Source organism: Loxodonta africana, unplaced genomic scaffold (assembly GCF_030014295.1).
Source record: "Loxodonta africana isolate mLoxAfr1 unplaced genomic scaffold, mLoxAfr1.hap2 scaffold_32, whole genome shotgun sequence".
In the NCBI taxonomy this organism is placed as follows: Eukaryota; Metazoa; Chordata; class Mammalia; order Proboscidea; family Elephantidae; genus Loxodonta; species Loxodonta africana.
Window position 1 is genome coordinate 2,734,009 of NW_026975036.1, and position 144,179 is coordinate 2,878,187.

Here is a 144,179-nt window from a genome sequence, read left to right on the forward strand (position 1 = left end):
CAACGCTGGAGTTTGCATGCATCAATTCTTTTTCTAGTAGTAGACAGAAATAGATACACATAATTACATATATAGTTAGATGGTGCCTTGCTCTCTGAAGAAAAATTTAAAAAGTAGGGTAAAGGACAAGATAGTAACTGGTTCAGGGATGAAGTCTCTCTATCATTTCTAGAAGCAGACTGCTCAAAGCAAATGAACTGGCTAAAGCCCTGAAATAAGAGATGAGTTAGTATCCAAAGAAGAAACCTCAGCAAAATATAGCTGTAATACAATGAAAGAGCCCAGTGATGTAATAGGAATTGAGGAGCACACAACAATGGAGGCCAGGTGGAGTTGGGCCTTGAGTTTAATTTTAAAAGCTTTCCATTCAACTCAGGTTTTTGTAAAATTGAATAGAACCGTAATAAAATCTAACATACTTTAAATGGATTATTCCATGTGCTTTATGGTACAAAGATGGGCACAGTAAGACAATTTAGATAGATATTACAAAAGTACAGGTGAGTAAGTATGATGACTTGAACCATCAAGTATGGAAAATAGCAAAAGTAGCAAAATCCTGAAGACAATGAGCAAATGCTGAACAATGCATTCTTTGAGAGAACAGTGGAGTCAGGGATGCTACTAAAGCTTTGGTTGAATAAAGGCATCATTTATTGATAGGATGAAGATTGAGCAGAAAAATATCTTGGAGAGCCTAATCAACCTTTAAACTTCAAGTACGTCAACTTTGAATACTTAACATATATCCTCATGGAGAGATTAACTTGGAAGTTGATATTCAACCATAGATTTCAGGGAAGAGATTCTATTTGGAGATATAAATTTGGTAGTTGTAAACATAGAGATAGAAATTAAACAATGACATAAACGATTTAGTCAAATGAGAAGTCTGTTTATTTAAATAAGGACACAGCACTGTTCATTTATTACAAAATGTCAGGTATCTGGTAGGGGCTGTTACTTATTTTTTAGTACTACTCTAGCTACTATTGGGCCTTTACATACCTACGTAAGTTTTAGAATTAGTTTGTCATTTTCTTTACAAATTTTGTTGTGATTTTTATTAGATTTGCATAGAATATATAAACAGTGTTGATGGAATTTAGTCTTCTTAACCATTAACTTTCTATATCTCAAGAATTATTGAGATTTACCTTCATGTCAATATTATAATTTTATCCGTGAAATCCTTGAGTGGATATGTGTGTTCATGAGTGTAGGAGTGTGTGCATGCATGTGTGTGTTCATATACACCCGTGTAAGTCTGTTCACAGATATACATCAACAAAATATAATCAATAAAATACCAAAAAAACACTGAATAGAAAATACCTAAACTAGAAAGCTACTGAGCCATTAAAATCCAAAGCAAATCACTGTCATGTAATTTTTATGTTACTTTTATCAAAATAGCAAGAAACTTGCAATTCTCATACTTTGTAATATATTGCAGACACAGGGCATAGTGAGGGTAAGGAGTTTCCAGGGGCAATCTCTATGTTCAGCCTTTCCCTATCCCAAATTTCAAGATGAATAGATGTTGATGAGTCAGCAGAAATGTCTTCCCCCTCTTGTCTGGCTTTCATATTTGTGGTGCCTAAAAGTATTCTGTACCTTGTCTGCTGCACCCTTGGACTTGGACCCTGGTGCATGTGCCCTCCTCTGCCCCCCTTTTGCAATGCTTCTGTTTAGACAATGGAGAATATAAAATAGAACAAAACCGTGTGATTAATAATAATCATATGAATTCTAGTTGCATGACCAAGAACAAGTTACTTAACCTCTCTGAGCCTCAACTTTGTCATCTGTACAATGGCAGTAACAACAGTAACAGATTCAATAGAAGTAATAGCTTTTGATGTTGTGAGGATTAACTAGTTGCCATCCAACTGATTTCATCTCATGGCAAACCCATACTCTGTAGGGCTTTCAATTGCTGTGACCTTTTGGAGGTAGATCACTAGGTCTTTCTTCTGAGGTGCATCTGGGCAGACTGAAGCCACAAATATTTTGGTTAACAGCAAAAAAAAAAAAAAAAAAAAAAAAAAAAAAATTTTTTTTTTTTTTTTAGTGCAACTAGGGACTCCCTGTGAAAGTTAAGTGACTTATTATAAACAAAATGTGTAGAACACTGCTTGGTATATTGTAGTTGCTACTTAATTGTTATCAGAAATTGTTATCAATATATCATGAATATTTATGGCATTATCACTGAAACATTTGATAAAAAGAACAAAAATATAAAGTTGGACAAGCCTCACTTATGCATATTATTTAATACCATAAATCAAATCCCAGAAAATGAATGCTGTCAGTAGATAAAAAAGATACTGCATTTTAAACGTATATTTGTAATTACAAAATTCCTAAGATGGCCCTACAATAGGACCAGTACAATAATCCATTCATTAAAAAATATTAAGTAAGTGCATATTGTTTGTCAACTGCTGTTTCAGGTCCCATAGAAACAGAAGTAAACCATCAGACAAATCTCTGCCCATCAGAAACTTACATTCCAATGTAGAAATACACAAAAAATGCGTATACAAATACAGATACAGTAAAATTCAAAGTAATGCTAATGCTTACAAAATGAGCAAGGCATTGAAGTAGAATGTTAATTTATAGGTTAAATTAGTTGGTCAGCAAAGTCCTTTCTTAAGAGTGATATCTGAGCAGAGATCTGAAAGAAAGGGGAGAGACAACCAACAGGAAAATATGCAAAAAAAAAAAAAAAACGCCAAAATGCTAGGAGAGAGAACCAACCCCAGTCCAAAGGCCTGGAGGCAATGAAACAAAACAAGGAGGATGCACAGCAGAAATCAAGGGAGAGAGGGGTGCTCTGTAGTGAGGTGAGAGATATGTCCAAAAGACTATCATGGCAGCCTAAAGGACTTGGATTTATTTAAAATCTTTGGAAAGATTTGATCAGAGAGACATGTCACCTAATTAATGTTTTAAGAACTTCCCCCTGGTTGTTGTCTGATTAGACTCTAGAGGGAAAAATTGAAGGTTGGGAGAGCAGTTAGGAGGCCCTTGCAGTGTCTGAGCAAGCTGTAGTGGCAGCCAGGCCCTGGGTGTTGGCAAGGGAGTAATTTAGAAGTGGGCAGATATGGAATCTATTCTGAAGATACAACCAACAGAAAGTGTTGTATATAAGATGTTAGAGAAAGAGAGAAGTCAATGATGACTCCAAATTAGAGAAAAATCCTGACATCACATAAGTGGGGGATAAACATTTTTGGTAAAAAATAATACAAATTCCCATAGAACACTAAATACAAACATACTAATTTTTTTTGATAGTCTAGAAGAGGCAGAAAAAAATCTGTAATATGATAAAATGCATACATATTTTAAATGGAAAATAAAACACTGTTAATGTTTTCCATCAATGTTAGAATCAAACATTAAGGATCAAATACTCAACATTTTTCTTGGAAATCGTAGACCTGGATATCATGGCAAACAACACTGGAACCAAAAATATCTTACCTTTGAAAAGCTAGCAAAAACGAACGGTAATTACGTATGATATAATCAACCTGAAACACTATTAGACTCAACTGAAAAATCATATGAACTAAAAAGAATGCTCAGAAAGTATAATTGGCACCCCATTAATATAGATAAAGTATAACCCTGAAGAGTTACAAATTTTATTTTCTCATAAATAAAAAATGCAACAAAATTTATACATTTCCTAAATCTAAATTATCAATTTAGATTTAGGAAATGTATTTTGTGATATTTATATAAAACATTTTTGCCTTGAACTCCACTTAAACTAAATGAAACCCATTGTTATTGAGTTGATTCCAACTTACAGCAACCCTATAAGAGAGATGTAACTGCTCAGTAGGATATTCTTGCTGTACTTCTTCCAAGACAGATTTTTTTTCTCCTTTTGGCAGTCCACGGTACATTAAATATTCTTCACTAAAACCATTATTCAAAGGCACCAACTCTTCTCTGGTCTTCCTTACTCCTTGTCCAGCTTTCACACAGGTGTAAGGCAGTTGAAAACACCATAGCTTGGATCAGGCACTCTGTAGTCCTTAAAGTGACGTCTTTGCTTTTTAACACTTTAAGGAAAGCTTTTGCAGCAGATTTGCCTAAAGTAACACGTCATTTGATTTCTTGAATGCTGCTTTGATTGTCACTCCAAGTAAAATGAAATCCTTGACAAGTTCAATATTTTCTCCTTTTATCTTGACGTTTCTTACTGGTCTGGTTGTGAGGATTTCTGTTTTCTTTATGTTGAGGTGTAATCTATAATGAAGGCTGTGGTTTTTGATCTTTATCACTAAGTGCTTCAAGTCCTCTTCACTTTCAGTAAGCATGGTCTTGTCATCTGCATATCACAGGTTGTTAATGAGTCTTCCTCTAATCCTGATGTCAAGTTCTTCTATACAGTCTGGCTTCTCAGGTTACTTGGTCAGCGTACAGATTGAATAAGTATGGTGAAAAGATACAAACCTGATGCACATCTTTCTTAACTTTAAACCATGAAGTATCCCCTTGTTCTGTTGGAACGATTGCCTCTTGATCTATGTCCAAGTTTCTCATGAGCAAAATTCAGTGCTCTAAATTCCCATTCTTTGCTATGTTATCCATAATTGGTTATGATCCACACAGTTGAATGTCTTTGCATAGTCAATAAAACACAGGTAAACATCTTTCTGGTATTCTCTGCTTTCAGCCAGGATCCATCTGACATCAGCAATGATATCCCTCATTCCATATCCTCTCCTGAATTCGTCTTGAACTTCTGGCAGTTCCCTGTTAATACACTGCTACAGCCACTTTTGAATGATCTTTAGCAAAATTTTGCTTGTATGTGATATTAATGATATTGTTCAAGAATTTCTGCATTTGATTGGACCTCCTTTCTTGGGTATAGGCGTATATATTGGCTCTCTTCCAGTTGGTTGGCCAGGTAGCTCTCTTCCAAATTTCTTGGCATAGACAAGTGAGCACTTCCAGTGCTGCATTTGTTTGTTCAAACATCTCAATTGGTATTCTGTCAGTTCCTGGACCCTTGTTTTTTGCCATTCCTTTCAGCATAGCATGGACTTCTTCCTGCAGTACCATTGGATCTTGATCATATGCTACATCCTGAAATGTTGAACATTGACCAATTAGTTTTGGTATAATGACTCTGTGTATTCCTTCCATCTTTCTCTCGATGTTTCCTGAGTTGTTCAATATTTTGCCCATAGAATCCTTCAATATTGCGACTTGCAGCTTGAATTTTTCTTCAGTTCTTTTGACTTGAGAAATACTGAGAGTTTTCTTCCCTTTTGATTTTCTACCTCCAGATCTTTGCACAGTTCATTATAATATTTTATTTTGTCTTTCAAGCTGCCCTTTGAATCTTCTGTTCAGCTCTTCTACTTCTTAATTTCTTCTATTCCCATTAGCTACCGGATATTTTAGAGCAAGTTTTGAAGTCTCTTTTGACATCCGTTTTGGTCTTTTCTTTCTTTCCTGTCTTTATGATACATATAAACCAAAACCTATTGTCATTGAGTCTATTTTGACAGAGTAGAACTGCCCCATAGGGTTTCCAAAGAGCACCTGGTGGATTCAAACTGCCGACCTTCTGACTGGCAGTCATAGCTCTTAACCACTATGCCACCAGGGTTTCCTATAGCACTCCTCAAATCAACATAAAAGTATAAAAATGAGCAAAATATATGTCAGGAGAGTCCAGTAGAAGATAAGAAGGCACTAATATATTCATGGAAATTTATCTAATTTCACTAAAAAAAAATTTAAATTAAAATGGCAGTTGGAATTCATCATTTTTCCAAATGGTTTAGCAGATATTGGAAGATTTAAAAATAGTAATGGTCCAAGGGAAAGCAGGTGCCCTCAACCATTGTTGCAAATATGGATTGTGAAACTTTGTGATGATATATTTGCAGTTTTCAATATTTATATTTATGCTAGAAATAATCCAAGTTAGGAATTCATAAAATGCACATAGACAATTTTACATACTTTTCTTCATTACATTTTATAAGAGGATTTTTTGAATCAAAAAAAAAAAAAAAAAGGAAAGAATTCCCATGACTGTGAATTTCCATCAGTCAGGCATGAGAACATAATGTCTACTTTGAAAGCATGAGGAAAACTTATATTCTAACCTAGAAAAATATCTATCAAATATAGCTAGACAAGAATGCATCAGATGCAGGCAGGGCCACGACAGTGGAGTAGTCAGATGCTTCTGATAGTCCTTCTTACAACAAAGACCTGAAAAAACAAGTAAACTGATTATATATATGACAAGCTAGGAGCCCTGAACATCAAAGGCAAAGTTAAGAAATTGGACTTAGCAACAGAGGGAGGGAGATATGGTTCAGAAGCAGCAAGAAGTTGCCGGACCTAACTCAGTGTGAACCAGCGCCCCTCATCCCTGATCTGCTGGTGTGACTGCAGAGGGGCTGGCAGTAGCTTTCTGTACACGGTTTCCCCAGCCACAGAGAGCCAGTGGCACAGAGTCTACTCACGCCTCCAGAATCAGAGAAGAACAGCGCTCTCTGCATAAGTGCTAGCATTTAATTCACTGCACAGATCATATACCTCCCCTTTCAAAGGAACTCTCCCCCATTTATCTGATCCCTCACCCCTCTGTCCCAGGCCCCCGAGCTGGCTTCAGTGACATTCGATTTCCCTGGGCCTGAGATAGGTCCTGGCACGCAACCAGAGCCATTGGAGAAGGAACAAATTAACAAAGAGGGAAAAAATAATCTGATGGCTCCTCTAAGCTGGAAACTCAGGGCAGAAGCAGCTCCTGTCCAGGCACTAGTGGTCCATAGACTTTGAATGGCTTTCACCCCTGCATAGAACTGTGTGGCCCATTTCAGGAGCTGGGTTCTTCTTACACTGCATGGGCGTGTGGCCTAAGGTCTGACTTTAACGGTTTCAGCTGTGCAGTGGCGAGGTGGGTTCTTGATGCTTGACACTGCTCTATTAAGCAGGGTCCTCAACTACCCACATCAGGGGCCTGAGGACTGGTGGCTCCACCTATGCCACCTAGCCACCCATATCAGGGATACAAGGATAAGTGGTGTCTCCCAGTCCTTACAGTTAAAAGTATCGGGTGTCAATGGTATGGCTGCAGAGCCCACCCGCTTGTGCACTCTAGAGAACAGGGACGTGTCTTCCTCACAAACGCTCAGGGAAAGGTTGTCAGCCCCCTACCTTGCTCAGAGTGTGACCACCTGATGCAACAAGAGACTTGTGCATACACCAATCGCCACTGCTCCTCAAAGACAGTAGGTGAGAGCCTACACCACACACTTGGTGACCAACTACCTGGAAATATGAGCTGAATCCTTACAAGAAAACTGAATGGACTTCTAGGCTCATATATCTGATAACAGCTCTAGCCATCTGGTGACAGGACATTAGAGCATCAAAGGCTCCATTAATCAAGCCAACTAATTTGAGCAGCCTATTAAGTATTTCAAAACAAAACAGAGCAAGAAGCTAGGACACAGTATGCAAACATACAGAGACAACAGTCAATATCAAATCACATAAAGAAGCAGACAATGATCATGTCAGCAAGCTTCCAAAGCAAAGAATTGAGGAATCTTCCAGATGAAGATATATTCCTAGAATTACCAGAGATAGAATACAAAATATTAATATACAGAACTCTTCAAGATATCAGGAAAGAAAAAAAATAAAAAAGAGATCAGGCAAAATGCAGAACAAGGCAAGGAACACACAGATAAAGCAGTTGAGGGAATTAAGAAGGTTATTCAAGAGAATAACGAAAAATTTAATAGGCTTCAAGAATCCTTAGAGAGACAGCAGTCAGAAACTCAGAAGATCAACAATAAAATTTCAGAATTAGACAACTCAGTAGAAAGTCAAAGGAGCAGAATTCAGGAAGGTGAAGTCAGAATGAGTGAGACTGAAAACAAAATACTTGGCACCAATATATTCAAAGAAAAATCAGATAAAAGAATTTTAAGAAATGAAAAAACCCTAAGAATCATGTGGGACTCTATCAAGAGAAATAGCCTACGAGTAATCAGAGTACCAGAACAGGGAGGAAAAACAGAAAATACACAGAAAATTGTTGAAAATTTGTTGGCAGAAAACCTCCCTGATATCATGAAAGATGAGATATCCATCCAAGATGCTCATCTAACCCCACAGAAGGTAGATCTCAAAAGAAAGATATCAAGACATATTATAGTCAATCTTGCCAAAACCAAAGATAAAAGAGAATTTTAAGAGCAGCTAGGGATAAACAAAAAGTCACCTGCGAAGGACAGTCAGTAAGACTAATCTTGGACTACTCAGCAGAAACCATGCAGGCAAGAAGACAATGGGAGGACATATATAAAGACTTGAAGGGAAAATAATTGCCAGCCAAGAATTATATATCCAGCAAAACTGTCTCAAATATGAAGGTGAATTATGGCATTTCCAGATAAACAGAAGTTGAGGGACATTGCCAAAACCAAACCAAAATTACAAGAAATTCTAAAGGAAATCCTCCAGTTAGAAACTCAATAACATCAGATAACAATCCACGACCAGAACAGAGAACAGGGAAACCAGATATCATCCAAGACAGAGAAATCACAAAACTAAATCAAAGTTAAAATGCTCAGAACAGGGAAACAGACATCAAGAAGTAAAAGATGACAACATTAACTCAAAAAAGAAGGACTAAAAGATATAGTCATAGATCTTTCATATGGAGTATGAAAATAGGGGTAAATATCAAGGTAATCACAAAGGAAAATAACAATCCTGCACATCAAAATAATAATAAAAAAAGAAAAACATGAAGACAGCAAAAACAAAAGCAAAAGCAATGGAAAAGAGGAAAAGACAATATATAAAGAAAAATTACTCAGCACAGAAAATTCAGTGGAAAAAAGAAACTGTCAACAACCCCAAAAAAGGCATCAAAATGACAGCACTAAACTCATACCTAGACATAATTACGCTGAATGTAAATGTACTAAATGCACCAATAAAGAGACAGAGAGTGGCAGAATGGATTAAAAAAAATGATCTGCCTATATGTTGCCTACAAGAGACACACCTTAGACATAAAGATACAAACAAACTAAAACTCAAAGGATGGAAAAGAGATACCAAACAAACAACAACCAAAAAAGAAGAGTGGCAATATTAATTTCTAACAAAATAGACTTTAAAGTCAACTCTACCACAAAGGATAAGGAAGGACCCTTTTGTGCACCCAATGACAGGGCTCCAAAATACATAAAATGAACTCTAAAAGCACTAAAAACAGAGATGGGCAGCTCTACAATAATAGTAGGAGGCTTCAACACACCACTTTTGGTGAAGGACAGAATATCCAGAAAGAAGCTAAATAAAGACAGTGAAAATCTAAATGCCACAATCAACCAACCTGATCTCATAGGCACATACAGAACACCCCACCCAACGGCAGACAAGCATATTTTCTTTTCCAGTGCACATGGAACGTTCTCCAGAATAGACCACATATTAGGTCATAAGCAAGTCTTAACAGAATCCAAGACATCAAAATATCTCGAAGCACCTTTTCTGACTGTAAAGGCATAAAAGTAGAAACCAATAACACAAAGCAAGTGAAAAAAAAATCGAACACACAGAAACTGAACAACATCTTGCTGAAATACTACTGGGTTATAGAAGAAATTAAGGATGGAATAAAGAAATTCGTAGAATCAAATGAGAATGAAAACACTTCCTACCAAGACCTGTGGGACACAGCAAAAGCAGTGCTCAGAGGTCAATTTATAGCAATAAATGCACATATCCAAAAGAAGAAAAGGCCAAAATCAAAGAATTATCCCTACAACTCAAAGAAATAGAAAGAAAGCAGCAAAAGAAGTCCTAGGGTACCAGTAGAAACAAAATAATAAAAATTAGAGCAGAATTAAATGAAATAGAAAAAAGAAAAACAATTGAAAGAGTTAACAAGACCAACAGCTGGTTCTATGAAAAGATCAACAAAATCGATAAACCATTGGCCAAATGAACAAAAGAAAAATAGGAGAGAAAGCAAATAACCCAAATAAGAAATGAGATCGGCAATATTACAACAGACCCAACTGAAATTAAAAGAATCATAACAGAATATTATGAAAAATTGTACTCCAACAAATTTGAAAACCTAGAAGAATTGGATAAATTTCTAGAAACACACTACCTACCTAATCTAACACAAACAGATATAGAACAACTAAATAAACCTATAACAAAAGAAGAAAAGATAATTAAAAATTCCCAATAAATAAAAGCCCTGGCCCTGATGACTTCACTGGAGAATTCTACCAAACTTTCAGAGAAGTGTTAACACCACTACTATTAAAGGTATTTCAGAACATACCAAAGGATGGAATACTCCCAATCTCATTCTAAAAAAAAAAGACACCACAAAAAAAAGAAAATTACAGACCAATATTCCTCATGAACTTAGACACAAAAACCCTCAGCAAAATTCTAGCCAACAACATATTGAAAAAGTAATTCACCATGACCAAGTAGGATTCATACTAGGTATGCTGAGATGGTTTAACATTTAAAAAACAATCAGTGTAATCCATCATATAAATAAAAGACAAGAACCACATGATCTTATGGATTAATGCAGAAAAGGCATTTGACAAAGTCCAACACCCATTCATGATAAAGACTCTCAGCAAAATAGGAATAGAAGGAAAATTCCTCCACATAATAAAGGGCATTTATGTAAAGCCAACAGCCAACAGCACCCTAAATAGAGCAAGTCTGAAATCATTCCCCTTGAGAACGGGAACCAGACAAGGATGCCCTTTATCATCACTTTTATTCAACATTGTTCTGGAGGTCCTAGCCGGAGCTATTAGTCTAGGGGGAAAAAAAAAAAAAGCATCCAAATTGGTAAGGAAGAAATAAACTATCTCTATTTGCAGATGATATGATTTTATACACAGAAAACCCTAAAGAATCCACAAGAAAACTACTGGAACTAATAGAAGATTTCAGCAAAGTATCGGGACACAAGATAAACATGCAAAAACCAGTTGGATTCCTCTATATGAGCAAAGAGAAAGTCAAAGAGGAAATCATGAAATGAATACCATTTACAATAGCCCCAAGAAGATTAAATACTTAGGAACAAATCTAACCAGAGACACAAAAGACCTATACAAAGAAAACTATGAGACACTGCTACAAGAAACCGAAAGAGACCTACATAAGTGAAAAAACATACCTTGTTCTTCAATGGGAAGACTCAAGATTGTGAAAATGTTTATTCTACTCCAAGCAATCTGTAGATAAATGCAAGCCTGATCCAAACTCCAATGGCATTTTTTAATGAGATGGAGAAACAAATCACCAAGTTCATATGGAAAGGGAATAGGCCGTAGATAAGTAAAACAGTACTGAAAAATTAGAACAAAGTGGGAGGCCTCACACTACCTGATTTTAGTGCATATCATAACACCAGGGTAGTCAAAACAGCCTGGTACTGGCACAACAGCAGGTACATAGACCAATGGAACAGAATTGAGAATTCAGACATAAATTCATCCATGTATGAGCAGCTTGTATTTAACAAAGGCCCAAAGTCCATTAAATGGAGAAAAGACAGTCTCTTTAACAAATGGTGCTGGAATAACTGGATATCCATCTGCAAAAAAATGAAACAAGACCCATACCTCTCACACCATGCAGAAAAACTAACTCAAAATGGATCAAAGACCTAAATATAAAATCTAAAATGATAAAGATCATGGAAGAAAAAATAAGAAGAACTCTAGTAGCCCTCAAACATAGCATAAACAGTATACAAAACATTGCCAACAATGCACAAACACTGGAAGGTAAAGTCGATAACTGGGAGCTTCTAAAAATGAAACACTTATCCTCATCCAAAGGAAGGCCTCACCAAAAGAGTAAAAAGACTACCTATAGACTGGGAAAAAAAATTTTGGCTACAACAAATCCGATCAGTGTCTAAATCTTTAAAATCTACAAGATACTGCCAAACTTCAACAACAAAAAGACAAATAAACCAACTAAAAAATGGGCAAAGGGTATGAACAGAAACTTCACCAAATAAGACGTTCAGGCGGCTAACAGCTACGTTAGGAAACGCTCATGATCAATAGCCTTTAGAGAAATGCAAATCAAAACTACAATCAGATACCATCTTACCACAACGAAGCTGGCTCTAATCTAAAAAACACAAAATAACAAATGTTGGAGAGGTTGTGGAGAGACTGGAACACTTATACACTGCTGGTGGGAATGTAAAATGGTACAACCACTTAGGAAATCGATTTGGCGTTTCCTTAAAAAGATAGGAGTACCATACGATCCAGCAATCCCACTCCTTGGAATATAGTGTAGAGAAATAAGAGCCCTACAAGAATAGATATATGCACACCCATGTTCACTGCAGCACTGTTACAATAGCAAAGAGATGGAAACAATCAAGGTGCCCACCAATGGATAAATGGATAAACAAATTATGGTATATTCACACAATGGAATAGGATGGAACAATAGAGAAAAACAATGAATCCATGAAACATCTCATAACATGTAGGAATCTGGAAGGCAGTATGCTGATTGAAATTAGTCAGTCGCAGGACAAATATTGCATGAGACCACTATTATAAGAACTCAGGAAAAGGTTTAAACACAGAAGAAAACATTCTATGATGATTATGAGAATGGGGAAGGAGGAAGAGGGATATTCACTAATTACGGAGTAGACAAGAATTATTTTAGGTGAAGGGAAGGACAACACACAATACAGGGGAAATCAGCACAACTGGATTAATCCAAAAGCTAAGCAGTTTCCTGAATACAACGAAACACTTTGAGGGACAGAGTAGCAAGGGTGGGGGTCTGGGGACCGTGGTTCAGGGGACATCTAGGTCAACTGACATAACAAATTGTGTTAAGAAAGTATTCCACATCCCACTTTGATGAGTGGTGTCTGGGGTCTTGAAAGTTAGCAAGCGGCCATATAAGATGTATCAATTGATCTCAATCCGCCTGGAGCAAAGGAGAATGAAGAACACCAAAGACTCAAGGAAATAACTAGATGGTGCCCGGTTACCACCAATGACTGCACTGAAAGGGAACACAACAGAGAATCTCTGATGGAGCAGGAGAAAAGTGGAATGCAGACCTCAAATTCTAGTAAAAGAGACCAGGCTAAACGGTCTGACTGAACACTGGAAGGACTCCAGAGGTCATGGCCCTTGGACTCTCTGTTAGCCCAAAACTAAAACCCTTCCGAAGCCACTTCTGCAGACAAAGATTAGACTGGACTATAAGACATAAAATGAAACTGGTGAGGATTGTGCTTCTTAGCTCAAGTAGACACATTGTGACTGTGTGGGTATGGCCTGTCTGGAGGCGAGATGAGAAGGCAGAGGGGGACAGGAACTGGATGAATGGACACAGGAAATACACAGGGGAGAAAGAAGGAGAGTGCTGTCACATTGTAGGGAGAGCAACTAGGATCACCTTAACCATGTCTGTGTAAGTTTTTTGTATGAGAAACTTACTCGAATTGTAAACTTTCACTTAAAGCACAATAAAAAGAATACTTAATATTAAAAAAAAGAATTGTTATCCATACACATTTGCTAAATATTTACTTCTGAAAACTTCCGTATACCATAACTTCCCCATTACCCTCACTCTGTTTATGATTTTTAAACTAAGCTCAAAAATTTCAAATTAGAACAATTTTATATCTTGCTATTATTATTTCACTTAAAGTAAATTTATTGCCAATCATAGCTTTTATAACAAAATATTAATTCTTTTTCCTTTGCAAATAATTCATTTGATTGGACTATATATATATACATTTTTTCTCAATGAGTCCATTTTTCAATTTCTTGTTTATAATTTCTTTTCTTATCCACTCCAAGCCTGGAAATACAATTTACAGAATGTAGTAGCAAGTTTTGATATAAGACCCTGGATTCACTTTGGGAACCCTGGTAACATAGCGGTTAAGAGCTACAGCTACAAACCAAAAGGTTAGCAGTTCAAATCCACCAGGTACTCCTTGGAAACCCTATGGAGCAGTTCTACTCTGTCGTGTAGGGTTGGTAGGAGTCAGAACCCACTCGATGGCAACGAGTTTTAGGGAACTTACTTTTTGCTACATAAAAAAAGAAAATATAGCCACCAATTTACATATTATTTAGGTCAACAGTTAGGTTATCAAACACTTATCATTTATTAGTCACTGTGCAGGTCATGGTGCCACGAATAGTGATGTTTATGGTCTCCAGATACCAAAAGAAAAATGAGTAGTGATGGTGAACATTTAGAAATTTATTTCATCTAATAAAAAGTAAATACTTTTTTTCTGATTTTGGTGCTCTACCCACTATCATCTGATGCCTATAGCCACGTTTTCTTAGCGTTAGAAATATTTGTTTGTTTTTCTGTGAAAGTAATTTACTAGTGAGAGCACCTTTCGTGAGGAAAGGGGTCATGTGCACCCTCTGAGGGAGGCTGAGGAATATACTCAGCATTGCATAATCCAGTATATCAGCTGATGCCTTATTGTTTTCCTTGGCAATTTTATTGCATACTCCCAGAAATAAAACAAATTAAGAGAACAGTTTATTGTGATACACTCAGTGACTATTTTTGAAAGCTGGAAGGATATATTTATTTTTACCTTTCAAATATTTTTGATATGAAAATAAAATGGCAGAAATCTTAATGAAAAGTATAATTTCTGGGATTATATCCTTCTCTTTGGGACTCCTAATTAATTCTATAAAACTTGAGAAGAACAAAAGAATTTATTTTGTATTCTCCTATGTAATTTCCATCTATCCTATATCAGTATTTTTGAAGATTGGGTTACTTCAGAGTTTATGTCTTATTTTGTTAGAAAAAATTTTAAAAACTACCAAATTATTTTAACATTGGTCTTTACCACTTATACACAAATCTAATTCCCCTTCAACACTGAAATTTTACCCTCTGTGTACTTAGCTACATTCCCAAATTTCTCACTGGAATGACAAGATTTTGTTAATTTTAGATGAGTGGAATCACAAACATGAATTCTTGTCTAGAATGTGGGCAATTAGTTATAATATTCTAGTTTATGCTGTAGTATAACACCAGTGATTTAAAAAAATCTCTGTCATAAAACCACAATAGTGGATTTCTGGATCACGCTGCATGTTATCTTGGGATTTGTCCTCCCTCAGGGACACAGGCTGATGATGCTTCCCTCATTGTGAAGCAACAGCAATTTATGGAAGATGTAAAACTCAAAACCCAGTGCCGTCGACTCAATTCTGACTCATAGCGACCCTATAGGACAGAGTAGAACTGCCCCATAGAGTTTCCGAGACATAAAGAACATGGAATTTCACTCACTGGCTCTTAATTCTTGCCATGGGTTACACATGTCACTTGCACTGATGTTTCACAGTCCACACCTAACTTCAAAGAAAAGGGAAGTGCAATCTAAACTTGAGCCAGGAAGGATGAAGATCAGATGACTAACCCACATTCCTAATCAAGTAGTTCACCCTTCTGGGTCCCAACTCCTCTCCAAAGGAGACAATCAAATGTCCCATTCAGTCATGGAATAAGCTCAAAGCCCAGGATCTCTTGGTGATAAGCAGTCACCAATAAGGTCCATCTTTTATCTGATGACCTGTGAATTATCTAAATTTCCCAGTTATCCAAATATCCAGCATGTCTTGGTTGGACAGGGACAGGATAACAGAAATAAACAGTGGTATTAGGAAAGAAAGAATGAGATATCCACAGGAATCGTGGGTCCCCAGAAATTCTGAAATTCCATTAGGCAGACATTTAAAGGCCCACTATATTTCTGATGAGGAATAGTCACTGATAAGGCCACTTTTCTGCCTCCTTGGAGTAGTTTTCACATTTCATTTTTTTGATAGCATTGCCCCTGGATCTTCTCTCTGAGATATGCTTTTTAAAAGATTCATATTGCCTTATCTGCCATGATGCAAAACCCAAAAAAACCCACTGCTGTTGAGTCGATTCTGACTCATAGCGACCCTATAGGACAGAGTACAACTGCCCCATAGAGTTTCCAAGGAGCGCCTGGTGGACTCGAACTGCCAACCTTTTGGTTAACAGCCATAGCACTTAACCACTACGCCACCAGGGTTTCCTATCTGCCTTGATAATTGTGGAATATACTCTTATGGTTGCTAAAGAGTTTTTTCAACTAACTTTCTGCCCATGGTGATTGGAGTCTGTGATAAAGAGACTATCATTTGACAAGTATTTACTGCCTTCTGCTGATCACATGAGGAGCACACTTCTTCACTCCATCACGCGTTAACCTAGTGATGTGATAAACTTTGCTGAATAGCATGTGGCTGAAAGTGTCTGTATACCACTTCCAAGCCTAGAGTTTCAGCGATATTATATTTTCATATTTCTCTATTGTTTCTTCCATCATCATGAGAAGAAAATGTCTCCAGTAGGTTGTCTCTTTCAAAAACTTATTTAAGTTTTCTAAGCCTAATTTCCTCATCTAAAAACCAGTTATCAGGAGAGAGATCACTAGCTATTTCAAAAGAGAGAACAGAATTCAGATAAGTACTTCAATAGGAGATGAAGGAATCAAGGAGCCAAACAAGGGAAGCTGAATCAACCTAGAGACTCCCATCAGTATGTTGCTCCCAACACCCTGGAAACCGTCAAACAGCAGGACAAGATGGCTTCCAGGATGCCATGGGTGGGGCCCTCATGCAGAACCCAGAACCAAGGTGAGGACCAGCAGACAATATTTGAAACCATGAAGAGAGTGGCTATTTATTCGAAGTGAAATCATGGCGAGCCACGGTTACTTCCAGGAACTATAGTTGAAGTGGGGAAAGAGAGAAGGAGAAATTTGCTGACTTATGTTCTATAGCCTTTCTAATCTTCCGACAGTCTTACATTGTGATTTCCTACAAGAAATATGCTGGCAAAGGATCTTGGGAAATGTAGTTCTCCTTGGTATAGAGTCAAATAAAGTCAGTGAAAATATCTGAAAACCAAGGAGCATTACAAAACATGCTGGCTAATATGAAAAAATAAAAACCAGTCATGTTGAGTCAATTACAACTCATAGCAACCGTATAGGGCAAAGCAGAACTGCCTTGTAGGGTTTTCAAGGAGCAGCTGGTGGATTTGAACTGCCAACCTTTTGATAAGTGTCAGCTTTTAACCACTGAACCACCAGGACTCCAAGCTAATAATCCAAAAAAAAATAGAGCCTGTCTTATATGGTGTGTGTGAGCATCTTCATATCTAGAGTTTTTTTTCTTAAAATCTGCTTTGTTTAATATTTTATAGCTAAACCACCTTTCCTTTTAATTAATATTTGTCTTATGTATCTTTTTGACCTTTTAAATTTCATATATTCTTTGTCTTTATATTTAAATATGCCTCCTTAAAATTTCACTCAAGTAAAATTTTGCTGAAGATAATTAAAAAATGGCTGCAGCAGTACATCAACAGGAAACTGCCAGAAATTCAAGACGATTCAGAAAAGGATGTGGAAACTAATGGGCCGCAACTACCACAGTCTCCACCAGACTGAGTCCAGCATAACTAGATGGTGCCCAGCTACCACCACCGACTGCTCTGACAAGGATCACAATAGAGGGTCCAGGACAGAACTGGAGAAAAATGCAGAACAAAACTATAACTTACAAAAAAAGACCATACTTACTGGTCTGACAGAGACTGGAGAAACCTCGAGAGTATGGACCCTAAGTGTCCTATTAAATCAGTACTGAAGTCACTCCTGAGGTTCACCCTTCAGCCAAAATTTAGACAGACCCGTAAAACAAATCAAGACTAAATGGGCACACCAACCCAGGGGCAAGGATGAGAAGGCTGGAGGGAACAGGAAAGCTGATAATGGGGAACCCAAGGTTGACATGGGTAGAATGTTGACATGGTGTAGGATTGGCAACCAATGTGACAAAACAATATGTGTATTTATTGCCTAATGAGATATTAATTTGCTCTGTAAATCTTCATCTAAAGCATAATTTAAAAAAGAGATAGAAAAATCAAAATATCCACCTGATAACATTTGGGAATTACTATTATTTCCATCATTGCTATCACATAATAACAATTATAACATGTTTATTGTTAATTATAATTACAACATTTATTGTGCACTGTCAGGAACAGTACCAAGTACTTTTCATACATTGCACGTTCCATGCACGTATTTACCCCATGAAGTAGGTGCTATTTTCACATCCAGAGTCCTGTGGATAGTAATGGGTAGGAATGTAAACCTAGGTTGAAATTCTTAACCACTGTTACATTAACTTCAGTTCTACTTCTGGCCACGGTGGTTCTGTTTTTGTATATTAATTGATTAAATGTATTGAGGAAGACTGAGACTATAAACCCAGAGAGATAAATTTGAATATGTAAGTATATAGCCAGTGGAAGGATCTCAAAGATAATGGAATCAGGGTATTATAATGAAGAAAGATCTGGATCATTGGGATGGCAGACCAAAGAGTAAGAAACACTAACTCTTCAGATGAACTATGTGAGCACTACCCAACTGGCACAATGGTAAGTTCCATCACGTGTCTTGTCAAAGAACATATGACATACTGAAGCCATATACAGCTGTATTTCTGTATGACTTGATTCTGATCCATTGGGCAGACAACCATGTATAATGACTCTGATCTACAAGAAACATGTGCTCTGTGTGCTAGGCTTTGGGTACACAGATATACGTTCCCTTCTTCTTCTTCTTTTTTTTAGAATAAGTTGTGGTTAAATAAATATTAAAATAAAAAAATCCTGATTTGAAAGAAAAAAATAAAGAAAATGACACGGAAGGAGGGATATAATTGCTGATGTCTGGTGGATCTTGGCTAAAAGCTGAGAATACCAGAAAGATGTTTATTGTTGTTGTTATTAGGTGCAGTGGAGTTGCTTCCAACTCATAGCAATCCTATGTACCACAGAAAGAAACACTGTCCGGTCCCATGCCATACTTACAATCGTTGTTATACTTGAGCCCATAGTTGCAGACACTGTGTCAATCCATCTCATTGAGGGTCTTCCTCTTTTAAAAGCTGACCCTGTACTTTACCAGGCATGATGTCCTTCTCCAGGGACTGATCTCTTCTGACAACATGGCCAAAGTATGTAAGATGCAGTATCACCATGCTGGCTTCTAAGGAGCATTCTGGCTGTACTACTCCCAAGACAGATTTGTTTGTTCTTTTGGTATATTAAATATTCTTTGCCAACACCACAATTCAAAGGCATCAATTCTTCTTCGGTCTTCCTTATTCATTGTCCAGCTTTCACATGCATGTGAGGCAATTGAAAATATCACTAATGCTTGGAACCTGAAATACACGAAGTATGAATCTAGGAAAATTGGAAATCTTCAAAAACGAAATGGAACACATAAGCATCGATATCCTAGGCATTAGTGAGCTGAAATGGACTGGTATTGGCCATTTTGAATTGGACAACACATAGCCTGCTACGCCAGAAATGACAACTTGAAGAGGAATGGTGTTACATTCATCGTCAAAAAGAACAATTCAGAGGCGGGGCCAAGATGGTGGACTAGGTGGACGCTACCACGGATCCCTCTTGCAACAAAGACTCAGAAAAACAAGTGAATCGATCACATACATAACAACCTACAAACTCTGAACAACAAACACAGACTTAGAGACAGAGAACGAACAAATACGGGCAGACAGCGATCGTTTTCAGAACCAGGAGCCAGCGTACCAGGCAGGTGACCTTCGGAGCCCGATCTGGGGCAGAGCCCAGGGGGGCAGACGGCACAGACAAGGGCCCCAGCCCTACCCCCCGAGCTCATCCCGGGAGGGAGCCTAGCCGGTTGGCACGGGCGGCGTAGTGGCGCAGCCAGTGGGAGAAGCACCCGGGAGGCAGTGACTGATCTTGGAGCGGGGAGAGCAGCGTCCCAGCCAGGGAGCCGTCCCACTGGGATTTTGGCTGGCGCGGGCTGGGCGTGAGCGCGGGGACCAGTTATATTTGTCAGAATTGACCCCGGGGGCGGGCCCAGCCGTTCGTGCGGGCGATGCCCACCCAGTTAGTGAAAGCGGAACGGCGCGCCGGAGGGAGAAGTCCCCGAGAGGAAGTGACTGGTCTTGGAGCGGGGAGAGCAGCGTCCCAACCGGGGAGCTGTCCTGCCGGGATTTTGGCGGGTGTGGGTGGAGCGTGAACACAGGGATCAGCTCTATATTCTAAGGTGCTACACTCCTAGATCTCTGATCCCTCCCCAGGCGGCTCCATTAACATCCAAATACCCTGAGCCAGAGGGAGAATTCAGATAGGGATCTGACTGCATTTTTTTTTAGCTGATTACCTGGAAAAACTAGTTTCCCAGTGATGGCTCGGAGACAGCAGTCCATATCAAACCACATAAAGAAACAGACCATGACAGCTTCTCCAACCCCCCAAACAAAAGAATCAAAATCTTTCCCAAATGAAGATACAATCCTGGAATTATCAGATACAGAATATAAAAAACTAATTTACAGAATGCTTAAAGACATCACAAATGAAATTAGGCTAACTGCAGAAAAAGCCAAGGAACACACTGATAAAACTGTTGAAGAACTCAAAAAGATTATTCAAGAACATAGTGGAAAAATTAATAAGTTGCAAGAATCCATAGAGAGACAGCATGTAGAAATCCAAAAGATTAACAATAAAATTACAGAATTAAACAATGCAATAGGAAGTCAGAGGAGCAGACTCGAGCTATTAGAATGTAGACCGGGACTTCTGGAGGACCAGGGAATCAACACCAACATAGCTGGAAAAAAATCAGAAAGAAGAATTTAGAAAAATGAAGAAACCCTAAGAATCATGTGGGACTCTTATCAAGAAGGATAACTTGCGAGTGATTGGAGTCCCAGAACAGGGAGGGGGGACAGAAAACAGAGAAAATAGTTGAAGAACTCCTGACACAAAACTTCCCTGACATCATGAAAGATGAAAGGATATCTATCCAAGATGCTCACCAAACCCCATTTAAGATTGATCCAAAAAGAAAAACACCAAGACATATTATCATCAAACTTGCCAAAACCGAAGACAAACAGAAAATTTTAAAAGCAGCCAGGGAGAAAAGAAAGGTTTCCTTCAAGGGAGAATCAATAAGAATAAGTTCAGACTACTCAGCAGAAACGATGCAGGCAAGAAGGGAACGGGACGACATATACAGAGCACTGAAGGAGAAAAACTGCCAACCAAGGACCATATATCCAGCAAAACTCTCTCTGAAATATGAAGGCGAAATTAAGATATTTACAGATAAACACAAGTTTAGAGAATTTGCAAAAACTAAACCAAGACTGCAAGAAATGCTAAAGGAGATTGTTTGGCCTGATGACCAATAATATCAGGTACAAGCACAATACAAGGTCACAAAACAGAACGTCCTGATATCAATGCAACTCAAATAGGGAAAGCACAAAAACAAACAAATTAAGATTAATTCTAAAAAATAAATAAATAAACAAAATAATACACATAACAGGGAATCATGGAAATCAATAGATAAACGATCACAATAATCAAAAAGAGGGACTAAATATAGGAGGCATTGAACGGCCAGATGGAGAGTGATACAAGGCGATATAGAACGACACAAGTTAGGTTTTTACTTAGAAAAATAGGGGTAAATAATAAGGTAACCACAAAAAGGAATATCAGTTCCATAACTCAAGAAAAAAGCCAAGAAAAACGTAACGACTCAACTAACATAAAGTTAAACATTATGAAAATGAGGATCTCACAATCTACTAAGAAAAACATCTCAGCACAAAAAAGTATGTGGAAAAATGAAATGGCCAACAACTCACATGAAAAGGCATCAAAATGACAGCACTAAAAACTTATTTATCTATAATTACGCTGAATGTAAATGGACTAAATGCACCAATAAAGAGACAGAGAGTCACGGACTGGATAAAGAAACACGATCCATCTATATGCTGCCTACAAGAGACACACCTTAGACTTAGAGACACAAACAAACTAAAACTCATAGGATGGAAAAAAAATATCAAGCAAATAATAAGCAAAAAAGAAGAGGAGTAGCAATATTAATTTCTGACAAAATAGACTTTAGACTTAAATCCGCCACAAAGGATAAAGAAGGACACTATATAATGATAAAAGGGACAATTGATCAGGAAGACATAACCATATTAAATATTTATGCACCCAATGACAGGGCTGCAAGATACATAAATCAAATTTTGACAGAATTGAAAAGTGAGATAGACACCTCCACATTTATAGTAGAAGACTTCAACACACCACTTTCGGAGAAGGACAACACATCCAGTAAGAAGCTCAATAGAGACACGGAAGACCTACTTACAACAATCAACCAACTTGACCTCATTGACTTATACAGAACTCTCCACCCAACTGCTGCAAAATATACTTTTTTTTCTAGTGCACATGGAACATTCTCTAGAATAGACCACATATTAGGTCATAAAACAAACCTTTGCAGAATCCAAAACATCGAAATATTACAAAGCATCTTCTCAGACCACAAGGCAATGAAGCTAGAAATCAATAACAGAAAAACTGGGGAAAAGAAATCAAATACTTGGAAAATGAACAATACCCTGCTGAAAAAAGACTGGGTTATAGAAGACATCAAGGAGGGAATAAGGAAATTCATAGAAAGCAACGAGAATGAAAATACTTCCTATCAAAAGCTCTGGGACACAGCAAAAGCAGTGCTCAGAGGCCAATTTATATCGATAAATGCACACATACAAAAAGAAGAAAGAGCCAAAATCAGAGAACTGTCCCTACAACTTGAACAAATAGAAAGTGAGCAACAAAAGAACCCATCAGGCACCAGAAGAAAACAAATAATAAAAATTAGAGCCGAACTAAATGAATTAGAGAACAGAAAAACAATTGAAAGAATTAACAAAGCCAAAAGCTGGTTCTTTGAAAAATTAACAAAATTGATAAACCATTGGCTAGACTCACTAAAGAAAAACAGGAAAGGAAACAAATAACCCGAATAAGAAACGAGAAGGACCACATCACAACAGAGCCAAATGAAATTAAAAGAATCATTTCAGATTACTACGAAAAATTGTACTCTAACAAATTTGAAAACCTAGAAGAAATGGATAAATTCTTGGAAAAATACTACCTACGTAAACTAACACATTCAGAAGTAGAACAACTAAATAGACCCATAACAAAAAAAGAGATTGAAACGGTAATCAAAAAACTTCCAGCAAAAAAAAGTCCTGGCCCAGACTGCTTCACTGCAGAGTTCTACCAAACCTTCAGAGAAGACTTTACACCACTACTACTGAAGGTATTTCAAAGCATAGAAAAACACGGAATTCTACCCAACTCATTCTATGTAGCTACTATCTCCCTGATACCAAAACCAGGTAAAGACATTACAAAAAAAGAAAATTATAGACCTATATCCCTCATGAACATAGATGCAAAAATCCTCAACAAAATTCTAGCCAATAGAATCCAACAACACATCAAAAAAATAATTCACCCTGATCAAGTGGGATTTATACCAGGTATGCAAGGCTGGTTTAATATCAGAAAAACCATTAATGTACTCGATCACATAAATAAAACAAAAGATAAAAACCACATGATCTTATCAATAGATGCACAAAACGCATTTGACAAAGTTCAACACCCATTTATGATAAAAACTCTTACCAAAATAGAAATTGAAGGAAAATTCCTCAACATAGTAAAGGGCATCTATGCAAAGCCAACAGCCAATATCACTCTAAATGGAGAGAACCTGAAAGCATTTCCCTTGAGAACGGGAACCAGACAAGGATGCCCTTTATCACCGCTCTTATTCAACATCGTACTTGAAGTCCTAGCCAGGGCAATTAGGCTAGACAAAGAAATAAAGGGTATCCAGATTGGCAAGGAGGAAGTAAAGCTATCACTATTTGCAGATGACATGATCGTATACATGGAAAACCCTAAGGAATCCTCCAGAAAACTACTGAAACTAATAGAAGAGTTTGGAAGAGTCTCAGGTTATAAAATAAACATACAAAAATCACTTGGATTCCTCTACATCAACAAAAAGAACATCGAAGAGGAAATCACCAAATCAATACCATTCACAGTAGCCCCCAAGAAGATAAAATACTTAGGAATAAATCTTACCAAGGATATAAAAGACCTATACAAAGAAAACTATAAAACTCTGCTACAAGAAATTCAAAATGACATACTTAAGTGGAAAAACATACCTTGCTCATGGATAGGAAGACTTAACATAGTAAAAATGTCTATTCTACCAAAAGCCATCTATACATGTAAAGCACTTCCAATCCAAATACCAATGTCATATTTTAAGGGGATAGAGAAACAAATCACCAATTTCATATGGAAGGGAAAGAAGCCCCAGATAAGCAAAGCATTACTGAAAAAGAAGAAGAAAGTGGGAGGCCTCACTCTACCTGATTTTAGAACCTATTATACAGCTACAGTAGTCAAAACAGCCTGGTACTGGTACAACAACAGGCACATAGACCAGTGGAACAGAATTGAGAACCCAGATATAAATCCATCCACATATGAGCAGCTGATATTTGACAAAGGACCAGTGTCAGTCAATTGGGGAAATGATAGTCTTTCTAACAAATGGTGCTGGCATAACTGGATATCCATTTGCAAAAGAATGAAACAGGACCCATACCTCACACCATGCACAAAAACTAACTCCAAGTGGATCAAGGACCTAAACATAAAGACTAAAACGATAAAGATCATGGAAGAAAAAATAGGGACAACCCTAGGAGCCCTAATACAGGGCATAAACAGAATACAAAACATTACCAAAAATGACGAAGAGAAACCAGATAATTGGGAGCTCCTAAAAATCAAACACCTATGCTCATCTAAAGACTTCACCAAAAGAGTAAAAAGACCACCTACAGACTGGGAAAGAATATTCAGCTATGACATCTCAGACCAGCGCCTGATCTCTAAAATCTACATGATTCTGTCAAAACTCAACCACAAAAAGACAAACAACCCAATCAAGAAGTGGGCAAAGGATATCAACACACATTTCACTAAAGAAGATATTCGGGCAGCCAATAGACACATGAGAAAATGCTCCCGATCATTAGCCGTTAGAGAAATGCAAATTAAAACTACGATGAGATTCCATCTCACACCAACTAGACTGGTATTAATCCAAAAAACACAAAATAATAAATGTTGGAGAGGCTGTGGAGAGATTGGAACTCTCATACACTGCTGGTGGGATTGTAAAATGGTACAACCACTTTGGAAATCCATCTGGCGTTATCTTAAACAGTTAGAAATAGAACTACCATACAACCCAGAAATCCCACTCCTGGGAATATACCCTAGAGATACAAGAGCCTTCACACAAACAGATATATGCACACCCATGTTTATTGCAGCTCTGTTTACAATAGCAAAAAGCTGGAAGCAACCAAGATGTCCGTCAATGGATGAATGGGTAAATAAATTGTGGTATATTCACACAATGGAATACTATGCATCGATAAAGAACAGTGACGAATCTCTGAAACATTTCATAACATGGAGGAATCTGGAAGGCATTATGCTGAGCGAAATGAGTCAGAGGAAAAAGGTCAAATATTGTATAAGACCTCTATTATAAGATCTTGAGAAATAGAAAAAACGGAGAACACATACTTTTGTGGTTACAAAGGGGGGAGGGAGGGAGAGGGTTTTTTATTGATCAATCAGTAGATATGAACTGCTTTGGGTGAAGGGAAAGACAACACACAATACAAGGAAGGTCAGCCTAATTGGCATGAGAAGGACTGGTCAGCGGGGGGGAGAGAGATGCTGATGAAGAGTGAGCCAATTAAATTAGGTGGACACTGCAGAGTGTGTTGGCAACTCTTGACTGGAGGGGGGATGGGAAGATAGAGAGAGAGGGAAGATGGCAAAATTGGCACGAAACGAGAGACTGAAAGGGTTGACTCAATAGGGGGAGAGCAAGTGGGAGAAGGGAGTAAGATGTATGTCAACCTACATGTGACAGACTGATTAGAATGGTAAATGTTCACTTGAAGCTTAATAAAAATTAATTAAAAAAAAAGAAAAAAGAATAATTCAAGGTCTATCCTGAAGTACAGTGCTGTCAGTGATAGGATAATATCCATAGGCGTATAAGGAAGACCAGTTAATATGACTATCATTCAAATTCACACAGTAACCACTAAGAACAAAGTTGAAGAAATTGAAGATTTTTTTCAGTTTCTGTAGTCTGAAATTGATTGAACATGCAATCAGGATGCACTGATAATTACTGGTGATTGGAATGTGAAAGTTGGAAACAAAGAAGAACAATTGGTAGTTGGAAAATACGGCCTTGGTGATAGAAACAATGCCGGAGATTGAATGATAGAGTTTTGCGAGACCAATGACTTCTTCATTGCAAATACCTTTTTTCACCAACATAAACGGCGACTATGCACATGGACCTCGCCAGATGGAATACACAGAAATCAAAACGACTACATCTACGGAAAGAGACAAAGGAAAAGCTCAATATCATCAGTCAAAACAAGGCCAGGGGCTGACTGTGGAACAGAAAGATTTTTATCTGTGTTAATTATTGACTATTCAAAGGCATTTGACTGAGTAGACCATAACAAATTTTGGATAACATTGCAAAGAGTGGGAATTCCAGGGCAGTTAATTTTGCTCATGTGGATTCTCTACATAGACCAAGAGGCAGTAATTGCAACACAACAATGGGACACTGCTTAGTTTGAAATCAGAAAAGATGTGCATCAGGATTGTATCCTTTCACCACACTTATTCAATCTGTATGCTGAGCAAGTGATCTGAGATGGACTATATGAAGAAGGCAGCATCAGGATTAGAGAAAAACTCATTAACAACCTGCAATATGCAGAACACACAGCCTTGCCTGTTGAAAGTGAAGAGGACTTGAAGCACTTGCTGATGAAGATCAAAGACTACAGCCTTCAGTATGAATTGCACCTCAAAATAAAGAAAACAAAAATCCTCACAACTGGACCAGTAACCAACATGATGATAAACGGAGAAAATACTGACGTCGTCAAGGACTTAATTTTACTTTGATCTACATTTAACTCCAATGGAAGCAGCAGTCAAAAAAATCAAAGGATGTATTGCATTTGGCAAATTGGCTGCAAAAGCCCTCTTTAAAGTGTTAAAAAGCAAAAATGTTGCTTTGAGGACTAAGGTGCACCTGACCCAAGCCATTGTATTTTCAGTTGCCTCTTATGCATGTGAAAGATGGACAATGAGTAAGGAAGACCAAAGAAGAATCGATGCCTTAGAATCACGGTGTTGGTGGAAAATATTGAATATAAAATGGACTGTCAAAAGAATAATCAAATTTGTCTTCGAAGAAGTACAGCGAGAATGCGCCTTAGAAGTGAAGATGGGACATATTATGAGGAGGAACCAGTCCCTGGAGAAGGACATCATGCTTGGTGAAGTAGAGGGTAAGCAAAAATGATGGATTCACACAGTGGCTGCAATAATGCGCTCAAACATAGAAATGATAGTTAGGTTGGGGCAAAATGGGGCAGTGTTTCATTATGATGCACATAGGGTCGCTCTGAGTAGGAACCGACATGAAGGAACCTAACAACAACAATTTAAAATACTAAAAGGTTTTCTCCAGTCTAGATTCTTTGCTTGGAACGTTTAGTCTATTTACATTTGCTGAAAAACTTATGTTTTTCAGCTTATTAGTGTTTTTATTTTAAATTAAAAAAAAAAACTTTATATTATTCAATGTACTGATTTTTAGTTACCTGTCTTCTCCGTGTGCCCCCTTCATCTCATTCTTGTCTTCTTTGGATTGATTATTTTTTGCTTTTCACAATTTCTTTGTATCATTTAAGACAATATGCACTTTACTTCTTTATGTTTAGTGATAATCTAGGACAATGTATCATACACTTAATCAAAAACTTATTTTATTACAACTTCATCTACTCCAACAATAAAAGGTATTATATATTTTAACTCGTATCTTCACAGCTATTGCTGTCTAACAAAACACCACAAAACTTGGCGGTTTAAAACAATAAGTTATTATCTCCCCAGGATTCTGGGTTGAGTGGGTTGGTTCTCTGCTGGAATGTCTATTTTGAAGTTGCAATCAGATACTGGCTGGAGTCATCTGAAAACCTGTTGGGCTGGATGTCCAAGAATACTTCTTCACTCCCATGTCTAGTGCCACAATGCTGCTCCGTGGGACCTCTCTCTCCAGCAGACAATTATGGGCTTTTTATGTGACCTACAAGTTCTTGACCGAGTTCTCAGCCACTCTACTTGGTGCCATTCACTGAGAAAGAATTTTCTGCAGATTTCCTGGACCTACTTGAGGAGCTGGGAGGTTAATTTCTAGCTAACTCAGACAGAATTGTGTTGTCCCTCACATTCCCTGGTTTATTCAGAGTTCTTCTGAATCCTCACCTTTAGGGGCCTTGTAGTTTATCTCCTGTTGTCCATGAAACACAGAGCCATGAAAGTTGATACAGCATTGTTTTTTTATTTGCTTTGACAAACATTCTGGTAAAGAAGCTATTTCCTTCTGCCTTATTGTTCTAATTACTGTTTTTATTTGTGTATGTGTGTGTCTGTGGTATATATATGCAGTTCTTTAATGCATGAAAGAAAAACTTAGATCTACATACCTATAATGTGTTTCCAAGTCTATCTATTCAACTAGCTCTGTGTGTTGGTTATGATACCTCATCTGCCATGTTTCCAGGTACTGAAGTCTCTGTCATGTTATTTTCACATTACTAACTTAAATTTAATCTTGATTATGTATATATTTTTAATTTTAGGAATGCTGTTTTTATAGACGGAATAGCTGTATATCAGAGAAGCTAACTTACCCAAGGTACATGTTCTTAGTTGACTGATCCCAGATGGCAACCCCTGGCCTTCTCACAGAAAAATCTAAGTGGTTTTTCCTCAACCACATTGTTTTTGATTTTTCACTTCTAGAACATCTTAAAACTTTAATCAAAGCCAAAGTGGTAAGACTTCTCTGTAATATAAAATAATTCTAAACAGATAATAATATTATTTTCAGAACAATGGTTCCAGATTATATGAAGTAGGGAAAGAGAATTATAACCCCTTTTATTCAAATGTAGTTGATACCTTTATTATGGGTTTTAGGTAACACATATATTCCCCTAAGCACTATTCCAGTGTGTGTGTGTGTGTGTGTGTGTGTGTATCCACAAAGCACAGCAGTTTAAAACAACAATTATTTATTTTGCAAATGAATTTGCAATTTCAGCAGGTTTCATCAGGGACAGCTCATCTCTACTCCACGCTTCATCAGTGGAAGTGGCTCAACTGGGAGCTGAAAGATACACTTGCATGATGTGCCACCAAGGACTGAAAAAAATGGCTTTGAATTTGGCTGGGCTCTCAGCTGGGGATGTGCACTAGAAGTCTTGGTTTCTCTCTTTGTCACAGCATGGGGATTATATAATTGCACCAACACTATTACTCTTAAGACATTTCTTAAAACAGGGAATGGGGCGGCATACAGTCACTTGCAATTCTAAAATTCTGGTAGAAATTGTTGCCAGCTCCTTAATTAAGATTCAGTGTGATTCTCTGGGAATTATTCTACATGATTTTTGCCTCTGCTTTCTGAGTCACCCTTGCTCTACCATAAGAAAACTGAGTAGTCACCTCAATCAGCTTACTCTTTAGACCAAACTAGTGATACCTCTGTCAGAAAAACATGCTTGCAAACATTGCGAGTTTTCCATGAATCTTACTGGAATTTACTCCATTAGACAAAACCCACAACTACCAACCTTGGGCTTCCTGTGACTCTGCTGCACTACAGTGCCCTAAAACATTTTAGTAGTCCTATTTATTTTTAACTAAAGAGAATTTACAAGACTCTCAAGATTTATAGAAGGTCTTTTGTCTGTTTGGATGTTTATTTAAGGTAAAAAAAATTAAATCGTCCTGAAGCCTTAATAAATGATTTTAGAATCACGACTTGTGTTGGATCTTTGGCCTGAAGCCCTTTCTTAATTTGAGACCTCTTCGCTGAAAGAAAGTTTTATTTTTGAATCCACTGTGTACTGACTCCTTTGTACACAATATATTTTTTTCTTCAGCTCATCTCTCTACTCTTAGGTTTTAACATAGGTCATGAAAAGCCAATTAGCATTTTTATATTCTGTCTGGAAGTTTCTTTAACAAATTTTCCCACAGCAACATTTTGCAAATATTTCTTGATGTCTTCTTACTTATTTTATGTTTGATGGTCACATTGGGTCCTTATTTCATTTGAATTTATTTTATCTTCATTATGTGATTTAGGATCTACATTTAGTTTTCAAAAGGTATTATCCCCATCAAAATTAATGATTTCTATTATTTATCAAAAAATACAAATTATACACTTATCATATGCTATTTAGAAACTCAGTCACTCATACTTATTGCCAGAGCCCTAATTTCAGAGCAAAAACACCACTGCAAATTATGACAGGAGGACGAATATAATTTTTAATTAATTTACCATATATAAAAAGTCATATAGGAACAATGCAGCCAGATTGGCAAAGAGCAAAATAACTTGATACAACACTAAAGAAGAATTTAAATGGGATGAACAAAATAGCAAAACAATATTTTAGAAACATAACCTGTATCCAGTTTTGTTGCTGCCCTTTTGGCGAATTATGCTCAGCATTGATATCACATAAAATATTTTTCCAGCCACCTCCTCAAGGCCCCCTTGACTTCTTTATTTCTCACAGTGTATATAAGAGGGTTCAAGACAGGTGTGAAGATGGTATAAAACACTGAGACCACCTTATCATGGTCCTCTGAATCGTTAGATTTGGGCCTCATGTAGATGAACATGATGGTGCCATAGAAGAGTCCCACAACCACCAGGTGAGAGGAGCAGGTCTTAAAGGCTTTTTTTCCCAGCTCCAGCTGACCGCATGCGGAGCACTGCAGCCAGGATAAGGCTGTATGAGGCCAAAACGAGAGACAAAGGGATCAAGAGCATCTGAATGCAGCAGACATACATGAAAAACTCAAAAATCGTGGTGTCGGCACAGGCAAGGCGTACCAGTGATGGTGCTTCACAAAAAAAGTGATTGATTTCCCATGAGTGACAGTAAGGGAAGCTCAAAGTGGCACCAGCCTGCATCAGCCCATCGATCCCTCCCAGGAGCCAGGAACCTGATGTCATGAGTAAACAGAGCTTCTGACTCATGAGAATGGGGTAGCGCAGTGGGTGACATATGGCCACATAGCAGTCATAGGACATGGCCATTAAGAGGAAGCATTCACTCCCTCCCAGAGTGAGAAGCAGGAAGATTTGGACTCCACAGCCAGTGGGAGAGATAGACCTAGTGTCCCTCAGGTAGTTGGCTGCCATTTTGGGAACGATGGTGGAGACCAGCATCATGTCCATGAAAGAAAGCTGGCTAAGCAGGAAGTGCATGGGCATGTGGAGTTGAGGGTCCACATGAATGAGAATGATCATAAGGGTGTTGCCCATCAGTGAGGTGATGAAGATCATAAGCACCATGGCAAACAGGAATAGGTGGATCTGTGTGTGGTTAAAGAGCCCTAGAAGAATGAAGTTTATTCCTGTAGTGCCGTTTGCATTGACCATGGCTCTACTGGTGCCTGAAAGATGTAAGAATGATGCAGAAGTGAGATTTGCTTAAAAGGAAGCTTGTACATATCTTTATGAAAACTTGATCAAATGACTTGGGAAATCTCAGACTTGGAGGGCTAATTACTACTTTAATCTTTCACTTACAAACAAGATTTTTGCCATAGCATACTACTATCCATCTCTACTATCCATCTCTGCTGTTACTATACATTATTTTTTATTCACACAAAATTAGATAACACATACATATACAGTAGTACAAATATACCTCTATTGTTTTTTAATAATTTGTCAGTATGCCACACGTAATTTACTCATGGTGTTAAGAAATATTACTTACGCAATCCGAGTTCTTTACACTTTGGGTATTTCTATATTGAAGGAAATTCAGATTTATGCACTTTAGTAGGTATTGAGGTGATATGACTATAGTTATTACTTTTGCATGTGTTTTAGATATTTGCTTAATGTATTCTCACATGATTTTCTTCAATATCAAGACAAATTAAAATTTCAAAAGTTTCAAAAAAAATTACAACCAATAAAACTAAGTTTGATGGGGAAAAAACAGAAGCAAAAATTCTCTATTCCACACTTACATGCAGCCTGTGCTCTAAACACACTAGGCTTTCAGCCGCCACAGATTCTACTGTACCCATCACCACATCATTTATATTATCATGACTTGCGTTCCGGATCATGGTGCCTACATCTCGTTAAGTTTAGAACCCCCTCAACAATTAAACTTTTATGTATTATGTTCTTAAACAATGCTGCTGGTTTTAATTTATATATCCATTCTAAGGGAGCCCTGGTGCCACAGTGGTTAAGCTTTCGGCAGCTAACCAAAAGGTTGGCAGTTCAAACTCACCACCCACTCCTTGGAAACTCAATGGGGCAGGTCTACTCTGTCCTATAGGGTCAGAATTGACTTGACAGCACAGGTGTTTTGGATTTACCCATTCAAAAAAAAGTTAATAATTTCATAAATGAACATAATTCATATTGCATGTAATTTTCATATAAATTTGGATATCAATAATCTTATACTTTTAAAAGTAGAAGACAAAAACTAATCCATTAATTATGACTTATCCAAATGATATTCTCATATAATGAACCTGAGGTCCAACATCTCCCACAGGTAAAATATACAGGTACTCATTCACTTTCAGAATAGTTCCTCTTTTCACTAGAACCTACAACTTCCATTTCTTTTATGTGTAAGTATTTTTGGTGGTAGAAATGGATGCACAAGTAAATGGATTCACCTATTATACTTAGGTAAGTGGTGTTTTTGCTCACAAATTCAAATTGTCAAAGAGAGCTGTGAATTCAGGATTACCAACAGTATTATGTTTGGACTTCATTCATAATCTGTGGTGTAGTAAATCCTTTTTTAGTTTTTCTGTAACTTATTTGGAAAACATTGCAAATTTTGTGAATGGTCTATGATCTTCACACCTTAAATACATATTAAAAATTTTTTGATTCTTAGTATATACCAACAATGACTTTCATATCATTAAAATATGTAGATGTTCCATTTTTCAAAATTTATATAAATATGCTATAATAGTGAGCATATCATTCTTTTATGCTTTGTTCCCTCAAATATATATATTTTGAGTGAAATATATATATATTCAGTTTAATATATCGTTAACTACTGCCAATTTTTATTACATCATATATATGCAATTTATATATATATAAATATAGATGTGTATATATATATAATGTTTATTTAAGAATACTTAGCTTCTTTCCAATCTTTTGTTAATATAACCCATATCCTTGTGCATGTGGCAATATTTTCTCAAGTAAATATTTTACTAGAATATTTTGGGCTTAAGATAATTGCATCTCCACCTTTTACACTCCAGTCAACTGTCAATTTGTGTGATAATTCCTCCACATATTTTACTGTTAGATGCGATAATTAACAGCAATCATATAAGTGTGAAAATAAATTTAAATTGCATGTCACTTAAGTTACATGGCAGAAACTGTTTTAATCTATTCATCGACCTCATGGATTTGTTCTGCAAACTGTTACTATCTCTTATTCATGGTTTCTAGTTTGGCTTTTTCTTAATAATTTAAAGAATTTCCCATGTATTTTGTAATTTATATATTTATATATATAATTTACATATCTTTATAACTTGTTATTTATATGCATTGTGAATATCTTCTCCAGTTGATTTTATATATTTGACATTTTTGTTATTTTGGACTGAAGTTTTGCATTTTATCTTACATATATTTGGGATACTTATATGATACTAATAATTTAATATTAATGTTCTGCATTTCATTAATAGGCTACCATTTTAAACAATTTCAATGTTATTTGGATCAAACAACTTGTTATTGGTATATATATAAGTTGTTTGAATCTATGATCATTGTTGATTTAATATTACGTTGTACTGTCTTTGCATGCATGAATATTTAACATATTAAACTCACAAAATGTATTGCTATAGTTCATCTTTTAATTTGTAGTCTCTGATTTTTTTTTTTTAAACAAAATAGGGATAATCAGTGTCCTTAAAGGCCATTAAAACATAGGTGTAAAGTAGTCTGTGTCTGTAGATTTTTTTTTTTTTAAATAATGTATTCACTTTCCTATTAGTTTCAGGTAAGCTGTGTTTTCCTATTACTTTTTAAATTCATATGACTTTCTATTTTTAAGGAAACATTTTCCTTTTCTAATCTATTTTCTTTGTTAGCGTTTCTCACTGCATTGGGTGGATGGACAGGTCTGTGTCTCTGGCTGCCGCTGAACTGGAGGTCATGACATGCAAAGTTCATTCACTTAAGCCTGCCCTGGGTCAGGGCACACTGGGTATAGACATACAAGTTACGAGTTGCTTAAATAACACGAAGACTAGGAGTCAGAACTCTAAAGACCTGTCCATATTTTGTTCACAAATATGTGTGATATTTGGGGAAGGTCACTTACTTTCCTATGAGCCACTCTCCTTGTTTCTAGACTGGGAAAATTCGCAGACTTTGGTAGACAGCTGTACTGGAGCACTGGTTTCATTTGTTTCCAGCGGGGCTCATTCTCTGCTTCCGCGATTTGATAACCACCTGCTAAGGCCCTGAGCTTAAGGGCAGCTTTCCAGTGTTTCTCAGATGCCAAGATTCAATGAATATGATTTTGAAAGTCTTCTGTAGATTTAAATTTAAGATGAAATTATTTTAAATTAACAGTATTTGAAAATGTTATTATATCAGGCATTCTATTCGCTGGACAAACAGTTCATATAATGTGAAATAAATGTATATTTCACATTTAATCAGCATGAATTACGAAGTTCAGAAAAGTTACATGACTGATCTAATAATAAACATTTAAACTGGTAGCTGCATTCATCTGAAGGTTGTCTAAACGTAAAAGTTCATATTTAATGGCCAGGTCTCTAGAGTTTGAATACCTATGCCACTGTTTAGTAGTTGGATAAATTTGAGCAATATGCTTAAACCTCAGTTTCGTTATGTGCAAAATGAGATGACATAATAGTATCTACTATAGGATTATTTGATAATTACAAAATAAAATGTATATAAGTACATTGGAGAATGCATGCACAAGAAGATAGCTCTATAAAGTTATTGATTATTATCATTATTATATTATTATTGGTCACCCATAGATGTTTCCTACCAAAATATTTTGAAAGAAAAATTAGTATTTTCCCATAACTCACATGTAATGTAATGTTACTTATTTCATATCAAAGAACAAAAATATCATTACATATCAGTCTTCATTTTTCAGCATAAGTGACATGTTTTCTGTGTTCCTTTAGATTTTTCTGTCGTCCTCTGTCTGTCTACCTTCTATGAATTTATTTTAAACATAGAGGAAACACTCACGACCATGGTAAATTAAATTATTCCAAGGCTATTAGGTTATTTGATTATTAATTTTGCAATGTGTTCTCATGCCTTTAATATTCAACGTGTTATAAGAATTGTAATAGATATCATGAAACTTGTCATAAATTCAATAATGTCTCAAAATTCAATCAAAATTTTTTAAAATAGCAGGTAAAAAGAAAAAATATTATCTCTATTTCACATCAAAAAGTCAGTTGTTCCCAAGTGAATTCAATTCTGTGTAATTCCACACTACCAAAGTAGAAGAGGGATATGCAGGTCAGATAAATTTCTAGTTGTCTATAATATTTCTGTACAATTTAAAACAGGATAAAAACGTGTTCCCATTTATTTTCTAGTTGTCCGTCCTATAGGGTCGCTATGAGTCGGAATCGACTCGAGGGCATTGGGTTTTTGTATAAAGTGGGTAATTGCAGAAAGCTCAGGTTACTTTTAGATTCATTGTCACATTTTTCTGTCTACCTCAATGTGGTGTTCCCAGAATTAGCAAAGCTTCCCCTTTCTCAAAGTTACACTCTGTGTTACACACCCATCTGTCCAATATTCTGGCCTGGCACTAGCATGTTCATTCCTTCAATTCAATCCAAAACAATTCCAAGCCAAAATGAGTCTTATTTCACATCTGCGTGACATAGATGAAGTAACTCAGACATAACAAGGATTTTTATAACTGTAGCAAACAATGTCCCAAGTACTATGTTAACCCTGGATGTGCATTGCCTCATGCAATGTCACAACAGTTAAATGAGGTAAACTGTCACTGTTTCGGATTTGCAGATGAAGGACTGGAGGGTTAGATTAATTCATTTTTCCCTGGTCTCAAAAGTAGGAAGCATGGGTCCAAAATCCTAGTCATGAAAGTAAACTCCCCACAGTTATTTTGGGCTTGCCAGTTTTTTGTTCCAATTATTATCTTAATAATGACAAAACTTTTTGAATAAAACAAACAACATAAATAAAGAATGGGCTCCCAAACACATTATTGTTGTTAGATGCCATTAAGTCACCTAACACACTGCTACCCCGGGCAAAATGCTGCCCAGTCCTGCGCCATTCCCATAATCGGTTGTTGATTGGACTATTGCCATCCATCGGGTTCACTTTGGCTGACTTTTCAGAAGTAGATCGCTCGCCTTTTCTTCCTAGTGCATCTCAGTCTGGGAAATCTGCTGGAGCTCACTGGAGCAACTGTGAGTTCTGTGAAGTTAGGCACCTCTCTTATAAACTGTGTGTCTCAGGTTAGTGTATTTAAAATGGGTAACTGTCTTACTTTGTAAAAATGAAAAAATATAGTGCACGTAGAATGTTTAATTAAATTATTTATCTCGACACAAACTTTTCCCCAAAGAGAAATTCATGAATAGAGAATTTAATAGAATCAGATATATGCATCCATTTACCTTAGAGTCAGAGTGTTAACTAAGGCTCAACTTTCTTAAAAAGCTTAGTACAGATCGTCCCCGACTTAAGACATATTTGAGTTGCAACGAACTGCCCTATGACTATCCTTTTTTTTTATCTTTGTACATCTTATTGTTAGTAATATGTACTACATATAACGTTGTAGCACATAATTTGTTGATGTTATCATTCTCATGCCAATCCCAAAGACAAATAAAGGTTGGATTTATAAATATATTGATAGGAGGCAAAAATAATGAATATTTTTTTTTTAATTAGATATTCTACTTATATCAGAACTGGCTTATGACTGAGTCTTCAGAATGGAACCCTGTCTTACACTGGGAAATACCTGTAATATTATTTTCATAATTACGATTTGATAAAGATACATTAGTGCAATATAAGTATGAAAGGATGTTCTTTCTCACTGGAAATTAATACATAGTTTAAACCAAATTTTTATAATTTCTATGCATTCAAACATTATATACTCAATGTTTCTTTATGATATGCATTACCGGTAGGAATGCAATGAAGATTAATCTCAGGGTAAAAGTGAAAATCCCTTATTAGTCAATTTGGCTATATGGAGTGAGAGCCAGAGAGCTAGTCTTGTCCCTTGAAGCATTGCCATACGTTGTGGATATCATTCTAAAATATGACTAAAAAAGAAGGGCTGGGAGGAGACCCTGTAAACACAAAGGGCTTATTTTGCAAGGTTTTCCACAACGTGCATCCTGAACTAGTATAGAACTAATAAATTTCCCATGGAACACAATATAACAGCTGGAATACTCTTAGATATCATGCTGATTGTATAAACAATATTTTTCAAATTGTAAAAAATGTATATGGAAGAATATAAAAGGAATAGTTATGATGTTATCAAGTGCAATCTAGGTGCTTTAATTTCTGTGCTTTCCAAATAGTATGATTGTGATATAGTTTTTTAAATTACAGAAATTAAGCGGGCCACAATAGCGCATACCATCCCCGGTTGTAAGCACTCAGTCTAGGAGTCGTAGCACTAACCTGCATCAGAGGAGCCACCGTGCAGGAGGTGTGGAATACTCTAAGCCTCTGGTTCCCAGATCACTGTTCGGATCCCCACCAATGCCTCTGTTGCCGGTATAAAATACAAGGCACCTGGCTAAAGCCTTAGGGATTCCTGAGCTTCAGGCTGCAGAAATGCTCGTGGGAAAGCATTCGGAAGAATACAGATGACCACATACTCTCCTCATTTATCACCTCCATACAGGATTATTTTAAAATCTCAGGATATTTGATCTCTGAAGAAAATGGCCTGTTTTATCAACCTGCTAAAGTCAGGATGCGATTATTTTGAATTTGATGCTTGCCTTATACTATTATTAGTATTAAATGAGCTACGATGCATAAAGCACTTAACTCATGCCTGGAAAATACACTTAGTCCATAATCCTGTTAACCTAAACTTTCACAATAACTAATGTGTCAAGAAAGAGCTGGTAATGATGTGGGGAATAGAGTGGACTTTTAGACATGTCTTACCCAACAAAAGGCCATGACTGAATTGAACTTTTCCAGTCTTGAAACTTTCTAGCTATATATTTTGGGCCTGTTATATAACCTCTCTGAGCATCAGTTTAATCATCTGTAAAAGGGGCATAAAATGCCTCTTCCATAGGATTATTTTTAGGGGCTACTGTATAGAATAAGGAGCCCTGGTAGTGCAGTCGTTAAGAGCTCAGCTGCTGACCAAAACGCCAACAGTTCAAATTCACCAGAAGCTCCTTGAAAACTCCATGGGGCAGTTCTACTCTGTCCTATTGGGTCGCTATGAGTTGGAACAGACTTGATGACAATGGGTTTGGTTTTGGTTTCGGGTATGGAATAAATAAATATAAAGCACCAGATCTATCAAATAAGTATAATTTCATTATCTCCTTTCTTCTCTGCTTTAGCAGGATATGTTGACTTATGAACTGATGTATAGTAATGAGAGAATTTTTTTTTTAATGTCTTTATCTTGCAACAGAAAACAGTAAAAATCAGTTACCATTGAGTTACGTCTGACTCGTGGCAACCCTGTGTGTGTCAGAGTGGAACTGTGCTCTGTAGAGTTTTTAATGGGTGATTTTTCAGAAGTAGATCACCAGGCCTTTCTTCCAAGGTGCCTTTGGGTGGACTTGAACCTCCATCCTTTCAGTTAGCATCTGAACATGTTAACTGTACCACCCAGGGACTCTGCTCCAGGAGATTATACAGTATAACTGTTTGCACCACTCAGGAGCTCCAATATGGGAGGTTATACGACACTGTGCTACATAATCGAAATATAATAAGCATTAACTGATAGATTTGTTACAGCTCTGCTTATGAACTGGTTAAGGGTTAAGAAAACTGGCAGAATTATTGCAGTGCAATGAATCACTTCTATATGGCTTTTCTAGCCCTGGTCTTGTAATTTCACAAAATGATTGGGCCAAAATTTTGCAAGGTATTAGTATATTTACCACAAAACTAGTGGATTGAAAATTCACTTAATGGGATTGTGCCCTTTGTGGTCCAGCTAGGAGATTGGTCACTCTTCCTATTCTGTTAAGCTTATATAAGGGCCAAATCCACAGAGGTTCTGGGGCCCCTCACTACCATCAAAAAGAGCGTAGAGTGGAGTGCATCCTTTGGACCCAGGGTCCCTGCATTGAGAACTCCCTATATTAAGAAGAGAGAGTTGAAACATTGCTGGTCCATAGAGAGAGAGAGAACTGAGTGTCTTTGTGCAGGGGTGTGCCTCCTACTAAAGTACTGCAACACTTGTACATGCAGGACAGAGACCTGAGTGTGCCTGGTATAATTTGCTTCCTTCCCCCTTCGGGCATCGTGGCGGGAACAATACATTCCCTCATGCAGGGTAGGCCTTGGTATCATGGCAGCAAGACAGAGAACCACTCTGGCCTGGGTAGCATGGTAGGAGGCAGCAGCATAGGTCAAGAAGGGCCCAGTAGCAGAAGTTCAGGAGATCCTGTGCAGGGGTCTTTCCATTAGTGAAGCAAGGCCCAGTGAGGCCCAGGGACAGAGCAGAAGCCTCGGAAGCCATGCAGGTGTCCCGGGTAGCATGGTGGTAGCCAGAGGCAGTGGTGACATGAAGACAACATTTGACCAGAAACACAATGTGCCAGTACAGTGATATTAGAAAGAATATGAGTAGTTTGGAGAAGAATACGCAGATCTGCTTTGAGAATTTGTTTTACTGTTTACTGTTTGCTTTCTAGAAATAATAATAATGGTTTTCACTTTGCCAATATTGTGTAAATGTCTTGATCACAGATGGCCGTAGCACTCATGGAATGGTTGATGCCAGTGGTTGTACATGCCTCATTCCTAGTTGTCTGGTAGTTTGAGGCACATCCTGTTTGCATGTGCAATGCAATTAGATAGACAAACCACACAATTATATAATTATACTAGGATTGTCAAACCAATCTATGAAGGGATATTTGAATTTTATTTTCAAACAGGCATATACCTATGGATACAGTCAATAATATGAGAAAAGAGAAGATGTAAGTAGAAATATAAGTCAAATTCTGGTAACCCTGAATAAATTAATTAAAAGAGAAAATAATAAAATTATTATCAATAACAAAAATCAGGACAGTTAATATTTATTCAGTTATTAATTTCTGACAAAACAGTAATAGTAGGAGACTTCAACACACCACTTTTGGTGAAGGACAGGACATCCAGAAAGAAGCTCAATAAAGACACGAAAGACCTAAATGCCACAATCAACCAACGTGACCTCATAGACATATACAGAACACTCCGCCTGACAGCAGCCAAGTATACTTTCTTTTCTAGTGCACGTGGAACATTCTCTAGAATAGACCACATACTACGGCATAAAGCAAGCGTTGGCAGAATCCAAAACATTCAAATATTACAAAGCATCTTCTCTGACCCTAAGGGCATAAAGGTGGAAATCAATAACAGGAAAAGCAGGGAAAAGAAATCAGACACTTGGGAACTGAACAAAAGACTGGATTATAGAAGGCATTAAGGATGGAATAAAGAAATTCCAATGAGAATGAAAACACTTCCTGTAAAAACGCTGGGACACAGTGAAAGCAATGCTCAGAGGTCAATTTATCTCAATAAACGCACACATACGAAAAGAAGAAAGGGCCAAAATCAAAGAATTAACCCCACAACTTGAACAAATAGAAAGAGAACAACAAAAGAAACTCACAGGCACCAGAAAAAAAAAAAAAACAAAAAAAAAAACAAATACTAAAAATTAGAACTGAACTAAAGGAAATAGAATACAAAAAAAACAATGAAAAGAATTAACAAGACCAAAAGGTGGTTTTTTAAAAAAAAATTAACAAAATTGATAAACCACTAGCCAAACTGACAAAAGAAAAACAGGAGAGGAACCAAATAACCTGAATAAGAAATGAGATGGGCGATATTATAACAGACCCAACTGAAATTGAAAGAATCATATCAGATTTCTGTGAAAAATTATACTCTAACAAATTTGAAAACCTAGAAGAAATGGGTGAATTCCTAGAAACACACTGCCTACCTAAACTAACACAAAAAGAGGTAGAACAACTAAATAGACCCATAACAAAAGAACAGATGCAAAAGGCAATCAACCCCCGCCCCCCACCCCAAAAAAGCCCTGGTCCGGACAGCTTCACTGCAGAGTTCTACCAAACTTTCAGAGAAGAGTTAACACCACTACTACTAAAGGTATTTCAGAGCATAGAAAAGGACAGAATACTACCAAACTCATTCTATGAAGCCACCATATCCCTCATACCAAAACCACGTAAAGACACCACAAGAAAAGAAAATTACAGACCTATATCCCTCATGAACTTAGACGCAAAAATCCTCAACAAAATTCTCGCCAATAGAATTCAACAACATATCAATAAAATAATTCACCATGACCAAGTGGGATTCATACCAGGTATGCAGGGATAGTTCATTATTAGAAAAACAATTAATGTAATCCATGACATAAATAAAACAAAAGACAAGAATCCAATGATTTTATCAATTGATGCAGAAAAGGCATTTGACAAAGTCCAACACCTATTCATGATAAAAACTCAAGCAAAACAGGAATAGAAGGAAAATTTCTCCACATAATAAAGGGCGTTTATATAAAGCCAACAGCAAACATCACCCTAAATGGAGAGAGCCTGAAAGCATTCCCACTGAGACTGGGAACCAGACAAGGATACCCTTTATCATCGCTCTTACTCAACATTGTGTTGGAGGTCCTAGCCAGAGAAATTAGGCTAGATAAAGAAATAAAGGGCATCCAGATTGGCAAGGAAGAAGTCAAAGTATCTCCATTTGCAGGTGACATGATCTTACACACAGACAACCCTAAGGAATCCTTCAGAAAACTACTGAAACTAATAGAAGAGTTCAGCAGAGTATCAGGATACAAGATAAGCATACAAAAATCAGTTGGATTCCTCTACACCAAAAAAAGAACATTGAAGAGGAAATCACCAAATCAATAGCATTTACAGTAGCCCCCAAGAAGATAAAATAATTACGAATAAATCTTACCAAAGATGTAAAAGACTTATACAAAAAAACTGCAAAACACTTCTGCAAGAAACCAAAAGAGACTTACATAAGTGGAAAAACATACCTTGCTCATCGATAGGAAGACTTAACATTATAAAAATGTCTATTCTGCCAAAAGGGATCTATACATTTAATGCAATTCCAGTCCAAATCCCAACGGCATTCTTGATGAGATGGAGAAACAAATCACCAACTTCATATGGAAGGGAAAGAAGCCCCAGATAAATAAGGTATTACTGAAAAATAAAAACAAAGTGGGAGGCCTTACTTTCCCTGATTTTAGAACCTATTATACCACCACAGCAGTCAAAACAGCCTGGTACTGGGACAACAACAGATACATGGACCAATGGAACAGAATTGAGAAGCCAGATATAAATCCATCCACATATGAGCAGTTGATTTTTGACAAAGGCCCCAAAACAGTTAAATGGGGGGAGAAGACAGTTTTTTTTAACAAATGGTGCTGGCATAACTGGATATCCGTCTGCAAAAAAGTGAAACAAGACCCATACCTCACTCCATGCAAAAAAAATGAGCTCAAAATGTATCAAACACCTAAATATAAAATCTAAAAAAAAGGTAAAGATCATGGAAGAAAAAATAGGGACACTGTTCGGAGCCCTAATACATGGCATAAATAATATAGAAAACATTATTAAAAATACAAAACAAAAACTAGATAACTGGGAGCTCCTAAAAATCAAAAACCTATGCTCATCCAAAGACTTCACCAAAAGAGTAAAAAGACTACTTACAGAATGGGAAAAAGTTTTCAACTATGACATTTCCAATCAGCGCCTGATCTCTAAAATCTACATGATACTGCAAAAACTCAACTACAGAAAGACAAATAACCCAATTTAAAAATGGGCACAAGATATGAATAGACACATCACTAAAGAAGACATTCAGGTAGCTAACAGATACATGAGGAAATGTTCACGATTATCAGCCATTAAAGAAACGCAGACCGAAACTACAATGAGACTTCATCTCATTCCAACAAGGCTGGCGTTAATCCAAAAAAGACAAAATAGTAAATGTTGGAGTGGCTGTGGAGAGATTGGAACACTTATACACTGCTGGTGGGAATGTAAAATGGTACAAGCACTTTGGAAATCAATTTGGGTCTTCCTTAAAAATCTAGAAATAGAACTACCACAGGATCCAGCAATCCCATTCCTTGGAACATATCCTAGAAGAATAAGAGCCTTTACACAAACAGGTATATGCACACCCATGTTTATGCAGCACTGTTTACAATAGCAAAAAGATGGAAGCAACCAAGGCGCCCTAAGAACTTGAGAAATAGTTTAAACTGAGAAGAAAACATTCTTTTGTCATTACCAGAGGGGGGAGCGAGGGAGGGCGGGAAAGGGGTTTATATAGTAATAGGAACTATTTTAGGTGAAGGGAAAGACAGCACACAATACAGGGGAGGTCAGCACAATTGGACTAAACCAAAAGCAAAGAAGTTTCCTGAATAAACTGAATACTTCAAAGGCCAGCGTAGCAGGGGCAGGGGTCTGGGGACCATGGTTTCAGGCGACATCTAAGTCAATTAGTACAATAAAATCTATTAAGAAAACATTCTGTATCCCACTTCGAAGAGTGGCATCTGGGGTCTTAAAACGCTAGCAAGCAGCCATCTAAGATGCATCGATTGGTCTCAACCCACCTGGATCAAAGGAGAATGAAGAACACCAAGGACACAAGGTGATTACGAGCCCAAGAGACAGAAAGGGCCACATGAACCAGTGACTACATCATCCTGAGACCAGAAGAACTAGATGGTGCTCAGCTACCACCGATGACTGCCCTGACGGGGAATACAACAGAGAACCCCTGAGGGAGCAGGAGAGCAGTGGGATGCAGACCCCAAATTCTCATAGAAAGACCAGACTTAATGGTCTGACTGAGATTAGAAGGACCCTGGTGGTCATGGCCCCCAGACCTTCTGTTGGCCCAGGACAGGAACCTTTCCTGAAACCAACTCTTCAGACATGGATTGGACTGGAAAATAGGTTGGAGAGGGATGCTGGTGAGGAGTGAGCTTCTTGGATCAGGTGGACACTTAAGACTATGTTGGCATCTCCTGCCTGGATGGGAAATGAGAGGGTGGAGGGGGTTAGAAGCTGGTGAAATGGACACGACAAGAGAGAGTGGAGGGAGAGAGCGGGCAGTCTCATTAGGGGGATAGCAATTGGGAGTATGTAGCAAGGTGTATATAAGTTTTTGTGTGAGAGACTGATTTGATTTGTAAACTTTCACTTAAAGCACAATAAAAATTATAAAAAATATATTTATTGAGAAATTACTGAGTGAGCTATATCGTTCCTAACAGTCTATTTGCATGATTTCATCGAAGCAGATTCATGAAGATAATGTTATTTTTAGCTCCCACTGACTTTTGATGAAACTGGATCTTAGTAAAGTTAAGTTACTGCCCAAGGTTAAAACCTTAAAAAGATTAGACTAGGAAAATGGTCTGGTGGTCTATTTTCAATAATTAGCCAATGTAAAACTTATGGATCACAACAGAACATTGTCTGACTCACTTCCTTTGGACAAACCATTAGGAGGGATCAATCTAATGCAGGACCTCATGCTTGGGGAAATACCGGGCCAGAGAGGGTAAGGGAAACCTTTGTTGAGGCAGACTGGCACAATAGCCACTATAGTCATTGCAAATTTGTACTTGTTTAATTAATTATTTTAATACATTTTTTTACCGCAGTAGAGATATTTTTAATTTTATTGAAGTTAAACAAAAAGTCATAGTAGTACAGTGAGATGAATTAACTCAAAGGGATGAGAACTGAGTACAAATATCCTAGAAGAAGAAGTAGAATATTTTTTGACATCTGGGAGCTGACCTGGCACTATCAATTAGGTTTTTGTATTGCCAGGAGCTGGCCTTGATGTCTGCCTGTTGAACAGACATGGTTTTACAAAATATCAATACGGAAGATAGGAAAAAGATTCTCCAAAGGTGTCCTTGTCTCAATCCCTGGAATCTGTGAATATGTTAAGTTACATGGCAAAGGAGAATTGAGATTGTACATGGAATTAAAATTGTTAATCAGCTGACCTTAAGAAAGAGTATCCTCTGATTATAATGACATAAAATTAGAAATCAATAACAGAAACAGCAAGGAAAAAAAATCAAATACGTGGAAACAGAACAACACCTTGCTTAAAAACTACTGGATTATAGAAGAAATCAAGGATGGAAAAAATAAATTCATAGAATTAAATGAAGAATGAAAACATGTCTTACCAGAACCTTTGGAAAACAGCAAAAGCAATGCTTAGAGGTCAATTTACAACAATAAATGCACACATTCAAAAAGAAGAAAGTGCCAAAATCAAAACATTAACCCTACAACTTGAACAAATAGAGAGAAACAAAAGTAGCCCTCAGGCACCAGAAGAAAGGAAATAATAAAGGTTAGAGCAGAAATGAATGACATAGAGAATAGGAAAACAATTGAAAGAGTAGACAATACTAAAAGACGGTTTTTTGAAAAGATCAACAGAATCAATAAACCATTGGTCAAATTGACAAAAGAAAAAACAGGAGAGGAAGCAAATAACCTAAATAAGAAATGGAATGGGTGATATCACAACAGACCCAATGGAAATAAAAAGGATCATAACAGAATACTATGAAAAATTGTACTCTAACAAATTTGAAAATCTAGAAGAAATGGACAAATTTCTAGGAACACACTACTTACCTAAACTAACACAAATTGAGGTAGAAAAATTAAATAAACCCACAACAAAAGAAGAGATTGAAGAGATAATTAAAAAAATAAAACCCACCACCAACAAAAAAGCCCTGGCCCAGATGGCTTCACTGGAGAATTCTACCAAACTTTCAGGGAAGAGTTAACACCATTACTACCAAAGGCATTTCAGGCATAGAAAAGGATGAAATACTCGCAAACTCATTCTATGAAGCCAGCATAACCATGATAGAAAAGTCAGGTAAAGATCCACAAAAAAAAGAAAATTACAGACCAATATCCCTCATGAATATAGACCCAAAAATCCTCAACAAAATTCTAGCCAATAGAATTCAACAACATATCAAAAAATAATTCACCGTGACCACATGGGATTCATACCAGGTATGCAGGGATGGTTCAACATTAGAAAAACAATAATGTAATCCATCACATAAATAAAACAAAAGACAAGAACCACATGATCTTATCAACTGATGCAGAAAAGGTATTTTAAAAAGTCCAAAACCCGTTCTTGATAAAAACTCTCAGTGAAATAGGAATAGAAGGAAAATTCCTGGACATAATAAAGGCCATTTATACAAAGCCAACAACCAGCATCATCCTAAATGAAGAGTCTTAAAGCATTCCCCTTGAGAAGGGGAACCAGACATGGATGCCCTTTGTCACCGCTCATATTCAACATTGTACTGGAGGCCCTAGCCAGATCAATAAGGCAAGAAAAAGAAATAGAGTGCATCCAAATTGGTAACGAAGAAGTAAAAGTATCCCTATTTGCAGATGATATGGTTTTATACATGGAAAACCCCCCAAAATCCACAAGAAAACTACCACAACTTAAATAGAAGATTTTGCAAAATATCAGGATATAAGATAAACATACATAAGTCAGTCAGATTCCTCTGCACCAAAAGAGAGAACTTCCAAGAGGAAATCACCAAATCAATACCATTATAATAGCCCCCAAGAAGATAAAGTATTTAGGAATAAATTTAAACAGAGATGTAAAAAACCTACACAAAGAAAACTACAAGACACTATTACAAGAAATCAAAAGAGACCTAAATAAGTGGAAAAACATACCATGCTGATAGACAGGAAGACTCAACAATATGAAAATGTCAGTTCTTCCCAAAGTGATCTACAGATACAATGCAATCTCAATCCAAATTCCAATGACAACTTTTAGCATGTTGGAGAAACAAATCACAAACTTCATATGGAAAAGGAAGAAGCCCCAAATAAGTAAAGAATTACTGAAGAAGAACAAAGTGGGAGGCCTCACACTACCTGATGTTAGAACCTGTTATACCACCATGATAGTCAAAACAGCCTGGTACTGGTACAACAGACACATAGACCAATATAACAAAATTGAGAACCCAGACGTAAATCCATGCACCTTTTTTTTTTTTTTTATGAGCAGCTGATAGTTGACAAAGGCCCGAAGTCCATTAAATGGGGGAAAAGACAGTCTTTTTAACAAGTGGTGCTGGCATAACTGGATATCTGTCTGCAAAAAAAATGAAACAGGACCCATACCTCACATCATGCACAGAAACTAACCCAAAATGATCAAAGACCTAAATATAAAACCTAAAATGATAAAGATCACGGAAGAAAAAATAGGGACAATGCTAGGAGGCCTGATACACGACATAAACAGAATACAAACCATAACCAACAATGCAGAAACATCAGAAACTAGATAACTGGGGTCTGCTAAAAATCAGTTATGCTCATGAAAAGAGTAAAAACAGAACCTACAGATAGGGAAGAAATTTTTAACTATGACATATCTGGTAAGGGTCTAATCATTAAAATCTACAAAGTACAGCAACACCTCAACTACAAAAAGACAAAAAAAATTAAAAATGGGCAAAGCATATGAACAGACACTACACCAAAAAAGATATTCAGGTGGCTAATGTACACATGAGGAAATGCTCATGATCATTAGCCACCAGAGAAATGCAAATTAAAACAACAAAGAGATGTCTTATCACCCCAATAACACTGGCACTAATCCAAAAAAAGGAAACCCTGGTGGTGTAGTGGTTAAATGCTGTTAACCAAAAGGTCGGCAGTTGGAATCCACCAGGCGCTCCTTGGAAACTCCACAAGGCAGTTCTACTCTGTCCTATAGGGTCTCTATGAGTCAGAAATGACTCGATGGTGATGGGTTTGGTTAATCCATAAAACACAAAATAAAAATGTTGGAGAGGTTGTGGAGAGATTGGACTCTCATGCACTGCTGGTGAGAATGTAAAATGATACAATCACTTTGGAAAACAATCTGGTGCTTCCTTAAAAAGCTAGAAGTAGAAATACCATAAGATCCAGCAATCCCACTCATAGGAATATACCCAAGAGAAGTAAGAGCAGTCGCAGGAATAGACATATGCATACCATGTTCATGGGAGCACCATTCACAACAGCAAAAAGATGTAAACAACCTAAATGCTCATCAACAGACGAATGGGAAGCAAATTATGGTACAGACACACAGTGCAGCCTACTGACGGAGCCCAGTTCTACTCCGACACCCAACGGGTCACTGTGAGTTGCGTTTGATTCTACTGCAACTGGTGGTGGTTTTTGTTTTATATGAAGATAAGCTGTAGCTATGTTGTTGTTGATGTCTTGCGCTGAATGTTGTTGTTGAGAGCAGTTGCTATTTTGTTGGCTTCTACTCAAAGTAACCTAATATATAAGAGAAAGAAATTTTCCCTGGTCCCGTGCCATCCTAATGATTGTTGGTATGTTTGAGTCCATTGTTGTTGTTATTGGGTCAATCCATCTTTTTGAGGGTTTTCCTTTATTTTTGTGATCTTCTACTTCACCTAACAGGACTTCTTTTCCTAGTGATCGGTCTTTCCAGATAATGTGTCCAAAGTAAGTAAGATGAAGTCTTGCCATCCTCATTCCTAAGGAACTTTTCACTGTTTTATTCTAAGACTGATTTTTTTGTTCTTTTGTTAATCCATGGTACATTCAATATTCTTCACCAACACCACACCTCCACGCATCAGTACTTCTTCTGCCTTCTTTTTTCATTGTCCAGTTTTCACATTCACAGAGGCAAACAAAAAGACCACAGTGTTGAATAGAAGTAGGGAAAAGAGATATCCTTGCCATGTTCCTGATTTTATGGCAAAATCTTTCAGTCTTTCACCATTGAGTATAATGTTAAGTGTTGGTTTTTCACAACTGTCCTTTATAATTTTAAGGAAGGGTACTGAGGTGAAGGAAATTCAGAGCTATATGACAGTATTGCACAACAAGCTATTTAATGGGGCCAACACATTGAAAGTCACATGCAAGGGGGTGGTCCCCGTAGCAGAAGGTCTTCCAGAGGCTAGAGTCACAGGTAGCATCAGAAGGAGAAGAGAGCAAGAAAGCTCCCAGGGGTGAGAAGCGATATCCTCCTGCAGCCAGGCGATAAGTCTCTGGGTCAGAGAGCTCTAAAAGCAGCGGCATCTTAGGGTCTTTATAACTACACGAATTTATCTTTTTTTTTTTTTTTAGGACTAGCAGAAGTTGAGTCCAGTTTTGCAGGGTATGTAAAACAGGCAGGTCCTAAGTGGCTAAAAATCTGCTTATTTGGGCTATTTTTAAATCAGTTGGACATGTACAAGTTTGAGTTTCATGCCAGTTTTTTTTTTTTTTTTTTTCCATGTAATACGCCTCAGCTTACTTGAAGAAGTAAATAACTTGGGGCTAATACACAGAGCCATTTTTGACTCTCACACAATAGGAAGTTCGCTTTTATTACTGATTTTTGAGTGTTTTTTTGTTAAACGCTTTTTTCTGCATCAGTTGATAGATCATCCCCCTCTCCCTACATTCTATTAATGTGTTGCATTACACTGATTGACTTTTATATGTTGAGCTACTACTCCTGCACTTGTGGGATAAAGCACACAGGGTTACGGCATATGGTTCTTTTAATATGCTGCTGGATTGGAGTTTTACCGTTTTGTTGAGGATTTCCATAGATATTTCTATGCAATATTTTTTTCTGATGGCTTTGTCTGGCTAAATATCAGGATGCTGATGGCATCATGGATTGAGTTACAAATTATTCCTTCCTTTTAGTTTTTGGAAAAGTTTGAGAAAGATTGATGTTAATTTCTATTTGATGCCTTCTTTATAATTTCTTTGTCATTATTGATATTCTCTATTCGTTGAGACATTCTCCTGTTTTCCTTTAGGTCTTTGACCATGTTTAACACAGTAGATTTAAACGATTTGCCTAGCAATTCTATGTCATTAGTTCTTCAGGGACTGCTTTCACCGATTTTTTTTTTTTTTCCTGTGAATTGGTTGTACTTCCTGTTTCTTGGCATGCCTAGTATTTTTACCAAACACTGGGCTTTGTGAATTTTATGTGTTAACTCTGAAAAGCAGATTCTCCAGCCTACCTAGTGCTTGCTGTTATTGTTGAGGGCTGCGGTCATCTGTTTAGTGACATTTCCAAACTATTTATTTGTTTGTATGTATTTATTATTTTGCATAGACTGTTTTCTTTGCCATGTGTGGTCACTGAAGTCTATCTTCAGTTATTTTAGTGGTCAACCAGTGATCTGATAGAGACCTTTTTTGGAGTCAAAAAGAGAAGAAAAAGAAAACTAAAAACCCTTTCCTGGTCATTGAAGATTGCCTCTGAATTAGGTACTCTTTCAATGCTTAGCCAGGCCACCTACAACTGGGCCTTAGTCTATACCTCCGTTTGTGCAGAGCCCAAAGATCTGCCAGAGGCTCAAACCTAGGGTCCTCTCAGGTCTTGTCTGAGCATGCATTCAACCTGGGTATGTACATTGGATCTCTGATCCTTCAGTACATTCAGTATCTCTACAAACAGTTTATTCTCCCATGTATCTGCCTCGTCAGCCTCTTCTTTTCCAGGCTATCAGGTTTGTCTGCTTCTTTCCCTGTTCTCCATTACTTACCTAAGCTGGTTATGGCATTATATGTCTTTAAGGCTTCTGACAGACAGATACCACCTGGGAGCCACTCATGTCTGAGAGGAGTAAAGCCAAGGCCTATCTCAGAGCAGGTATCTCTGGAACTACCAGATTGGTCAAAATAAACAACAACAACATTTTTAGAAAAAAGATCTGTCTTGTCCACACCCTGGCACCAGCAAGCCACACCAGGAATGTGGGCTGCTGTCTTCATGGCAGCTGCCAAGTGGAGAATGGGGGATAGTAGGTGAATAAACAAAAATGCCACCATTTTTCATCAAAATTCAACAGCATCTTTTCTCATGAAGCACTTAATGTTTATTCTGTCAGTTTTTTTTTCCCACTTATTCATTGCTTCAGGGAAACCCTGGTGGCCTAGTGGTTAAGTGCTATGGCTGCTAACCAAAGGGTCGGCAGTTCAAAGTCTCCAGGCACTCCTTGGAAACTCTATGGGGCAGTTCTACCCTGTTCTATAGGGTCGCTATGAGTGGGAGTGGACTCGACGGCATTGGGTTTGGTTTTTGGTTTTTTTCATTGCTTCAGTGGAGGGAATGAATCCTATACCTTCTTAACACACTGTTTTCTGTAACATCCCCTCTCCTGATGTTTTTAAGTGGCCTTTCTCTTATTTTAGAAACCCTGGTGGTGTAGTGGTTAAGTGCTACGGCTGCTAACCAAGATGTCAGCAGTTCGAATCCACCAGACACTCCTCGGAAACTCTATAGTGCAGCTCTACTCTGTCCTATAGGGTCGCTATGAGTCGCAATCGACTTGACGGGAGTGGGTTTGGTTTTCTGGTTTTCTCTTATTTCAGTATTTGCTTGGTTGCTGTAAATATTTTAAAACTTTCTAAATTTCTAAAAAAGTTGATTCTAACACTTTTTGCTTTGTCGTTGTTTCTGTGCAGGAACAGGCCCTCCACAGAAGCTATCTGAGGCTATCAACTTGGTCATTTTCACTGACATTATCCACATCTCATTTTTTAAAAATATACACGGATATACAATTGATCCAACAACTTTCACTGAAATGTGTATCCTGTTATCACTCCCCATACAAGCACCTGACATATGTGACTCATCATTGTACACATATGTGTGCATCTGAATTATGTATTCTCTTCCATTGGTCTGTAATTATATCAATACAAATTTTTGATATCACATAGAATGATGCATCTCATTTTATTATTTTTAAAATTCCCTTTGAGCTATTACTGTTTTTTGCATCATTTTATATAAATTCTATAGCCAACTTGTAAATTAAACACACACACATGCACACACTGATGGGACTCTAATGGGGATTATATTGAATTTATGTAATAATTGAAATGATTTATTTTTTCATTGTTCAGTATAATTCATGGATAATGCACTTAAATATAATGGTTTCATTACAAGTAAGTATGGGTAGCAGCTAGGGGGAGGCATGAGGAATCTTCTCAAGTGCTAATAATATGTTACTACTTTCATATAGGTTTGTTCAATTTGCGATAATCTATCTGATTAGTTGTGAATGTACTGTATATGGATTTCTTTATTCTGTATAACTTACACAAATCATCCTTCAAATTGCTATTTACTTAAAAAAAGTTTGTTAGCTATAGCTATTGAAGTTTAGGCATCGTATTTAGTCAGGTTTAGGCTCTATTGGAACTCAAAAGCATGAAAATGGTCAAAAATACTACAAAAATTAATCACAATAATAAAAGATCAAGGATGTATAAAACTCTAAGGCCAAGATCAAGAAGCTGGGGTGGAGATTACCTGAAACTTGAAGCTAGCAACTGGACATGCAACCACTGACTGATGTGGTCTGCAGATGTGAACTTTCATGCAATCTGTGTGAAAAATATTTAAATATGTTAAAATTCATTAAATTTGAATGTACATTTATTAAAATATGGATTTATTATTTTCGTTTTTGATAGTAAGTATAAATTAGAATTTCAAACTTTATGTAAAACACAAATGGTTTACACACAAGTAATTTCACCACCAATTCCATTCATAGGTATATACAAAATACAAACTCTTGTTTATGGGACACAGGAGACAAATGCAACAATGTTTATAAGTGCATTGTATATAATAGTAGACAACTAGAAATAAAACAAGCATCTATCAGCAACAACACCAACAACAAAAAATGGATAAATGTGTAGTATAGTCTTAAAATAGAATGCCATTCAGTAATAAAATAGAATGGGCTGTCATTTCATTCAACCTGGAGCGTTAGTAATGTCAACTGAAAAAACAATTTTCAAAAAGATTATCTACAACTTAAGGCCCCTTTATTAAGTTCTACAGCATCTAAAAATATTTTCTAATACCCTATGAATTCTATATTATAATTATATCAAGAGAATTAAAAAACCAAAAATCCAGAATGATGGTGGAGGTATAGGAGGATATGAGGAGTCCCTGGATGGTACGAACAGTTAACATAGTCACTGCTAACTGAAACCCTGGTGGTTCGAGTCTACCCAGAGGTATAGGAGGATATGAAGAGTCCCTGGATGGTGCGAACAGCTAACATAGTCACTGCTAACTGAAAGCTTGGTGGTTCGAGTCTACCCAGAGGCACCTCGGGAGAATGGACTGGTGATCCACATTAGAAAAATAAGCCGTTGAAAACCCTACCAAGAACAGTTCTACTCTGACACACATGGGGTCGCCATGAGTTGGAGGAGCACTAAAGATAAATTTACTATTTTAGTTGTTGGGTTGGGTGGTGAACTTACAGGTATACATTATATTATAAACAAACTGACCGAAGTAAGGCATTCATAGACCAATAAAAAAATTTTTTTTTTTATTAGAGCTAAACATGTGCCTAATTTATGACTAAGCAATTTCAATTTAGGTATATGTACAAGAGAATTGAGTTCACGTGTTCTCAAAAAACACTTGTACAGGAAGCTTTATGGTAGTTTTATTCATTATAGTCAAACATTTCTGACATCAGAATGGAAATAATTATTCTAAGCCATATGATGGAATTCAGCTTTGTAATGAAAATGATGCAGACACTCAAAAATATGGTTAAATCTTTTAAACATGTTTAGGAAAAGAAGCCAGACATCAAAGAGAACTTATTTTCTGATTTAAAAGTTTCGACTCAATGGTGATGAGAAATAGGAGCTTCTATTTAATGGCGATAGAAGCCAGAATAATGATTGTTTGTAACTGTGGGCCTAAGGCATTAACATGAAAGTAGCATAAGAGATGACGAATGATGAAATGCTCCACCTGTGGTTTCCCTCAAGCTGTAATGATGACAGTTCCACACTTCCAGTTGTTAATTTCAAGTTTTAGCCCAATTCTGAAAGCTTCTTATTTCATAGTATTTCACATCCCATGTGTCCACAAAACTCAAATGTCTGCTTTCTCCCAGTCTCCTGAATCTGCCCAGTCTTTGCCTCTCCACTAATATCACCTTGGTCCAAGGTAATATCTTGTCACAGCTGGACTACTACAATGGCTTTCTTCTGCCCACATCAATTCTCTACCACAACTCTGCAAAGGTAGCCCATTGTTTTAGGTTCAAAGCCACAATCCTCACAACCATCTAATTTACACTGTAAGACCCAGCTCCAAGACATATACCTATTTTCTGTGTCTCACCAATTTACTCCTTGATCTTTTGTGACTATGCTGGGCATGCCCCCACCTCAGGGAATTCTCACTTGTTCTTTGCTCTTCCCAGAACATTCATCCACAGATATCCACTTGTCTCTTGTCCTCGACTCCTTTTAGTTTTTAACAAATGTTGCATTCTTGGTTCTCCCTTCTCTGTTTGACTTAACATTGCAAATATCCTTTGTATTCCCGATTCCAATTTTCCACTTAGTTCTTCTTCATGGTGATTAATACTTTTTGGTGAAAAACATACAGAGTTAAAGCATTAAAGCCCTTGTTCAATGAATGAATAAATAAATAAATAAATAAGTGGTTGTATGCACTTTGCTCTATATTATAGTTTGGTCATCATATGTATTTTCCTGATATTATGTATTATATGGTAAATTATATTTCATGTGCATTTTATTTCAGAATATTAAAAAAGGTACTAAAAATTTGTTATGACATGGGAGCATTGTGTTGACAGGGATTAAATCTATTGCTTTAGAAGATAAAGTTGATAATGGCAACCATTCTCCTGCTTTTACACAGCAAATCCACCCAGTTCCAATAACAAAGCTTTAGTTATTTCTGAAAAGTGGAGAAACCAAGGCATTGTTACATTTATTTATTTTGTAAACATTTCTTTGAACTTACATATCTCTAGACAGTAGGCTAATCAAATCACATTGTTCAGTCTCAAACTATAAAGGGTTCTTAAAGTCATATTTTCTGTACAAATACCCATTTTCCCAGCACTCTTCTCATGGCCCCCATGACCTCCTTATTCCTCAGACTGTAGATAAATGGGTTCAGAAGAGGTGTAATGATACTGTAAAACACCGCCACCACTTTATCTTCCTCAGGGTAATGCAAGGAATGTGGCTTGTATAGGTGGAGAGAGTAGTCCCATAGAATAGGCTTGCCACAATCAGATGAGAGGAACACGTGGAGATGGCTTTCGTCTGCCCTTTACCTGAGCTCATCTGGTACACCACAATAAGCACCTGGGCATAGGAAGCGAGAACGGCCATGAATGGTAGTAACAGAATGACAAGGCCGCTAAAGAGGACAGTATACTCATACTGGGAGGTGTCCTGACACACCAAAGGCATTAGAGATGGAACTTCACAGAAAAAGTGGTTAATGATCCGAGATGTACAGAATGGAAGTTGAAATACATACAGTGTATGTATTAAAGCATTGATAGAACTACTGGCCCATGTACATGTGACCATGGACAAACAGATCGTCTTGCTCATGAGCACAGGATAATGTGAAGGGTGACAGATTGCTACGTGTCTATCATAAGACATGAAACCAAGAAGAGCTTCACTTCCACCAAGAGTCAAAAACAGAAAGGTCTGAATCTCACAACCGAAAAAAGCAATGGTCTTACTATTTGACAGGAAGTTTGTCGCCATCTTGGGTACCGTGGTGGAGATGTACATCATGTCAATGAAGGAGAGCTGACTGAGGAGGAAGTACATGGGAGTGTGGAGCAGAGTGTCCAATCGGATGAGGTGGATCAGTATGATATTTCCCATCAAAGCCACTGAGAAGATGACACTAATGGCAACGAAGAATATCTTGTTCATTTGGCCATATTGGAAAAGGCCAAGAAGTATAAACTCTGCTCCAAAAGTTTGATTTTCTGTCTTCATGGCTTAAATCAAAACAAAGCAGACCATATCTGAAAATTCCATGTAACAACACTGACCTTTGAGAGAAAACAAAATGATTATTAAATGCAGTAGAATTCCCTTTAATCAGCTTAGGTGACTGTCTCTCCCTATTTTTATACAGGAAACCCTGGTAGTGCAGTAGTTAAGTGCAAAGACTGCTAACCCAAAGGTCAGCAGTTTGAATCCACCAGGCACTCCTTGGAAACTCTATGGGGCAGTTCTTCTCTGTGCTATAGGGTACTATAGGTCAGAATCAATTCAACAGCAATGGGTTTGGTTTTGGGTTTTTATGCACTGAATCTGAGTCTATTGAGCAATGGGCATTTTGAAAAAATAAAAATAACGTTTCTTTAAAATTGATCACAGAATAAAAATATAATATCGGGATAAAACATTTAGATGATTTGCCAACATGAGTTACTACTCCCCTTGTAAATATCTTCATGATGATAGACTAGAGACATGTTCACGTGTTGTGAAAAAATCTTTCACTCAATTCCTTCATATATATAGTTTAGAATTGCACTGTTGGTTAAACATGGTACAATATTCTTTAAAAAAAATTTCTTGACTCCATTTTTCAATTTTGAATTTAAAAAAAAAAGAAAAAAATTTTTTTTTATACATTGTAAGAAAAAAAGTTTTTTAAATTATATTAACATTTGTGGGTCAGGAATATTTTAGCTCTTCTAAATGAATTGGTGGTTATATAGATAACATCTGTAAGTGTAAATGGGAATTCATTGACAAAGCCCTCCAAAAAAAAAAAAAGATCGATCGATCTACCTACCTACCTACCTACCTATCATCTACCTACCTATCTACCTATCTATCTATCTATCTATCTATCTATCTATCTATCTATCTATCTATCTATCTATATGCCAGACCTAAGGGATGGTTGGAGAATGAATCATTAAAATAGAAGTTAACAATTATTTATCTAAATTTAACTCAAGAAGCATGTCAAGAATGGCATTTTTAATTTTACTTAGTCCTGTTATATTAATTCGGGAAATTTACATTTAAACTGCACTTGGAAGAAGTGGCAATTAGTAAAAGTTTATCACTTGCTGCTCAATCAGGATATGAAATCAAAAGACTACTGATGGCTTTTTTAAAATTCAGAAGTTTTGGATAATTCTTATTGCAGAACAACGTTAAGAAATAGAAAATATTTTCAATTAAAAACTAGCCAACTTTAATATAAAACCCCTTGTTGTTGAGTTGATTCCGATTCACAGAGACCCTATAGGACAGAATAGAATTGCCCCATAGGGTTTCCAAGGAGTGGCTGGTAGACTCGAACTGCCAACCCTTTGGTTAGCAGCAAAGCACAAAATTAACTGACAATAACAATTGTTGATTATACACATGCAAGTACTAATACAATTCTGGCACATAAAATTCAATGACTCATCATCAGTTATATTTACCGTTAACTTGACTATACTTGGTCCAAGATGCAGTCACATGAGCAAACCAAAATGTAAGTCTTCGTTCAGTAAATGCCTGTCCTTCTCAGAAGCCGAAATGTAAATTAACCAGTTAGGACTCGCCTGCTGGGCTTAACCTAGTTCAGAATGTCCCATTAATCCCTTCTCCATCACCAGAAATCTGTTGAAAATGAAACTTCTACAAGATTAATTTGTATATGAGCTCATAAACTATATCTGCTATTCATGAATTGGGAAGCTATTGTCTGAAACTTCCTATTCATGAATTGCAAATAAAGCTTATAAGTTCATATGCAAATTTAATCTAGTAGAAATTTTATTTTTTACATTATCTATAGTCAGCCAAGTTTGTATAAACTAAGGCATACTTTTTTTTTTTTGAACTAACAATATCATGTTAGGAATTTTCATTGTATAAAAAATTTGTAGAAGTATAGTAAACTTAATATATTTTACAGAAGCAATTTGGAATGATGAGTACATGATAAAAACAGATAAGGGAACTAAAAAATATCAGCTTGGTGAGATAATCTGCATGTATTCAAAATTAGTTATGAAAACTAGACAGCTACACATTATATATAGAAATACATATGCACATGCATGTATGCATATGTATTTCACTTGAAATAAAACAATTTACAAAATATTTTAATTCAACTGCAAAGATTCTCACCAAGAATTTGTATCGCTTGAAATAGTTTACAACCTTTCACCATTCCAATAATATTGTTGAATATGACTATGCCTTGAGCATAATACAAAGTGGCAAGGCAAAAATAAGAAACATTTTTTTCTACCCCAGTCAAGACTACTAGTGATGCCTCCAGGGCCATGCTGCCCAGTAGGGATTGCACTGGACCTTCAAACCCTACCCTTTTCTCGCTTTACAAAGACACGTCTCTTACCTTGCTCTTTTGTGATTGCTGTCCCAAGAAAATTTAAAATCAATATATGGCCAAATTAATCTCAGATAACATACCTGGATATTCAATTTTTGCAGAGATCATCCAAATGTAATATGGATAATCTAGCCAGCCCAGAAATTGCCCAAATCAAAGGAAATGGGCCTGCAAGAAAAATACTATTCACTCTACATAATTTTTCAAATAAAACACATTCCTTTAAATAGTGTCCCTGAGATTAGTTGTATATTGATCTTTTTGACACGAATTGTAGCAAAGTATTCAAGGTATTATAACATTGTAGGTTAAATTCAGAGTAATAAATGGCCCAAAAGAGTTATTTGAAATCTGAATGGTTGTTATTATGAACAAGACTGCTTTACCGCTAGCAGGCCATGTTTTTAAAACTGAAAAATCAGCCACCGTGTTGAAAACCATATTCTTTTTCATTAGAAACCCACTGCCATCGAGTTGATTCCGACTCATAGCGACCCTATCGGACAGAGCAGAACTGCCCCATAGAGTTTCCAAGGAGCGCCTGGCAGATTTGAATTGCCGACCTCTTGGTTAGCAGCTGTAGCACTTAACCACTACACCACCAGGGTTTCCAGTTAGACATATAGATTATTTTACATATATAAAAAATAGTTTAAAATTTTATTTTAATTGAGATATATCATCTTTCATATAGAGATCTGTTTCATTCTCCTAGAAGACTTTTTTTTTTTTTTTAATAAATCATTAAACAGGGAGTTGGGAAATGGATCTGCAGAATTACATAAAAGATTTTCCTGTCACCCCACTTGGGCACAGTATTAGAGAGGCACAGCAAGTCTGTCAAAAAATTTTTAAGTTAAATTATATTATTTGTTTGTCATATATATTAAAAAGTCACAGACAAAACTGCATGTATTAGGAAAATCAAGCTACTTGACACTTCTACAGGATGATAGAAAAATAAATTCACAAAGAAATCCAAAGCTATGAAATCTCTAATTTGAAACACATTTTAGGAAGTGTTACCATTCTATGAGCTTGCAGATTGCTTTTTTTTTTTGCCTCAGCAAATAAGTCTTCAATCATTTACCATGAAAAAATTTAGTAGAAAAAAGAATCAAACGTTCAAACTAATTTTCTCGTCCTTATATAGACTTTAAACCTCTCGGTGGACACAGGCTGGCTGCCTGATCAGGGTGGAATTCATATTTTGTTTCTCAGAGACCTTCTGGGAAAACTAGACCTGTAGTCCGTGATTAAGCACATTGTACAAATTACAAGTGATATTTTATTAGTCCTGGTGTCTGCATTCCTGGGGGGAGGGAGGGAAATGAACAAAGGGTCAAGCCTCAAAATATATTTGTTCAAGTGAAAAAAAAAATCAAATAATTGATATTAGCTGATTGCTTTAAAATTTTTTTTTTAAAGTTAACTATTTAACCTTTAAAATATGTATGTAGATTTTGACTCCATATAGTAATCAGCTAATGTATAGTTTGATTTTTTTCTATACAAAATATGCATGAAATACTGAGGATATTATTAATGTGCTAAATTTTGCAATAATTTTATTCCCAAAATAGGAAGGTTGGCTTGGCCATGGAAGTAAGGGACTCCGATTTCTGAAAGTCCACAGATCAAATACAGATGCTGTAATCCCTAAGGGTTAAAGTGCCCACGTGTAGATTAGAATTTAGAGTTTGGCATGGTGCTCAATAACGTTGTTCTATTTCGATGAGATGTACTTAATCTGTAAAAATTGAAGTGAGTTGAAATTTTAAACAGTCAATTCCCTTACCTGATTCTGTGGGATGACATGAAATAGCTGCTGTGCTCAAGAATGGGAAAAGAAAAATTGCAATGGCTTAAGAAGAAACTCGATGTGGGTTAGATTTTGGGAAAAAAATACACAGGTTTATTCTCTCATGTACAGACAGGGATGTAAGTCACATTGTAAGATCTTATCTTCATTTTTCTCCAATTATGATATATATGTTATTTTATAATTCATAAATTATAATTTATAATAATTATTCCTTAATTTGAAATATTTTGTCTCATTATTCTCTAAATCACTTTCCAAAGAAAACTCCAGGGGCCAAACAATCACTGAATCAGTTTTAGGAGGAAACACAGGTGTTTAGGAACCCTAATCTCAGATTTTTACTGAACGATTGAGTCCTATGAATAGTCAACATTTGCCTCACATTCAGTCACTTGTGGAAGGATTTCTAGAATATTGAAGTGATATTTGTAAGTTTTGAATACTGTGAAACTTGTACAGTTTCTGGCATTTTCTTTAAGAACAAGAGAGCAAAAATACAAATATAAAATTGATATGACTGTGGAAGAGGCCTGCACAGGTGAGAGGATCTGCAGTTCAAGTTTCTTAAGTTTCAGTGAAAATCCACCTCTGAAGTTAGGTTTGATACCTTTAAGTGGTGCTTGTTGTTATTGTTTTATTATCACTTGATATTGTGTGAGAAAAATATTTAAGTGTATTATACACAGAGAGTTGTCAGCTACTTTGAGAGAACATGAAAACCTAGAACTCTTCCTGTGGCATAAAAAGAGAGATATCTCTCAGGGGCCAAACAACTTACAATGTTGTCCAGCATGCTGTAAGCCCTCAATAAATATTAGCTTTAATGATGATTATTAATGATGATGCCGTTTTTACTGCCTTTTTGGATTATTATTTTACACAAACTAAGATTGATTCAAGGATGGAAGCATCTCCTCCACTGCTTTGCTCAAATGTGGACACAAATCCTTCTAAAAGCTTTCCCCATCCCAGTGTGACATGGTTCTACTAAAGTTTCAAGAGAAAAATAAACAAAACTAGAACAAAGTATCTACAGGGAGAATTACTTAAAATAAGCCCTGTACATACAGTCACTCTCTCTGATAAGGTTCAAAGACCTAAAGTTTGGTATTGAAGAAATCTGAAGTATAAGAGAGTAATCAGTAAATAAATAGAGATAAATGAATGAATGAATAACCAAATAAGCAGAGATACCAAGTTTGGTTCTCCAGAATAGAGAGAGATAAATGAATGAATGAATAACCAAATAAGCAGAGATATCAAGTTTGGTTCTCCAGAGCTCTAGTCAAAACTTGATTTTTGTGTGTTCATCTGACATCCTGCAATTTTGTTGGATTTGTATATTAAATCTAATAGTTTATTTTTGTTTTTGTTGGTTTGTTGTGTGTGTGTGTGTATTCTTTGTTGTTGTTGTTAGGTGATGTCAACTTTGTTCTGACTCATAGCGACTCCTATGTACACCAGAAGGAAACACTCCTCCGTCCTGTGCCATCCTCACAATCATTGTTATGCTTGAGCCCAGAGTATTTCTTAGGATATTCTGTATATAAGATCATGTCATTTGAACAGGAACAAATTTACTTCTTTTCAAATTTGAATGCCATTTCCTATTTTTTTTTTTTTTCCTAACTTTTCTGGCTAGTATTTACGTAATAATATGGAATAAGAGTTGTGAAGTCAAGCATCCTTGTTTTGTTCCTGATGTTACGGAAAAACTTTTACTTTTTCACCAATGTGTGTGATGTCAGCCGTGGGCATTCCATAACTGTCCTTAATAAGATACAAGCAGTTTCCTTACATTTCTAGTTTGTTGGGAGATTTTATTCTGAAAGGGTACTGGAGTGTGTCAAATGATTTTTCTGCATCAATTAATATAATCATTTTTGTTCATTCTCTTAATTAATTGATATTTATGTTTAACCACTTCTGCATTTATGGGATAAGTTTCACTGGGTCGTGGTGTATAGTCCTTCCAATATGCTGCCCTATTTGGTTTGCTAGTATTTTGTTGCAATTTGCTGCCGAATTTGGTTTGTTAGTATTTTATAGACGATTTGCATCCATATTCATAAGGTACATTGTGATTTATTTTATTTTTTTTTGCTTTGGTAGCAGGGTGATAATGTCATTCTAGAATGAGTTGACTTCTATTTTTTGGAAGAGTTTGAGAAAGATTATTGTTAATTTCTATATGGTGTCCTTTTATAATTTCTATCTCCTTATTGGCAGTCTCTATTTGTTAAGACATTATTTTACTGGTTACCTTTAGTCCTTTGTACATGGTATCCATTAGCACCTTGAACATATTTAATACAGTTTATTTATATTATTTCTCTAGTAATTCCAATATCTGAGTTGACTCAGGGATTGTTTCAAATTTATTTATTTTTTCCTGTGAATGAGCCATGTGCTCCTGTTTATTTGCATGCCTAATATTTTGTTGTTGCTGTTGTGGAAAACCAAACATTGTGAATTACAAACCATAATTATTAAAATTATTGACAATGGATTAAAAACAATCTTGTCAGTGATTATCTTAAATACTTCACAGAAAATGTATACTTTCTTCCAATACCATTATTCATGCACTGTTTGAGCACTGGTTGGATTTTATGGTCATGGCTTATATCCAATTTTATATTTAGTGCCAGGTAGTTTAGCAAGTCACTGCATTATTTATTATCAACAATTAGACTCTAAGAATTTCTCTTGTATTGCTGAATGGAATACAAATGACTAAACCCACATTGCAATAACACATTCATAGCTGTACATGTACTTAAAATATGACCAAGCAATTTCAATCTTTGATGTATATACAAGATAATTCAGTTAATATGTTCTCAAAAAGCATTTGTGCACGAAGTTTTATGGCAGTTTTATTCATGATAGCCAAACATTTCCTGCATCAGAACGGAAACAATTGCTCAGGAACCATACAATGGAATGCAGCTTTGTAATATAAATGATGGAGTTACAGAGACACACAAAAATATGGTTAAATCTTTTAAATATGTTGACTGAAAGAAGCCAGATATCAAAGTGAACTTTTTTTTTTTCTGATTCCAAAGTTTCTACCCAATGGTGATGAGAAATAAGAGCTTCTATTTAATGGTGATAGAAGTCAGAATAATGACTGCGTTTGTGGGGCCAAGAGGTCAACATGAAAGTAGCACAAGAGATGCTGAATGATGAAAACGTTCCACCTGTGGCTTCCCCCGAACTATAATGATGACAACTCCATACTTCCAATTATTTAGTCCAAGTCTTAGCCCAATTCTGAATGCCTCTTATTTTGTAGCATTTCATATCCCAATGTGTCCACAAAACTCAAATATCTGCTTTCTCCCAGTCTCCTGAATCTGGCCAGTTTTTGCTCCACCACTAATATCACTTCGATCCAAGGCCATATTTTGTCACAACTGGGCCACTGTAATAGCCTCCTTGTGTTCACATCAATTCTATACTCACAACTCAGCAATGGTTGCCCAGCATTTTAGGTTAAAATCCAGAATCCTCATACTGATCTAATTTATACTACATGTTCTGGCCCCATTACATCTACCTATTGCCTAAGTCTCATCAATTTACTCCTTGATCTTTTGTGACTATGCAGGGCATGTTCCCATCACGGAAGTTCTCGCTTGCTCTTTGCTTTTCCCAGAACACTTTTCCTCAGATGTCCACTTGATTCTCTTCCTTAACTCCTTTTAGTCTGACAAATTGTCACATTCTTGTTTCTCCCTTCTCTATTTTACTTATAATTGCAAACATCTTTTAGTTTCCCTATTCCAATTTTCCACTTAGTTTTTCTTCATGGCAATTAATACTTTTTGATATACTGTACAATTTATGCATTAATTTTATATATTGTCTTTCACCTCACAATGAAATGTAAACTTTAAGAGAGCAGACATTTATTTCAGTTTTATACTGCTCAACCCCATATCACCAGTGCCTATAATTGCATCACATACAAAGTTAAAGCATTAAAACTTTTGTTCAATGAATGAAAGAATGAGTGGATATATGAAATCTGCTCTATACTACAGTTTGGTCATCATATATATTATCTAGGTATTACACATTTTGCAATAAATTATATTTTCTATGCATTTTATTTCAGCAAATTAAAGAAGAAAAAATATTTGCTATGACATAGGAGTATTGTGTTTATAGGTACTAAATCTACTGCTTTAGAAGATAAACAACGTAGATAATGGCAACCATTCTCTTGCTTATACATTGTAAATCAATCCAGTTCCAATAGTAGTGATTTAGTTATTTCTGAAGAGAGGAGAAATGAAGGCATTTGTCTAATTATTTATTTTGTAAACATTTCTTTGAGCTTACATCTCTCTAGACGGTAGGCTAATCAAATCATGTTGTTCAGTCTCAAACTATAAAGGGTTCCTAAAGTCATATTTTCTGTACAAATGTCTATTTTCCCAAAACTCTTTTCCTAGCCCCCATGACCTCCTTATTCCTCAGACTGTAGATAAATGGGTTCAGAAGAGGTGTAATGATACTGTAAAATACCACCACCACTTTATCTTCCTCAGGGTAATGCAAGGTGTGTGGTCTTGTATAGGTGGAGAGAGCAGTCCCATAGAATAGGCTTGCCACAATCAGATGAGAGGAACACATGGAGATGGCTTTTGTCTGCCCTTTACCTGAGCTCATCTGGTATACCACAATAAGCACCCGGGCATAGGAAGCCAGAATGGCCATGAATGGTAGTAGCAGAATGATAAGGACACTAAAGAGGACGGTATACTTACACTAGGAGCTGTCCTGACACACCAAAGGCATTAGAGATGGAACTTCACAGAAAAAGTGGTTAATGATCCGAGATGTACAGAATGGAAGTTGAAATACATGCAATGTATGTATTAAAGCATTGATAGAACTACTGGCCCATGCACATGTGACCATGGACAAACAGATTGTCTTGCTCATGAGCACAGGATAATGTAAAGGGTGACAGATCGCTACATATCTATCCTAAGACATGAAACCAAGAAGAAGAGCTTCAGTTCCACCAAGGGTCAAAACCACAAAGGTTTGAATCTTACAATCTAAAAAAGTAATGGTCTTACTATTTGACAGGAAGTTTGCTGCCATCTTGGGTACCGTGGTGGAGATGTACATCATGTCAATGAAGGAGAGCTGACTGAGGAGGAAGTACATGGGAGTGTGGAGTGGAGTGTCCAATCGGATGAGGTGGATCAGTATGATATTCCCCATCAAAGTCACTGAGAAGAGGCCCACAATGGTAACAAAGAGGACAGTGTTCATTTGGCCATACTGGAAAAAGCCAAGAAGTATAAATTCTGTTCCAAAAGTATGATTTTCTGTCTTCATGGCTTAAATAAAAATAAAGCAGACAATATCTGAAAATTCAAAGTAAACAACATTGAATGTCCTTCAAAAGAAAACAAAATGATTATTAAATGCAGTAGAATTTCCTTGAATCACTTTAGGTGACTATTTCTCCCCGTTTCTATGCACTGAATCTGTGTCTGTTGAGCAATGGCCAATTTGGAAAAAAAAAAATATTATCTGGAAATAAAAATTTAGATGATTTGCCAACATGAGTTTTTTCTCCCCTTTTAAATATCTTCAAGATGAGAGATTGGAGATGTGCTTACTTGGTATGAAAAAAAAAATCTTTCACTCCATTCATTTAAATAATTAAACATGACAGTGATGTTCAAATATGGTATAATATTCTTACAAAAAGAATTTCTTTCTCCATTTCTCAATTTTGAAATTATATTGGCTATAGGTTGTAATAAATGTTATATTACCATTTGTATGTCAGGAATACTACAACCCTTGTAAATGAATTGGTGATTATTTCTATAATATCTGTAATTGTATGTGGAAATTTGTTGCCCAGGCAAAAAACAAATATGCAAGACCTTTAAGAAGGGCTGGAGAAAGAAACATTAAAATGTTACGTTAGCAATTATTAATCTAAGTTTAACTCAAGGAACATGTCAAGAATGGCATTTTGAATTTGACTTGGTCCTTTTATATTAATAGGGGAAATTTACATTTAAACTGCACTTGGATGAAATGTCAGTTAGTAAAATGTTATTACTTGCTCCTCAGTTGAGATATGGAGTCAAAAGGTATTGATGCCCCATTAAAATTTGAAAGTTTTAGGTAATTGTTATTACAAATATTGCTCAACGAAGTTGAGAAATTAAAATTATTTTCAGTAAAAACTAGTCAGCTTTAATATAAAGTGTGACAAATATGAAAATTAATTGACAATACCAACTGTTGATTATACATACATGCAAATATAAATACAATGCTAGCATACAGAACTCAATGATCTATCATAAAGTTTTATTTACTGTTGACCTGACTATACTTGGTTCAAGGTGCAGTCACTTATGCTAAGCCCCACATCAGCAAACCAAACCTGTCTAGTTCCTACAAATGCCTGACCTTCCCAGAAGCCAAAATGTGAGTTAACCAATTAAGACTTGCCTGCTGAGCTTAACCTAGTTCAAAACGTTCCATTAATCCCATCCCCATCACCAGAACTGTTAAAAACAAAATTTTTACAAAATTAAATTTGTATAAGAACTCATAACCTGTAGTTGCTATTCATGAATTAGAAAGCTCTTGTCTGAAACTTCCCATTCATAAATTGCAAGTTAAACTTATGGGTTCATATACAAACCTAATCTTGTAGAAATTTGGTTTTTAACATTATCTATAGTCAGCCAAGTTGGTATAAACTAAGGCACATTTGACTATAAGTAATCATATCATTAAGTTATATAGGAAAGATACTACACATATTTCATATATTCTAAAAAGCTTTGATCCTATTGAACAGTCTTTCTTCATTATAGGCCTTTCTCAAAGAACAGTGCTTTTCTCTAAAACTGCAAACACAGTGATATAAAATAATGATGGATGTTTGTATAATTCAGAAAAAAACAAAGACTTATTCTAACAACATTATGATTTTTTTGAATGTTCTAACCCATGAAATAGAATATGACAAATAAAAATAACAACACAAAAAAGAAAAAAAAAATTTCTATTTAAAAGCTTTACTGTTTTTGAAAACCTAATAAATGAAAAACATTTAACTTGCTAAAAGTGTTCGATAAATTGTATAAATTAAATTAATAGTTAGCGACATTCTAATACATTATATTTTTAACATTCTTAAAAATTTTCACCTTAGTAATAACAATACTCAATGATAATAAAATATTATTTAAATATGGTTATCCAAAAAACTGGCTTATGTTTTAAAAATATCAAATGCAAACACATGTAACTGAAAGGACAAAATAAATGTCATTGCAAGCTAGTTCACTGTAAACCAATTTATGTAAATAGAATCTAAATTTTAAGATAGGTTATATATTTCAGACCATGATGCAATTTTTTAATAAAAATCTGAAAGAAAATGATCGAGTTAGAAATAAAAATTAAAAAAAAAATGTTGATCAGAGAATGAAGAGGAGGGAATACAACATGTAAAATTTTATGGATATAAATGTGATGAAATAGCGTGATAATTGGGCGTGATAGAAAAACAGGAAAGTAAGAATACAATAGCTGTAGAAGTTATCAGGAGTCTTGATTCTGTATAGTGATTTTAGCACTGAGCTGCTAACTGAAAGGCAGGCGGTAGTTGGAACCCACCAGCTGCTGAACAGGAGGAGAAAGATGTGGCAGTCTGCTCCTGTAAAGATTTACAGCCTTGGAAACCCTATGGGGCAGTTCTACTCTGTCCTATAAGGTCACTATGAGTTGCAATTGACTCCATGGCAGTGGGTTTATAGAAGTTATATAATTATTATATGACTATATATCGTCAATAAATTATATACTCTGCCCGTTGCCTTGGAGTCAATTCCAATTCATAGTGACCCCCGGGCAGAGCAGAACTGCACCATAGGATTTCTAAAGCTACAATCAGTACAAAAGGAGCCCTGTTTGTGCTGTGGTTATGTGTTTGGCTGATAACAGAAGAGTTGGTGGTGTGATCCTACTAGGTGCTTTGAGGGAGAAAGATGTGGCAGTCTGCTCCTGTAAAGATTTACTGCCTTCGAAATCTACTTTGTCCTATAGGGTCACTATGAGTTGGAATCTACTGGATGGCAGTGGGTTAATCTTTATAGAAACAGGCTGCCACATCTTTCTTCCTTGAAGTTCCTGGTAGGTTCCAACCCCTGACCTTTGGGTTAAAACCCAGTGCTTAACCACTGTACAGCCAGGGCTCCTTCAATAAAATATGTAGAGAAGTCTGTTCTTTTGTGAATTTGATCGTTTGTTCTACATTTTCTCCCACTCTGTCCAGGACTCTCTGTTGTAATCCCAGTCAGAGCAGAACCCTGGAGACTATGGCCCCTGGAGATCCTTCTAACTCAGAACTGAAGCCACCCCTGAAGTTTACCTTTCAGCCAAAGGTAAGACAGGCCTATAAAACGAACAGTATATGACATCAAATGGGCTACACCTGCCAAAAAACAGCGAGGAGAAGGCAGGAAGGGACAGGAAAACTGGACAAATGGAATGTGGGAATGTGGCGTGGAAAGGGGGAGAGTGCTGACACAATAGGGATTGCAGCCAATGCCATGAAAAAAATTGTGTATAAATTTTTGAATGACAAAGTAATATAAACATATATATGGAAGGAAAAATTTACTTAAAAAAAAGAAAACAGGAACACTGGCAACAATTTCCAATCTATTGGAATGCCCATTTCATCAGATGGGGGTCGTTATTTTGTAGTTTTTACCCCAAAAAATTTCATGTAAAGAATTATAAATCTAAACAAGAACCCAAATTAAATTCTTAGAATAAATAAAAAATTTTAATATCACAAATAAATCCAATTTACCAAAAATTAATAATAAAAATGAAAATAGCTAAGCAGAAAAAAAAATATACAAATAAGTGATACATCAAAAATGAAATAGAAGGCTTAAAATAAAGAAATAATCCAAAAATATTAAAACCTAGTTAAACAAAACAACTTTACTAAATTTATATTCTATTTTCTTCTATATCCTGTATTCTTTAAGCTATATTCTTCTGTAATGTATATTCTATATTCTTCTTTATTCCAAATTCTCTATACACTATATTGTTCTGTTTACAAAGTTCTTTTATATTCTGTATTCTATCTTCTGTGTTCTATGTTCCATATTCTATATTTTAAATTCTCTATATTCTATAATCTATATTCTTCTATATTCTATATTTTTGTATATTCTATATTCCATACTCTGTATTTTATATTTGATGTTCTACATTCTACGTTTTTCCACATACACTATTCTTCTATATTCTATATTTCATATTTCATATTCTATATTCTACATTCCGCATTGTATATCTTAAATTCTTCCATATTCTATGCTCTGTACTCTATATTCTACATTCTAAATTCTATATTCTTCCATATACTTCTAGTCTATATTTTTCTATATACTATATTTTTCTGTATTCTCTATTCTATATTCTTCCTTCTATATTCTACTATATTCTGTATTCTATATTCTTCTATATTGTAGTCTGTATTTTAAAGTCTATATTCTATATTCCGTTATCTTCTACATTCTATAATCTATATTCTGTGTTCTTTACCCTTTATTTTATATTCTATATTTTGTATTCTACATTCTATATTTTTCTATACTCTATATTTTCTATATTACATATTCCATACTCTGTGTTCTATATTCAATGTTCTTTTTCTATATTCTATATTTTTCTATACAATTTTCTGTATTCTATATTCTTCATTCTTTACTCTATATTTTTCTATAGTCTGTATCATATATTTTTCTATATTGTAAATTCTGTATTTTACATTCTACATTCTATATTCCATAATCTTCTATATTGTATAATGTATATTCTCTATACTATGTATTTTTGTTCTATGTTTTATATTCTATATTCTGTATTCTACATTCTGTATTCTAAATTCTTTATTTTTCTATATTCCATTGTCTGTATTCTATATTCAATGTTGTTTTCTATATTCTATATTTTTTATAATTTTCTGTACTCTATATTCCATATTGCATATTCTGTAAACTATATTCTACATTCTATATTTTCTTATATTCCATCTTCTATATTTAATTCTATATTCTATATTCCAGAATATTCTATATTCTATAATCTATATTCTTCTGTATTCTATGTTCTTTATTCTACTTTGTACATACTCTATTCTACATTCTTTAAGTCTATTCTATATTTTTCTATATTCTCTATTCCATATTCTGTATTCTATATTCCATATTCGATGTTCTATATTTTTTATATCCTATATTCTTCTGTATTCTACGTTCTATATTCCATATGCTATATTCTACATTCTGCATTTTATATTCTTCTATGTTCTGTATTCTATACTCTTCTACATTCTTATTCTACATTCTATACTGTTCTGTTGTAATCTATATTCTTCTACCTGCTATATTCCATATTGTACATTCTAAATTCTATATTCAATATTCTAGTCTACATTCTATATTCTCAATTTTTCAATATTCTTTATTCTTCTCTATTCCCTATCCCATATTCTATGTTCTCCATTCTACATTCCATTTTCTTCTATATTCTATATTCTGCATTTTATATTCTAAATTTTTTCTGAATTCTATATTCTATATTTTTTATGTATATTCTACCTTCTAATCTCTATATTCTATATTCTTCTGTAATCTATTCTCTTATACTCTCTATTCTACATTTTTCTATATTTTGTCATCTGTATTTTTCTACTTTATTCTCTATTCTTCAATACTGTATATCCTATACCCTATATTCCATTTGTCAATAGTCTATTTTTTTCTACATTCTATCTTCTAAATTCTGTAGTCTATCATCTATATTCTTTATTCTTCTATATTCTGCATTCTATATCCTATATCTTCTAAATTTATGCTCTATGTTTTCCTATATTCTGTATTCTATATTTTTCAATATTCTACATTCTTCTATAATTATATTCCACATTCTCCTATTTTCCATATTCCTTATTCTTCTATACTCTGTATTTTTCTGTATTCTTTTTTCTTTTATATTCTGTATTGTATCTTCTATGTTCTTCTATATACTATATTCCTCTATATTCTATAGTCCATATTCTATATTCTACGTTCTAAATTCTTCTATATTCTATATTTTATACTCTACATTCTAAATTCTATATTCTTTTATATTCTATTTCTATATTCTTCCATAATCTAGGTTCTATATTCCATTCTCTGTATTTTATATTGTATATTTAAAGTTCTATGTTCAGTATTCTTTATCTTTCTATATACTGTTTTTCCGTATGGTATATCCTATGTTCCATATTCTATATTCTATATCCTATATTCTACATTCTGTGTTCTTCTATAGTATGCATTCTATATTCTTCTGTATTTTACATTCTACATTTCATAATTTTCTATATTCTATAATCCATAATCAATACTCTCCATTTTATATTTTATATTTTGTATTCTACATTCTTTTCTTTTATTCTACATTCTATTTTCTATATTCCAAATTCTGTATTCTATGTTCTTCTATAATCTATATTCTGTATCGTATAGTTCTATAGGGTAGCCCGCACGCATGAACAGGCCCGAATAGCGGAGCCCCGCAGGTGAGGAAAAGCCCGAAAGGAGAGTCCCGCAGACAAGAATAGTCTCGAAAGGAAAGCCCCGCAGGCATGAATAGGCCCGAACAGAGAGTTCTGCAAGCAAGTATAGGCCCAAATGGAGAATCCCGCAGGCAAGGATAGGCCCAAACTGAGAGTCCCACAGGCAAGAATATCCCCTAATAGAGGAGCCCCACAGGCAAGAACAGGCCCAAATAGCGGAGCCCTGCACGCAGAAAAAGGCCTCAATAACGGAGCTCCACAGGCACAAAGAGGCCGGAATAAGAAGAGCCCCGCAAACAAGAGGAAGCCTGAAAGGAGAGTCCCGCAGGCAAAAATAGTCCCGAACTGGGACTCACGCAGGCAAGAATAGTCCCGAACCGGGACTCAGGCAGGCCAGAAAAGGCCCTTACACAGTCCCGCGGGCAAGAATAGGCCTGAATAGAAGAGCCCCGCAGGCAAGAATAGGCTCTAACGGAGAGTCCCGCAGGCGAGAATAGGCCAGAATGGAGAGTCCCGAAGGCCAGAATAAGCCCGAACGGAGATTCCCACAGGCCAGAACAGAGGAGCCCTGTAGGCAAGAATAGGCCTGAACAGGGTCCCGCAGGCAAAAATAGACCTGAACGGAGAGCCCCGCAGGAAAGAATAGGCCCAAATGGAGAGTGCTACAGGCAAGAATAGGCCAGAACGGAGATTCCTGTAGCCAAGAATAGGCCCGAGCAGAGTCCCGAAGGCAAGAATAGGACCGCACAGAGGAGTCCCGCAGGAAAGAACACGCCCAAATAGAGGAGCCCCACACGCACGAACAGGCCGGAACAGCGGAGCCTGGCACGTACGAACACGCGGAATAGCGGAACCCGCCACACAAGAACACTCACGAATGCCGGAGCTCCGCAGGCACGAGCAGGCCCCAAGAGCAGAGCCCCGCACTGACGAACGGCCCCAATAGCAGAAGCCCGCACGTGCGGACACGCCGAATAGCGGAGCCCCGCACGCACGAACAGGCCCGAATAACGGAGGCCCGCAGGCTCAAACATGCCCGAATAACAGAGCTCCGTAGGCACGAGCAGGCCCAAATAGAAGAGCCCCGCAGGCAAGAGGAGGAATGAAAGGATGCTCCCGCAGGCAAGATTAGGCCCGAACGGAGGTTCCACAGGCAAGAATAGGCCCAAACGAATGATCCCACAGGCAAGAATAGGACCGAACAGAGTGTCCCACAGGCACAAATGGGCCCGAACGGAAGGTTCCGCAGGCGAGAATAGGCCCGGACGGAGAGTCCGCAGGCCAGGATACGCCCGAATAGCGGAGCCCCGCAGGTAAGAAGAGGCCCTAACGGAGAGGCCTGCAGGCGAGAACAGGCCGGAACGGAGATTCCTGTAGCCAAGAATAGGCCCGAACAGAGTCCCGAAGGCAAGAATAGGACCGCACAGAGGAGTCCCGCAGGCAAGAACATGCCCGAATAGAGGAGCCCCACACGCACGAACAGGCCGGAATAGCGGAGCCTGGCACGTGGGAACACGCGGAATAGCGGAACCCGCCACACAAGAACACTCACGAATGCCGGAGCTCCGCAGGCACGAGCAGGCCCCAAGAGCGGAGCCCCGCGCTGACGAACGGCCCCAATAGCAGAAGCCCGCACGTGCGGACACGCCGAATAGCGGAGCCCCGCACGCACGAACAGGCCCGAATAACGGGGGCCCGCAGGCTCAAACAGGCCTGAATAACGGAGCTCCGTAGGCACGCGCAGGCCCAAATAGAAGAGCCCCGCAGGCAAGAGGAGGAATGAAAGGATGCTCCCGCAGGCAAGATTAGGCCCGAACGGAGGTTCCACAGGCAAGAATAGGCCCAAACGAATGATCCCACAGGCAAGAATAGGACCGAACGGAGTGTCCCACAGGCACGAATGGGCCCGAACGGAAGGTTCCGCAGGCGAGAATAGGCCCGGACGGAGAGTCTGCAGGCCAGGATAGGCCCGAATAGAGGAGCCCCGCAGGTAAGAAGAGGCCCTAACGGAGAGGCCTGCAGGCGAGAACAGGCCGGAACAGAGAGTCCCACAGGCAAGAACAGGCCAGAATAGAGGAGCCCTGTAGGCAAGAATAGGCCCCGACGGAGAGTCCCGCAGGCAAGAATAGACCTGAACGGAGAGTCCTGCAGAAAAGAATATAGAATGTTGAGTACAGTATAGAGAATATGGAATATAGAATACACAAAAATATAGTATATGTAAATATACAGAAAATAGAAGATTGAATATAGAAAAATATAGAATATAGAAAAATTGCAAATGTTTAATATAGAATGTAGAATATAGAAGATTTTAAAATGTAGCCTATACAATATGGAATATAGAATACAGAAGAATATAGCATAGAGAAAAATATAGAATATAGAACATAGAACATCGAATATAGAATAGAGACTATGGTTTATAGGATATAGGAAAATATAGAAGATAGAATTTAGAATGTGGAATATAGAATATAGAAGAATTTAGAATATGGAATATAGAAGGAAATAGTACATAGAAGAAAACTGAACATAGAACACAGAAGATAGAATACAGAATGTAAAAGAATATAGAAAATAGTAGAATATAGAATATACAAGAATATGGAATACAGAAGAATATAGAATACAGAAGAATATAAACAAGAATATGGATTATAGAATATACATTACAGAAGAATATTGAATATAAATTTAGAATATAGAAGAATATAGAATAGAGAAGGCTGTAGAAAATACAAGAAAAAGAATATAGTAGAATGTAGAATACACAATATGGAAGAATACAGAATATAGAAGAATTAGAATATAGAATACAGAAGAATATAGAATATACATTATAGAAGAATATACACAGTAGAAGACTATACAATACAGAATATAGATTATACAAGAACATGTAATACAGAATTTAGAATATAGAAAGTAGAATGTAGAATACAGAAATAGAATATAAAATATAGAATACAGATTATAGAATATAGAATATAGAAAATTATGGAATGTACAATGTAAAATATAGAATACACTATATTCTTCTATTTCAAAGTTCTTTTGCATTCTGTATTCTATCTTCAGTGTTCTGTGTTCCATATTCTATATTTTAAATTCTCTATATTCTATAATCTATGTTCTTCTATATTCTATATTTTTGTATATTCTATATCCCATACTCTGTATTCTATATTCTATATTTTTCTACATACAGTATTCTTCTATATTCCATATTCTATATTCTACATTGTGTATTTTAAATTCTTCCATATTCTATGTTCTGTATTCTACATTCTAAATTCTTTATTCTATGTTCTTCCATATTCTATATTTTTCTATATACTATAATTTTCTGTATTCTGCATTCCATATTCTACATTCTTCCTTCTATATTCTATATTATTCTATATTCTGAATTCTATATTCTTCTATATTGTAGATTCTGTATTTTACATTCCATATTCCATTATTTCTATATTCTATAATCTATATTCTTCTATATTCTGTGTTCTTTATGCTTTATTTCATGCTCTATATTTTGTATTCTACATTGTATGTTCTTCTATATTCTATTTTTTCTATATTCTATATTCCATACTCTGTGTTCTATATTCAATGTTCTTTTTCTATATTCTATATTTTTCTGTATAATTTTCTGTATTCTATATTCTACATTCTATATTCTTCTATAGTCTGTACCATATATTGTTCTATATTGTATATTTTACCTTGTACATTCTATATTCCATAATCTTCTATATGCTATAATGTATATTCTCTATATTATGTATTTTTTATTCTATATTTTATATTCTGTATTCTACATTCTATATTTTTCTATATTCCATTGTCTGTATTCTATATTCAATGTTTTTTCCTATAGTCTATATTTTTTTTATAATTTCAGTATTCTATATTCCATATTGCATATTCTGTAAACTATATTCTACATTCTATATTCTCTTATATTCCATCTTCTATATTCCAGAATCTTCTATATTCTGTAATGTATATTCTTCTATATTCTATGTTCCTTATTCTATATTTTATACTCTATATTCTCTATTGTACTTTGTACATACTCTATTCTATATTCTATATTTATCTCTATTCTATGCTTTTCTATATTCTCTATTAATACTCTGTATTGTATTCTATATTCCAAATTCCTCTGTATTCTATATTCCACATTCTAAATTCTATGTTCTTCTATATTCTATATTTTCCTTTTTTTTATATTCCATACTCTCTATTCTATATTCGATGTTCTATGTTGTATATTCTATATTTTTCTTTATACTATATTCTTCTGTATTCTATATTCCATAAAGTATATTCTACATTCTATATTCTAAAATCTTCTATATTCTACATTCTGTATTCTACATTCTTCTATATGCTATGTTCTATATTCAATCTTCCATTTTCTATATTTTTACATATACTATATTTTTGTGTATTCTATATTCCATATTCTTGATACTATAGTCAACGTTCTATGTTCTTCTATATTCCGTATTCCATATTCTCCTACATTCTATATTCCATAATCTTCTGTATTGTATAATTTATAATCTTATATATTCTATAATCTATATTCTTCTTTCTATATTTTGCATTCTGTAATCTGTATTTCACATTGTACATTTTATATTCTTCTGTATTCTATATTCTAAACATATATTCTATATTCTTCTATATTCTGTTATCCATGCTATATTCTTCTATAATGTATATTCTGTATCCTTATTTATTCCAAATCCTCTATACACTATATTCTTTTATTTTCAAAGTTCTTTTATATTCTGTATTCTATCTTCAGTGTTCTATGTTCCATATTCTATATTTGAAATTCTTTACATTCTATAATCTATGTTCTTCTGTATTCTATATTTTTCTATATTCTATATTCCATACTCTAGTCTATATTCGATGTTCTATATTCTATATTTTTCTACATACAATATTCCTCTATATTCTATATTGCACATTTCATATTCCATATTCTACTTTCTGCATTGTATATTTTAAATTCCTCCATATTCTATGTTCTGTATTCTATTTTCTTCCATATTCGTCTATATTTTTCTACATACTATATTTTTCTGTATTCTATATTCCATATTCTTCATTCTTCCTTCTATATTCTATATTCATCTATATTCTGTATTCTATATTCTTCTGTATGTATATTCTGCATTTTATATTCTATATTCCATTATCTTCTATATTCTTTATATTGTTCTATATTCTGTGTTCTTTATGCTTTATTTCATATTCTATATTTTGTATTCTACATTCTATATTCTATGTTCTTCTACATTCTATATTCCATACTCTGTGTTGCATATTCAGTGTTCTTTTTCTATATTATATACTTTTCTATATAATTTTCTGTATTCTACATTCTATACTCTATATTCTCCCATAGTCTGTATCATATATTCTTCTATATTGTATATTCTGTATTTTACATTCTACATTCCGTAATCTTCTATATTTGTAATGTTTATTCTCTATGTTATGTATTTTTATTCTATGTTTTATATCCTTTATTCTGTATTTTTCTATGTTCCATTGTCTGTATTCTATATTCAATTTTTTTCTATAGTGTATATATTTTATAATTTTCCATATTTTATATTCCATATTGCATATTCTGTATACTATATTCTGCATTCTATATTCTTTTATATTCCATCTCCTATATTCTGTATTTAATTCTACATTCTGTATTCCAGAATCTTCTATATTCTATAATCTATATTCCTCTATATTCTATGTTCTATATTCTATATTTTATATTCTAAATTCTACTTTCTACATATTCTATTCTATAAAAAAAAATTTTTTTATATTCTATAGTCTATATTTATCTCTTCTATATTTTTTCTATATTCTCTATTTCATACTCTGTATTCTATATTCCATAGTCAATGTTCTATATTCTATATTTTTATATACTCTATTCTTCTGTATTCTACATTCTATATTCTTTATTCTGTATTCTACGTTCTATATTCTTCTATGTTCTGCATTCTATACTCTTCTACATTCTTATTCTATATTCTTCACTTATAATCTATATTCTTCTATCTGCTGTATTGTATATTGTACATTCTAAATTCTATATTCAATATTCTGCAGTCTACATTCTATATTTTAAAATTTTCAATATTCTTTATTCTTCTCTGTACCCTATTCCATATTTCATGTTCTCCATTCTACATTTTATATTCAATTTTTTTCTATATTTTACATTTTAAGTTCTAAATTTTTCTGAATTCTGTATTCTTCTATCTTCTATATTTTTATTGTATATTCTGCCTTCTAATCTCTATATTCTTCTGTAATCTAATATTCTCTTTTATAGTCTATTCCGTATTCTCTATTCTACGTTCTATATTCTTCTATAGTTTGTAATCTATATTCTTCTACTTTCTGTATTCTGTATTCTTCAGTAGTGTATATCCTATACCCTATATTTGTGAGTATTCTATTTTCTTCTGCGTTCTGTCTTCTATATTCTGTAGTCTGTCATCTATTTTCTTTATTCTTCTATATTCTGCATTCATATATCTGTATCTTCTATATTCTAAATTTATGCTCTATGTTTTCCTATATTCTGTATTCTCTATTTTTCAACATTCTATATTCTTCTATAATTATATTCTACATTCTCATATTTCCATATTCTATATTCTTCTATGATCTATATTCTTTTTTCTTTTATATTCTGTATTGTATCTTCTATGTTCTATATTCTATATACTATATTCCTCTGTATTCTATAGTCCATATTCTATATTCTACATTCTAAATTCTTCTATACTCTATATTCTGTATTTTATATTCTATATTCTACATTCTATATTCTTCTATGTTCTATATTCTTTTATATTCTATTTCTATATTTTTCCGTAGTCTAGGTTGTATATTCCATATTCTGTATTCTGTACTGTATATTCTATGTTCTATATTCTAAAATCTTCTATATTCTACATTCTGTATTCTAAATTCTACAGTCTATATTCTTCTAGATTCTATATTCTAGATTTTTCTGTATTCTATGTTCTATATTCAATCTTCTTTTTTCTATATTTTACATATACTATATTTTTGTGTATTCTATATTCCATATTCTTGATACTATATTCAACATTCCATATTCTTGTATATTCTGTATTCCATTTTCTCCTATATTCTACATTTTACATTCTACATTGTATTTTCCATAATCATGTCTATTGTATAATTTATAATCTTCTGTATTCTGTAATTTATATTCTCCTATATTCTTCATTCTATAGTTTGCATTCTATAATCGCTATTCTACATTGTACATATTATATTCTTCTGTATTCTATATTCTGAATTTATATTCTATTTTCTTCTATATTCTGTATTCTTTATGCTATGTTCTTCTATAATGTATATTCTATACTCTTCTTTATTCCAAATCTTCTATACACTATATTCTTCTATTTTCAAAGTTCTTTTATATTCTGTATTGTATCTTCAGTGTTCTCTGTATCATATTCTATATTTTAAAGTCTCTATATTCTGTGATCTGTGTTCTTCGATGTTTTTTACATTCTGTATTTTTGTATATTCTCTATTCCATACTCTGTATTCTATATTTGATGTTCTATATTCCATATTTGTCTTCATACAATATTCTTCCATATTCTATATTGCATATTTTATATTCCATATTCTATATTCCACATTCTATATTTTAAATTCCTCTATATTCTGTATTCTATAGTCAACGTTCGTCCATATTCTCTTTTTACATACTATATTTTTCTATATTCTATACTGCATATTCTACATTTGTCCTATATTCTTCTATACTGTGTATTCTATATTTTACATTCTATATTCTATAATATATATTCTATGTTCTGTGTAATTTATACTTTATTTCATAATGTGTGTTTTGTATTCTACATTCTATATTCTATGTTCAATATTCTGTATTCTTCTATACTCTATATTTTCTATATTCTGTATTCCATACTCTATGTTCTATATTGAATGTTCATTTTCTAAATGCGGCAAACGGGTCATCCGTATCCCCACAACCATAAACCATTGGACTGATGGGGCCCAGGCAGCCAGGATTTCGGCCTTGCCTTCGGAGCCTGGCCACATACGCAGAAATCCACCAGAGGCGGGGACATGGAGACAGCAAAAATTTGGAAAATGGCAGTGACTCCTTGATTTCCCTGGCATCGGCCTTTCTGAGCGGCATGCTTTCTTTCCTAGTAGGATAAGGCACTGACGGAGAAAGGCAGGCTTATGTATGGAGGAAAGGTGTGTGCTTAGAGGGTGACGACGCTGAGACCAGGTTGGGATCTTTAGTCCCAGGAGAGGCCACTGGCAGCTGTGGGTCAATGTTCTCTGCCCATCCCACTTGGCAGGGAGAGGTTTTCACCACACAAAGCACCCGCAGAATTATTCATGGCCGGAGAGGTTGCATCTGCCCACGAGTTCCACCTGGCCAGGGTCCGCCCCCACTGTATTGCACATGTCGATCAAAAGAAGCTAAGACCTTCCAGAGAGACTACCTGCTATTCTCTAGACACGGGGAAGTGGTACATCCAGAAGCCTACCCCGTTTCATCTCCAGGCTCTCTCTCAGGCCCCTCATACTTGTGATGTGTCTCAGGGGTAGAATGAAGAGATTTCTCTGAATGACCACATACAGAGAGGGGCCATAGATACTGAGGAAGGGCGCCTTGCCTACTGGTACCCTAGTGTAAGTGGAAAAGAGGTACTCCCTGCTGTCCCAGTGTGTCGAACGTGTCCACATAAGCAGTTGCCTACTGTGAAGTTATTCCCTGGGTGCCCTCGATTTTGTGGCCAAGGACAGAAGGGGCCGTTGTGTGTCCATGGGTAAAATGGAGGGCTATGAGGAACTGGCCGGTTAGGCTGGACCTCTCCTATTGGCTCAGAGTCTGTGACCTGTCCCCGTCAGAAGTTCCGGCCAGCCTTGCGGTGGCTGTCTCCATGGTGATTGGGAAAGAAGCCTTAGGCCCCGCACTCAGCCTTCACCTGGCACACCTGGCCTCTTTACCGTCATCTAGACCGCTGTGTAGATGAAAGAAAGGATGTCGGCCAGTGACCACGTGTCCTCATTTCCTTTGAAGGATTAAGCTCCTTGCCTGGGCAGAAGACAGACACGGTCAGCCTGAGCCTAGAAACCTAGTGACCTGTGACACTGCAGACAGTGATAGATGTTGATGTCCACGCTCAGGTAGCCGCAGGTGGCGGATCGAGAGTGGTCGGAGGTGAAGTATAACTAGAGGTCACACACTCACGAGGGCACGGGCCAAAGGTCAAGAAAATAGCTGAGGTCGTGGAGCTCTAGCGGAGCCAGTCTAGGGCCGAAGCCTCCCTCCTGTACGTGGCAAAGACGTGATCCATATGCCGCCATGCGCAGACTCTGGACTGCTGGGGCCCTGGATGCACGGATTTCGCCCTTGTCTTCGGAGAAGTGACGCACATGCAGCGTGCCACCGGAGGCTGTGGCCCAGCAGAGGGCACAATCTTGAAAATGCGGGCTTCAGTTGACTTTGCCTGTGCTCTCCTTTGGCTGAGTGCCATCCTGTGTTTCCTAGCAGAAGAAGGCATTCGTGGAGAGAGGCGGATTCCCTGTGTGCAGGCAAAGTGTGTGCTGAGATGATGAGTCGCTGGAGACCGGGGTGGACTCTTCAGACCCAGGATAGGCCTCTGGCAGGTATGTGTCAATGTTTTCTGCCCTTCGCACTCAGCCAGGTATTTGCATACAATGTTCCCAGCGGAATTAGTAGTCTCCGGAGAGGCTGCCACATGTCAGCAAGCTTCACCTGGCCAGGGTCCGCCGGTGATGTAGCTACCCCATCAGTCACTACTCTCTAGACCTTCCAGATAAACTACCAGATCTTGTCTGCCCATGGGCAACCAGTAGAGCCAGAGGCCTTCTCCCTTTGCTCTTCAGTCTCTAGGCACTCTATCAGGCACTCCAAGCTGTGAAGTGACTCAGGGGGAGAAGGAAGAGATTTCAGAGAATGAACACATCCAGAGAGAGACAGAGAGAGGCAAGAGATGCTGAGTGGGGATGCCTTGTGTAGTGATATCCTCAGGAAAGTGGGAAAGAGGTACCTGGCCTGCTCTGCCAATGCCCTGAAGCAGTCCGCACCAGGGGCTCCCCTGTGCCTGCGTAGGCTTTCCCAGGGTGTGCTCAAATCCTGTGGCCACTAGGTGTCATAGGTCATAATGGAGGGCCCTGTGTCATCTGCCTGGCGGGCCAGATCTCTGCCATTGGCTCAGTCTTGTCACCGGGCCCATCATAAGCTCCGCCTACTCTTCCGGTGGTGGGACTGTCTCCATGGTGATTGCAAAGGAGCCTTAGTCCCGCCCACCTGGCCTTGACTTCACCTAGCTGGCCTGCTGACCCTCACTCAGACCTCTGTGTTGATAAAAATTAATGTCGGCCAGGGCCCAGGTGTCAGCATCTGGGATAAAGGATTCCGGACCTTGCCTGGGGCAGAAGGCAGCCTAGGTCAGCTGGTACCTGGAAGTCTAGTGACTCGTGGCACTGCTGCCAGTGACAGACAAATGGTGACTCCCACACTCACATATCCCCTGGTGGCAGAATGATAGTGATGGGTGGAGAAACATGGCTCCGGAGCACTCGCGCAATGGGGCACCGGCCAAAGGCCAGGGCCAGTAGTGGACGTCGCGGAGCTGAATGGCGAGCCAGTGAAGGGCCCAAGGATTCCTCTTGTATGTGGGAAACATGTCATCCGGGTCCCCACGTCCATAAACCACTGGATTGCTGGGGCCCAGGATGCCAGGATTTCGGCCTTGCCTTCGCAGCCCGGCCACATAGGCAGCCTTCCACCGGAGGCGGGGATGTGTAGACAGCAAAAATGTGGAAAATGGCAGTGTCTCCTCGATTTCTCTGGCATCGGCCTTTTTGGGCGGCATGCTTTTTTCCTAGTAGGATGAGGCACCGACGGAGAAAGGCAGGATTATGTGTGCAGGAAAGCTATGTGCCGAGAAGGTGACAAGGTTGAGACCAGGTTGGGATCTTTAGTCCCAGGAAGGGCCCCTGGCAGGTGTGGGTCAATGTTCTGTGCCCATCCCACTTGGCGTGGGAAGGTTTACACCATACAAAGCAGCAGCGGAATTATTCTTCCCCCAGAGGTTGCATGTGCCCACAAGCTCCACCTGGCCAGGGTCCACCCCTACCGTATTGCCCATGTCGATCAACAGAAGCTGAGAGCTTCCAGAGAGACTAACTGCTATTCTCTAGCCACGGGGAAGCGGTACAGCCAGAAGCCTCCCCTGTTTCATCTCCAGGTTCCCTCTCAGGCCCCTCATAGTTGTGATGTGTCTCAGGGGTAGAAAAAAGAGATTTCTTTAAAAGAACACATACAAAGAGGGGCCATAGATGCTGAGGAAGGGCGCCTTGCCTACTGATATCGTAGCGTAAGTGGAAAAGAGGTACCTGCCTGCTGTCCCAGTATGTCGAACGTGTCCACATCAGGGGTTGCCTACTGTGAAGTTATTCCCTGGGTGCCCTCGATTTTGTGGCCAAGGACAGAAGGGGCCGTTGTGTGTCCATGGGTAAAATGGAGGGCTCTGCGGAACCGGCCGGTTAGGCTGGACCTCTCCTATTGGCTCAGAGTTTGTGACCCGTCCCCGTCAGAAGTTCCGGCCAGCCTTGCGGTGGCTGTCTCCATGGTGATTGGGAAGGAAGCCTTAGGCCCCGCACTCAGCCTTCACCTGGCCCACCTGGCCTCTTTACCCTCATCCAGACCGCTGTGTAGATGAAAGAAAGGATGTCGGCCAGTGACCACGTGTCCTCATTTCCTTTGAAGGATTAAGCTCCTTGCCTGGGCAGAAGACAGCTAAGGTCAGCCTGAGCCTAGACACCTAGTGACCTGTGACACTGCAGACAGTGATAGATGTTGATGTCCACGCTCAGGTAGCCGCAGGGGGCGGATCGAGAGTGGTCGGAGGTGAAGTGTAACTAGAGGTCACACACTGACAAGGGCACGGGCCAAAGGTCGGGAAAAATAGCTGAGGTCGTGGAGCTCTAGCGGAGCCAGTCTAGGGCCGAGGCCTCCCTCCTGTACGTGGCAAAGAGGTGATCCGTAGGCCGCCATGCGCAGCCTCTGGACTGCTGGGGCCCTGGATGCCCGGATTTCGGCCTTGTCTTCGGAGAAGTGACGCACATGCAGCGTGCCACCGGAGGCTGTGGCCCAGCAGAGGGCACAATCTTGAAAATGCGGGCTTCAGTTGACTTTGCCTGTGCTCTCCTTTGGCTGAGTGCCATCCTGTGTTTCCTAGCAGGAGAAGGCATTCGTGGAGAGAGGCGGATTCCCTGTGTGCAGGCAAAGTGTGTGCTGAGATGATGAGTCGCTGGAGACCGGGGTGGACTCTTCAGACCCAGGATAGGCCTCTGGCAGGTATGTATCAATGTTTTCTGCCCTTCGCACTCAGCCAGGTATTTGCATACAATGTTCCCAGCGGAATTAGTAGTCTCCGGAGAGGCTGCCACATGTCAGCAAGCTTCACCTGGCCAGGGTCCGCCGGTGATGTAGCTACCCCATCAGTCACTACTCTCTAGACCTTCCAGATAAACTACCAGATCTTGTCTGCCCATGGGCAACCAGTAGAGCCAGAGGCCTTCCCCCTTTGCTCTTTGGTCTCTAGGCACTCTATCAGGCACTCCAAGCTGTGAAGTGACTCAGGGGGAGAAGGAAGAGATTTCAGAGAATGAACACATCCAGAGAGAGACAGAGAGAGGCAAGAGATGCTGAGTGGGGATGCCTTGCGTAGTGATATCCTCAGGAAAGTGGGAAAGAGGTACCTGGCCTGCTCTGCCAATGCCCTGAACCAGTCCGCACCAGGGGCTCCCCTGTGCCTGTGTAGGCTTTCCCAGAGTGTGCTCAAATCCTGTGGCCACTAGGTGTCATAGGTCATAATGGAGGGCCCAGTGTCATCTGCCTGGCGGGCCAGATCTCTGCCATTGGCTCAGTCTTGTCACCGGGCCCATCATAAGCTCCGCCTACTCTTCCGGTGGTGGGACTGTCTCCACGGTGATGGCAAAGGAGCCTTAGTCCCGCCCACCTGGCCTTGACTTCACCTAGCTGGCCTGCTGACCCTCACTCAGACCTCTGTGTTGATAAAAATTAATGTCGGCCAGGGCCCAGGTGTCAGCATCTGGGATAAAGGATTCCGGACCTTGCCTGGGGCAGAAGGCAGCCTAGGTCAGCTGGTACCTGGAAGTCTAGTGACTCGTGGCACTGCTGCCAGTGACAGACAAATGGTGACTCCCACACTCACATATCCCCTGGTGGCAGAATGATAGTGATGGGTGGAGAAACATGGCTCCGGAGCACTCGCGCAATGGGGCACCGGCCAAAGGCCAGGGCCAGTAGTGGACGTCGCGGAGCTGAATGGCGAGCCAGTGAAGGGCCCAAGGATTCCTCTTGTATGTGGGAAACATGTCATCCGGGTCCCCACGTCCATAAACCACTGGATTGCTGGGGCCCAGGATGCCAGGATTTCGGCCTTGCCTTCGCAGCCCGGCCACATAGGCAGCCTTCCACCGGAGGCGGGGATGTGTAGACAGCAAAAATGTGGAAAATGGCAGTGTCTCCTCGATTTTTCTGGCATCGGCCTTTTTGGGCGGCATGCTTTTTTCCTAGTAGGATGAGGCACCGACGGAGAAAGGCAGGATTATGTGTGCAGGAAAGCTATGTGCCGAGAAGGTGACAAGGTTGAGACCAGGTTGGGATCTTTAGTCCCAGGAAGGGCCCCTGGCAGGTGTGGGTCAATGTTCTGTGCCCATCCCACTTGGCGTGGGAAGGTTTACACCATACAAAGCAGCAGCGGAATTATTCTTCCCCCAGAGGTTGTGTGTGCCCACAAGCTCCACCTGGCCAGGGTCCACCCCTACCGTATTGCCCATGTCGATCAACAGAAGCTGAGAGCTTCCAGAGAGACTAACTGCTATTCTCTAGCCACGGGGAAGCGGTACAGCCAGAAGCCTCCCCTGTTTCATCTCCAGGTTCCCTCTCAGGCCCCTCATAGTTGTGATGTGTCTCAGGGGTAGAAAAAAGAGATTTCTTTAAAAGAACACATACAAAGAGGGGCCATAGATGCTGAGGAAGGGCGCCTTGCCTACTGATATCGTAACGTAAGTGGAAAAGAGGTACCTGCCTGCTGTCCCAGTATGTCGAACGTGTCCACATCAGGGGTTGCCTACTGTGAAGTTATTCCCTGGGTGCCCTCGATTTTGTGGCCAAGGACAGAAGGGGCCGTTGTGTGTCCATGGGTAAAATGGAGGGCTCTGCGGAACCGGCCGGTTAGGCTGGACCTCTCCTATTGGCTCAGAGTTTGTGACCCGTCCCCGTCAGAAGTTCCGGCCAGCCTTGCGGTGGCTGTCTCCATGGTGATTGGGAAGGAAGCCTTAGGCCCCGCACTCAGCCTTCACCTGGCCCACCTGGCCTCTTTACCCTCATCCAGACCGCTGTGTAGATGAAAGAAAGGATGTCGGCCAGTGACCACGTGTCCTCATTTCCTTTGAAGGATTAAGCTCCTTGCCTGGGCAGAAGACAGCCAAGGTCAGCCTGAGCCTAGACACCTAGTGACCTGTGACACTGCAGACAGTGATAGATGTTGATGTCCACGCTCAGGTAGCCGCAGGGGGCGGATCGAGAGTGGTCGGAGGTGAAGTGTAACTAGAGGTCACACACTGACAAGGGCACGGGCCAAAGGTCGGGAAAAATAGCTGAGGTCGTGGAGCTCTAGCGGAGCCAGTCTAGGGCCGAGGCCTCCCTCCTGTACGTGGCAAAGAGGTGATCCGTAGGCCGCCATGCGCAGCCTCTGGACTGCTGGGGCCCTGGATGCCCGGATTTCGGCCTTGTCTTCGGAGAAGTGACGCACATGCAGCGTGCCACCGGAGGCTGTGGCCCAGCAGAGGGCACAATCTTGAAAATGCGGGCTTCAGTTGACTTTGCCTGTGCTCTCCTTTGGCTGAGTGACATCCTGTGTCTCCTAGCAGGAGAAGGCATTCATGGAGAGAGGCGGATTCCCTGTGTGCAGGCAAAGTGTGTGCTGAGATGATGAGTCGCTGGAGACCGGGGTGGACTCTTCAGACCCAGGATAGGCCTCTGACAGGTATGTGTCAATGTTTTCTGCCCTTCGCAGTCAGCCAGGTATTTGCATACAATGTTACCAGCGGAATTAGTAGTCTCCGGAGAGGCTGCCACATGTCAGCAAGCTTCACCTGGCCAGGGTCCGCCGGTGATGTAGCTACCCCATGAGTCACTACTCTCTAGACCTTCCAGATAAACTACCAGATCTTGTCTGCCCATGGGCAACCAGTAGAGCCAGAGGCATTCCCCCTTTGCTCTTTGGTCTCTAGGCACTCTATCAGGCACTCCAAGCTGTGAAGTGACTCAGGGGGAGAAGGAAGAGATTTCAGAGAATGAACACATCCAGAGAGAGACAGAGAGAGGCAAGAGATGCTGAGTGGGGATGCCTTGCGTAGTGATATCCTCAGGAAAGTGGGAAAGAGGTACCTGGCCTGCTCTGCCAATGCCCTGAACCAGTCCGCACCAGGGGCTCCCCTGTGCCTGCGTAGGCTTTCCCAGGGTGTGCTCAAATCCTGTGGCCACTAGGTGTCATAGGTCATAATGGAGGGCCCTGTGTCATCTGCCTGGCGGGCCAGATCTCTGCCATTGGCTCAGTCTTGTCACCGGGCCCATCATAAGCTCCGCCTACTCTTCCGGTGGTGGGACTGTCTCCATGGTGATTGCAAAGGAGCCTTAGTCCCGCCCACCTGGCCTTGACTTCACCTAGCTGGCCTGCTGACCCTCACTCAGACCTCTGTGTTGATAAAAATTAATGTCGGCCAGTGCCCAGGTGTCAGCATCTGGGATAAAGGATTCCGGACCTTGCCTGGGGCAGAAGGCAGCCTAGGCCAGCTGGTACCTGGAAGTCTAGTGACTCGTGGCACTGCTGCCAGTGACAGACAAATGGTGACTCCCACACTCACATATCCCCTGGTGGCAGAATGATAGTGATGGGTGGAGAAACATGGCTCCGGAGCACTCGCGCAATGGGGCACCGGCCAAAGGCCAGGGCCAGTAGTGGACGTCGCGGAGCTGAATGGCGAGCCAGTGAAGGGCCCAAGGATTCCTCTTGTATGTGGGAAACATGTCATCCGGGTCCCCACGTCCATAAACCACTGGATTGCTGGGGCCCAGGATGCCAGGATTTCGGCCTTGCCTTCGCAGCCCGGCCACATAGGCAGCCTTCCACCGGAGGCGGGGATGTGTAGACAGCAAAAATGTGGAAAATGGCAGTGTCTCCTCGATTTCTCTGGCATCGGCCTTTTTGAGCGGCATGCTTTTTTCCTAGTAGGATGAGGCACCGACGGAGAAAGGCAGGATTATGTGTGCAGGAAAGCTATGTGCTGAGAAGGTGACAAGGTTGAGACCAGGTTGGGATCTTTAGTCCCAGGAAGGGCCCCTGGCAGGTGTGGGTCAATGTTCTGTGCCCATCCCACTTGGCGTGGGGAGGTTTACACCATACAAAGCAGCAGCGGAATTATTCTTCCCCCAGAGGTTGCATGTGCCCACAAGCGCCACCTGGCCAGGGTCTGCCCCTACCGTATTGCCCATGTCGATCAACAGAAGCTGAGAGCTTCCAGAGAGACTAACTGCTATTCTCTAGCCACGGGGAAGCGGTACAGCCAGAAGCCTCCCCTGTTTCATCTCCAGGTTCCCTGTCAGGCCCCTCATAGTTGTGACGTGTCTCAGGGGTAGAAAAAAGAGATTTCTTTAAAAGAACACATACAAAGAGGGGCCATAGATGCTGAGGAAGGGCGCCTTGCCTACTGATATCGTAGTGTAAGTGGAAAAGAGGTACCTGCCTGCTGTCCCAGTATGTCGAACGTGTCCACATCAGGGGTTGCCTACTGTGAAGTTATTCCCTGGGTGCCCTCGATTTTGTGGCCAAGGACAGAAGGGGCCGTTGTGTGTCCACGGGTAAAATGGAGGGCTCTGCGGAACCGGCCGGTTAGGCTGGACCTCTCCTATTGGCTCAGAGTTTGTGACCCGTCCCCGTCAGAAGTTCCGGCCAGCCTTGCGGTGGCTGTCTCCATGGTGATTGGGAAGGAAGCCTTAGGCCCCGCACTCAGCCTTCACCTGGCCCACCTGGCCTCTTTACCCTCATCTAGACCGCTGTGTAGATGAAAGAAAGGATGTCGGCCAGTGACCACGTGTCCTCATTTCCTTTGAAGGATTAAGCTCCTTGCCTGGGCAGAAGACAGCCAAGGTCAGCCTGAGCCTAGACACCTAGTGACCTGTGACACTGCAGACAGTGATAGATGTTGATGTCCACGCTCAGGTAGCCGCAGGGGGCGGATCGAGAGTGGTCGGAGGTGAAGTGTACCTAGAGGTCACACACTGACAAGGGCACGGGCCAAAGGTCGGGAAAAATAGCTGAGGTCGTGGAGCTCTAGCGGAGCCAGTCTAGGGCCGAGGCCTCCCTCCTGTACGTGGCAAAGAGGTGATCCGTATGCCGCCATGCGCTGCCTCTGGACTGCTGGGGCCCTGGTTGCCCAGAGTTCGGCCTTGTCTTCGGAGAAGTGACGCACATGCAGCGTGCCACCGGAGGCTGTGGCCCAGCAGAGGGCACAATCTTGAAAATGCGGGCTTCAGTTGACTTTGCCTGTGCTCTCCTTTGGCTGAGTGACATCCTGTGTTTCCTAGCAGGAGAAGGCATTCGTGGAGAGAGGCGGATTCCCTGTGTGCAGGCAAAGTGTGTGCTGAGATGATGAGTCGCTGGAGACCGGGGTGGACTCTTCAGACCCAGGATAGGCCTCTGGCAGGTATGTGTCAATGTTTTCTGCCCTTCGCACTCAGCCAGGTATTTGCATACAATGTTCCCAGCGGAATTAGTAGTCTCCGGAGAGGCTGCCACATGTCAGCAAGCTTCACCTGGCCAGGGTCCGCCGGTGATGTAGCTACCCCATCAGTCACTACTCTCTAGACCTTCCAGATAAACTACCAGATCTTGTCTGCCCATGGGCAACCAGTAGAGCCAGAGGCCTTCCCCCTTTGCTCTTTGGTCTCTAGGCACTCTATCAGGCACTCCAAGCTGTGAAGTGACTCAGGGGGAGAAGGAAGAGATTTCAGAGAATGAACACATCCAGAGAGAGACAGAGAGAGGCAAGAGATGCTGAGTGGGGATGCCTTACATAGTGATATCCTCAGGAAAGTGGGAAAGACGTACCTGGCCTGCTCTGCCAATGCCCTGAACCAGGCCGCACCAGGGGTTCCCCTGTGCCTGCGTAGGCTTTCCCAGGGTGTGCTCAAATCCTGTGGCCACTAGGTGTCACAGGTCATAATGGAGGGCCCTGTGTCATCTGCCTGGCGGGCCAGATCTCTGCCATTGGCTCAGTCTTGTCACCGGGCCCATCATAAGCTCCGCCTACTCTTCCGGTGGTGGGACTGTCTCCATGGTGATGGCAAAGGAGCCTTAGTCCCGCCCACCTGGCCTTGACTTCACCTAGCTGGCCTGCTGACCCTCACTCAGACCTCTGTGTTGATAAAAATTAATGTCGGCCAGGGCCCAGGTGTCAGCATCTGGGATAAAGGATTCCGGACCTTGCCTGGGGCAGAAGGCAGCCTAGGTCAGCTGGTACCTGGAAGTCTAGTGACTCGTGGCACTGCTGCCAGTGACAGACAAATGGTGACTCCCACACTCACATATCCCCTGGTGGCAGAATGATAGTGATGGGTGGAGAAACATGGCTCCGGAGCACTCGCGCAATGGGGCACCGGCCAAAGGCCAGGGCCAGTAGTGGACGTCGCGGAGCTGAATGGCGAGCCAGTGAAGGGCCCAAGGATTCCTCTTGTATGTGGGAAACATGTCATCCGGGTCCCCACGTCCATAAACCACTGGATTGCTGGGGCCCAGGATGCCAGGATTTCGGCCTTGCCTTCGCAGCCCGGCCACATAGGCAGCCTTCCACCGGAGGCGGGGATGTGTAGACAGCAAAAATGTGGAAAATGGCAGTGTCTCCTCGATTTCTCTGGCATCGGCCTTTTTGGGCGGCATGCTTTTTTCCTAGTAGGATGAGGCACCGACGGAGAAAGGCAGGATTATGTGTGCAGGAAAGGTATGTCCTGAGAAGGTGACAAGCTTGAGACCAGGTTGGGATCTTTAGTCCCAGGAAGGGCCCCTGGCAGGTGTGGGTCAATGTTCTGTGCCCATCCCACTTGGCGTGGGGAGGTTTACACCATACAAAGCAGCAGCGGAATTATTCTTCCCCCAGAGGTTGCATGTGCCCACAGGCTCCACCGGGCCAGGGTCCGCCCCTACCGTATTGCCCATGTCGATCAACAGAAGCTGAGAGCTTCCAGAGAGACTAACTGCTATTCTCTAGCCACGGGGAAGCGGTACAGCCAGAAGCCTCCCCTGTTTCATCTCCAGGTTCCCTGTCAGGCCCCTCATAGTTGTGATGTGTCTCAGGGGTAGAAAAAAGAGATTTCTTTAAAAGAACACATACAAAGAGGGGCCATAGATGCTGAGGAAGGGCGCCTTGCCTACTGATATCGTAGCGTAAGTGGAAAAGAGGTACCTGCCTGCTGTCCCAGTATGTCGAACGTGTCCACATCAGGGGTTGCCTACTGTGAAGTTATTCCCTGGGTGCCCTCGATTTTGTGGCCAAGGACAGAAGGGGCCGTTGTGTGTCCACGGGTAAAATGGAGGGCTCTGCGGAACCGGCCGGTTAGGCTGGACCTCTCCTATTGGCTCAGAGTTTGTGACCCGTCCCCGTCAGAAGTTCCGGCCAGCCTTGCGGTGGCTGTCTCCATGGTGATTGGGAAGGAAGCCTTAGGCCCCGCACTCAGCCTTCACCTGGCCCACCTGGCCTCTTTACCCTCATCTAGACCGCTGTGTAGATGAAAGAAAGGATGTCGGCCAGTGACCACGTGTCCTCATTTCCTTTGAAGGATTAAGCTCCTTGCCTGGGCAGAAGACAGCCAAGGTCAGCCTGAGCCTAGACACCTAGTGACCTGTGACACTGCAGACAGTGATAGATGTTGATGTCCACGCTCAGGTAGCCGCAGGGGGCGGATCGAGAGTGGTCGGAGGTGAAGTGTACCTAGAGGTCACACACTGACAAGGGCACGGGCCAAAGGTCGGGAAAAATAGCTGAGGTCGTGGAGCTCTAGCGGAGCCAGTCTAGGGCCGAGGCCTCCCTCCTGTACGTGGCAAAGAGGTGATCCGTATGCCGCGATGCGCTGCCTCTGGACTGCTTGGGCCCTGGTTGCCCAGATTTCGGCCTTGTCTTCGGAGAAGTGACGCACATGCAGCGTGCCACCGGAGGCTGTGGCCCAGCAGAGGGCACAATCTTGAAAATGCGGGCTTCAGTTGACTTTGCCTGTGCTCTCCTTTGGCTGAGTGACATCCTGTGTTTCCTAGCAGGAGAAGGCATTCGTGGAGAGAGGCGGATTCCCTGTGTGCAGGCAAAGTGTGTGCTGAGATGATGAGTCGCTGGAGACCGGGGTGGACTCTTCAGACCCAGGATAGGCCTCTGGCAGGTATGTGTCAATGTTTTCTGCCCTTCGCACTCAGCCAGGTATTTGCATACAATGTTCCCAGCGGAATTAGTAGTCTCCGGAGAGGCTGCCACATGTCAGCAAGCTTCACCTGGCCAGGGTCCGCCGGTGATGTAGCTACCCCATCAGTCACTACTCTCTAGACCTTCCAGATAAACTACCAGATCTTGTCTGCCCATGGGCAACCAGTAGAGCCAGAGGCCTTCCCCCTTTGCTCTTTGGTCTCTAGGCACTCTATCAGGCACTCCAAGCTGTGAAGTGACTCAGGGGGAGAAGGAAGAGATTTCAGAGAATGAACACATCCAGAGAGAGACAGAGAGAGGCAAGAGATGCTGAGTGGGGATGCCTTGCGTAGTGATATCCTCAGGAAAGTGGGAAAGAGGTACCTGGCCTGCTCTGCCAATGCCCTGAACCAGTCCGCACCAGGGGCTCCCCTGTGCCTGCGTAGGCTTTCCCAGGGTGTGCTCAAATCCTGTGGCCACTAGGTGTCATAGGTCATAATGGAGGGCCCTGTGTCATCTGCCTGGCGGGCCAGATCTCTGCCATTGGCTCAGTCTTGTCACCGGGCCCATCATAAGCTCCGCCTACTCTTCCGGTGGTGGGACTGTCTCCACGGTGATGGCAAAGGAGCCTTAGTCCCGCCCACCTGGCCTTGACTTCACCTAGCTGGCCTGCTGACCCTCACTCAGACCTCTGTGTTGATAAAAATTAATGTCGGCCAGGGCCCAGGTGTCAGCATCTGGGATAAAGGATTCCGGACCTTGCCTGGGGCAGAAGGCAGCCTAGGTCAGCTGGTACCTGGAAGTCTAGTGACTCGTGGCACTGCTGCCAGTGACAGACAAATGGTGACTCCCACACTCACATATCCCCTGGTGGCAGAATGATAGTGATGGGTGGAGAAACATGGCTCCGGAGCACTCGCGCAATGGGGCACCGGCCAAAGGCCAGGGCCAGTAGTGGACGTCGCGGAGCTGAATGGCGAGCCAGTGAAGGGCCCAAGGATTCCTCTTGTATGTGGGAAACATGTCATCCGGGTCCCCACGTCCATAAACCACTGGATTGCTGGGGCCCAGGATGCCAGGATTTCGGCCTTGCCTTCGCAGCCCGGCCACATAGGCAGCCTTCCACCGGAGGCGGGGATGTGTAGACAGCAAAAATGTGGAAAATGGCAGTGTCTCCTCGATTTTTCTGGCATCGGCCTTTTTGGGCGGCATGCTTTTTTCCGAGTAGGATGAGGCACCGACGGAGAAAGGCAGGATTATGTGTGCAGGAAAGCTATGTGCCGAGAAGGTGACAAGCTTGAGACCAGGTTGGGATCTTTAGTCCCAGGAAGGGCCCCTGGCAGGTGTGGGTCAATGTTCTGTGCCCATCCCACTTGGCGTGGGAAGGTTTACACCATACAAAGCAGCAGCGGAATTATTCTTCCCCCAGAGGTTGTGTGTGCCCACAAGCTCCACCTGGCCAGGGTCCACCCCTACCGTATTGCCCATGTCGATCAACAGAAGCTGAGAGCTTCCAGAGAGACTAACTGCTATTCTCTAGCCACGGGGAAGCGGTACAGCCAGAAGCCTCCCCTGTTTCATCTCCAGGTTCCCTCTCAGGCCCCTCATAGTTGTGATGTGTCTCAGGGGTAGAAAAAAGAGATTTCTTTAAAAGAACACATACAAAGAGGGGCCATAGATGCTGAGGAAGGGCGCCTTGCCTACTGATATCGTAGCGTAAGTGGAAAAGAGGTACCTGCCTGCTGTCCCAGTATGTCGAACGTGTCCACATCAGGGGTTGCCTACTGTGAAGTTATTCCCTGGGTGCCCTCGATTTTGTGGCCAAGGACAGAAGGGGCCGTTGTGTGTCCATGGGTAAAATGGAGGGCTCTGCGGAACCGGCCGGTTAGGCTGGACCTCTCCTATTGGCTCAGAGTTTGTGACCCGTCCCCGTCAGAAGTTCCGGCCAGCCTTGCGGTGGCTGTCTCCATGGTGATTGGGAAGGAAGCCTTAGGCCCCGCACTCAGCCTTCACCTGGCCCACCTGGCCTCTTTACCCTCATCCAGACCGCTGTGTAGATGAAAGAAAGGATGTCGGCCAGTGACCACGTGTCCTCATTTCCTTTGAAGGATTAAGCTCCTTGCCTGGGCAGAAGACAGCCAAGGTCAGCCTGAGCCTAGACACCTAGTGACCTGTGACACTGCAGACAGTGATAGATGTTGATGTCCACGCTCAGGTAGCCGCAGGGGGCGGATCGAGAGTGGTCGGAGGTGAAGTGTAACTAGAGGTCACACACTGACAAGGGCACGGGCCAAAGGTCGGGAAAAATAGCTGAGGTCGTGGAGCTCTAGCGGAGCCAGTCTAGGGCCGAGGCCTCCCTCCTGTACGTGGCAAAGAGGTGATCCGTAGGCCGCCATGCGCAGCCTCTGGACTGCTGGGGCCCTGGATGCCCGGATTTCGGCCTTGTCTTCGGAGAAGTGACGCACATGCAGCGTGCCACCGGAGGCTGTGGCCCAGCAGAGGGCACAATCTTGAAAATGCGGGCTTCAGTTGACTTTGCCTGTGCTCTCCTTTGGCTGAGTGACATCCTGTGTTTCCTAGCAGGAGAAGGCATTCGTGGAGAGAGGCGGATTCCCTGTGTGCAGGCAAAGTGTGTGCTGAGATGATGAGTCGCTGGAGACCGGGGTGGACTCTTCAGACCCAGGATAGGCCTCTGGCAGGTATGTGTCAATGTTTTCTGCCCTTCGCACTCAGCCAGGTATTTGCATACAATGTTCCCAGCGGAATTAGTAGTCTCCGGAGAGGCTGCCACATGTCAGCAAGCTTCACCTGGCCAGGGTCCGCCGGTGATGTAGCTACCCCATGAGTCACTACTCTCTAGACCTTCCAGATAAACTACCAGATCTTGTCTGCCCATGGGCAACCAGTAGAGCCAGAGGCCTTCCCCCTTTGCTCTTTGGTCTCTAGGCACTCTATCAGGCACTCCAAGCTGTGAAGTGACTCAGGGGGAGAAGGAAGAGATTTCAGAGAATGAACACATCCAGAGAGAGACAGAGAGAGGCAAGAGATGCTGAGTGGGGATGCCTTGCGTAGTGATATCCTCAGGAAAGTGGGAAAGACGTACCTGGCCTGCTCTGCCAATGCCCTGAACCAGTCCGCACCAGGGGCTCCCCTGTGCCCGCGTAGGCTTTCCCAGGGTGTGCTCAAATCCTGTGGCCACTAGGTGTCATAGGTCATAATGGAGGGCCCTGTGTCATCTGCCTGGCGGGCCAGATCTCTGCCATTGGCTCAGTCTTGTCACCGGGCCCATCATAAGCTCCGCCTACTCTTCCGGTGGTGGGACTGTCCCCATGGTGATGGCAAAGGAGCCTTAGTCCCGCCCACCTGGCCTTGACTTCACCTAGCTGGCCTGCTGACCCTCACTCAGACCTCTGTGTTGATAAAAATTAATGTCGGCCAGGGCCCAGGTGTCAGCATCTGGGATAAAGGATTCCGGACCTTGCCTGGGGCAGAAGGCAGCCTAGGTCAGCTGGTACCTGGAAGTCTAGTGACTCGTGACACTGCTGCCAGTGACAGACAAATGGTGACTCCCACACTCACATATCCCCTGGTGGCAGAATGATAGTGATGGGTGGAGAAACATGGCTCCGGAGCACTCGCGCAATGGGGCACCGGCCAAAGGCCAGGGCCAGTAGTGGACGTCGCGGAGCTGAATGGCGAGCCAGTGAAGGGCCCAAGGATTCCTCTTGTATGTGGGAAACATGTCATCCGGGTCCCCACGTCCATAAACCACTGGATTGCTAGGGCCCGGGATGCCAGGATTTCGGCCTTGCCTTCGCAGCCCGGCCACATAGGCAGCCTTCCACCGGAGGCGGGGATATGTAGACAGCAAAAATGTGGAAAATGGCAGTGTCTCCTCGATTTCTCTGGCATCGGCCTTTTTGAGCGGCATGCTTTTTTCCTAGTAGGATGAGGCACCGACGGAGAAAGGCAGGATTATGTGTGCAGGAAAGGAATGTGCTGAGAAGGTGACAAGGTTGAGACCAGGTTGGGATCTTTAGTCCCAGGAAGGGCCCCTGGCAGGTGTGGGTCAATGTTCTGTGCCCATCCCACTTGGCGTGGGGAGGTTTACACCATACAAAGCAGCAGCGGAATTATTCTTCCCCCAGAGGTTGCATGTGCCCACAAGCGCCACCTGGCCAGGGTCCGCCCCTACCGTATTGCCCATGTCGATCAACAGAAGCTAAGAGCTTCCAGAGAGACTAACTGCTGATCTCTAGCCACGGGGAAGCGGTACAGCCAGAAGCCTCCCCTGTTTCATCTCCAGGTTCCCTCTCAGGCCCCTCATAGTTGTGGTGTGTCTCAGGGGTAGAAAAAAGAGATTTCTTTAAAAGAACACATACAAAGAGGGGCCATAGATGCTGAGGAAGGGCACCTTGCCTACTGATATGGTAGCGTAAGTGGAAAAGAGGTACCTGCCTGCTGTCCCAGTATGTCGAAGGTGTCCACATCAGGGGTTGCCTACTGTGAAGTTATTCCCTGGGTGCCCTCGATTTTGTGGCCAAGGACAGAAGGGGCCGTTGTGTGTCCACGGGTAAAATGGAGGGCTCTGTGGAACCGGCCGGTTAGGCTGGACCTCTCCTATTGGCTCAGAGTTTGTGACCCGTCCCCGTCAGAAGTTCCGGCCAGCCTTGCGGTGGATGTCTCCATGGTGATTGGGAAGGAAGCCTTAGGCCCCACACTCAGCCTTCACCTGGCCCACCTGGCCTCTTTACCCTCATCTAGACCGCTGTGTAGATGAAAGAAAGGATGTCGGCCAGTGACCACGTGTCCTCATTTCCTTTGAAGGATTAAGCTCCTTGCCTGGGCAGAAGACAGCTAAGGTCAGCCTGAGCCTAGACACCTAGTGACCTGTGACACTGCAGACAGTGATAGATGTTGATGTCCACGCTCAGGTAGCCGCAGGTGGCGGATCGAGAGTGGTCGGAGGTGAAGTGTTAACTAGAGGTGACACACTGACAAGGGCACGGGCCAAAGGTCGGGAAAAATAGCTGAGGTCGTGGAGCTCTAGCGGAGCCAGTCTAGGGCCGAGGCCTCCCTCCTGTACGTGGCAAAGAGGTGATCCGTAGGCCGCCATGCGCAGCCTCTGGACTGCTGGGGCCCTGGATGCCCGGATTTCGGCCTTGTCTTCGGAGAAGTGACGCACATGCAGCGTGCCACCGGAGGCTGTGGCCCAGCAGAGGGCACAATCTTGAAAATGCGGGCTTCAGTTGACTTTGCCTGTGCTCTCCTTTGGCTGAGTGACATCCTGTGTCTCCTAGCAGGAGAAGGCATTCATGGAGAGAGGCGGATTCCCTGTGTGCAGGCAAAGTGTGTGCTGAGATGATGAGTCGCTGGAGACCGGGGTGGACTCTTCAGACCCAGGATAGGCCTCTGACAGGTATGTGTCAATGTTTTCTGCCCTTCGCAGTCAGCCAGGTATTTGCATACAATGTTCCCAGCGGAATTAGTAGTCTCCGGAGAGGCTGCCACATGTCAGCAAGCTTCACCTGGCCAGGGTCCGCCGGTGATGTAGCTACCCCATGAGTCACTACTCTCTAGACCTTCCAGATAAACTACCAGATCTTGTCTGCCCATGGGCAACCAGTAGAGCCAGAGGCCTTCCCCCTTTGCTCTTTGGTCTCTAGGCACTCTATCAGGCACTCCAAGCTGTGAAGTGACTCAGGGGGAGAAGGAAGAGATTTCAGAGAATGAACACATCCAGAGAGAGACAGAGAGAGGCAAGAGATGCTGAGTGGGGATGCCTTGCGTAGTGATATCCTCAGGAAAGTGGGAAAGAGGTACCTGGCCTGCTCTGCCAATGCCCTGAACCAGTCCGCACCAGGGGCTCCCCTGTGCCTGTGTAGGCTTTCCCAGGGTGTGCTCAAATCCTGTGGCCACTAGGTGTCATAGGTCATAATGGAGGGCCCTGTGTCATCTGCCTGGCGGGCCAGATCTCTGCCATTGGCTCAGTCTTGTCACCGGGCCCATCATAAGCTCCGCCTACTCTTCCGGTGGTGGGACTGTCTCCATGGTGATGGCAAAGGAGCCTTAGTCCCGCCCACCTGGCCTTGACTTCACCTAGCTGGCCTGCTGACCCTCACTCAGACCTCTGTGTTGATAAAAATTAATGTCGGCCAGTGCCCAGGTGTCAGCATCTGGGATAAAGGATTCCGGACCTTGCCTGGGGCAGAAGGCAGCCTAGGCCAGCTGGTACCTGGAAGTCTAGTGACTCGTGGCACTGCTGCCAGTGACAGACAAATGGTGACTCCCACACTCACATATCCCCTGGTGGCAGAATGATAGTGATGGGTGGAGAAACATGGCTCCGGAGCACTCGCGCAATGGGGCACCGGCCAAAGGCCAGGGCCAGTAGTGGACGTCGCGGAGCTGAATGGCGAGCCAGTGAAGGGCCCAAGGATTCCTCTTGTATGTGGGACACATGTCATCCGGGTCCCCACGTCCATAAACCACTGGATTGCTGGGGCCCGGGATGCCAGGATTTCGGCCTTGCCTTCGCAGCCCGGCCACATAGGCAGCCTTCCACCGGAGGCGGGGATGTGTAGACAGCAAAAATGTGGAAAATGGCAGTGTCTCCTCGATTTCTCTGGCATCGGCCTTTTGGAGCGGCATGCTTTTTTCCTAGTAGGATGAGGCACCGACGGAGAAAGGCAGGATTATGTGTGCAGGAAAGGTATGTGCTGAGAAGGTGACAAGGTTGAGACCAGGTTGGGATCTTTAGTCCCAGGAAGGGCCCCTGGCAGGTGTGGGTCAATGTTCTGTGCCCATCCCACTTGGCGTGGGGAGGTTTACACCATACAAAGCAGCAGCGGAATTATTCTTCCCCCAGAGGTTGCATGTGCCCACCTGCGCCACCTGGCCAGGGTCCGCCCCTACCGTATTGCCCATGTCGATCAACAGAAGCTGAGAGCTTCCAGAGAGACTAACTGCTATTCTCTAGCCACGGGGAAGCGGTACAGCCAGAAGCCTCCCCTGTTTCATCTCCAGGTTCCCTCTCAGGCCCCTCATAGTTGTGGTGTGTCTCAGGGGTAGAAAAAAGAGATTTCTTTAAAAGAACACATACAAAGAGGGGCCATAGATGCTGAGGAAGGGCGCCTTGCCTACTGATATCGTAGCGTAAGTGGAAAAGAGGTACCTGCCTGCTGTCCCAGTATGTCGAACGTGTCCACATCAGGGGTTGCCTACTGTGAAGTTATTCCCTGGGTGCCCTCGATTTTGTGGCCAAGGACAGAAGGGGCCGTTGTGTGTCCACGGGTAAAATGGAGGGCTCTGCGGAACCGGCCGGTTAGGCTGGACCTCTCCTATTGGCTCAGAGTTTGTGACCCGTCCCCGTCAGAAGTTCCGGCCAGCCTTGCGGTGGCTGTCTCCATGGTGATTGGGAAGGAAGCCTTAGGCCCCGCACTCAGCCTTCACCTGGCCCACCTGGCCTCTTTACCCTCATCTAGACCGCTGTGTAGATGAAAGAAAGGATGTCGGCCAGTGACCACGTGTCCTCATTTCCTTTGAAGGATTAAGCTCCTTGCCTGGGCAGAAGACAGCCAAGGTCAGCCTGAGCCTAGACACCTAGTGACCTGTGACACTGCAGACAGTGATAGATGTTGATGTCCACGCTCAGGTAGCCGCAGGGGGCGGATCGAGAGTGGTCGGAGGTGAAGTGTACCTAGAGGTCACACACTGACAAGGGCACGGGCCAAAGGTCGGGAAAAATAGCTGAGGTCGTGGAGCTCTAGCGGAGCCAGTCTAGGGCCGAGGCCTCCCTCCTGTACGTGGCAAAGAGGTGATCCGTATGCCGCCATGCGCTGCCTCTGGACTGCTGGGGCCCTGGTTGCCCAGAGTTCGGCCTTGTCTTCGGAGAAGTGACGCACATGCAGCGTGCCACCGGAGGCTGTGGCCCAGCAGAGGGCACAATCTTGAAAATGCGGGCTTCAGTTGACTTTGCCTGTGCTCTCCTTTGGCTGAGTGACATCCTGTGTTTCCTAGCAGGAGAAGGCATTCGTGGAGAGAGGCGGATTCCCTGTGTGCAGGCAAAGTGTGTGCTGAGATGATGAGTCGCTGGAGACCGGGGTGGACTCTTCAGACCCAGGATAGGCCTCTGGCAGGTATGTGTCAATGTTTTCTGCCCTTCGCACTCAGCCAGGTATTTGCATACAATGTTCCCAGCGGAATTAGTAGTCTCCGGAGAGGCTGCCACATGTCAGCAAGCTTCACCTGGCCAGGGTCCGCCGGTGATGTAGCTACCCCATGAGTCACTACTCTCTAGACCTTCCAGATAAACTACCAGATCTTGTCTGCCCATGGGCAACCAGTAGAGCCAGAGGCCTTCCCCCTTTGCTCTTTGGTCTCTAGGCACTCTATCAGGCACTCCAAGCTGTGAAGTGACTCAGGGGGAGAAGGAAGAGATTTCAGAGAATGAACACATCCAGAGAGAGACAGAGAGAGGCAAGAGATGCTGAGTGGGGATGCCTTACATAGTGATATCCTCAGGAAAGTGGGAAAGAGGTACCTGGCCTGCTCTGCCAATGCCCTGAACCAGGCCGCACCAGGGGTTCCCCTGTGCCTGCGTAGGCTTTCCCAGGGTGTGCTCAAATCCTGTGGCCACTAGGTGTCACAGGTCATAATGGAGGGCCCTGTGTCATCTGCCTGGCGGGCCAGATCTCTGCCATTGGCTCAGTCTTGTCACCGGGCCCATCATAAGCTCCGCCTACTCTTCCGGTGGTGGGACTGTCTCCATGGTGATGGCAAAGGAGCCTTAGTCCCGCCCACCTGGCCTTGACTTCACCTAGCTGGCCTGCTGACCCTCACTCAGACCTCTGTGTTGATAAAAATTAATGTCGGCCAGTGCCCAGGTGTCAGCATCTGGGATAAAGGATTCCGGACCTTGCCTGGGGCAGAAGGCAGCCTAGGTCAGCTGGTACCTGGAAGTCTAGTGACTCGTGGCACTGCTGCCAGTGACAGACAAATGGTGACTCCCACACTCACATATCCCCTGGTGGCAGAATGATAGTGATGGGTGGAGAAACATGGCTCCGGAGCACTCGCGCAATGGGGCACCGGCCAAAGGCCAGGGCCAGTAGTGGACGTCGCGGAGCTGAATGGCGAGCCAGTGAAGGGCCCAAGGATTCCTCTTGTATGTGGGAAACATGTCATCCGGGTCCCCACGTCCATAAACCACTGGATTGCTGGGGCCCAGGATGCCAGGATTTCGGCCTTGCCTTCGCAGCCCGGCCACATAGGCAGCCTTCCACCGGAGGCGGGGATGTGTAGACAGCAAAAATGTGGAAAATGGCAGTGTCTCCTCGATTTCTCTGGCATCGGCCTTTTGGAGCGGCATGCTTTTTTCCTAGTAGGATGAGGCACCGACGGAGAAAGGCAGGATTATGTGTGCAGGAAAGGTATGTCCTGAGAAGGTGACAAGCTTGAGACCAGGTTGGGATCTTTAGTCCCAGGAAGGGCCCCTGGCAGGTGTGGGTCAATGTTCTGTGCCCATCCCACTTGGCGTGGGGAGGTTTACACCATACAAAGCAGCAGCGGAATTATTCTTCCCCCAGAGGTTGCATGCGCCCACAGGCTCCACCGGGCCAGGGTCCGCCCCTACCGTATTGCCCATGTCGATCAACAGAAGCTGAGAGCTTCCAGAGAGACTAACTGCTATTCTCTAGCCACGGGGAAGCGGTACAGCCAGAAGCCTCCCCTGTTTCATCTCCAGGTTCCCTGTCAGGCCCCTCATAGTTGTGACGTGTCTCAGGGGTAGAAAAAAGAGATTTCTTTAAAAGAACACATACAAAGAGGGGCCATAGATGCTGAGGAAGGGCGCCTTGCCTACTGATATCGTAGCGTAAGTGGAAAAGAGGTACCTGCCTGCTGTCCCAGTATGTCGAACGTGTCCACATCAGGGGTTGCCTACTGTGAAGTTATTCCCTGGGTGCCCTCGATTTTGTGGCCAAGGACAGAAGGGGCCGTTGTGTGTCCACGGGTAAAATGGAGGGCTCTGCGGAACCGGCCGGTTAGGCTGGACCTCTCCTATTGGCTCAGAGTTTGTGACCCGTCCCCGTCAGAAGTTCCGGCCAGCCTTGCGGTGGCTGTCTCCATGGTGATTGGGAAGGAAGCCTTAGGCCCCGCACTCAGCCTTCACCTGGCCCACCTGGCCTCTTTACCCTCATCTAGACCGCTGTGTAGATGAAAGAAAGGATGTCGGCCAGTGACCACGTGTCCTCATTTCCTTTGAAGGATTAAGCTCCTTGCCTGGGCAGAAGACAGCCAAGGTCAGCCTGAGCCTAGACACCTAGTGACCTGTGACACTGCAGACAGTGATAGATGTTGATGTCCACGCTCAGGTAGCCGCAGGGGGCGGATCGAGAGTGGTCGGAGGTGAAGTGTACCTAGAGGTCACACACTGACAAGGGCACGGGCCAAAGGTCGGGAAAAATAGCTGAGGTCGTGGAGCTCTAGCGGAGCCAGTCTAGGGCCGAGGCCTCCCTCCTGTACGTGGCAAAGAGGTGATCCGTAGGCCGCCATGCGCAGCCTCTGGACTGCTGGGGCCCTGGATGCCCGGATTTCGGCCTTGTCTTCGGAGAAGTGACGCACATGCAGCGTGCCACCGGAGGCTGTGGCCCAGCAGAGGGCACAATCTTGAAAATGCGGGCTTCAGTTGACTTTGCCTGTGCTCTCCTTTGGCTGAGTGACATCCTGTGTTTCCTAGCAGGAGAAGGCATTCGTGGAGAGAGGCGGATTCCCTGTGTGCAGGCAAAGTGTGTGCTGAGATGATGAGTCGCTGGAGACCGGGGTGGACTCTTCAGACCCAGGATAGGCCTCTGGCAGGTATGTGTCAATGTTTTCTGCCCTTCGCACTCAGCCAGGTATTTGCATACAATGTTCCCAGCGGAATTAGTAGTCTCCGGAGAGGCTGCCACATGTCAGCAAGCTTCACCTGGCCAGGGTCCGCCGGTGATGTAGCTACCCCATGAGTCACTACTCTCTAGACCTTCCAGATAAACTACCAGATCTTGTCTGCCCATGGGCAACCAGTAGAGCCAGAGGCCTTCCCCCTTTGCTCTTTGGTCTCTAGGCACTCTATCAGGCATTCCAAGCTGTGAAGTGACTCAGGGGGAGAAGGAAGAGATTTCAGAGAATGAACACATCCAGAGAGAGACAGAGAGAGGCAAGAGATGCTGAGTGGGGATGCCTTGCGTAGTGATATCCTCAGGAAAGTGGGAAAGAGGTACCTGGCCTGCTCTGCCAATGCCCTGAACCAGTCCGCACCAGGGGCTCCCCTGTGCCTGCGTAGGCTTTCCCAGGGTGTGCTCAAATCCTGTGGCCACTAGGTGTCATAGGTCATAATGGAGGGCCCTGTGTCATCTGCCTGGCGGGCCAGATCTCTGCCATTGGCTCAGTCTTGTCACCGGGCCCATCATAAGCTCCGCCTACTCTTCCGGTGGTGGGACTGTCTCCATGGTGATGGCAAAGGAGCCTTAGTCCCGCCCACCTGGCCTTGACTTCACCTAGCTGGCCTGCTGACCCTCACTCAGACCTCTGTGTTGATAAAAATTAATGTCGGCCAGTGCCCAGGTGTCAGCATCTGGGATAAAGGATTCCGGACCTTGCCTGGGGCAGAAGGCAGCCTAGGTCAGCTGGTACCTGGAAGTCTAGTGACTCGTGACACTGCTGCCAGTGACAGACAAATGGTGACTCCCACACTCACATATCCCCTGGTGGCAGAATGATAGCGATGGGTGGAGAAACATGGCTCCGGAGCACTCGCGCAATGGGGCACCGGCCAAAGGCCAGGGCCAGTAGTGGACGTCGCGGAGCTGAATGGCGAGCCAGTGAAGGGCCCAAGGATTCCTCTTGTATGTGGGAAACATGTCATCCGGGTCCCCACGTCCATAAACCACTGGATTGCTGGGGCCCAGGATGCCAGGATTTCGGCCTTGCCTTCGCAGCCCGGCCACATAGGCAGCCTTCCACCGGAGGCGGGGATATGTAGACAGCAAAAATGTGGAAAATGGCAGTGTCTCCTCGATTTCTCTGGCATCGGCCTTTTGGAGCGGCATGCTTTTTTCCTAGTAGGATGAGGCACCGACGGAGAAAGGCAGGATTATGTGTGCAGGAAAGGTATGTGCTGAGAAGGTGACAAGGTTGAGACCAGGTTGGGATCTTTAGTCCCAGGAAGGGCCCCTGGCAGGTGTGGGTCAATGTTCTGTGCCCATCCCACTTGGCGTGGGGAGGTTTACACCATACAAGGCAGCAGCGGAATTATTCTTCCCCCAGAGGTTGCATGTGCCCACAAGCTCCACCTGGCCAGGTTCCGCCCCTACCGTATTGCCCATGTCGATCAACAGAAGCTAAGAGCTTCCAGAGAGACTAACTGCTATTCTCTAGCCACGGGGAAGCGGTACAGCCAGAAGCCTCCCCTGTTTCATCTCCAGGTTCTCTCTCAGGCCCCTCATAGTTGTGGTGTGTCTCAGGGGTAGAAAAAAGAGATTTCTTTAAAAGAACACATACAAAGAGGGGCCATAGATGCTGAGGAAGGGCGCCTTGCCTACTGATATCGTAGCGTAAGTGGAAAAGAGGTACCTGCCTGCTGTCCCAGTATGTCGAACGTGTCCACATCAGGGGTTGCCTACTGTGAAGTTATTCCCTGGGTGCCCTCGATTTTGTGGCCAAGGACAGAAGGGGCCGTTGTGTGTCCACGGGTAAAATGGAGGGCTCTGCGGAACCGGCCGGTTAGGCTGGACCTCTCCTATTGGCTCAGAGTTTGTGACCCGTCCCCGTCAGAAGTTCCGGCCAGCCTTGCGGTGGCTGTCTCCATGGTGATTGGGAAGGAAGCCTTAGGCCCCGCACTCAGCCTTCACCTGGCCCACCTGGCCTCTTTACCCTCATCTAGACCGCTGTGTAGATGAAAGAAAGGATGTCGGCCAGTGACCACGTGTCCTCATTTCCTTTGAAGGATTAAGCTCCTTGCCTGGGCAGAAGACAGCCAAGGTCAGCCTGAGCCTAGACACCTAGTGACCTGTGACACTGCAGACAGTGATAGATGTTGATGTCCACGCTCAGGTAGCCGCAGGGGGCAGATCGAGAGTGGTCGGAGGTGAAGTGTACCTAGAGGTCACACACTGACAAGGGCACGGGCCAAAGGTCGGGAAAAATAGCTGAGGTCGTGGAGCTCTAGCGGAGCCAGTCTAGGGCCGAGGCCTCCCTCCTGTACGTGGCAAAGAGGTGATCCGTATGCCGCCATGCGCTGCCTCTGGACTGCTGGGGCCCTGGTTGGCCAGATTTCGGCCTTGTCTTCGGAGAAGTGACGCACATGCAGCGTGCCACCGGAGGCTGTGGCCCAGCAGAGGGCACAATCTTGAAAATGCGGGCTTCAGTTGACTTTGCCTGTGGTCTCCTTTGGCTGAGTGACATCCTGTGTTTCCTAGCAGGAGAAGGCATTCGTGGAGAGAGGCGGATTCCCTGTGTGCAGGCAAAGTGTGTGCTGAGATGATGAGTCGCTGGAGACCGGGGTGGACTCTTCAGACCCAGGATAGGCCTCTGGCAGGTATGTGTCAATGTTTTCTGCCCTTCGCACTCAGCCAGGTATTTGCATACAATGTTCCCAGCGGAATTAGTAGTCTCCGGAGAGGCTGCCACATGTCAGCAAGCTTCACCTGGCCAGGGTCCGCCGGTGATGTAGCTACCCCATGAGTCACTACTCTCTAGACCTTCCAGATAAACTACCAGATCTTGTCTGCCCATGGGCAACCAGTAGAGCCAGAGGCCTTCCCCCTTTGCTCTTTGGTCTCTAGGCACTCTATCAGGCACTCCAAGCTGTGAAGTGACTCAGGGGGAGAAGGAAGAGATTTCAGAGAATGAACACATCCAGAGAGAGACAGAGAGAGGCAAGAGATGCTGAGTGGGGATGCCTTGCGTAGTGATATCCTCAGGAAAGTGGGAAAGAGGTACCTGGCCTGCTCTGCCAATGCCCTGAACCAGTCCGCACCAGGGGCTCCCCTGTGCCTACGTAGGCTTTCCCAGGGTGTGCTCAAATCCTGTGGCCACTAGGTGTCATAGGTCATAATGGAGGGCCCTGTGTCATCTGCCTGGCAGGCCAGATCTCTGCCATTGGCTCAGTCTTGTCACCGGGCCCATCATAAGCTCCGCCTACTCTTCCGGTGGTGGGACTGTCTCCATGGTGATGGCAAAGGAGCCTTAGTCCCGCCCACCTGGCCTTGACTTCACCTAGCTGGCCTGCTGACCCTCACTCAGACCTCTGTGTTGATAAAAATTAATGTCGGCCAGTGCCCAGGTGTCAGCATCTGGGATAAAGGATTCCGGACCTTGCCTGGGGCAGAAGGCAGCCTAGGTCAGCTGGTACCTGGAAGTCTAGTGACTCGTGACACTGCTGCCAGTGACAGACAAATGGTGACTCCCACACTCACATATCCCCTGGTGGCAGAATGATAGCGATGGGTGGAGAAACATGGCTCCGGAGCACTCGCGCAATGGGGCACCGGCCAAAGGCCAGGGCCAGTAGTGGACGTCGCGGAGCTGAATGGCGAGCCAGTGAAGGGCCCAAGGATTCCTCTTGTATGTGGGAAACATGTCATCCGGGTCCCCACGTCCATAAACCACTGGATTGCTGGGGCCCAGGATGCCAGGATTTCGGCCTTGCCTTCGCAGCCCGGCCACATAGGCAGCCTTCCACCGGAGGCGGGGATATGTAGACAGCAAAAATGTGGAAAATGGCAGTGTCTCCTCGATTTCTCTGGCATCGGCCTTTTGGAGCGGCATGCTTTTTTCCTAGTAGGATGAGGCACCGACGGAGAAAGGCAGGATTATGTGTGCAGGAAAGGTATGTGCTGAGAAGGTGACAAGGTTGAGACCAGGTTGGGATCTTTAGTCCCAGGAAGGGCCCCTGGCAGGTGTGGGTCAATGTTCTGTGCCCATCCCACTTGGCGTGGGGAGGTTTACACCATACAAGGCAGCAGCGGAATTATTCTTCCCCCAGAGGTTGCATGTGCCCACAAGCTCCACCTGGCCAGGTTCCGCCCCTACCGTATTGCCCATGTCGATCAACAGAAGCTAAGAGCTTCCAGAGAGACTAACTGCTATTCTCTAGCCACGGGGAAGCGGTACAGCCAGAAGCCTCCCCTGTTTCATCTCCAGGTTCCCTCTCAGGCCCCTCATAGTTGTGGTGTGTCTCAGGGGTAGAAAAAAGAGATTTCTTTAAAAGAACACATACAAAGAGGGGCCATAGATGCTGAGGAAGGGCGCCTTGCCTACTGATATCGTAGCGTAAGTGGAAAAGAGGTACCTGCCTGCTGTCCCAGTATGTCGAACGTGTCCACATCAGGGGTTGCCTACTGTGAAGTTATTCCCTGGGTGCCCTCGATTTTGTGGCCAAGGACAGAAGGGGCCGTTGTGTGTCCACGGGTAAAATGGAGGGCTCTGCGGAACCGGCCGGTTAGGCTGGACCTCTCCTATTGGCTCAGAGTTTGTGACCCGTCCCCGTCAGAAGTTCCGGCCAGCCTTGCGGTGGCTGTCTCCATGGTGATTGGGAAGGAAGCCTTAGGCCCCGCACTCAGCCTTCACCTGGCCCACCTGGCCTCTTTACCCTCATCTAGACCGCTGTGTAGATGAAAGAAAGGATGTCGGCCAGTGACCACGTGTCCTCATTTCCTTTGAAGGATTAAGCTCCTTGCCTGGGCAGAAGACAGCCAAGGTCAGCCTGAGCCTAGACACCTAGTGACCTGTGACACTGCAGACAGTGATAGATGTTGATGTCCACGCTCAGGTAGCCGCAGGGGGCAGATCGAGAGTGGTCGGAGGTGAAGTGTACCTAGAGGTCACACACTGACAAGGGCACGGGCCAAAGGTCGGGAAAAATAGCTGAGGTCGTGGAGCTCTAGCGGAGCCAGTCTAGGGCCGAGGCCTCCCTCCTGTACGTGGCAAAGAGGTGATCCGTATGCCGCCATGCGCTGCCTCTGGACTGCTGGGGCCCTGGTTGCCCAGATTTCGGCCTTGTCTTCGGAGAAGTGACGCACATGCAGCGTGCCACCGGAGGCTGTGGCCCAGCAGAGGGCACAATCTTGAAAATGCGGGCTTCAGTTGACTTTGCCTGTGCTCTCCTTTGGCTGAGTGACATCCTGTGTTTCCTAGCAGGAGAAGGCATTCGTGGAGAGAGGCGGATTCCCTGTGTGCAGGCAAAGTGTGTGCTGAGATGATGAGTCGCTGGAGACCGGGGTGGACTCTTCAGACCCAGGATAGGCCTCTGGCAGGTATGTGTCAATGTTTTCTGCCCTTCGCACTCAGCCAGGTATTTGCATACAATGTTCCCAGCGGAATTAGTAGTCTCCGGAGAGGCTGCCACATGTCAGCAAGCTTCACCTGGCCAGGGTCCGCCGGTGATGTAGCTACCCCATGAGTCACTACTCTCTAGACCTTCCAGATAAACTACCAGATCTTGTCTGCCCATGGGCAACCAGTAGAGCCAGAGGCCTTCCCCCTTTGCTCTTTGGTCTCTAGGCACTCTATCAGGCACTCCAAGCTGTGAAGTGACTCAGGGGGAGAAGGAAGAGATTTCAGAGAATGAACACATCCAGAGAGAGACAGAGAGAGGCAAGAGATGCTGAGTGGGGATGCCTTGCGTAGTGATATCCTCAGGAAAGTGGGAAAGAGGTACCTGGCCTGCTCTGCCAATGCCCTGAACCAGTCCGCACCAGGGGCTCCCCTGTGCCTACGTAGGCTTTCCCAGGGTGTGCTCAAATCCTGTGGCCACTAGGTGTCATAGGTCATAATGGAGGGCCCTGTGTCATCTGCCTGGCAGGCCAGATCTCTGCCATTGGCTCAGTCTTGTCACCGGGCCCATCATAAGCTCCGCCTACTCTTCCGGTGGTGGGACTGTCTCCATGGTGATGGCAAAGGAGCCTTAGTCCCGCCCACCTGGCCTTGACTTCACCTAGCTGGCCTGCTGACCCTCACTCAGACCTCTGTGTTGATAAAAATTAGTGTCGGCCAGGGCCCAGGTGTCAGCATCTGGGATAAAGGATTCCGGACCTTGCCTGGGGCAGAAGGCAGCCTAGGTCAGCTGGTACCTGGAAGTCTAGTGACTCGTGGCACTGCTGCCAGTGACAGACAAATGGTGACTCCCACACTCACATATCCCCTGGTGGCAGAATGATAGTGATGGGTGGAGAAACATGGCTCCGGAGCACTCGCGCAATGGGGCACTGGCCAAAGGCCAGGGCCAGTAGTGGACGTCGCGGAGCTGAATGGCGAGCCAGTGAAGGGCCCAAGGATTCCTCCTGTATGTGGGAAACATGTCATCCGGGTCCCCACGTCCATAAACCACTGGATTGCTGGGGCCCAGGATGCCAGGATTTCGGCCTTGCCTTCGCAGCCCGGCCACATAGGCAGCCTTCCACCGGAGGCGGGGATATGTAGACAGCAAAAATGTGGAAAATGGCAGTGTCTCCTCGATTTCTCTGGCATCGGCCTTTTTGAGCGGCATGCTTTTTTCCTAGTAGGATGAGGCACCGACGGAGAAAGGCAGGATTATGTGTGCAGGAAAGGTATGTGCTGAGAAGGTGACAAGGTTGAGACCAGGTTGGGATCTTTAGTCCCAGGAAGGGCCCCTGGCAGGTGTGGGTCAATGTTCTGTGCCCATCCCACTTGGCGTGGGGAGGTTTACACCATACAAAGCAGCAGCGGAAGTATTCTTCCCCCAGAGGTTGCATGTGCCCACCTGCGCCACCTGGCCAGGGTCCGCCCCTACCGTATTGCCCATGTCGATCAACAGAAGCTAAGAGCTTCCAGAGAGACTAACTGCTATTCTCTAGCCACGGGGAAGCGGTACAGCCAGAAGCCTCCCCTGTTTCATCTCCAGGTTCCCTCTCAGGCCCCTCATAGTTGTGGTGTGTCTCAGGGGTAGAAAAAAGAGATTTCTTTAAAAGAACACATACAAAGAGGGGCCATAGATGCTGAGGAAGGGCGCCTTGCCTACTGATATCGTAGCGTAAGTGGAAAAGAGGTACCTGCCTGCTGTCCCAGTATGTCGAACGTGTCCACATCAGGGGTTGCCTACTGTGAAGTTATTCCCTGGGTGCCCTCGATTTTGTGGCCAAGGACAGAAGGGGCCGTTGTGTGTCCACGGGTAAAATGGAGGGCTCTGCGGAACCGGCCGGTTAGGCTGGACCTCTCCTATTGGCTCAGAGTTTGTGACCCGTCCCCGTCAGAAGTTCCGGCCAGCCTTGCGGTGGCTGTCTCCATGGTGATTGGGAAGGAAGCCTTAGGCCCCGCACTCAGCCTTCACCTGGCCCACCTGGCCTCTTTACCCTCATCTAGACCGCTGTGTAGATGAAAGAAAGGATGTCGGCCAGTGACCACGTGTCCTCATTTCCTTTGAAGGATTAAGCTCCTTGCCTGGGCAGAAGACAGCCAAGGTCAGCCTGAGCCTAGACACCTAGTGACCTGTGACACTGCAGACAGTGATAGATGTTGATGTCCACGCTCAGGTAGCCGCAGGTGGCGGATCGAGAGTGGTCGGAGGTGAAGTGTTAACTAGAGGTGACACACTGACAAGGGCACGGGCCAAAGGTCGGGAAAAATAGCTGAGGTCGTGGAGCTCTAGCGGAGCCAGTCTAGGGCCGAGGCCTCCCTCCTGTACGTGGCAAAGAGGTGATCCGTAGGCCGCCATGCGCAGCCTCTGGACTGCTGGGGCCCTGGATGCCCGGATTTCGGCCTTGTCTTCGGAGAAGTGACGCACATGCAGCGTGCCACCGGAGGCTGTGGCCCAGCAGAGGGCACAATCTTGAAAATGCGGGCTTCAGTTGACTTTGCCTGTGGTCTCCTTTGGCTGAGTGACATCCTGTGTTTCCTAGCAGGAGAAGGCATTCGTGGAGAGAGGCGGATTCCCTGTGTGCAGGCAAAGTGTGTGCTGAGATGATGAGTCGCTGGAGACCGGGGTGGACTCTTCAGACCCAGGATAGGCCTCTGGCAGGTATGTGTCAATGTTTTCTGCCCTTCGCACTCAGCCAGGTATTTGCATACAATGTTCCCAGCGGAATTAGTAGTCTCCGGAGAGGCTGCCACATGTCAGCAAGCTTCACCTGGCCAGGGTCCGCCGGTGATGTAGCTACCCCATGAGTCACTACTCTCTAGACCTTCCAGATAAACTACCAGATCTTGTCTGCCCATGGGCAACCAGTAGAGCCAGAGGCCTTCCCCCTTTGCTCTTTGGTCTCTAGGCACTCTATCAGGCATTCCAAGCTGTGAAGTGACTCAGGGGGAGAAGGAAGAGATTTCAGAGAATGAACACATCCAGAGAGAGACAGAGAGAGGCAAGAGATGCTGAGTGGGGATGCCTTGCGTAGTGATATCCTCAGGAAAGTGGGAAAGAGGTACCTGGCCTGCTCTGCCAATGCCCTGAACCAGTCCGCACCAGGGGCTCCCCTGTGCCTGCGTAGGCTTTCCCAGGGTGTGCTCAAATCCTGTGGCCACTAGGTGTCATAGGTCATAATGGAGGGCCCTGTGTCATCTGCCTGGCGGGCCAGATCTCTGCCATTGGCTCAGTCTTGTCACCGGGCCCATCATAAGCTCCGCCTACTCTTCCGGTGGTGGGACTGTCTCCATGGTGATGGCAAAGGAGCCTTAGTCCCGCCCACCTGGCCTTGACTTCACCTAGCTGGCCTGCTGACCCTCACTCAGACCTCTGTGTTGATAAAAATTAATGTCGGCCAGTGCCCAGGTGTCAGCATCTGGGATAAAGGATTCCGGACCTTGCCTGGGGCAGAAGGCAGCCTAGGTCAGCTGGTACCTGGAAGTCTAGTGACTCGTGACACTGCTGCCAGTGACAGACAAATGGTGACTCCCACACTCACATATCCCCTGGTGGCAGAATGATAGCGATGGGTGGAGAAACATGGCTCCGGAGCACTCGCGCAATGGGGCACCGGCCAAAGGCCAGGGCCAGTAGTGGACGTCGCGGAGCTGAATGGCGAGCCAGTGAAGGGCCCAAGGATTCCTCTTGTATGTGGGAAACATGTCATCCGGGTCCCCACGTCCATAAACCACTGGATTGCTGGGGCCCAGGATGCCAGGATTTCGGCCTTGCCTTCGCAGCCCGGCCACATAGGCAGCCTTCCACCGGAGGCGGGGATATGTAGACAGCAAAAATGTGGAAAATGGCAGTGTCTCCTCGATTTCTCTGGCATCGGCCTTTTGGAGCGGCATGCTTTTTTCCTAGTAGGATGAGGCACCGACGGAGAAAGGCAGGATTATGTGTGCAGGAAAGGTATGTGCTGAGAAGGTGACAAGGTTGAGACCAGGTTGGGATCTTTAGTCCCAGGAAGGGCCCCTGGCAGGTGTGGGTCAATGTTCTGTGCCCATCCCACTTGGCGTGGGGAGGTTTACACCATACAAGGCAGCAGCGGAATTATTCTTCCCCCAGAGGTTGCATGTGCCCACAAGCTCCACCTGGCCAGGTTCCGCCCCTACCGTATTGCCCATGTCGATCAACAGAAGCTAAGAGCTTCCAGAGAGACTAACTGCTATTCTCTAGCCACGGGGAAGCGGTACAGCCAGAAGCCTCCCCTGTTTCATCTCCAGGTTCTCTCTCAGGCCCCTCATAGTTGTGGTGTGTCTCAGGGGTAGAAAAAAGAGATTTCTTTAAAAGAACACATACAAAGAGGGGCCATAGATGCTGAGGAAGGGCGCCTTGCCTACTGATATCGTAGCGTAAGTGGAAAAGAGGTACCTGCCTGCTGTCCCAGTATGTCGAACGTGTCCACATCAGGGGTTGCCTACTGTGAAGTTATTCCCTGGGTGCCCTCGATTTTGTGGCCAAGGACAGAAGGGGCCGTTGTGTGTCCACGGGTAAAATGGAGGGCTCTGCGGAACCGGCCGGTTAGGCTGGACCTCTCCTATTGGCTCAGAGTTTGTGACCCGTCCCCGTCAGAAGTTCCGGCCAGCCTTGCGGTGGCTGTCTCCATGGTGATTGGGAAGGAAGCCTTAGGCCCCGCACTCAGCCTTCACCTGGCCCACCTGGCCTCTTTACCCTCATCTAGACCGCTGTGTAGATGAAAGAAAGGATGTCGGCCAGTGACCACGTGTCCTCATTTCCTTTGAAGGATTAAGCTCCTTGCCTGGGCAGAAGACAGCCAAGGTCAGCCTGAGCCTAGACACCTAGTGACCTGTGACACTGCAGACAGTGATAGATGTTGATGTCCACGCTCAGGTAGCCGCAGGGGGCGGATCGAGAGTGGTCGGAGGTGAAGTGTAACTAGAGGTCACACACTGACAAGGGCACGGGCCAAAGGTCGGGAAAAATAGCTGAGGTCGTGGAGCTCTAGCGGAGCCAGTCTAGGGCCGAGGCCTCCCTCCTGTACGTGGCAAAGAGGTGATCCGTAGGCCGCCATGCGCAGCCTCTGGACTGCTGGGGCCCTGGATGCCCGGATTTCGGCCTTGTCTTCGGAGAAGTGACGCACATGCAGCGTGCCACCGGAGGCTGTGGCCCAGCAGAGGGCACAATCTTGAAAATGCGGGCTTCAGTTGACTTTGCCTGTGGTCTCCTTTGGCTGAGTGACATCCTGTGTTTCCTAGCAGGAGAAGGCATTCGTGGAGAGAGGCGGATTCCCTGTGTGCAGGCAAAGTGTGTGCTGAGATGATGAGTCGCTGGAGACCGGGGTGGACTCTTCAGACCCAGGATAGGCCTCTGGCAGGTATGTGTCAATGTTTTCTGCCCTTCGCACTCAGCCAGGTATTTGCATACAATGTTCCCAGCGGAATTAGTAGTCTCCGGAGAGGCTGCCACATGTCAGCAAGCTTCACCTGGCCAGGGTCCGCCGGTGATGTAGCTACCCCATCAGTCACTGCTCTCTAGACCTTCCAGATAAACTACCAGATCTTGTCTGCCCATGGGCAACCAGTAGAGCCAGAGGCCTTCCCCCTTTGCTCTTTGGTCTCTAGGCACTCTATCAGGCATTCCAAGCTGTGAAGTGACTCAGGGGGAGAAGGAAGAGATTTCAGAGAATGAACACATCCAGAGAGAGACAGAGAGAGGCAAGAGATGCTGAGTGGGGATGCCTTGCGTAGTGATATCCTCAGGAAAGTGGGAAAGAGGTACCTGGCCTGCTCTGCCAATGCCCTGAACCAGTCCGCACCAGGGGCTCCCCTGTGCCTGCGTAGGCTTTCCCAGGGTGTGCTCAAATCCTGTGGCCACTAGGTGTCATAGGTCATAATGGAGGGCCCTGTGTCATCTGCCTGGCGGGCCAGATCTCTGCCATTGGCTCAGTCTTGTCACCGGGCCCATCATAAGCTCCGCCTACTCTTCCGGTGGTGGGACTGTCTCCATGGTGATGGCAAAGGAGCCTTAGTCCCGCCCACCTGGCCTTGACTTCACCTAGCTGGCCTGCTGACCCTCACTCAGACCTCTGTGTTGATAAAAATTAATGTCGGCCAGTGCCCAGGTGTCAGCATCTGGGATAAAGGATTCCGGACCTTGCCTGGGGCAGAAGGCAGCCTAGGTCAGCTGGTACCTGGAAGTCTAGTGACTCGTGACACTGCTGCCAGTGACAGACAAATGGTGACTCCCACACTCACATATCCCCTGGTGGCAGAATGATAGCGATGGGTGGAGAAACATGGCTCCGGAGCACTCGCGCAATGGGGCACCGGCCAAAGGCCAGGGCCAGTAGTGGACGTCGCGGAGCTGAATGGCGAGCCAGTGAAGGGCCCAAGGATTCCTCTTGTATGTGGGAAACATGTCATCCGGGTCCCCACGTCCATAAACCACTGGATTGCTGGGGCCCAGGATGCCAGGATTTCGGCCTTGCCTTCGCAGCCCGGCCACATAGGCAGCCTTCCACCGGAGGCGGGGATATGTAGACAGCAAAAATGTGGAAAATGGCAGTGTCTCCTCGATTTCTCTGGCATCGGCCTTTTTGAGCGGCATGCTTTTTTCCTAGTAGGATGAGGCACCGACGGAGAAAGGCAGGATTATGTGTGCAGGAAAGCTATGTGCCGAGAAGGTGACAAGGTTGAGACCAGGTTGGGATCTTTAGTCCCAGGAAGGGCCCCTGGCAGGTGTGGGTCAATGTTCTGTGCCCATCCCACTTGGCGTGGGGAGGTTTACACCATACAAGGCAGCAGCGGAATTATTCTTCCCCCAGAGGTTGCATGTGCCCACAAGCTCCACCTGGCCAGGTTCCGCCCCTACCGTATTGCCCATGTCGATCAACAGAAGCTAAGAGCTTCCAGAGAGACTAACTGCTATTCTCTAGCCACGGGGAAGCGGTACAGCCAGAAGCCTCCCCTGTTTCATCTCCAGGTTCTCTCTCAGGCCCCTCATAGTTGTGGTGTGTCTCAGGGGTAGAAAAAAGAGATTTCTTTAAAAGAACACATACAAAGAGGGGCCATAGATGCTGAGGAAGGGCGCCTTGCCTACTGATATCGTAGCGTAAGTGGAAAAGAGGTACCTGCCTGCTGTCCCAGTATGTCGAACGTGTCCACATCAGGGGTTGCCTACTGTGAAGTTATTCCCTGGGTGCCCTCGATTTTGTGGCCAAGGACAGAAGGGGCCGTTGTGTGTCCACGGGTAAAATGGAGGGCTCTGCGGAACCGGCCGGTTAGGCTGGACCTCTCCTATTGGCTCAGAGTTTGTGACCCGTCCCCGTCAGAAGTTCCGGCCAGCCTTGCGGTGGCTGTCTCCATGGTGATTGGGAAGGAAGCCTTAGGCCCCGCACTCAGCCTTCACCTGGCCCACCTGGCCTCTTTACCCTCATCTAGACCGCTGTGTAGATGAAAGAAAGGATGTCGGCCAGTGACCACGTGTCCTCATTTCCTTTGAAGGATTAAGCTCCTTGCCTGGGCAGAAGACAGCCAAGGTCAGCCTGAGCCTAGACACCTAGTGACCTGTGACACTGCAGACAGTGATAGATGTTGATGTCCACGCTCAGGTAGCCGCAGGTGGCGGATCGAGAGTGGTCGGAGGTGAAGTGTAACTAGAGGTCACACACTGACAAGGGCACGGGCCAAAGGTCGGGAAAAATAGCTGAGGTCGTGGAGCTCTAGCGGAGCCAGTCTAGGGCCGAGGCCTCCCTCCTGTACGTGGCAAAGAGGTGATCCGTAGGCCGCCATGCGCAGCCTCTGGACTGCTGGGGCCCTGGATGCCCGGATTTCGGCCTTGTCTTCGGAGAAGTGACGCACATGCAGCGTGCCACCGGAGGCTGTGGCCCAGCAGAGGGCACAATCTTGAAAATGCGGGCTTCAGTTGACTTTGCCTGTGGTCTCCTTTGGCTGAGTGACATCCTGTGTTTCCTAGCAGGAGAAGGCATTCGTGGAGAGAGGCGGATTCCCTGTGTGCAGGCAAAGTGTGTGCTGAGATGATGAGTCGCTGGAGACCGGGGTGGACTCTTCAGACCCAGGATAGGCCTCTGGCAGGTATGTGTCAATGTTTTCTGCCCTTCGCACTCAGCCAGGTATTTGCATACAATGTTCCCAGCGGAATTAGTAGTCTCCGGAGAGGCTGCCACATGTCAGCAAGCTTCACCTGGCCAGGGTCCGCCGGTGATGTAGCTACCCCATCAGTCACTGCTCTCTAGACCTTCCAGATAAACTACCAGATCTTGTCTGCCCATGGGCAACCAGTAGAGCCAGAGGCCTTCCCCCTTTGCTCTTTGGTCTCTAGGCACTCTATCAGGCATTCCAAGCTGTGAAGTGACTCAGGGGGAGAAGGAAGAGATTTCAGAGAATGAACACATCCAGAGAGAGACAGAGAGAGGCAAGAGATGCTGAGTGGGGATGCCTTGCGTAGTGATATCCTCAGGAAAGTGGGAAAGAGGTACCTGGCCTGCTCTGCCAATGCCCTGAACCAGTCCGCACCAGGGGCTCCCCTGTGCCTGCGTAGGCTTTCCCAGGGTGTGCTCAAATCCTGTGGCCACTAGGTGTCATAGGTCATAATGGAGGGCCCTGTGTCATCTGCCTGGCGGGCCAGATCTCTGCCATTGGCTCAGTCTTGTCACCGGGCCCATCATAAGCTCCGCCTACTCTTCCGGTGGTGGGACTGTCTCCATGGTGATGGCAAAGGAGCCTTAGTCCCGCCCACCTGGCCTTGACTTCACCTAGCTGGCCTGCTGACCCTCACTCAGACCTCTGTGTTGATAAAAATTAATGTCGGCCAGTGCCCAGGTGTCAGCATCTGGGATAAAGGATTCCGGACCTTGCCTGGGGCAGAAGGCAGCCTAGGTCAGCTGGTACCTGGAAGTCTAGTGACTCGTGACACTGCTGCCAGTGACAGACAAATGGTGACTCCCACACTCACATATCCCCTGGTGGCAGAATGATAGCGATGGGTGGAGAAACATGGCTCCGGAGCACTCGCGCAATGGGGCACCGGCCAAAGGCCAGGGCCAGTAGTGGACGTCGCGGAGCTGAATGGCGAGCCAGTGAAGGGCCCAAGGATTCCTCTTGTATGTGGGAAACATGTCATCCGGGTCCCCACGTCCATAAACCACTGGATTGCTGGGGCCCAGGATGCCAGGATTTCGGCCTTGCCTTCGCAGCCCGGCCACATAGGCAGCCTTCCACCGGAGGCGGGGATATGTAGACAGCAAAAATGTGGAAAATGGCAGTGTCTCCTCGATTTCTCTGGCATCGGCCTTTTTGAGCGGCATGCTTTTTTCCTAGTAGGATGAGGCACCGACGGAGAAAGGCAGGATTATGTGTGCAGGAAAGCTATGTGCCGAGAAGGTGACAAGGTTGAGACCAGGTTGGGATCTTTAGTCCCAGGAAGGGCCCCTGGCAGGTGTGGGTCAATGTTCTGTGCCCATCCCACTTGGCGTGGGAAGGTTTACACCATACAAAGCAGCAGCGGAATTATTCTTCCCCCAGAGGTTGCATGTGCCCACAAGCTCCACCTGGCCAGGGTCCGCCCCTACCGTATTGCCCATGTCGATCAACAGAAGCTAAGAGCTTCCAGAGAGACTAACTGCTATTCTCTAGCCATGGGGAAGCGATACAGCCAGAAGCCTCCCCTGTTTCATCTCCAGGTTCCCTCTCAGGCCCCTCATAGTTGTGGTGTGTCTCAGGGGTAGAAAAAAGAGATTTCTTTAAAAGAACACATACAAAGAGGGGCCATAGATGCTGAGGAAGGGCGCCTTGCCTACTGATATCGTAGCGTAAGTGGAAAAGAGGTACCTGCCTGCTGTCCCAGTATGTCGAACGTGTCCACATCAGGGGTTGCCTACTGTGAAGTTATTCCCTGGGTGCCCTCGATTTTGTGGCCAAGGACAGAAGGGGCCGTTGTGTGTCCACGGGTAAAATGGAGGGCTCTGCGGAACCGGCCGGTTAGGCTGGACCTCTCCTATTGGCTCAGAGTTTGTGACCCGTCCCCGTCAGAAGTTCCGGCCAGCCTTGCGGTGGCTGTCTCCATGGTGATTGGGAAGGAAGCCTTAGGCCCCGCACTCAGCCTTCACCTGGCCCACCTGGCCTCTTTACCCTCATCTAGACCGCTGTGTAGATGAAAGAAAGGATGTCGGCCAGTGACCACGTGTCCTCATTTCCTTTGAAGGATTAAGCTCCTTGCCTGGGCAGAAGACAGCCAAGGTCAGCCTGAGCCTAGACACCTAGTGACCTGTGACACTGCAGACAGTGATAGATGTTGATGTCCACGCTCAGGTAGCCGCAGGTGGCGGATCGAGAGTGGTCGGAGGTGAAGTGTTAACTAGAGGTGACACACTGACAAGGGCACGGGCCAAAGGTCGGGAAAAATAGCTGAGGTCGTGGAGCTCTAGCGGAGCCAGTCTAGGGCCGAGGCCTCCCTCCTGTACGTGGCAAAGAGGTGATCCGTAGGCCGCCATGCGCAGCCTCTGGACTGCTGGGGCCCTGGATGCCCGGATTTCGGCCTTGTCTTCGGAGAAGTGACGCACATGCAGCGTGCCACCGGAGGCTGTGGCCCAGCAGAGGGCAAAATCTTGAAAATGCGGGCTTCAGTTGACTTTGCCTGTGGTCTCCTTTGGCTGAGTGACATCCTGTGTTTCCTAGCAGGAGAAGGCATTCGTGGAGACAGGCGGATTCCCTGTGTGCAGGCAAAGTGTGTGCTGAGATGATGAGTCGCTGGAGACCGGGGTGGACTCTTCAGACCCAGGATAGGCCTCTGGCAGGTATGTGTCAATGTTTTCTGCCCTTCGCACTCAGCCAGGTATTTGCATACAATGTTCCCAGCGGAATTAGTAGTCTCCGGAGAGGCTGCCACATGTCAGCAAGCTTCACCTGGCCAGGGTCCGCCGGTGATGTAGCTACCCCATCAGTCACTGCTCTCTAGACCTTCCAGATAAACTACCAGATCTTGTCTGCCCATGGGCAACCAGTAGAGCCAGAGGCCTTCCCCCTTTGCTCTTTGGTCTCTAGGCACTCTATCAGGCATTCCAAGCTGTGAAGTGACTCAGGGGGAGAAGGAAGAGATTTCAGAGAATGAACACATCCAGAGAGAGACAGAGAGAGGCAAGAGATGCTGAGTGGGGATGCCTTGCGTAGTGATATCCTCAGGAAAGTGGGAAAGAGGTACCTGGCCTGCTCTGCCAATGCCCTGAACCAGTCCGCACCAGGGGCTCCCCTGTGCCTGCGTAGGCTTTCCCAGGGTGTGCTCAAATCCTGTGGCCACTAGGTGTCATAGGTCATAATGGAGGGCCCTGTGTCATCTGCCTGGTGGGCCAGATCTCTGCCATTGGCTCAGTCTTGTCACCGGGCCCATCATAAGCTCCGCCTACTCTTCCGGTGGTGGGACTGTCTCCATGGTGATGGCAAAGGAGCCTTAGTCCCGCCCACCTGGCCTTGACTTCACCTAGCTGGCCTGCTGACCCTCACTCAGACCTCTGTGTTGATAAAAATTAATGTCGGCCAGTGCCCAGGTGTCAGCATCTGGGATAAAGAATTCCGGACCTTGCCTGGGGCAGAAGGCAGCCTAGGTCAGCTGGTACCTGGAAGTCTAGTGACTCGTGACACTGCTGCCAGTGACAGACAAATGGTGACTCCCACACTCACATATCCCCTGGTGGCAGAATGATAGCGATGGGTGGAGAAACATGGCTCCGGAGCACTCGCGCAATGGGGCACCGGCCAAAGGCCAGGGCCAGTAGTGGACGTCGCGGAGCTGAATGGCGAGCCAGTGAAGGGCCCAAGGATTCCTCTTGTATGTGGGAAACATGTCATCCGGGTCCCCACGTCCATAAACCACTGGATTGCTGGGGCCCAGGATGCCAGGATTTCGGCCTTGCCTTCGCAGCCCGGCCACATAGGCAGCCTTCCACCGGAGGCGGGGATATGTAGACAGCAAAAATGTGGAAAATGGCAGTGTCTCCTCGATTTCTCTGGCATCGGCCTTTTTGAGCGGCATGCTTTTTTCCTAGTAGGATGAGGCACCGACGGAGAAAGGCAGGATTATGTGTGCAGGAAAGCTATGTGCCGAGAAGGTGACAAGGTTGAGACCAGGTTGGGATCTTTAGTCCCAGGAAGGGCCCCTGGCAGGTGTGGGTCAATGTTCTGTGCCCATCCCACTTGGCGTGGGGAGGTTTACACCATACAAAGCAGCAGCGGAAGTATTCTTCCCCCAGAGGTTGCATGTGCCCACCTGTGCCACCTGGCCAGGGTCCGCCCCTACCGTATTGCCCATGTCGATCAACAGAAGCTAGGAGCTTCCAGAGAGACTAACTGCTATTCTCTAGCCACGGGGAAGCGGTACAGCCAGAAGCCTCCCCTGTTTCATCTCCAGGTTCCCTCTCAGGCCCCTCATAGTTGTGGTGTGTCTCAGGGGTAGAAAAAAGAGATTTCTTTAAAAGAACACATACAAAGAGGGGCCATAGATGCTGAGGAAGGGCGCCTTGCCTACTGATATCGTAGCGTAAGTGGAAAAGAGGTACCTGCCTGCTGTCCCAGTATGTCGAACGTGTCCACATCAGGGGTTGCCTACTGTGAAGTTATTCCCTGGGTGCCCTCGATTTTGTGGCCAAGGACAGAAGGGGCCGTTGTGTGTCCACGGGTAAAATGGAGGGCTCTGCGGAACCGGCCGGTTAGGCTGGACCTCTCCTATTGGCTCAGAGTTTGTGACCCGTCCCCGTCAGAAGTTCCGGCCAGCCTTGCGGTGGCTGTCTCCATGGTGATTGGGAAGGAAGCCTTAGGCCCCGCACTCAGCCTTCACCTGGCCCACCTGGCCTCTTTACCCTCATCTAGACCGCTGTGTAGATGAAAGAAAGGATGTCGGCCAGTGACCACGTGTCCTCATTTCCTTTGAAGGATTAAGCTCCTTGCCTGGGCAGAAGACAGCCAAGGTCAGCCTGAGCCTAGACACCTAGTGACCTGTGACACTGCAGACAGTGATAGATGTTGATGTCCACGCTCAGGTAGCCGCAGGTGGCGGATCGAGAGTGGTCGGAGGTGAAGTGTTAACTAGAGGTGACACACTGACAAGGGCACGGGCCAAAGGTCGGGAAAAATAGCTGAGGTCGTGGAGCTCTAGCGGAGCCAGTCTAGGGCCGAGGCCTCCCTCCTGTACGTGGCAAAGAGGTGATCCGTAGGCCGCCATGCGCAGCCTCTGGACTGCTGGGGCCCTGGATGCCCGGATTTCGGCCTTGTCTTCGGAGAAGTGACGCACATGCAGCGTGCCACCGGAGGCTGTGGCCCAGCAGAGGGCACAATCTTGAAAATGCGGGCTTCAGTTGACTTTGCCTGTGGTCTCCTTTGGCTGAGTGACATCCTGTGTTTCCTAGCAGGAGAAGGCATTCGTGGAGAGAGGCGGATTCCCTGCGTGCAGGCAAAGTGTGTGCTGAGATGATGAGTCGCTGGAGACCGGGGTGGACTCTTCAGACCCAGGATAGGCCTCTGGCAGGTATGTGTCAATGTTTTCTGCCCTTCGCACTCAGCCAGGTATTTGCATACAATGTTCCCAGCGGAATTAGTAGTCTCCGGAGAGGCTGCCACATGTCAGCAAGCTTCACCTGGCCAGGGTCCGCCGGTGATGTAGCTATCCCATCAGTCACTGCTCTCTAGACCTTCCAGATAAACTACCAGATCTTGTCTGCCCATGGGCAGCCAGTAGAGCCAGAGGCCTTCCCCCTTTGCTCTTTGGTCTCTAGGCACTCTATCAGGCATTCCAAGCTATGAAGTGACTCAGGGGGAGAAGGAAGAGATTTCAGAGAATGAACACATCCAGAGAGAGACAGAGAGAGGCAAGAGATGCTGAGTGGGGATGCCTTGCGTAGTGATATCCTCAGGAAAGTGGGAAAGAGGTACCTGGTCTGCTCTGCCAATGCCCTGAACCAGTCCGCACCAGGGGCTCCCCTGTGCCTGTGTAGGCTTTCCCAGGGTGTGCTCAAATCCTGTGGCCACTAGGTGTCATAGGTCATAATGGAGGGCCCTGTGTCATCTGCCTGGTGGGCCAGATCTCTGCCATTGGCTCAGTCTTGTCACCGGGCCCATCATAAGCTCCGCCTACTCTTCCGGTGGTGGGACTGTCTCCATGGTGATGGCAAAGGAGCCTTAGTCCCGCCCACCTGGCCTTGACTTCACCTAGCTGGCCTGCTGACCCTCACTCAGACCTCTGTGTTGATAAAAATTAATGTCGGCCAGTGCCCAGGTGTCAGCATCTGGGATAAAGGATTCCGGACCTTGCCTGGGGCAGAAGGCAGCCTAGGTCAGCTGGTACCTGGAAGTCTAGTGACTCGTGACACTGCTGCCAGTGACAGACAAATGGTGACTCCCACACTCACATATCCCCTGGTGGCAGAATGATAGTGATGGGTGGAGAAACATGGCTCCGGAGCACTCGCGCAGTGGGGCACCGGCCAAAGGCCAGGGCCAGTAGTGGACGTCGCGGAGCTGAATGGCGAGCCAGTGAAGGGCCCAAGGATTCCTCTTGTATGTGGGAAACATGTCATCCGGGTCCCCACGTCCATAAACCACTGGATTGCTGGGGCCCAGGATGCCAGGATTTCGGCCTTGCCTTCGCAGCCCGGCCACATCGGCAGCCTTCCACCGGAGGCGGGGATATGTAGACAGCAAAATGTGGAAAATGGCAGTGTCTCCTCGATTTCTCTGGCATCGGCCTTTTTGAGCGACATGCTTTTTTCCTAGTAGGATGAGGCACCGACGGAGAAAGGCAGGATTATGTGTGCAGGAAAGGTATGTGCTGAGAAGGTGACAAGGTTGAGACCAGGTTGGGATCTTTAGTCCCAGGAAGGGCCCCTGGCAGGTGTGGGTCAATGTTCTGTGCCCATCCCACTTGGCGTGGGGAGGTTTACACCATACAAAGCAGCAGCGGAAGTATTCTTCCCCCAGAGGTTGCATGTGCCCACCTGCGCCACCTGGCCAGGGTCCGCCCCTACCGTATTGCCCATGTCGATCAACAGAAGCTAAGAGCTTCCAGAGAGACTAACTGCTATTCTCTAGCCACGGGGAAGCGGTACAGCCAGAAGCCTCCCCTGTTTCATCTCCAGGTTCCCTCTCAGGCCCCTCATAGTTGTGGTGTGTCTCAGGGGTAGAAAAAAGAGATTTCTTTAAAAGAACACATACAAAGAGGGGCCATAGATGCTGAGGAAGGGCGCCTTGCCTACTGATATCGTAGCGTAAGTGGAAAAGAGGTACCTGCCTGCTGTCCCAGTATGTCGAACGTGTCCACATCAGGGGTTGCCTACTGTGAAGTTATTCCCTGGGTGCCCTCGATTTTGTGGCCAAGGACAGAAGGGGCCGTTGTGTGTCCACGGGTAAAATGGAGGGCTCTGCGGAACCGGCCGGTTAGGCTGGACCTCTCCTATTGGCTCAGAGTTTGTGACCCGTCCCCGTCAGAAGTTCCGGCCAGCCTTGCGGTGGCTGTCTCCATGGTGATTGGGAAGGAAGCCTTAGGCCCCGCACTCAGCCTTCACCTGGCCCACCTGGCCTCTTTACCCTCATCTAGACCGCTGTGTAGATGAAAGAAAGGATGTCGGCCAGTGACCACGTGTCCTCATTTCCTTTGAAGGATTAAGCTCCTTGCCTGGGCAGAAGACAGCCAAGGTCAGCCTGAGCCTAGACACCTAGTGACCTGTGACACTGCAGACAGTGATAGATGTTGATGTCCACGCTCAGGTAGCCGCAGGTGGCGGATCGAGAGTGGTCGGAGGTGAAGTGTTAACTAGAGGTGACACACTGACAAGGGCACGGGCCAAAGGTCGGGAAAAATAGCTGAGGTCGTGGAGCTCTAGCGGAGCCAGTCTAGGGCCGAGGCCTCCCTCCTGTACGTGGCAAAGAGGTGATCCGTAGGCCGCCATGCGCAGCCTCTGGACTGCTGGGGCCCTGGATGCCCAGATTTCGGCCTTGTCTTCGGAGAAGTGACGCACATGCAGCGTGCCACCGGAGGCTGTGGCCCAGCAGAGGGCACAATCTTGAAAATGCGGGCTTCAGTTGACTTTGCCTGTGGTCTCCTTTGGCTGAGTGACATCCTGTGTCTCCTAGCAGGAGAAGGCATTCATGGAGAGAGGCGGATTCCCTGTGTGCAGGCAAAGTGTGTGCTGAGACGATGAGTCGCTGGAGACCGGAGTGGACTCTTCAGACCCAGGATAGGCCTCTGGCAGGTATGTGTCAATGTTTTCTGCCCTTCGCACTCAGCCAGGTATTTGCATACAATGTTCCCAGCGGAATTAGTAGTCTCCGGAGAGGCTGCCACTTGTCAGCAAGCTTCACCTGGCCAGGGTCCGCCGGTGATGTAGCTACCCCATGAGTCACTACTCTCTAGACCTTCCAGATAAACTACCAGATCTTGTCTGCCCATGGGCAACCAGTAGAGCCAGAGGCCTTCCCCCTTTGCTCTTTGGTCTCTAGGCACTCTATCAGGCACTCCAAGCTTTGAAGTGACTCAGGGGGAGAAGGAAGAGATTTCAGAGAATGAACACATCCAGAGAGAGACAGAGAGAGGCAAGAGATGCTGAGTGGGGATGCCTTGCATAGTGATATCCTCAGGAAAGTGGGAAAGAGGTACCTGGCCTGCTCTGCCAATGCCCTGAACCAGTCCGCACCAGGGGCTCCCCTGTGCCTGCGTAGGCTTTCCCAGGGTGTGCTCAAATCCTGTGGCCACTAGGTGTCATAGGTCATAATGGAGGGCCCTGTGTCATCTGCCTAGCAGGCCAGATCTCTGCCATTGGCTCAGTCTTGTCACCAGGCCCATCATAAGCTCCGCCTACTCTTCCGGTGGTGGGACTGTCTCCATGGTGATGGCAAAGGAGCCTTAGTCCCGCCCACCTGGCCTTGACTTCACCTAGCTGGCCTGCTGACCCTCACTCAGACCTCTGTGTTGATAAAAATTAGTGTCGGCCAGGGCCCAGGTGTCAGCATCTGGGATAAAGGATTCCGGACCTTGCCTGGGGCAGAAGGCAGCCTAGGTCAGCTGGTACCTGGAAGTCTAGTGACTCGTGGCACTGCTGCCAGTGACAGACAAATGGTGACTCCCACACTCACATATCCCCTGGTGGCAGAATGATAGTGATGGGTGGAGAAACATGGCTCCGGAGCACTCGCGCAATGGGGCACTGGCGAAAGGCCAGGGCCAGTAGTGGACGTCGCGGAGCTGAATGGCGAGCCAGTGAAGGGCCCAAGGATTCCTCTTGTATGTGGGAAACATGTCATCCGGGTCCCCACGTCCATAAACCACTGGATTGCTGGGGCCCAGGATGCCAGGATTTCGGCCTTGCCTTCGCAGCCCGGCCACATAGGCAGCCTTCCACCGGAGGCGGGGATATGTAGACAGCAAAAATGTGGAAAATGGCAGTGTCTCCTCGATTTCTCTGGCATCGGCCTTTTTGAGCGGCATGCTTTTTTCCTAGTAGGATGAGGCACCGACGGAGAAAGGCAGGATTATGTGTGCAGGAAAGGTATGTGCCGAGAAGGTGACAAGGTTGAGACCAGGTTGGGATCTTTAGTCCCAGGAAGGGCCCCTGGCAGGTGTGGGTCAATGTTCTGTGCCCATCCCACTTGGCGTGGGGAGGTTTACACCATACAAAGCAGCAGCGGAATTATTCTTCCCCCAGAGGTTGCATGTGCCCACCTGCGCCACCTGGCCAGGGTCCGCCCCTACCGTATTGCCCATGTCGATCAACAGAAGCTAAGAGCTTCCAGAGAGACTAACTGCTATTCTCTAGCCACGGGGAAGCGGTACAGCCAGAAGCCTCCCCTGTTTCATCTCCAGGTTCCCTCTCAGGCCCCTCATAGTTGTGGTGTGTCTCAGGGGTAGAAAAAAGAGATTTCTTTAAAAGAACACATACAAAGAGGGGCCATAGATGCTGAGGAAGGGCGCCTTGCCTACTGATATCGTAGCGTAAGTGGAAAAGAGGTACCTGCCTGCTGTCCCAGTATGTCGAACGTGTCCACATCAGGGGTTGCCTACTGTGAAGTTATTCCCTGGGTGCCCTCGATTTTGTGGCCAAGGACAGAAGGGGCCGTTGTGTGTCCACGGGTAAAATGGAGGGCTCTGCGGAACCGGCCGGTTAGGCTGGACCTCTCCTATTGGCTCAGAGTTTGTGACCCGTCCCCGTCAGAAGTTCCGGCCAGCCTTGCGGTGGCTGTCTCCATGGTGATTGGGAAGGAAGCCTTAGGCCCCGCACTCAGCCTTCACCTGGCCCACCTGGCCTCTTTACCCTCATCTAGACCGCTGTGTAGATGAAAGAAAGGATGTCGGCCAGTGACCACGTGTCCTCATTTCCTTTGAAGGATTAAGCTCCTTGCCTGGGCAGAAGACAGCCAAGGTCAGCCTGAGCCTAGACACCTAGTGACCTGTGACACTGCAGACAGTGATAGATGTTGATGTCCACGCTCAGGTAGCCGCAGGTGGCGGATCGAGAGTGGTCGGAGGTGAAGTGTTAACTAGAGGTGACACACTGACAAGGGCACGGGCCAAAGGTCGGGAAAAATAGCTGAGGTCGTGGAGCTCTAGCGGAGCCAGTCTAGGGCCGAGGCCTCCCTCCTGTACGTGGCAAAGAGGTGATCCGTAGGCCGCCATGCGCAGCCTCTGGACTGCTGGGGCCCTGGATGCCCAGATTTCGGCCTTGTCTTCGGAGAAGTGACGCACATGCAGCGTGCCACCGGAGGCTGTGGCCCAGCAGAGGGCACAATCTTGAAAATGCGGGCTTCAGTTGACTTTGCCTGTGGTCTCCTTTGGCTGAGTGACATCCTGTGTCTCCTAGCAGGAGAAGGCATTCATGGAGAGAGGCGGATTCCCTGTGTGCAGGCAAAGTGTGTGCTGAGACGATGAGTCGCTGGAGACCGGAGTGGACTCTTCAGACCCAGGATAGGCCTCTGGCAGGTATGTGTCAATGTTTTCTGCCCTTCGCACTCAGCCAGGTATTTGCATACAATGTTCCCAGCGGAATTAGTAGTCTCCGGAGAGGCTGCCACTTGTCAGCAAGCTTCACCTGGCCAGGGTCCGCCGGTGATGTAGCTACCCCATGAGTCACTACTCTCTAGACCTTCCAGATAAACTACCAGATCTTGTCTGCCCATGGGCAACCAGTAGAGCCAGAGGCCTTCCCCCTTTGCTCTTTGGTCTCTAGGCACTCTATCAGGCACTCCAAGCTTTGAAGTGACTCAGGGGGAGAAGGAAGAGATTTCAGAGAATGAACACATCCAGAGAGAGACAGAGAGAGGCAAGAGATGCTGAGTGGGGATGCCTTGCATAGTGATATCCTCAGGAAAGTGGGAAAGAGGTACCTGGCCTGCTCTGCCAATGCCCTGAACCAGTCCGCACCAGGGGCTCCCCTGTGCCTGCGTAGGCTTTCCCAGGGTGTGCTCAAATCCTGTGGCCACTAGGTGTCATAGGTCATAATGGAGGGCCCTGTGTCATCTGCCTAGCAGGCCAGATCTCTGCCATTGGCTCAGTCTTGTCACCAGGCCCATCATAAGCTCCGCCTACTCTTCCGGTGGTGGGACTGTCTCCATGGTGATGGCAAAGGAGCCTTAGTCCCGCCCACCTGGCCTTGACTTCACCTAGCTGGCCTGCTGACCCTCACTCAGACCTCTGTGTTGATAAAAATTAGTGTCGGCCAGGGCCCAGGTGTCAGCATCTGGGATAAAGGATTCCGGACCTTGCCTGGGGCAGAAGGCAGCCTAGGTCAGCTGGTACCTGGAAGTCTAGTGACTCGTGGCACTGCTGCCAGTGACAGACAAATGGTGACTCCCACACTCACATATCCCCTGGTGGCAGAATGATAGTGATGGGTGGAGAAACATGGCTCCGGAGCACTCGCGCAATGGGGCACTGGCGAAAGGCCAGGGCCAGTAGTGGACGTCGCGGAGCTGAATGGCGAGCCAGTGAAGGGCCCAAGGATTCCTCTTGTATGTGGGAAACATGTCATCCGGGTCCCCACGTCCATAAACCACTGGATTGCTGGGGCCCAGGATGCCAGGATTTCGGCCTTGCCTTCGCAGCCCGGCCACATAGGCAGCCTTCCACCGGAGGCGGGGATATGTAGACAGCAAAAATGTGGAAAATGGCAGTGTCTCCTCGATTTCTCTGGCATCGGCCTTTTTGAGCGGCATGCTTTTTTCCTAGTAGGATGAGGCACCGACGGAGAAAGGCAGGATTATGTGTGCAGGAAAGGTATGTGCCGAGAAGGTGACAAGGTTGAGACCAGGTTGGGATCTTTAGTCCCAGGAAGGGCCCCTGGCAGGTGTGGGTCAATGTTCTGTGCCCATCCCACTTGGCGTGGGGAGGTTTACACCATACAAAGCAGCAGCGGAATTATTCTTCCCCCAGAGGTTGCATGTGCCCACCTGCGCCACCTGGCCAGGGTCCGCCCCTACCGTATTGCCCATGTCGATCAACAGAAGCTAAGAGCTTCCAGAGAGACTAACTGCTATTCTCTAGCCACGGGGAAGCGGTACAGCCAGAAGCCTCCCCTGTTTCATCTCCAGGTTCCCTCTCAGGCCCCTCATAGTTGTGGTGTGTCTCAGGGGTAGAAAAAAGAGATTTCTTTAAAAGAACACATACAAAGAGGGGCCATAGATGCTGAGGAAGGGCGCCTTGCCTACTGATATCGTAGCGTAAGTGGAAAAGAGGTACCTGCCTGCTGTCCCAGTATGTCGAACGTGTCCACATCAGGGGTTGCCTACTGTGAAGTTATTCCCTGGGTGCCCTCGATTTTGTGGCCAAGGACAGAAGGGGCCGTTGTGTGTCCACGGGTAAAATGGAGGGCTCTGCGGAACCGGCCGGTTAGGCTGGACCTCTCCTATTGGCTCAGAGTTTGTGACCCGTCCCCGTCAGAAGTTCCGGCCAGCCTTGCGGTGGCTGTCTCCATGGTGATTGGGAAGGAAGCCTTAGGCCCCGCACTCAGCCTTCACCTGGCCCACCTGGCCTCTTTACCCTCATCTAGACCGCTGTGTAGATGAAAGAAAGGATGTCGGCCAGTGACCACGTGTCCTCATTTCCTTTGAAGGATTAAGCTCCTTGCCTGGGCAGAAGACAGCCAAGGTCAGCCTGAGCCTAGACACCTAGTGACCTGTGACACTGCAGACAGTGATAGATGTTGATGTCCACGCTCAGGTAGCCGCAGGTGGCGGATCGAGAGTGGTCGGAGGTGAAGTGTTAACTAGAGGTGACACACTGACAAGGGCACGGGCCAAAGGTCGGGAAAAATAGCTGAGGTCGTGGAGCTCTAGCGGAGCCAGTCTAGGGCCGAGGCCTCCCTCCTGTACGTGGCAAAGAGGTGATCCGTAGGCCGCCATGCGCAGCCTCTGGACTGCTGGGGCCCTGGATGCCCAGATTTCGGCCTTGTCTTCGGAGAAGTGACGCACATGCAGCGTGCCACCGGAGGCTGTGGCCCAGCAGAGGGCACAATCTTGAAAATGCGGGCTTCAGTTGACTTTGCCTGTGGTCTCCTTTGGCTGAGTGACATCCTGTGTCTCCTAGCAGGAGAAGGCATTCATGGAGAGAGGCGGATTCCCTGTGTGCAGGCAAAGTGTGTGCTGAGACGATGAGTCGCTGGAGACCGGAGTGGACTCTTCAGACCCAGGATAGGCCTCTGGCAGGTATGTGTCAATGTTTTCTGCCCTTCGCACTCAGCCAGGTATTTGCATACAATGTTCCCAGCGGAATTAGTAGTCTCCGGAGAGGCTGCCACTTGTCAGCAAGCTTCACCTGGCCAGGGTCCGCCGGTGATGTAGCTACCCCATGAGTCACTACTCTCTAGACCTTCCAGATAAACTACCAGATCTTGTCTGCCCATGGGCAACCAGTAGAGCCAGAGGCCTTCCCCCTTTGCTCTTTGGTCTCTAGGCACTCTATCAGGCACTCCAAGCTGTGAAGTGACTCAGGGGGAGAAGGAAGAGATTTCAGAGAATGAACACATCCAGAGAGAGACAGAGAGAGGCAAGAGATGCTGAGTGGGGATGCCTTGCATAGTGATATCCTCAGGAAAGTGGGAAAGAGGTACCTGGCCTGCTCTGCCAATGCCCTGAACCAGTCCGCACCAGGGGCTCCCCTGTGCCTGCGTAGGCTTTCCCAGGGTGTGCTCAAATCCTGTGGCCACTAGGTGTCATAGGTCATAATGGAGGGCCCTGTGTCATCTGCCTAGCAGGCCAGATCTCTGCCATTGGCTCAGTCTTGTCACCAGGCCCATCATAAGCTCCGCCTACTCTTCCGGTGGTGGGACTGTCTCCATGGTGATGGCAAAGGAGCCTTAGTCCCGCCCACCTGGCCTTGACTTCACCTAGCTGGCCTGCTGACCCTCACTCAGACCTCTGTGTTGATAAAAATTAGTGTCGGCCAGGGCCCAGGTGTCAGCATCTGGGATAAAGGATTCCGGACCTTGCCTGGGGCAGAAGGCAGCCTAGGTCAGCTGGTACCTGGAAGTCTAGTGACTCGTGGCACTGCTGCCAGTGACAGACAAATGGTGACTCCCACACTCACATATCCCCTGGTGGCAGAATGATAGTGATGGGTGGAGAAACATGGCTCCGGAGCACTCGCGCAATGGGGCACTGGCGAAAGGCCAGGGCCAGTAGTGGACGTCGCGGAGCTGAATGGCGAGCCAGTGAAGGGCCCAAGGATTCCTCTTGTATGTGGGAAACATGTCATCCGGGTCCCCACGTCCATAAACCACTGGATTGCTGGGGCCCAGGATGCCAGGATTTCGGCCTTGCCTTCGCAGCCCGGCCACATAGGCAGCCTTCCACCGGAGGCGGGGATATGTAGACAGCAAAAATGTGGAAAATGGCAGTGTCTCCTCGATTTCTCTGGCATCGGCCTTTTTGAGCGGCATGCTTTTTTCCTAGTAGGATGAGGCACCGACGGAGAAAGGCAGGATTATGTGTGCAGGAAAGGTATGTGCCGAGAAGGTGACAAGGTTGAGACCAGGTTGGGATCTTTAGTCCCAGGAAGGGCCCCTGGCAGGTGTGGGTCAATGTTCTGTGCCCATCCCACTTGGCGTGGGGAGGTTTACACCATACAAAGCAGCAGCGGAATTATTCTTCCCCCAGAGGTTGCATGTGCCCACCTGCGCCACCTGGCCAGGGTCCGCCCCTACCGTATTGCCCATGTCGATCAACAGAAGCTAAGAGCTTCCAGAGAGACTAACTGCTATTCTCTAGCCACGGGGAAGCGGTACAGCCAGAAGCCTCCCCTGTTTCATCTCCAGGTTCCCTCTCAGGCCCCTCATAGTTGTGGTGTGTCTCAGGGGTAGAAAAAAGAGATTTCTTTAAAAGAACACATACAAAGAGGGGCCATAGATGCTGAGGAAGGGCGCCTTGCCTACTGATATCGTAGCGTAAGTGGAAAAGAGGTACCTGCCTGCTGTCCCAGTATGTCGAACGTGTCCACATCAGGGGTTGCCTACTGTGAAGTTATTCCCTGGGTGCCCTCGATTTTGTGGCCAAGGACAGAAGGGGCCGTTGTGTGTCCACGGGTAAAATGGAGGGCTCTGCGGAACCGGCCGGTTAGGCTGGACCTCTCCTATTGGCTCAGAGTTTGTGACCCGTCCCCGTCAGAAGTTCCGGCCAGCCTTGCGGTGGCTGTCTCCATGGTGATTGGGAAGGAAGCCTTAGGCCCCGCACTCAGCCTTCACCTGGCCCACCTGGCCTCTTTACCCTCATCTAGACCGCTGTGTAGATGAAAGAAAGGATGTCGGCCAGTGACCACGTGTCCTCATTTCCTTTGAAGGATTAAGCTCCTTGCCTGGGCAGAAGACAGCCAAGGTCAGCCTGAGCCTAGACACCTAGTGACCTGTGACACTGCAGACAGTGATAGATGTTGATGTCCACGCTCAGGTAGCCGCAGGTGGCGGATCGAGAGTGGTCGGAGGTGAAGTGTTAACTAGAGGTGACACACTGACAAGGGCACGGGCCAAAGGTCGGGAAAAATAGCTGAGGTCGTGGAGCTCTAGCGGAGCCAGTCTAGGGCCGAGGCCTCCCTCCTGTACGTGGCAAAGAGGTGATCCGTAGGCCGCCATGCGCAGCCTCTGGACTGCTGGGGCCCTGGATGCCCGGATTTCGGCCTTGTCTTCGGAGAAGTGACGCACATGCAGCGTGCCACCGGAGGCTGTGGCCCAGCAGAGGGCACAATCTTGAAAATGCGGGCTTCAGTTGACTTTGCCTGTGGTCTCCTTTGGCTGAGTGACATCCTGTGTTTCCTAGCAGGAGAAGGCATTCGTGGAGAGAGGCGGATTCCCTGTGTGCAGGCAAAGTGTGTGCTGAGATGATGAGTCGCTGGAGACCGGGGTGGACTCTTCAGACCCAGGATAGGCCTCTGGCAGGTATGTGTCAATGTTTTCTGCCCTTCGCACTCAGCCAGGTATTTGCATACAATGTTCCCAGCGGAATTAGTAGTCTCCGGAGAGGCTGCCACATGTCAGCAAGCTTCACCTGGCCAGGGTCCGCCGGTGATGTAGCTACCCCATCAGTCACTGCTCTCTAGACCTTCCAGATAAACTACCAGATCTTGTCTGCCCATGGGCAACCAGTAGAGCCAGAGGCCTTCCCCCTTTGCTCTTTGGTCTCTAGGCACTCTATCAGGCACTCCAAGCTGTGAAGTGACTCAGGGGGAGAAGGAAGAGATTTCAGAGAATGAACACATCCAGAGAGAGACAGAGAGAGGCAAGAGATGCTGAGTGGGGATGCCTTGCGTAGTGATATCCTCAGGAAAGTGGGAAAGAGGTACCTGGCCTGCTCTGCCAATGCCCTGAACCAGTCCGCACCAGGGGCTCCCCTGTGCCTGCGTAGGCTTTCCCAGGGTGTGCTCAAATCCTGTGGCCACTAGGTGTCATAGGTCATAATGGAGGGCCCTGTGTCATCTGCCTGGCTGGCCAGATCTCTGCCATTGGCTCAGTCTTGTCACCGGGCCCATCATAAGCTCCGCCTACTCTTCCGGTGGTGGGACTGTCTCCATGGTGATGGCAAAGGAGCCTTAGTCCCGCCCACCTGGCCTTGACTTCACCTAGCTGGCCTGCTGACCCTCACTCAGACCTCTGTGTTGATAAAAATTAGTGTCGGCCAGGGCCCAGGTGTCAGCATCTGGGATAAAGGATTCCGGACCTTGCCTGGGGCAGAAGGCAGCCTAGGTCAGCTGGTACCTGGAAGTCTAGTGACTCGTGGCACTGCTGCCAGTGACAGACAAATGGTGACTCCCACACTCACATATCCCCTGGTGGCAGAATGATAGTGATGGGTGGAGAAACATGGCTCCGGAGCACTCGCGCAATGGGGCACTGGCGAAAGGCCAGGGCCAGTAATGGACGTCGCGGAGCTGAATGGCGAGCCAGTGAAGGGCCCTAGGATTCCTCCTGTATGTGGGAAACATGTCATCCGGGTCCCCACGTCCATAAACCACTGGATTGCTGGGGCCCAGGATGCCAGGATTTCGGCCTTGCCTTCGCAGCCCGGCCACATAGGCAGCCTTCCACCGGAGGCGGGGATATGTAGACAGCAAAAATGTGGAAAATGGCAGTGTCTCCTCGATTTCTCTGGCATCGGCCTTTTTGAGCGACATGCTTTTTTCCTAGTAGGATGAGGCACCGACGGAGAAAGGCAGGATTATGTGTGCAGGAAAGGTATGTGCTGAGAAGGTGACAAGGTTGAGACCAGGTTGGGATCTTTAGTCCCAGGAAGGGCCCCTGGCAGGTGTGGGTCAATGTTCTGTGCCCATCCCACTTGGCGTGGGGAGGTTTACACCATACAAAGCAGCAGCGGAATTATTCTTCCCCCAGAGGTTGCATGTGCCCACCTGCGCCACCTGGCCAGGGTCCGCCCCTACCGTATTGCCCATGTCGATCAACAGAAGCTAAGAGCTTCCAGAGAGACTAACTGCTATTCTCTAGCCACGGGGAAGCGGTACAGCCAGAAGCCTCCCCTGTTTCATCTCCAGGTTCCCTCTCAGGCCCCTCATAGTTGTGGTGTGTCTCAGGGGTAGAAAAAAGAGATTTCTTTAAAAGAACACATACAAAGAGGGGCCATAGATGCTGAGGAAGGGCGCCTTGCCTACTGATATCGTAGCGTAAGTGGAAAAGAGGTACCTGCCTGCTGTCCCAGTATGTCGAACGTGTCCACATCAGGGGTTGCCTACTGTGAAGTTATTCCCTGGGTGCCCTCGATTTTGTGGCCAAGGACAGAAGGGGCCGTTGTGTGTCCACGGGTAAAATGGAGGGCTCTGCGGAACCGGCCGGTTAGGCTGGACCTCTCCTATTGGCTCAGAGTTTGTGACCCGTCCCCGTCAGAAGTTCCGGCCAGCCTTGCGGTGGCTGTCTCCATGGTGATTGGGAAGGAAGCCTTAGGCCCCGCACTCAGCCTTCACCTGGCCCACCTGGCCTCTTTACCCTCATCTAGACCGCTGTGTAGATGAAAGAAAGGATGTCGGCCAGTGACCACGTGTCCTCATTTCCTTTGAAGGATTAAGCTCCTTGCCTGGGCAGAAGACAGCCAAGGTCAGCCTGAGCCTAGACACCTAGTGACCTGTGACACTGCAGACAGTGATAGATGTTGATGTCCACGCTCAGGTAGCCGCAGGTGGCGGATCGAGAGTGGTCGGAGGTGAAGTGTTAACTAGAGGTGACACACTGACAAGGGCACGGGCCAAAGGTCGGGAAGAATAGCTGAGGTCGTGGAGCTCTAGCGGAGCCAGTCTAGGGCCGAGGCCTCCCTCCTGTACGTGGCAAAGAGGTGATCCGTAGGCCGCCATGCGCAGCCTCTGGATTGCTGGGGCCCTGGATGCCCGGATTTCGGCCTTGTCTTCGGAGAAGTGACGCACATGCAGCGTGCCACCGGAGGCTGTGGCCCAGCAGAGGGCACAATCTTGAAAATGCGGGCTTCAGTTGACTTTGCCTGTGGTCTCCTTTGGCTGAGTGACATCCTGTGTCTCCTAGCAGGAGAAGGCATTCATGGAGAGAGGCGGATTCCCTGTGTGCAGGCAAAGTGTGTGCTGAGACGATGAGTCGCTGGAGACCGGAGTGGACTCTTCAGACCCAGGATAGGCCTCTGGCAGGTATGTGTCAATGTTTTCTGCCCTTCGCACTCAGCCAGGTATTTGCATACAATGTTCCCAGCGGAATTAGTAGTCTCCGGAGAGGCTGCCACTTGTCAGCAAGCTTCACCTGGCCAGGGTCCGCCGGTGATGTAGCTACCCCATGAGTCACTACTCTCTAGACCTTCCAGATAAACTACCAGATCTTGTCTGCCCATGGGCAACCAGTAGAGCCAGAGGCCTTCCCCCTTTGCTCTTTCATCTCTAGGCACTCTATCAGGCACTCCAAGCTGTGAAGTGACTCAGGGGGAGAAGGAAGAGATTTCAGAGAATGAACACATCCAGAGAGAGACAGAGAGAGGCAAGAGATGCTGAGTGGGGATGCCTTGCGTAGTGATATCCTCAGGAAAGTGGGAAAGAGGTACCTGGCCTGCTCTGCCAATGCCCTGAACCAGTCCGCACCAGGGGCTCCCCTGTGCCTGCGTAGGCTTTCCCAGGGTGTGCTCAAATCCTGTGGCCACTAGGTGTCATAGGTCATAATGGAGGGCCCTGTGTCATCTCCTGGCGGGCCAGATCTCTGCCATTGGCTCCGTCTTGTCACCGGGCCCATCATAAGCTCCGCCTACTCTTCCGGTGGTGGGACTGTCTCCATGGTGATGGCAAAGGAGCCTTAGTCCCGCCCACCTGGCCTTGACTTCACCTAGCTGGCCTGCTGACCCTCACTCAGACCTCTGTGTTGATAAAAATTAGTGTCGGCCAGGGCCCAAGTGTCAGCATCTGGGATAAAGGATTCCGGACCTTGCCTGGGGCAGAAGGCAGCCTAGGTCAGCCGGTACCTGGAAGTCTAGTGACTCGTGGCACTGCTGCCAGTGACAGACAAATGGTGACTCCCACACTCACATATCCCCTGGTGGCAGAATGATAGTGATGGGTGGAGAAACATGGCTCCGGAGCACTCGCGCAATGGGGCACCGGCGAAAGGCCAGGGCCAGTAGTGGACGTCGCGGAGCTGAATGGCGAGCCAGTGAAGGGCCCAAGGATTCCTCTTGTATGTGGGAAACATGTCATCCGGGTCCCCACGTCCATAAACCACTGGATTGCTGGGGCCCAGGATGCCAGGATTTCGGCCTTGCCTTCGCAGCCCGGCCACATAGGCAGCCTTCCACCGGAGGCGGGGATATGTAGACAGCAAAAATGTGGAAAATGGCAGTGTCTCCTCGATTTCTCTGGCATCGGCCTTTTTGAGCGGCATGCTTTTTTCCTAGTAGGATGAGGCACCGACGGAGAAAGGCAGGATTATGTGTGCAGGAAAGGTATGTGCTGAGAAGGTGACAAGGTTGAGACCAGGTTGGGATCTTTAGTCCCAGGAAGGGCCCCTGGCAGGTGTGGGTCAATGTTCTGTGCCCATCCCACTTGGCGTGGGGAGGTTTACACCATACAAAGCAGCAGCGGAATTATTCTTCCCCCAGAGGTTGCATGTGCCCACCTGCGCCACCTGGCCAGGGTCCGCCCCTACCGTATTGCCCATGTCGATCAACAGAAGCTAAGAGCTTCCAGAGAGACTAACTGCTATTCTCTAGCCACGGGGAAGCGGTACAGCCAGAAGCCTCCCCTGTTTCATCTCCAGGTTCCCTCTCAGGCCCCTCATAGTTGTGGTGTGTCTCAGGGGTAGAAAAAAGAGATTTCTTTAAAAGAACACATACAAAGAGGGGCCATAGATGCTGAGGAAGGGCGCCTTGCCTACTGATACCGTAGCGTAAGTGGAAAAGAGGTACCTGCCTGCTGTCCCAGTATGTCGAACGTGTCCACATCAGGGGTTGCCTACTGTGAAGTTATTCCCTGGGTGCCCTCGATTTTGTGGCCAAGGACAGAAGGGGCCGTTGTGTGTCCACGGGTAAAATGGAGGGCTCTGCGGAACCGGCCGGTTAGGCTGGACCTCTCCTATTGGCTCAGAGTTTGTGACCCGTCCCCGTCAGAAGTTCCGGCCAGCCTTGCGGTGGCTGTCTCCATGGTGATTGGGAAGGAAGCCTTAGGCCCCGCACTCAGCCTTCACCTGGCCCACCTGGCCTCTTTACCCTCATCTAGACCGCTGTGTAGATGAAAGAAAGGATGTCGGCCAGTGACCACGTGTCCTCATTTCCTTTGAAGGATTAAGCTCCTTGCCTGGGCAGAAGACAGCCAAGGTCAGCCTGAGCCTAGACACCTAGTGACCTGTGACACTGCAGACAGTGATAGATGTTGATGTCCACGCTCAGGTAGCCGCAGGTGGCGGATCGAGAGTGGTCGGAGGTGAAGTGTTAACTAGAGGTGACACACTGACAAGGGCACGGGCCAACGTTTGGGAAGAATAGCTGAGGTCGTGGAGCTCTAGCGGAGCCAGTCTAGGGCCGAGGCCTCCCTCCTGTACGTGGCAAAGAGGTGATCCGTAGGCCGCCATGCGCAGCCTCTGGATTGCTGGGGCCCTGGATGCCCGGATTTCGGCCTTGTCTTCGGAGAAGTGACGCATATGCAGCGTGCCACCGGAGGCTGTGGCCCAGCAGAGGGCACAATCTTGAAAATGCGGGCTTCAGTTGACTTTGCCTGTGGTCTCCTTTGGCTGAGTGACATCCTGTGTCTCCTAGCAGGAGAAGGCATTCATGGAGAGAGGCGGATTCCCTGTGTGCAGGCAAAGTGTGTGCTGAGACGATGAGTCGCTGGAGACCGGAGTGGACTCTTCAGACCCAGGATAGGCCTCTGGCAGGTATGTGTCAATGTTTTCTGCCCTTCGCACTCAGCCAGGTATTTGCATACAATGTTCCCAGCGGAATTAGTAGTCTCCGGAGAGGCTGCCACTTGTCAGCAAGCTTCACCTGGCCAGGGTCCGCCGGTGATGTAGCTACCCCATGAGTCACTACTCTCTAGACCTTCCAGATAAACTACCAGATCTTGTCTGCCCATGGGCAACCAGTAGAGCCAGAGGCCTTCCCCCTTTGCTCTTTCATCTCTAGGCACTCTATCAGGCACTCCAAGCTGTGAAGTGACTCAGGGGGAGAAGGAAGAGATTTCAGAGAATGAACACATCCAGAGAGAGACAGAGAGAGGCAAGAGATGCTGAGTGGGGATGCCTTGCGTAGTGATATCCTCAGGAAAGTGGGAAAGAGGTACCTGGCCTGCTCTGCCAATGCCCTGAACCAGTCCGCACCAGGGGCTCCCCTGTGCCTGCGTAGGCTTTCCCAGGGTGTGCTCAAATCCTGTGGCCACTAGGTGTCATAGGTCATAATGGAGGGCCCTGTGTCATCTCCTGGCGGGCCAGATCTCTGCCATTGGCTCCGTCTTGTCACCGGGCCCATCATAAGCTCCGCCTACTCTTCCGGTGGTGGGACTGTCTCCATGGTGATGGCAAAGGAGCCTTAGTCCCGCCCACCTGGCCTTGACTTCACCTAGCTGGCCTGCTGACCCTCACTCAGACCTCTGTGTTGATAAAAATTAGTGTCGGCCAGGGCCCAAGTGTCAGCATCTGGGATAAAGGATTCCGGACCTTGCCTGGGGCAGAAGGCAGCCTAGGTCAGCCGGTACCTGGAAGTCTAGTGACTCGTGGCACTGCTGCCAGTGACAGACAAATGGTGACTCCCACACTCACATATCCCCTGGTGGCAGAATGATAGTGATGGGTGGAGAAACATGGCTCCGGAGCACTCGCGCAATGGGGCACCGGCGAAAGGCCAGGGCCAGTAGTGGACGTCGCGGAGCTGAATGGCGAGCCAGTGAAGGGCCCAAGGATTCCTCTTGTATGTGGGAAACATGTCATCCGGGTCCCCACGTCCATAAACCACTGGATTGCTGGGGCCCAGGATGCCAGGATTTCGGCCTTGCCTTCGCAGCCCGGCCACATAGGCAGCCTTCCACCGGAGGCGGGGATATGTAGACAGCAAAAATGTGGAAAATGGCAGTGTCTCCTCGATTTCTCTGGCATCGGCCTTTTTGAGCGGCATGCTTTTTTCCTAGTAGGATGAGGCACCGACGGAGAAAGGCAGGATTATGTGTGCAGGAAAGGTATGTGCTGAGAAGGTGACAAGGTTGAGACCAGGTTGGGATCTTTAGTCCCAGGAAGGGCCCCTGGCAGGTGTGGGTCAATGTTCTGTGCCCATCCCACTTGGCGTGGGGAGGTTTACACCATACAAAGCAGCAGCGGAATTATTCTTCCCCCAGAGGTTGCATGTGCCCACCTGCGCCACCTGGCCAGGGTCCGCCCCTACCGTATTGCCCATGTCGATGAACAGAAGCTAAGAGCTTCCAGAGAGACTAACTGCTATTCTCTAGCCACGGGGAAGCGGTACAGCCAGAAGCCTCCCCTGTTTCATCTCCAGGTTCCCTCTCAGGCCCCTCATAGTTGTGGTGTGTCTCAGGGGTAGAAAAAAGAGATTTCTTTAAAAGAACACATACAAAGAGGGGCCATAGATGCTGAGGAAGGGCGCCTTGCCTACTGATATCGTAGCGTAAGTGGAAAAGAGGTACCTGCCTGCTGTCCCAGTATGTCGAACGTGTCCACATCAGGGGTTGCCTACTGTGAAGTTATTCCCTGGGTGCCCTCGATTTTGTGGCCAAGGACAGAAGGGGCCGTTGTGTGTCCACGGGTAAAATGGAGGGCTCTGCGGAACCGGCCGGTTAGGCTGGACCTCTCCTATTGGCTGAGAGTTTGTGACCCGTCCCCGTCAGAAGTTCCGGCCAGCCTTGCGGTGGCTGTCTCCATGGTGATTGGGAAGGAAGCCTTAGGCCCCGCACTCAGCCTTCACCTGGCCCACCTGGCCTCTTTACCCTCATCTAGACCGCTGTGTAGATGAAAGAAAGGATGTCGGCCAGTGACCACGTGTCCTCATTTCCTTTGAAGGATTAAGCTCCTTGCCTGGGCAGAAGACAGCCAAGGTCAGCCTGAGCCTAGACACCTAGTGACCTGTGACACTGCAGACAGTGATAGATGTTGATGTCCACGCTCAGGTAGCCGCAGGTGGCGGATCGAGAGTGGTCGGAGGTGAAGTGTTAACTAGAGGTGACACACTGACAAGGGCACGGGCCAACGTTTGGGAAGAATAGCTGAGGTCGTGGAGCTCTAGCGGAGCCAGTCTAGGGCCGAGGCCTCCCTCCTGTACGTGGCAAAGAGGTGATCCGTAGGCCGCCATGCGCAGCCTCTGGATTGCTGGGGCCCTGGATGCCCGGATTTCGGCCTTGTCTTCGGAGAAGTGACGCATATGCAGCGTGCCACCGGAGGCTGTGGCCCAGCAGAGGGCACAATCTTGAAAATGCGGGCTTCAGTTGACTTTGCCTGTGGTCTCCTTTGGCTGAGTGACATCCTGTGTCTCCTAGCAGGAGAAGGCATTCATGGAGAGAGGCGGATTCCCTGTGTGCAGGCAAAGTGTGTGCTGAGACGATGAGTCGCTGGAGACCGGAGTGGACTCTTCAGACCCAGGATAGGCCTCTGGCAGGTATGTGTCAATGTTTTCTGCCCTTCGCACTCAGCCAGGTATTTGCATACAATGTTCCCAGCGGAATTAGTAGTCTCCGGAGAGGCTGCCACTTGTCAGCAAGCTTCACCTGGCCAGGGTCCGCCGGTGATGTAGCTACCCCATGAGTCACTACTCTCTAGACCTTCCAGATAAACTACCAGATCTTGTCTGCCCATGGGCAACCAGTAGAGCCAGAGGCCTTCCCCCTTTGCTCTTTCATCTCTAGGCACTCTATCAGGCACTCCAAGCTGTGAAGTGACTCAGGGGGAGAAGGAAGAGATTTCAGAGAATGAACACATCCAGAGAGAGACAGAGAGAGGCAAGAGATGCTGAGTGGGGATGCCTTGCGTAGTGATATCCTCAGGAAAGTGGGAAAGAGGTACCTGGCCTGCTCTGCCAATGCCCTGAACCAGTCCGCACCAGGGGCTCCCCTGTGCCTGCGTAGGCTTTCCCAGGGTGTGCTCAAATCCTGTGGCCACTAGGTGTCATAGGTCATAATGGAGGGCCCTGTGTCATCTGCCTGGCGGGCCAGATCTCTGCCATTGGCTCCGTCTTGTCACCGGGCCCATCATAAGCTCCGCCTACTCTTCCGGTGGTGGGACTGTCTCCATGGTGATGGCAAAGGAGCCTTAGTCCCGCCCACCTGGCCTTGACTTCACCTAGCTGGCCTGCTGACCCTCACTCAGACCTCTGTGTTGATAAAAATTAATGTCGGCCAGTGCCCAGGTGTCAGCATCTGGGATAAAGGATTCCGGACCTTGCCTGGGGCAGAAGGCAGCCTAGGTCAGCTGGTACCTGGAAGTCTAGTGACTCGTGACACTGCTGCCAGTGACAGACAAATGGTGACTCCCACACTCACATATCCCCTGGTGGCAGAATGATAGTGATGGGTGGAGAAACATGGCTCCGGAGCACTCGCGCAATGGGGCACAGGCCAAAGGCCAGGGCCAGTAGTGGACGTCGCGGAGCTGAATGGCGAGCCAGTGAAGGGCCCAAGGATTCCTCTTGTATGTGGGAAACATGTCATCCGGGTCCCCACGTCCATAAACCACTGGATTGCTGGGGCCCAGGATGCCAGGATTTCGGCCTTGCCTCCGCAGCCTGGCCACATCGGCAGCCTTCCACCGGAGGCGGGGATATGTAGACAGCAAAAATGTGGAAAATGGCAGTGTCTCCTCGATTTCTCTGGCATCGGCCTTTTTGAGCGGCATGCTTTTTTCCTAGTAGGATGAGGCACCGACGGAGAAAGGCAGGATTATGTGTGCAGGAAAGGTATGTGCTGAGAAGGTGACAAGGTTGAGACCAGGTTGGGATCTTTAGTCCCAGGAAGGGCCCCTGGCAGGTGTGGGTCAATGTTCTGTGCCCATCCCACTTGGCGTGGGGAGGTTTACACCATACAAAGCAGCAGCGGAATTATTCTTCCCCCAGAGGTTGCATGTGCCCACCTGCGCCACCTGGCCAGGGTCCGCCCCTACCGTATTGCCCATGTCGATGAACAGAAGCTAAGAGCTTCCAGAGAGACTAACTGCTATTCTCTAGCCACGGGGAAGCGGTACAGCCAGAAGCCTCCCCTGTTTCATCTCCAGGTTCCCTCTCAGGCCCCTCATAGTTGTGGTGTGTCTCAGGGGTAGAAAAAAGAGATTTCTTTAAAAGAACACATACAAAGAGGGGCCATAGATGCTGAGGAAGGGCGCCTTGCCTACTGATATCGTAGCGTAAGTGGAAAAGAGGTACCTGCCTGCTGTCCCAGTATGTCGAACGTGTCCACATCAGGGGTTGCCTACTGTGAAGTTATTCCCTGGGTGCCCTCGATTTTGTGGCCAAGGACAGAAGGGGCCGTTGTGTGTCCACGGGTAAAATGGAGGGCTCTGCGGAACCGGCCGGTTAGGCTGGACCTCTCCTATTGGCTCAGAGTTTGTGACCCGTCCCCGTCAGAAGTTCCGGCCAGCCTTGCGGTGGCTGTCTCCATGGTGATTGGGAAGGAAGCCTTAGGCCCCGCACTCAGCCTTCATCTG